This window comes from Centropristis striata, chromosome 3, assembly GCF_030273125.1.
Source record: "Centropristis striata isolate RG_2023a ecotype Rhode Island chromosome 3, C.striata_1.0, whole genome shotgun sequence".
In the NCBI taxonomy this organism is placed as follows: domain Eukaryota; kingdom Metazoa; phylum Chordata; class Actinopteri; order Perciformes; family Serranidae; genus Centropristis; species Centropristis striata.
In genome coordinates, this window is record NC_081519.1 from 30,824,126 (window position 1) to 30,943,349 (window position 119,224).

The 119,224-nt window shown below is 38.8% G+C and overlaps 3 protein-coding genes and 1 long non-coding RNA gene across 4 annotated transcripts; 1 reads left to right on the top strand and 3 right to left on the bottom strand.

The window, feature by feature from the left end:
* Positions 1–11,708: 11,708 nt before the first annotated feature.
* On the bottom strand, positions 11,709–23,837 carry wnt7aa (wingless-type MMTV integration site family, member 7Aa). Its single transcript, XM_059330242.1, has 4 exons — positions 23,486–23,837; positions 22,960–23,186; positions 19,356–19,627; positions 11,709–12,337 (listed from the first exon to the last, which is right to left on the bottom strand). The coding sequence occupies exons 1-4, from the start codon at positions 23,554–23,556 to the stop codon at positions 11,858–11,860; spliced, it is 1,050 nt and encodes a 349-aa protein (XP_059186225.1). The 5' UTR covers positions 23,557–23,837; the 3' UTR covers positions 11,709–11,857.
* A 5,319-nt stretch (positions 23,838–29,156) lies between these two features.
* On the bottom strand, positions 29,157–34,658 carry LOC131969098 (uncharacterized). Its single transcript, XR_009394086.1, has 2 exons — positions 34,614–34,658; positions 29,157–29,860 (listed from the first exon to the last, which is right to left on the bottom strand). It is a non-coding gene; the product is annotated as an uncharacterized LOC131969098 (long non-coding RNA).
* A 1,622-nt stretch (positions 34,659–36,280) lies between these two features.
* On the bottom strand, positions 36,281–55,909 carry ptpdc1a (protein tyrosine phosphatase domain containing 1a). Its single transcript, XM_059329927.1, has 10 exons — positions 55,567–55,909; positions 51,167–51,262; positions 47,156–47,327; positions 46,321–46,401; positions 46,061–46,179; positions 43,196–43,333; positions 41,343–42,436; positions 39,915–40,100; positions 38,160–38,270; positions 36,281–37,415 (listed from the first exon to the last, which is right to left on the bottom strand). The coding sequence occupies exons 2-10, from the start codon at positions 51,252–51,254 to the stop codon at positions 37,302–37,304; spliced, it is 2,103 nt and encodes a 700-aa protein (XP_059185910.1). The 5' UTR covers positions 51,255–51,262; positions 55,567–55,909; the 3' UTR covers positions 36,281–37,301.
* Positions 55,910–85,924: 30,015 nt separating this feature from the next.
* On the top strand, positions 85,925–90,264 carry barx1 (BARX homeobox 1). The gene is made up of 4 exons (XM_059329828.1): positions 85,925–86,405; positions 87,716–88,007; positions 88,972–89,056; positions 89,792–90,264. Exons 1-4 carry the CDS (start codon positions 86,204–86,206, stop codon positions 89,957–89,959), a joined length of 747 nt encoding a protein of 248 aa, XP_059185811.1. The 5' UTR covers positions 85,925–86,203; the 3' UTR covers positions 89,960–90,264.
* The last annotated feature ends 28,960 nt before the right edge of the window (positions 90,265–119,224 follow it).

A 119,224-nucleotide genomic window follows, 5' to 3' on the forward strand; every position in this document is an offset into this window, starting at 1 on the left:
ACCTGCTCTGCATCTGAGTCCTGATTGAGCCTGGCCTGACAATACCAGCATTAGAGAACAGCAGCATGGACATGGAGTGACAGAAAGGATCACTGCTTATGGCTTCAATGCGAGCTCTGCTATTGTGCTTCTCATTCTTCATTCAAAGCATTTAAGGATATATTGATACAGCATTAGTCTGTCATCAAGCTGTTCATTACTCAAGCGTATTTTAGCATGACTGTCACAACCGTTGCTCCAGCTGCCAGATGATCCACCACATTCCTCGGCCTTAATCAACTGTGAATGGTGTGAGGTGATGAAACCATCGAGAATGAGCAAATTCTACACAGGAATTTACGCGTCACAAAAATCGTACCTGCTCTCTCTATAACCATGGATCTCTGCTGGATATGGGATTCGTATTAGCTGTTGGTTGGACCTCTGAGCCGACACTCTGCTTCAGGCTTCAGACATCGTTTCTCATCATTTAATAGCTCAATATGCTTCAGGACCTTTTTACATCCTTTTATTTGGGAAAATTATAGCTTGCTGGGCGTAAAGCAGGAAGTCGTTTGTGTAGCTGATGCTTGCTTATTTGGTTTTCATGTCAGCATGGCCACAGGGACATACCTCCCATGTGCTGTCAGTACAGCGGTTCATACAGTGCACACCATGTGTCATTATTACATTCTTCACACATTTTTACAGTCAAAAGAGAGGCAGCTATACTGTCTGATGTAAACCATGGTAAGGACAACTCATAATTTAGTTCTTGCGCACTGTAAGCTCTAATAACAGCATGACACTCTTCTATGTACTCCACAAATTGGTATGAAGTACAAGCTAACACAAGCATGAGAATCATTTCTAATCCTTTTCATACGTGGAGTGTAATTTCAGATACACGCCACACATGTGGAAGGAAAGCCTGCAGGAGGAAAAAAGGGTAATTAAGTGCATCTTGATGTTATTTCCTTTGGCTTCTTTGGGATTTAGCTGCCTGTCAATCACTGCAAGAAACAAAGGGGGCCTGGGACCTCCTGCATGGCTTCATGTCTCAGTGTGTAACCACAGTACAACTACATGACGCCTCAGTGCCGATGGCAGGAGATCGCTACCTGCTGCACACACTGATCTCTGTTTGGACTGAGATGGAAAAAGCAGGTAGTTGGCATGACTGCAACATTAGAAACCCATATAATCCTTTAAATATAGAGTTCTATTTACCAAATGTCTTTTGTCACGAATATCATGAGAGAATATCATGCAAGAGCATGCAGACTGGTCTCATGCACTTTTTGTATGATACCTATGAAAAGTAATGCACTGAAAAAACTCACATAATTCACCCCAGGTGCTGCTTATCACAACCCATATAGACCGTTGTTGTTGGATGGTGACCTCTAGTGGCCGTGGTAATGATAGGATGTGAGTTAAGCAGGAAGTGAAATATGGGCTGTGTCCACTACCGGGTAATAGCCGGACAATACACGAAATGAGGGGTCTCACTCGCTGAAACGCCCCTAATTTGAATACGAGCAGTCCTGAGCCGGCTTTTGTCGGGACTTTTTTCGTCCCTGTAGAAGAGCAGGGTCTTTTTTCTCCCCTGAAAACATCCTGGTTACTGATTGGATAGATCGCTAAGCAGGATGTGACGAAGTACTCTACACGACAACAACACACACCATTTGTAAAAGCTGGCAAAGCAGTGTTCCCAACTTAGCGATTTGTTGTTAAATTTAGCGACTTTTCAGACCTGGCTTGTTAAGAAGAGCCTCCATTAGCAGCAGTTAGCTACAGTTAGCTCTGTAGCAGTACAGTGTGTATGTGCTGCTGCTACAGGAGGTGTTCACTTAGTGATCTCTGTTTGTTTACAACAAACACCAGACACTCTGTGCACAGTTAGCGATGCCGTTAATTCACAATCACTATGTTTATGATCAGTGGAGACTCTGTGCATAATTATCCATGCTGCTTTCAGCTTCTGAGGTTGTGCACAGTTAACGATGGCGAAAACCATAAGTCACCTCCAGAGTCTCCAAATCCCTCTGGGGGCTAACTTGTAGTGGAGACACGCAGAGTGAGAGGACTTTTGAGAGGGTGTGGCCTGAGACTTTCCCGTTGGCCACTTTCCCCCTAGTGGAAACACGGCTATAGTGAGATGATGTCCTATGCTATAATGGCAGTTGGGAGTGGTCAAACAAACACAGGACTTTGACCCAGGGGATTGGTGTTTCTGTCCCCCATCAAGACCAAAAGTCAATGTTCTTATTCTAAATGAACTTGTAAATGAACTTCTGTATGTAAAATTCTAAGTCCGTCTATGTCACCTACACAACTGTGCCCAGTAGTTCTGCATAGCAGTAGTTATTTCAAGTGAAACCCTGAACATCTTTCCAAACCTTAACTAAACCAAGAGTTTTGGTGCATAAACCTGACCAAGTAGTTCTGTTTCACAACAAGGCGGCAACCTCCCGTTCTGAGCAGTGAAGCAACTTTCTTTCAAAAATTCCAGCGGGGGTCACCAACAATGGTTGCAAAAGAACTCCAGTCCTATCTATCTTAATACTAAATGAGGCTACTTCTCACTTGATTTATTACCTCAGAATTTTTTCTGACACTATGGTCTCAATCGCTTGTAAAAATCTTCTTCAAGACAATTTGATGTCAATAGTTCTAATAATGGCCCCATTTAGAAGAAAATAGAAGACAAAGAATCGTATGATTTGGGGCGTGGCTACCTTTGATTGACAGGTCACTGACAAGGCGAGCCGTCATCAGGAGAGAAGCAGAGCAATGCGTATCCGTGGCAACGTGTCAATAAAGTTATATATAACCTTATAGAGATGTAAAAAAATGACGTTTAGCGGTTTGGTCTCATAACTTTGACCCTTTCACTGTATTTACACTTAATGACAGTTTATTTGAACGTTTTGTTCAGTAAAAATGTCTTGTTCAGCGTTTGGTTGGACTAACAGACACTCCAAGGAGTCGCTGCTCAGTTTTCTGAGGTAAGTAACTTACTGGGGATTTCCACCGGACGCGTTACAGCAGCAGCACGTCTCCACAGCGTTTTTGCTGCGTCTGTCAATTCACACCGGGCGCGTTACTGCAGCAGCACGTCAGCTTAGCGAGCCGGCCGTATACACGCGAGATAACGAGATCACGCGATAATCCTGACCATACGGGAGACCGCAAGATCCCGTGATAAACTTTAAACTCTATTTATACAGTCTATGGATAAACTGTGTGTATAAAGTAAACAACAACAACAAAAACCAACTTACTTTGCTTCTCTGAGGTGAAAGATATGTTGATCTGACCATCTATCCTTATAAAAACAATATGTTATGTCATAAATGATTGTATGATGTTCCACTTCAACAATCAGTCTCTTGTCTTCCGTGTCGCCGATCCTCTGAGACCCTTTGATTGATTGATTGCCGATCTGGTGCCCCGGTCATAACATAATGTTGATGGGAAGTAGTTTTAGGCTGCATGAACTGCGTATTGTGTTTTATTTTGAAAGGGGCAGAAGTGTTTTACGCTGATTCTGAGTCGGACTTCCTGTCTGGTGCGATCTGCTCTGTTGAGATTCACGCGATTTGGCAGCGTCTCGTGGAGAAATAGAAGTCCTACCTAATGCTCGCGTAGAGACGCTGACGCGACGCTGCAGTAACGTTACGCTACGCGCCCGGTGGAAATGCTCTCATTGATTAGAGTGTTACCTATTTGCAACGTCATACGCGACGCTGACGTTACGCTGCAGTAACGCGCCCGGTGGAAATCAGGCTTTACATTTTGTTTTTGTTTTTTGCTAGCCAAAACTAACATCCCAGTTAATGCTCCAGTTAATGCTAACATGAATTAGCAGTGACTTCTCTCAGTCAGGTTGAGGTGTAGAGATGCTGTAGTCAGTGATCAGATCCCTCTCCTCCTCCACAGTCCAGATATGGTCTGCTCCCCGTATCGGAAACAAGATGGCGATGCAAGATGGCGACAATATAACACTGAACTTGATGCTTCCAACGGGCCACAAACCAACGGGTGACGTCACGGTGACTACGTCCATTATTTATATACAGTCTATGTAAAACAGTCATTTTTATGTACGATGTCATACGAACCCCTTCATGAGAATAAATTGCATTATGACACCTCGGGTAACATTAAGACTGATACTTCCCTGTTTTCTGTTGCAGTGATATCCATGCGACATCCAGATAAAACAACAAATTGTTAAACAATAACGACAAAAATCACTGTAAAAACTGCAAATCTACACTCTGCATGGCTAAATGTCACAGAGGTTGTTTTCTTTTTCTTTTTTATTCAAGCAAAAGTAAGGCTTCTTAAATCTCCTAAATTGTGCAAGAAGTTATGCAAAGCACCTTTGCAAACAATCTGATTGCATTTGCTTTAATAGCACTGAAAATATTTTACAAGCAGACAGCAGAAGTTTAGCTCAGGGCTATAGATTTATCATTATCTGGCATGCCCCAGCTTTGGCCTGCTTTAACCAACAAATAACACATCATTCATTATTCAATCACTTCTCAGTCAAATTATGATTTATTGTAGATACAGTGTTTAGAGCTAATGTTTGATTTATGAATCCTTCAATTAAAATCTTCACAACACCCTTTGGTTTTCCAAAGTATGTCTTCCTTGTTTCTCTATCATTCCAGGGCTAAGACGTCATTGTTGGCAGAGGAGATTTCTGTTTGGACCCTGATTGGCCCTCACGCTCAAGGTACTGCTGTAATGATAGTTATTAAGCAGCCACTGTCTTAAATAATCAACGTTCTGACAAAGAATCTCTCCTGCACAAGCCAAGCGTCACAGCTTCCAGCGCGGTTTGCAGTGAAGCAACAACCTGTCAGTGGTTCATGCTAAAGGAGTTATATATTCATTGAGGAATGAATCAAATCAACTCCAAATTAAAACGTACATGAGCAGGAACAGACACAGGGATAAGACCAACCTGGTCTCACAGGAATCCGTGAAATAGCCACGGATTCGCTTAACTCAAAATCCGTGGAATAGCCACAGAATCACTCAAATTTCCGTGAAACTGACACGGATTTAGCTACAATGCAAGTTAATTACAGTCTATCCCGTGGCTATTCCATGGATATTTCTGGCGAGATCTTCGCGACAAAGTGATTATGTACATTCACTGAGTGAATATTTAGAAAATAAAACATATTTCTCGCTAGAAATGTGATCAAAATCCATTTTTATGCAGAAACTAAGTCAAAATATTGATACTTTCAATAAAAATGAGAGAACTGTCCGCCATGTTTTTTGTTCTGACCGCCGGAACCTTGAAAGTCACGTGACTTGGAACAAACCAATAGGAAAAAATATCCATGGAATAGCCATGACTGTCATTAACTTGCATTGTAGCGAAATCAGTGTCAGTTTCACGGAAATTTGAGTGATTCCGTGGCTATTCTACAGATTTTGAGTTAAGCAAATCCGTGGCTATTTCACGGATTCCTGTCAGACCATGTTGGATAAGACAGTCATTGCGATAGCGGAGGAATCACGCGACACAGTGCAGGTGTAGACAGGTGCAAGGCTGGCACCAGCACATGCACACTGCTTGAACAACCAGATGCATTAAACACCTGGGACCTGAGCAGTGACTCACTGGTGTTTATAGGAAAAACACCAAGAAGCAGTTCATTAGTGCTTCACTGATCCCTTTTGGCATGAGCTTTTTGACGGAGTGAGGACGAGTCAGTGCACTTTCTGCCTTTCTGAGGAAGTGCATTGATTATGTTGTTACACAGATAAAGAGCATGTATGACAAAATACCACTGAGAAAGCTGTGGCGCAGCTCACGAATGCTGTTTTATTTGGGGTTTTTTTAAATGAGTATTTCTGTTTTTTCACAATATTACTCTTGCAGAAAGAAGAAATAATAAATTATTGGTGAAACATTTACCAAACAAAACTGCTGGCTCTAATTTCTGCTTATAACCCTTAATAGGGCACTCATTGAAATACTTGCAAATTCCAAATTTCAACCCTAGAGAATATTGGAGGATATTACATACTGCCAGAATGTGTAAAAAAAAACCAGACGGACCCGGGGGAGTGGGTTATATTTTGAGAAAAAAGTTTGAGATTAAAGTGGCAAATCTTCGAGAAAAAAGTAGCTTTTTTCCTCACTTTTTTCTCGTAAATCTGCAACTTTTTTTCTTGTAGATTTGCCACTTTAATCTAGTGAATCTGTAACTTTTTTCTCAAAATATTACTGGTCAATAAAGTTAATATTATTATATTATTATCATACTGATTGGTCAGATGTCTTGGTGTCACCGTCTGTGACGTAGCCTGATCTTTGCTGATTAGCTGGAAGAAATCCATGTGGTTCTACGACCTCACAGAGAGACATGGAGACCCCATTTAGATATCCACTGAAGTTACCAAATATAGTTCTTTGTGCAATAAAGGGATAATGCTGATTTAGCATGTTTATAGTACGGATTGTTGGTCAGACTAAAGCAGTGGTTCTCAAATCGGGGTACGTTTACACCAGGGGGTACGTGACATTTTAAAATATACATTTAAAAAGTAGCATCCATGCAAAAATCCTTTAGAAAAAAAATCTTTAATACATATTTTAGGAAAATATAAGAATAATTTCATGAAATGAATTTTATATTCAGTAGGCTATTCAATGTCATTCTCCTAAAAACCCAGAGTGTCCCCCATACCAGGATGGTTGGACCCAACCTGTCATATGCCACCTGGCATCACCTGTCAATCACTTGAAAACTCAAAGATGGAGTCGTGGTTGAAGCGTAGCAGTTATAGTTTTAAATGGTTATATGTTCACTGTTTTTACTACATTAGTTTGAATCACTACATTTTAGTGATGAGAAATATTTGCAATAAATTTAGTCATGGATTATTAACATTTAAAATGTTTTAAATCGTTTTTGTTTTTTGAAATGTTTGAATTTTGTATGTGTTTATCAGTTCCAAAGTTTAATAAATCAGACACTGATGGCACAGCACTCTGTTTTTAAGTCTTTTTTTTTTTTTTTTCAACCAAAAATGCTTTGCCCTGGTTAGGGGGTACTTGGCTGAAAAAAATATTTCACAGGAGGAACATCACTGAAAAAAGGTTGAAAACAACTGAACTATGCTATGGTGCTTCTGACATGGCCATGGTCAGAGTGCTTTTTTAAATCTTATTTTCAATCTAATATTGGATGATAATATACCATCATAAAGAGGGACCATATATCACCATATATTAGCACAGGCAGGTGGTGAGTTTGTTAGAAGGAGTAGTGGTCATAATATAGATGTATATAATTGTGATAATCAACATGTTTACCCCTCTGGAGTCCATCTATTTATTGAAAATGTTTTATTTACAGTAATAACTTTATTTATATATCATATGTAGACAAGCTGAGAAAGCTAGTTGAAAGTGCATCATAGGAGCTTTCACAGTGTGTCATTTATGTTTCTAAACCATTTTTAAAATGTGAATTTCCTTTCTACAATGAAAATTAATACTATTATTAATTTACATGCTTTGCAGTTTTATTACTTATTATTTTTTCTGCTGTTTTTGTGTGTATAAATGGTTTTAAAAAATGGTACATTTCCATAGACATCTGTGTCTTTTGTTTGTATTTTTTAGTTTAAACTTTGTTAATTAAAACAAAATGAAAAATCTGACTGATAGTCAAGTTTGTGTGGAGAAAAAGGAGCCATGTGATGTAAGGACAGACTGAAAGATGCTAAACAGGGACAGAAATGAATGCATAGTAAGTTGACAAATTTGAACCAAAATATCCTGGACTTCAGAGGTTTACATATCGGATCTGTGTCTGTGACTGTGTCTATTCCATGATGATAGAATTAGTTGCAGGCCTCATCATCAGACTAGTGGAAAGGAAAGTGAAGCTGGTACTTTGTCAGACACTGTGTTGTTGCGTTCTCAGTGACGGAGCCTTGGTGTTACTCGAAGACAAGGCTGTTTGGCCAGCTGCCTTTTCAAAGCGTCATTCTATTGAGGCAAAGTTTAGCCGAGGAATGTTTTGTGCCGATTATTCCGGGAGTAAAGACCTTTTCTGTTGCTCACAGTGAAATCCTTCTTGACATCATCCCCTTGCAATTGTAAAGCCCCCTCCCTGCTTTCGTCCCATTTGCCATTTCCACAAAATAAATAGCATCCCAATTTGATCTGGGTTTTGCATGGTTACCATTTTGTTAATGGGCAGTCTGGCCTCTTGATGAGACGAAGAGCATTTTTGGGGGCCACAGTGTGGTTGTTGTAGCAACGTTGTTGAGGAGTGAATGAAGCAGATGTCAGAGTAATCCATCAGCAGGCAGCTCCACACTCCCACACACACTGCACCGCTAGCCTCCAGCACACCTACTTCACTCTGATCTGTCCTCAGACGGACACTTGAAAAATGTTTATTAAATACAAAATGAGCTCCTTGTGTTACTTCTCAGACAACATTTATTAACCAGGGATGAATGAAAAGACTGTGGTTTTACTTAAAGTACCTGTGATTAAAGAGTATGACAGCAGTTGGATTTAAATCACATATAAGAGTGAGTTTTAATGACAACTGAGTCACTGCTGGCTGGCGTTTGCTGTGATGGAGGCATGTTACAGGCTATCACACCTTCATACTGATCAAGTACAGACTTGTGTAACGTGTCCTTAGAACTAAGTATTTAAAACTGTCAAGTATCAGAAGTTGACTGAATGTTTGCTCTGGATTCTTTGTCTTTATTATCTATTCCTCATTCTGATATTTCATGATCTAAATCAAAACTTTATTTGATTGGTATTTATTTTGTTTGTAAACTCATGTATAATATTACAAATATGTTGAAAGATAGTAAATCATACACAGCTGGGGTGTCCTGGTGATATGGGGGTTAAAGTGCTGACCATAAACCTTGTTCATATCCAGGTCATCTTTCTCCAGACTGACTGCTTTTAATGTCTAATAAAAGACCAAAAATGTTGATAGGAAATGATACCCAGCCCCAATAGGTCCACAGCTGTGGATCACTGTTTACATTTATGAGACATCACATCTGATAAACATCCAGCCTGGAACAGAAACTTGGTCAACAGTATTTCATGTGGTTCAGTCCATGTGTCCAGATGGATGGACTTTCCAAAGTCCAGTATTTATTTATGTTTCCTTATTATTTTGCCTCCACGCCGGTGTGATGTAGTCCGTCAGTACGTTCCATATGTCCCGTTCTTATCACGATATCGCAGAAACACCAAGAGGGAATTTCTTCAAATCTACATTCACAGTTAACCCTTTGATGCACAACATATTGACACCCCTTCTAATGCACAAAATGGGTAAAAACTGACCCTCATTCATTCCCCATGTTATTTAATGCTTGCTGTGTTTCTGTGCTCTATCTTTTGATATCAACTTATTTTATGATTGAATATTCCAAGTATTCTTTAAATATCTGGTTGATAACAACATTATTTCCATTTTGCCTCTCATACTTTATGAAGAAAAACAGTTTTTGTATTATTACATAGCTAACTACTTGACTAAGTAGTTAGCTTTGCAAGCTACTTAGCTAAATACTTAGCAAAGACGTTAGCTAAGTAGTTAGCTTAGCAAGCTACTTAGCTAACTTCTTGGCTAAGTATTTAGCTAAGTAGTTAGCTTAGCAAGCTACTTAGCCAAGAAGTTAGCTAAGTATTTAGCTTAGCAAGCTATTTAGTATTTGGATCCAGGTAATTTTTCCCACATGTTGTGCATTAGAAGAGTAGTGACACAAAAAGGGAATTCATCAAATAATGAATAAAGGAAAACATAAAATTGGGATTTATGAGGATCAAAAACAAACTAATTGAGGAAAACCTGGAATACTGAATGATGAAAATAATTTATTGCTAAGATATAGAACATAAAAAACCTCATACATATCGGGTCACTTTAGACCCATGTTGTGCATCAAAGGGTTAAACTTATTATATTTGTATAGGTCAAAGGTCAAGGTCACTGTGACCTCCCAAATGTATATGCCAATCTTGAAAATTTTTATATGAAATGTCAAATAGAATCGAAGGTTAACTTCACTGTGCCGTCATAATGTTCTCTCAGGAACAGTAGGGAAGACAGTCGAATTTAAATGTTGACTTCAAACTATAGCGACTGTACAGATCTTCTGTGTGAAACATCCAATTTTAAGAATTTGAAGTTTCTTTGAAGCAATCCTCTGTTGTCATGGCTACATAAGTCTCTACAGATATGGATGTAAACTACAACTTGCCAGGTTGGTGGAGGCATGCAACCTCCTGGCAGTAATTCTAGTTTGTCTGTTTGTGAAGACCTTTGCCATGACTAGCCAGCCACTTGGTCGAGCTGGTGACGTTAAACTTGCAGATGTTTTTTAGACAGCAGAGACAACAGAGAGGATGATAAAAAAAAAAACTGTGGGTGCATATTGGAAAAAGGAAAGACAAACAGCTACAAGGCTGCTAACAAATTCATTTAACTTTGTTCAAATTTGAAAAGAAAATGCTGTAGGAGAGAGTTGAACTGACAATATGGATAATAAACCACAACAAGACATAAGAGTTTTCGGCTCTATATCAGTAACAAAGCAAAGGGACATAATGTTTTCTGAAATGGGTTTTAAAATCAAAATGCGGCATATTTCATTCTTACATTATTATCTTTTGCTGCTGAGGAACAAAGCACATTTAAAACAGTGTTTCAGTGGTAATCTCAGTAACTGACCAGTTAGAAATGCTAAGGGAAAATATCTTACATCAGGATTGAAAATAAATAAAAAAAATATTATATAAAAATAATCTGTTACAAAATATATTCCATAAACCAATATTGAAGGGAATTTATGTCTGGAAGCTCACATTTGCTCCTGGTGCTGTTAACTTAGCTCGAAGAGTCAATACGGCTGCTCAGTCACAAACTCCACCACTTTCCAGACAACTAGCAGCAAACTGTGGAGGATAGAAACAATACTATGATACGGAGCCCAGGATCAGTAGTTTGATATTCTTCTGCTAGGCCTAATGCACAGAAGCTGCAGGCTCATCCTGACCGCTCAGCGTTCAGCTCCAGTGTGTAAAGAAAAGAAGAAAGAAAACTATTTTTGCTTTTAAGTGCACTTAAAGGCATCTACACCAACTTAAAACCTTACCAGATTTAGTCAACTGTGGATCATCAGTAGTTATCTCATTTAATAAATTAGTTTGAGGTGAGTCATGCTAACAGAGCACTGCAAAAAAGGTGTGTCTAAAAACAAGAAAAAAACTCTAAATCTGAAATGATCTTGCTGCATGGACAGATAATTTCACTTGACATGATTTCTTAAATTAAGATTATTAAATCTAGAAATAAGCATGTTGTACTTTTAAAATAAGAAATTAACTTTTAAAACAAGATAAATTAAAGCTGCAAGCAGCGATGAACTGGTCTGAGCAGAGTGCATGGTAAATTACTTGTTTCTTACCAAGATAAAAAAAAACTTTAGATTTAGAAGTGTTACATAATTTATCTTGTTTTAAGAGTTAATTTCTTATTTTAAGTGTTCAACATGCTTATTTCTACATTTTACAATCTTAATTTAAGAAATCTTGTCAAGTGAAATTATCTGTCCATGCAGCAAGATCATTTCCCTCAGATTTCGTTTTTTTTATCTTGTTTTTAGACAACACTTTTTTTGCAGAGTGGCCTGCAGAGAAGACAAGCCTGGGGCAGGACATCTTGTATTCAAAAATGTAAAAAGGAATCTATGAGCACATAGGCCGAGTCCAGTGTCATGGCAGATGTCCATTGGCATCAGTATAATAACACACACAGGAACTGGCCAATAAATATTTCTATTTACAGGTATACACTTCTGTCCTCTCACTGCACGTGTTGCATTTCACATAGCAGCACCACAGGAACTTGCAGTTGCACTGCCAAACGCGCGAGTACTGGTGCGTGTTATATCCTCGACCACAACACATCAGGTCGCAGCTGTTGGGTTGCTGAGCCGTTTTGTTGCACAGGCGACCCTGTGTTCCCATGCTGCCGGTCAGAGGGTCAGCCTCGCAGTAGTTGGGTGACCTCTCGAGGTAGACCAGCTCCGTGTCCATGGGCTTCCGGTACGAGTAGGGTTTCTTGATCTTTAGGAAGGTGGGGCGCTTGTTGCGGCTGGCTCGTACCGGCTCCACGTGCACAGCCTGGTTGTACTTGTCTTTGAGCATGAAACCGAGCTGACGGAACTTGGGGAGCGTCGTCCAGCACGTCTTGGTGGTGCAGGATCCCGACACACCGTGACACTTGCACTCCAGACGCATGCCCTTCTCCAGGACCTGCATCACAGAGGGAAAGTTGACATGAAGCAAGGTTTCAAAGTTTCAAACTGAAAAGTATGCAGAGTTGAGGTCCAGTCATATTATAGGAATATTTTTGTTTAGCTTTAACTGTCTGTTGCATGACACATTTCTTACAATTTGTTTGTTGCTGTCTTTTAATAATGAGCAAGTAGGAAACACATATGAGTTCAAAGAAATACTCAGTCCAACATATTGCATGAATAGTTCAACAGGTTGAGACAAAAGTTTTCTAGCATTCCAAATGAATGTAAGCATTCCAGAGATCTCAGAGCTGCTACAGTATGTCACCCTATGGCCAGTAGCGATGTGTGTGCCATTCTTTTACAAGACAGGCTGAGCCTCAATCACACACTCAGAGAAGAAACACACTCATACAGAAGCATGGAAACACTTTCACTGTGGGTTCCCTATGTTCACATTTTTAACCCTTTGATGCACAACATGGGTCTAAAGTGACCCAACATATTTTTATATTATATATCTTTGCAATAAATTATTTTCATCATTCAGTATTCCAGGTTTTCCTCAATTAGTTTGTTTTTGATCATCATACATCCTAATTTTATGTTTTCCTTTATTCATTTTTTAATAAAATCTCTTTTTGTGTCACTATGTTTCTAATGCACAACATGGGTGAAAAATGTATCCATTTTTTAACTAAGTAGCTTGCTAAGCTAACTACTTAGCTAACTTCTTGGCTAAGTAGCTTGCTAAGCTAACTACTTAGCTAACTTCTTGGCTAAGTAGCTTGCTAAGCTAACTACTTAGCTAACTTCTTCGCTAAGTAGCTTGCTAAGCTAACTGCTTAGCCAAGAAGTGGGGTGTCAATATGTTGTGCATCAAAGGACTAATGATATTGAATTCTATTGCACAAATATCACAAACATACAAGTAGTATGTGTGTGTGTGTATGTGTGTGTGTGTGTGTGTGTTATATATTATATACACTGATATATATATATATGGAGGGATTTTTTAGGTTAATAAACTAACAGCAAAACAGGCTTGAAAAGTGTTGGGGTTTTTTTTATTTTAGGTCGGTTTACTTGGCTAGTCTTTTATAACTGTTGTATAATGTCTTCTGTCAAGTCAAGTCAAATCATCTGGGTGTGTAAAGTTAATGAAAGGACAGAGAAATAATGAACATGCAATGAAAAGTAAAATATTTTAGTGGAAATATAAAGTAGCAGAAAATAGAAATAGTCAAGTAAAGTGTAAGGACGTCAGTTTCTACTTGAGTAAACCCTACTTAGTTACTTTCCATTGATGGTATTGTTGAGACAGGCCGTGAAGTTCATCATGTTCTCACGTGTCTCAGCGGTGTGTTGTTCTGTCAGGCAATGCTTCATGTGCCTTTACAGACACTAATTAAACTGGACTCACGACCAACTCTCACATAATTCACTTCAGTCTGAGCGAACACAGTGCTGCACTGTAGCCTCCAAACCAAAAAACTCTATATAAAGATGGATGACATGACAGCTCGCCAGAAGGGAAGCCAAAACCTGTGGATCGCCCACTGGTGGCAGGCTGCAGTAAAGGTCATAAACCCCGCCCCCTCCATGTTCACCGAAAGGACCCGGGCCAAACTAAAAACTCAAAGTAAACTTTAACTAAATTTTTACCCAACATGGTTTCTGTGATCACTTGTAATAGAATAATAAACAAGAGCCTTTAATACTGTGCATGTGTGCAAACACGTGAGGGATTCATCATGTTTTGTCCCGTGCTTCTACAGAACTGTCTGGGTTTACTACACAGATCAACAGTATCTTGATGGACTGTTGACAGCAGCAATGGAATACACTGCAAAAAAGGTGTGTCTAAAAACAAGAAAAAAACTCTAAATCTGAAATGATCTTGCTGCATGGACAGATAATTTAATTTGACAAGATTTCTTAAATTAAGATTGTTAAATCTAGAAATAAGCATGTTGAACGCTTAAAACAAGAAATTAAGTCTTAAAACAAGATAAATTATCCAACACTTCTAAATCTAAAGTTTTTTTTTTATTTTGGTAAGAAACAAATCAATTGCAGTGCACTCTGCTCGGGCCAGTTCATCGCTGCTTGCAGCTTTAATTTATCTTGTTTTAAGAGTTAATTTCTTATTTTAAGCGTTCAACATGCTGATTTCTAGATTTAATCATCTTAATTTAAGAAATCTTGTCATGTGAAATAATCTGTCCATGCAGCAAGATCATTTCCCTCAGATTTAGTGTTTTTATCTTGTTTTAAGACACATCTTTTTTGCAGTGTGTCAGGCAGTTTGTGTGGCGACTGAAGACAAGGAGCACACCAAAAGGCCTGTTCAGGGTTGGCATGGACCCGTTCGGTGTGTTTGGCAGAGTATCCGGGGTATTCTCTGTGTGCCTCTTCCTCCTCACTGAGTGGGAACCCTTGCTGGCATTGGAGAAGCCTCACCCTGCTTTTTAATTATTCCAGTCTGATGTGGCCTCAGACTTTGTGGAGTCTCGTGGGGTAATTGTCAAAAGCCTTGGATGCATCCAGCTTAGTGTGGTCATGCCCCCAAGATCTGACAGGCATTTAATTCACGGAGTTCAGTGAAGTGAAATGCTCACCAAGCTGCCATTGTTTGTCTAACAGAACCCCTGTAAGCCTCCTGTGGCACCTGTAACACTAATGTTTATTCTTCTCAAGAAATTTCAAGGTTGGCACCCAAAACACATGGTGACACACACACTCATTCCAATGAAACATGAAAGCCTTACTACAATAATGACAGAGGTATCAGTTTAGAAGTGTATATTAAGAGATTCACACACTGAATCACATTCTGATGCAACACCTCAAATATGAAGCCTCCTCCCCAAAGTCTCGTCCAGAGACATCAAAGTTCTCCTCTTCCCTCCTGAATGGGACCACAGGCTGTCACTGTGGCGCTGACACACATCTCTCTAAGCTTATTTACTTCGGTTTCTGCATTCATTGTTGTCACATTTCCATGTGTATTCCTCTCATAAAAAGCACTGCATGTTGAGGAATTTCCAAAAATAGAATCAACACGATCTTTTTTGGCACTCTCAAATAGAAAACTCTGAAACATCTCGCATAGCAATGGGCATTCGACATTTTACAGTGAGAAAATGAACGGCTTCAGTATCAACATTAAGATTAAGATTCTCTTATTAGTCCCACAATGAAGAAATTCAACCCTCTGGTTTCAAGTCAGATTCCTAACCTCTAGGCCAAGGGCTGTCCAACATGTACAGAATATTATAAAATCATGAGTGGGGTCAACTCATATGCTCTCATTTTTATGCAAAAAACAGATAAGAGAAGATGTAGAGCATTGGGATTTGACTGTTATATAGATTTGAGTGCATACAGCTGCCACCACTTGTCCTACAGAGCATTGTTTCCATAAAATGGTAAAATGTTAACAAGCAAAGGGTTAAGACTGGTCATCACAATTTTTTCCAGAGCCTAACCTATCATCTTCAAATTGCTTGTTTTATCCAACCAGATCCAGACCATCCTGTTTCACAAGTGAAGCTAGCACACTGCAAAAAAAGGTGTGTAAAAAACAAGTCTGAGGGAAATGATCTTGCTGCATGGACAGATAATTTCACTAGACAAGAGTTCTTGAATTAAGATAGTTAAATCTAGAAATAAGCATGTTAAATGCTTTAAATAACAAATTAACTCTTTAAACAAGATAAACTATCTAACACTTCTAAATCTAAAGTTTTTTAAATCTTGGTAAGAAACAAATCATTTGCAGTGCACTCTGCTCTGACCAGTTCATCGCTGCTTGCAGCTTTAATTTATCTTGTTTTAAGAGTTAATTTCTTATTTTAAGTGTTCAACAAGCTTATTTCTAGATTTAATAATCTTAATTTAAGAAATCTTGTCAAGTGAAATTATCTGTCCATGCAGCAAGATCATTTCCCTCAGATTTAGTGTTTTTATCTGGTTTTTAGACACACCTTTTTTGCAGTGCAGACTGCTGGCTGTAGCTTCATATTTTCTGTACATACACTCACCAGCCACTTTATACACCATGTACACCTGTTCAACTGCTCGTTAACGCAAATATCTAATCAGCTAATCACATTAGACGACCTGCTGAAGTTCAAACTGAGCATCAGAATGGGGAAGAAAGGTGATTTAAGTGACTTTGAACATGGCATGGTTGTTGGTGCAATACAGGCTGGTCCGAGTATTTCACCAACTGCTGATCTAACAACGATCTCTAGGGCTTACAGAGAATAGTCTGATGCAGAGAAAATATCCAGAGAGCCTTGGTGGCGTGTTGATGCCGGAGGTCAGAGGAGAATGACCAGACTGGGTCAACAGTAATTCAGATAACCACTCGAAGCAGATGGGCTACAGCAGCAGAAGACCACACAGCAATTTTATTGGGTACACCTTGCTAGCTAATAAAGCTTCAGTGTGGCTAATGCACTCTCATAATATTTGGTCCCGGGTTCACCTCACTGCACATCTCGTCAGACATTGTAACCTCTTGACTCTACTTTATTTGTCTTTCCTACATGAGAGCAGGGTCTGAGCACACTTTGACTTTATTTCCAACAATGCAACTCTCACTTGACCTGGCGATGTACTCTCACAGTACAGCTCACAGTGAACAGCTAGGCTTATCAGCTAATCAACAAAACATGTAAAGCAAATGTCTAATAAGCAAGTTTTAAATGCTCCAGAGTGAGAAAAACTGAGCCTGACTTGCATAGACTAAAGCAGGGCTGAATGCTATTAGATCACTATACCGCCCTACAAAGTCTAACTGCAGTAACTACGCAAAAGGTAAAACTGAGAAAAACTGCCTTAAACATTTTTTTAAACGTTTTTTAACTGGCCAGCCAAATAGGTAATAGGTAGGTAAGTGATATGACACTTATTTCTACATGTATTGATGATGTCATTTTTATGCTCAATGATGATTTATTTGACCCCAAAAATGTAGTTACTGCATAACTGTAAAAGGTTCTAATAGAAATGATAAACAGAGTGCAGTAACGAGAATGTTGTTGTCTTCTTTCAGCTTTTATATTTTGTTTTCAGTCAAGAAACATTTTCAAATTGATTATTTTTATCAGTGTATCAAGTGTATTAAAATATTTGTGTATTTTAGACTTAATATTGTCAAGAAATGTTATATTTTTGTCTTAATATAATTTATATCTCACGTTTTTTACTTAATCAATATGTAGATTATAATTTCCCTTTCAAATAAACTTATCATTTCTAATATTTTTATATTTAAATTAGTATATATATCCAACGCAGATGGTGGTAAGTGCAATTACTGCTTGGTTTTGAGTTGGATTTTGTGGTTTTTATATCATTATTTCTTTGAAATAAAGCAAAATTTAAATCTAAAACTTTGTCACAAGATAAAACAAACATCAAGGAGTTCATTTTTAGTTATAACTCAATTTTGACCAAAAATGTAGTTACTGCAGTTAGGCTTTGTAGGGCAGTACAAATGACCAGATTTGCTGTAATTACGATAATTATTTTCTATATATCTGTTTACACTATGAACAGTTTAAGATCCTGGGCTGTTGACCTGTGGTCACATGGCACTTTTTGTTGTTGCACTTCTTAGTTTAAAGAAATTCATTGAAAATTGGTCAACAAGACATTCATAACGTATTTGAACAGATTAAACTGTACGCTTGGATCATATTTCAACATTATTTCCTGTTTCAGCTACCAGTAACCTGCTTTAACACTGTCCTGTTGTTGATTGCGACACATTCCTTACAACTGTTTATTTTTCAGTGACAATGTAAAAGGCCAGAACAGAGTATCACAAACCCCTCTGAGGCTTTAGATCAACTCTGGAGCTGAAGAGAGCGTGAGGTTCAGTGACTCAGCTGGAAGTGTGAATGTGTTTGTCTGACTTCATAGATCAGTGAAGGGTGCATTGATCTGATATGCTGCTTCTGCTATCAGCTGTGAACTGTTTCTTTGCCAGTGCCATTTGAAAAAAGCAGTTACATTCATTCAGTCATGCTCTGGCCCTGACCTCATGTTACCTTTCATCAAACTGATCCCATGAAGTCTGTGTAGATTTTAAACTTTGGATATCTGATCTGAACTCTGAAGCAGCGCAGAGGAAAAAGAACATGTTGGATCTGGTGTCAACCCTGTGACACGCTGCTGCCATGTCCAGTAGCCGTGTTTCCTTTAGGGGGAAGAGTGGCCACCGGGAAAGTCTCAGGCCACGCCCTCTCAAAAGTCTGCTCACTCTGCATGTTTCCTCTACAAAAAGGCCTCCAGAGGGATTTATGAGATTCCGGAGGTGACGTATGGTTTTTGATCATTGCGATGGATTAAACACAGGAGACGCAACTGTGGCCGCCGTCGCTAACTGTGCACAACATCAGCAGCTGATCATAAACAAAGCAGCATGGCTAATTATGCACAGAGTCTCCGCTGATCATAAACATCGCAATCGTGAATTAACCGGCATCACTAACTGTGCACAGAGTGTCCGGTGCTTGTTGTAAACAAACAGAGATCGCTAAGTGAACACCTCCTGCAGCAGCAGCACATACACCCTGTACTGCTACAGAGCTAACTGTTAGCCTGTTAGCAATTTGCAGACTCTGGCTCTGCAGCTAAGAGAGACTGCTGCTGAAGGAGGACTGTGCCGCTTCAATTTGTTCTTAGAGAAGAAATATTATCAAGTTTAATCTTGCGAGATCTTGTGGCACGAGATCTCGTCACACCCCTACTGATAGGCCAATATCGGCCGAAAATATCTGTCAACCAATATATCTGTCGGACTCTACTTCGTTTGTGCATCTTGCTTTTTTAAGTGAACACTGCTTAGAGGCATGCAAGGGGAAAAAAAGGAGGCAGTGCCTCAGCAGGCAGCACAGTATCATGGAAGTCAAACATGTGGGTCTATTATAGAGGCTGAATCATTCACCCAGTGCTTATGTTTGATAGTATCTACTGTGAAGGACTTATTGTCTGATCATTATGATAAAAAAGCATACCTTTCGTCCCACTTCATTGTTATGTAAATTCATAAGAGTCCTGGCATTCTGCTTGATCTCCCGCGCGTCCACAAACTCCTTGGAGAAACCCAGGCCGTAGAGGATGTCTGCAGAGCAGCCGCCCCACTTCCAGCCCTCCTCCTGGTTGTAGAAACCCTGTTTCTCCTTGTCGCAGCTGCAGCCGCTCAGGGTCCCCTGGGTGCAGGCCGCAGTCACTGAATGGGCGACCCCGGCAGCAATGATAGCGTAGGTGAACGCGGCCTCCTTACTGCCTGCGAGAAAGAGAAGATACACTTTTAATCACAATTACACCAGGATTCACTATTTCAGGTACTGTCAAGACTCCTTACATACCTGGCATAGCTGCCTCAAACCAAATCATAAAATACACAAGCCAAGCCAAGTCAAATCGCTAATCAAGCTCTCCTAAAACAGACACACTTCAGAGAGTTTAGGGTTCAAATATAATGGAGCAGTTTGGAACGGAACAGGAGAAAGTCTTGACCTGCTGAGGGAGGACGGACAGTTTCACCGTCGTCATGATGAGTTATGATCAAAGAAGTCTGTAAATCCAAGAGCATCATTTAAGAGTTCACCAAGCAACAGTCAGCCTGCAGAGCCTGGTTGGTAAAGCTGATTTTTTTAGACCATTTAGTGGAGAATAAAATATTAAATGTTTAGGCATCATTTTTGGCCCTTTTCCGAGCTGCCGTCACACTGGGATCCACCCTGTGAGGTGAATCTGAAAGGCATGCAGCACCTCCCTACATGGATGGATTTCCACTCCATAAATCTGAGTGCTTCAGGTCAACTGCGTTTTTAATTAAAATGGAGATAATTCCTGTTGAAGCAAATGTGAAAAGCATCCAAAAATGACCACAAGTTGTAAATTACTCCCATAAAGCCATCATCTTTAACAACTCAACTGCCTTACAAACTTTTTAAACATTCGTGTATGACATGTGCAATAGGCCTGTTTTCCCCTGTATAACATGTGCAAAAAGCTTTTTTTCCTGTGTGACATTTGCAATAGGCTTTTCCTTTTCTCTTATTTCCTGAACAGAAGTGCAATGTTTTGTGCGCAATGTATTTGTGCAGTGTTTTGCAGTTTTGCCATGTGTCTCTGTTTGCAGTCCTGGTTACTGTGATTTGTGTGTGGTTTCCTTTTTTGTTTGTTTGTTTGATGGGAGCATGCCTTGTTTGGTTATTTATTTAATATTTATTTTTTTTGCACTGACGGGAGAGCTGTGACCCAATTTCATTGCGCTAACATATTTTTTTATACTACTGTGCAATGACAATAAAGACTCTAAATAAGGTCATAGTTCTTCAAACACTGAATAAAGTGCAACTGTTGAGCTTTGCTGGAACAAATAGAGAGCTGTCCTGCTCAAACACAAACTCACAAACTCAAAAATGCAAAGTAGACAGAACAACAAACACAGAAGTATCCCATGTTAGCATAAACATGACATATAAAACTGTGTGATCGGCCTATATAGCCAGGAGAGAAGCAGCCAGGAGAGAAGCAGCCAGGGCTCACGGTGAGTTACTTTAAGCAGCCAACGTGGTGAGTGGGGACATTACAAAATACTGTACATTGCTGCATCAGTTATCAGTGTTCCAGTCTACTGAAATAAAACAATGGATTCAGACAGGCTGTGTGCAGGGCAGCTGGACCGAGCAGCACTTGAGCTGACCTGCTGTCTAAAAATTTACCTGATTCTCATCCAAACTTGGGTAAAATTTGGATTCAGAGTTTTGTTTAAATCAGAGGATATGGATTTAAGTGTTGTTGTCTTCTGAAGCAGTGGTCTAAAATCATTCGACATAAAGCGTCCGCTGCCAAAGCTGCAGGACCTGGAGCTACATTTGTAAACCTAGAACTGAGTACTTGTCTGAACTTGAAGCTTTTGGGGGAAAAGTATTTTATGAACATACATGACGGTGGTTTAGCTTAGAGTAGATAACAAGCATGGAGGTCTAAAGTAACAGAAGGTGGATGAAATGCATACAGTTACAGTATGAAGACATGACAATGTATCATCTTCACCACTCCAACCACAGGTCACACTGACACTGGTGAACTGTGTGCACCACAGTGAATCAGACATCCACTCTGTTTCAGCTAGTAATAGGCTACAACCATTTCAGAAGAATCATATCATGTACACTGCAGCAATGAGCAGAAATGAAAGGCCCCTTTAATCCTTAATGACACTCAAGCGGTGCATGTATTTCTCTGTGATGACAGGGTGAACTCAAAGGACAAGACAGAGGAATACCAATGTGTTAAACATGATTCTCCACTTATTTCCGCAGTCCTGTCTGTGGAGCAACCATCGCCTCCAGCCTTGTTCCACACACGAGAAAATCTGTGGCTTATTTTCCCACCAAGAGCAGATGCGCTGAGTTTGAGCCTCAGACTTAAACACATTTGTCAAGTGTCAGAGGTCGAACAGCCTTTCTACAAATCATAGCAATTTTCTAAACTTTAAAACTTCCGAAACACTTGTGAAGACAGTGCATACTCTAGAGATAACATGCAACACACATGCTGTTTATGATCTGTGTGCAAGCAACATGGAGCTGCTGGTGTCAAACCACAACTCAGCAGCTTATTTCTCATTTTCTCTCAACTATCAAGATCAAGCATGCTGACATGTTTCAACAATGTCTTTTATGGTACTGAATGATGAAGTGGAGCTCTCAGTGTAATACATTAAGATTACTTCCCTTCAAATACAACAATAATAATAATTCTGTATTTAACTGCCCTGTAAATGTACAGAGTCCTGTAGGAAGATCAGTATGTACAGTGGCTGTCATATGAGCACAAAGCAAACACAGAACCCTACAAAAATATCTGGCAATTTAATTTTATACAAAACATAAATTAGTTGTAAATAGTTTTTAACCCTTTGATGCACAACATGGGTAAGTTTTTATATTCTATAGCTTTGCAATACATTCATTTCATCATTCAGTATTGCAGGTTTTACTCAATTAACTTGTTTTTGATCACCATGCATCCAAATTTTTTGTTTTCATTTCTTACTTTTTTAATAAAAACCCTTTTTGTATCACTATGCCTCTAATGCAAAAGGTAATTTTTGACCCATGTGTGTAAACTTGATGTAATAATACAAAAACTATTTTTCTTCATAAAGTATGAAAGGAAAAATGGATATACTGATCTGTTGTAATAAAAAAAGATATTCAAACACACAGCCAGCATGAAATAACATGGGAAATGAATGCAGGTCATTTTTGACCCATGTTGTGCATTAGAAGGTGTTTATATGTTGTGCATCAAAGGGTTAAGGTGCATGTATTATGCTGATTGCCTTTTGTTAAACTTCCTCTTACTGACACATTCATTGGAGTGATTAGCTCTTCAGCTGTAATTAATTTACCAAAAAGTCTGAAGGGAAGCTAATTTGAATGCTAGTCACAATAAGACAAAACTACATGGTTCAAGATAAAAAAATAAAATATTTATATTACTTCATTATGAAATTGTTTTAACTCCATCGCATTAGTTCATGTAAAGTTTGTCCCCCTTTGTGCACAGCTTATTGAAATGAAATCAAATGCAACATACCCACTTTGAGCTCTTTCCCGAACACGGTCCTCTCTGCCAGGGCCGAGCAGTTCCAGCGTCCGTGTCTGAACTGAAACTGACACTCATTGATCCCCATCTGAACTCCCTCTCCGATCACTATGATCGCGTCGGGTCGGCTCTGACAGATAGTCCTCTGACGGGGGGCTAAGCCGGGGATTTTATTACAGATGATGCTCGCTCCCAGGGCAACCACCGATGACAGACCCCTGCGGTGGAGGGGAAACGTTAAAATGTGGCCTTTTTCCTATGGAACGTCTGCACGTGTTTTAATACAGACCTTACATTAATCTGAGGGAAAAGACAATGTCCCGACTCATCACACGTTTATAACTACACCTTCACCAAATGTTCATGAGTTAAACTATAAAAGACCCAACATAAAGCTCTGAAGAGTCTGTCACAAGTGCAAAGCATCATTACAATCATTATTATATTAATATCAACAACATTTTCCTACATTCGTTTCAGATCTTAATAGTGTGAAGATGCAATCCCAGCAACTCACCCGATTTTCAGATACAGTACTCCAAGACACAGGAAAAAATGTAAAATCCAGCGCCGTGTCTTCCTGCTCATGGTGCTCAGCCCAGCCGGTGGATTTATGATAATGCTCTGCTAATCAACCAGCAGCCTTATGTGCAGGTCCGCGGGCTGTCCAGCTGCTCCGAACTGCAGGCGTCAGGAAAGCTCCTCGGAACAAACCAAAGTTTGTGGAAATAAACTCGTCCTGGTTTCATTTGGTAGCTGCCCGGTGGTGAGAGCCTGCGGTGGAGCATTGGGGCTGTTGTTTTCAGGTAAGCAGTGATCAGGCTCACTGAGTGGGAGTGTGTGTGAGTGTGTGTGTACCTTTTGTATCAGGGCGTGTTCTGCAGAGGATCTGCCTGCAGGTACACGCTGTCAGTGTGAGGCGCTCACAGCTGCAGACCTGGGTACAGCTATAGACCTGGGTAAAGCTGCAGACCTGGGTACAAGCTGCAGACCTGGGTACAGCTGCAGACCTGGGTACAGCTATAGACTTGGGTACAGCTAATAGACCTGGGTACAGCTATAGACCTGGGTACAGCTGCAGACCTGGGTACAGCTGCAGACCTGGGTACAGCTGCAGACCTGGGTACAGCTATAGACCTGGGTACAACTGCAGACCTGGGTACAGCTATAGACCTGTGTACAAGCTGCAGACCTGGGTACAGCTGCAGACCTGGGTACAAGCTGCAGATCTGGGTACAGCTGCAGACCTGGGTACAAGCTGCAGACCTGGGTACAGCTATAGACCTGGGTACAGCTATAGACCTGGGTACAGCTGCAGACCTGGGTACAAGCTGCAGATCTGGGTACAGCTGCAGACCTGGGTACAGCTGCAGACCTGGGTACAGCTATAGACCTGGGTACAGCTATAGACCTGGGTACACCTGCAGACCTGGGTACAGCTGCAGACCTGGGTACAGCTGCAGACCTGGGTACAAGCTGCAGACCTGGGTACAGCTGCAGACCTGGGTACAGCTATAGACTTGGGTACAGCTAATAGACCTGGGTACAGCTATAGACCTGGGTACAGCTATAGACCTGGGTACAGCTGCAGACCTGGGTACAGCTGCAGACCTGGGTACAGCTGCAGACCTGGGCACAGCTATAGACGTGGGTACAGCTAATAGACCTGGGTACAGCTATAGACTTGGGTACAGCTGCAGACCTGGGTACAGCTGCAGACCTGGGTACAGCTATAGACCTGGGTACAGCTGCAGACCTGGGTACAGCTGCAGACCTGGGTACAGCTATAGACTTGGGTACAGCTAATAGACCTGGGTACAGCTATAGACCTGGGTACAGCTGCAGACCTGGGTACAGCTATAGACCTGGGTACAAGCTGCAGACCTGGGTACAGCTGCAGACCTGGGTACAAGCTGCAGATCTGGGTACAGCTGCAGACCTGGGTACAAGCTGCAGACCTGGGTACAGCTATAGACCTGGGTACAGCTATAGACCTGGGTACAGCTGCAGACCTGGGTACAAGCTGCAGATCTGGGTACAGCTGCAGACCTGGGTACAGCTGCAGACCTGGGTACAGCTATAGACCTGGGTACAGCTATAGACCTGGGTACAGCTGCAGACCTGGGTACAAGCTGCAGACCTGGGTACAGCTGCAGACCTGGGTACAGCTATAGACCTGGGTACAGCTCTAGACCTGGGTACAGCTGCAGACCTGGGTACAAGCTGAAGACCTGGGTACAGCTATAGACCTGGGTACAGCTGCAGACCTGGGTACAGCTTCAGACCTGGGTACAAGCTGCAGACCTGGGTACAGCTGCAGACCTGGGTACAGCTGCAGACCTAGGTACAGCTATAGACCTGGGTACAGCTGCAGACCTGGGTACAGCTGCAGACCTGGGTACAGCTGCAGACCTGGGTACAGCTATAGACCTGGGTACAAGCTGCAGACCTGGCAGACCTGGGTACAAGCTGCAGACCTGGGTACAGCTGCAGACCTGGGTACAGCTGCAGACCTGGGTACAGCTATAGACCTGGGTACAAGCTGCAGACCTGGCAGACCTGGGTACAAGCTGCAGACCTGGGTACAGCTGCAGACTTGGTACAAGCTGCAGACCTGGGTACAGCTGCAGACCTGGGTACAGCTGCAGACCTGGGTACAGCTATAGACCTGGGTACAAGCTGCAGACCTGGCAGACCTGGGTACAGCTGAGACACGGCTCATCACACTTCCATGTCATGTGCGCTCCCGGACAGGGGACCATGTCTGCGGCACTTTTTATATATTTCCAACCATGAAGGCCCCTCCCACCGACCCCCGTCCTGGTTTGAAGCCTCATCATCTCCATCAGATCACATCATCTGCGCTTCAGTCTAACAGTGAGGTGTCAGGCAGCGTACTTGAGTAATCCTACTTTAAGTCTACTAGAGATTCTGTTGACGATAAAATAAAATAAAAATCTGTCACACCAATCACCTTATAAAATATGATAACCTGTATGCATGACAACAGCTGCACTTTTGTGATGGTCCTTACATGGAAATGCATCAGTATGAAAATTATAGGAGCCATTCATAGTAAATACTTTCAGTAAATTTTGTTGGTAACTTCGAATGCAGTCGTTGTATTATGATATAGTAGTAATTGTTTTTCAAAAATTGTAAATAAATGATCTGAGTACTTATCCAACCATAAAAGATCCACATTGTGATTGTGTTCCATCCATGCTTTCAATATATTGTAACATGTCAAAAAAACACTTAGACACAATGACAGGAATCATAGTATTACATGTAATAACAACTATGAGTCAGGATCATCTGATGTTCTCACTGTTCATAGCATTATTTCTTCAATGAGCAGACATAAACAACTATAACTCCATCTACTGACACAACTGTGTAACTACAGTCAGAATGCCCAAAGGTGTTTGGGGGCTGTTCTTTGATTGTGAATCCCCTCAGCAGTGATGTCTATTATGTTAGCACCGTACTGCTACTAAACAGCTCCTGTTAGCTGAACACTTGGCCTGACCTGCTGGTTTTGTTCCAGCTAGCTTTGTAGTGGGCCACAATACACAACTCCTATACTGCCCTACAGAGTCTAACTGCAGTAATAGACAGCACCGAATTTGGGAAAAACCCTTCAGAAAATGAGGTGGGAGGCATTTTGGTGTAAAAGTGTTTTCTTGGTTGTTCCTATAGTATTTTTTTGTGCTGAATCTATTTCTGCCGGATGTCAAGCTGTAAAAGTCACGGTATAGTCATAATTATTGATTAATTAGCATAATGATTGATTAATCACCCAATATTACAAATGGCTATAATTTTCCAATTTGTGAAGGGGGCACCCATGGCTTTCATTTAAGCCCAAAGTTGTATCTTTCTGACAAACACAGAGGTCACATGACCTCTTTAAATAATAAATTACACACATTTTCCCACACACTATATAGTTTATGTGATCCCTGTAGGATCAAGGGACATCAGGGACCCAAAAACCAACAACTGAAATACTTAATAGACTGTCAATTCAGTAAAAGTATAATATTCCCATACTTTTTCTTTGTGAGAAAATTAGAAGTCAGCGGCTCAGGCCAGTTCACCTCCACTCATTCTTTGGACCATAGATCCTCTCTTTACAATGATACTGTAACTTTTACAGCTTGACATCTGGCAGAAATGGATTCAGCACAAACAACATCAACAAAATACTGTAGGAACAACCAAGAAAACAATCTCACCCCAAAATGCCTACAGGGTTCCAGAATTCTGAAGTTACAGCCCTGTCTATAACTACACAAAAGGTAAAACTGAGAAAAAACTGCTTTAAAGTTTTTAACGTGTTTCAACTAGGCAGCCAAATTAGTTATATGTAGGTCAGTGATATGACACTTATTTCTACATGTATTGATGTAATTTTTTTTTGCTAAAAAAATCATGACGATTTATTTGACCTTTGACCCCAAACATGTAGTTACTGCACTCTGGTTTTGCTGTAAAAGGTTCTAATAGTAATGATAAACAGAGTGCAGTAACAACAATGTTGTTGTCCTCTTTCAGCTTTTATATTATGTTTTCAGTCAATAAACATTTTCAAATTGATTTCGTTATCAGCGTATTGAAAAGTGTTTAACAACTCTTCATAGATTTGTGTATTTTAGACTTATTATAAAGTGATGTTATATTTTATTCTCAATATAATTTTATCTCACTTTTTTACTGACTATCTAGATAATAATTTCCCTTTCAAAGAAACATATAATTTCTATTATTTTTATGTTAAAATTAGTATATATATCCAAAGCAGACCATGTTAAGTGCAATTACTTCTTGGTTTTGAGTTGGATTTTGTGGTTTTGATATCATTATTTCTTTGAAATAAAGCAAAATTGAAATCAAAAACTTTGTCAGAAAGATAAAACAGACAGGGCAGTATAGACAAACCAGCTTTTAAGTAGAGTTGAATATTACTGTATATTTTATGTATTGTTTTGTATGTGAATCATTTATATAATTTGCTGTGAAGGTTTGCTGAAAGAAAAGTCTTTAATTTGACCTCTTTCTAATGAGATCAGGAAAACTTGTCCAACTCAAATGAATTAAGTTATTGACTTTTGTATAGGAGATTTGCAATGACTTTCCGCTGTAACATACTGTACATCCACAGCACTGGTGACCTTTACAACTGCTTTTGGTCATGAATAGAAAATAACATGGATATGTAAACTGCAAGTGTTGGAAAGTGACTATACATTTACCCAAGCCCTGTACTTAACTCCCCTACAGTACATATAGTGGAACAGTTTCCTTGTTAGACCTTCACTCAGGTCGTACACACCGAGCTTGATTGACATCTTTCATTTGTTACAGCCTTTACAGTCACTGATAAACACTTGTGGAACATTTTGAACCATGTATTAACATAAATGGTAGAATATAAAGGTTAATCTTCTAATCTAGTAAGTGATGTCTGTGCCTATTTGACATTATACTGCATGTCCTCGTGATATGTGTTGTGTTCTCTTAACACAGCTTGATAATTACTGTACCATCCTTTGGAATACTTCAACATGTCCATCTACACTGTAAAAAAAAATGTCTGTAGATTTTACAGTGAAAAACTCCTAAACTATGACAGTAAAAGACCGTAAAATGATAAATGGGTTAATTCAGTTTCAGTAACAATGAAACAACGTAAATGTATATATCAGCCAAAACAGTATTGTTTTTATTTTTTAAAATACATTACTCCACTGTAAAATACACTGGCACTGTGTGTAAAATATATATATATATTTTTTTTTGTAAAAATACTTTTTCTCACTGTTAAATGTACTAAACACCATATCTCTAACAAAAACATACTGTAATATTTAATGGTAAAATCTTTAATTTATGCAGCATTTATAAAGTATTTCATTGTCAATTATATGGCAGAACAGCGTTTCTTTTGATGGAAACTTTTATGTTAAAATATGGAATAAAATGACAATCTTAAACAGGAAGTTAACAGTGCTAATATAATTTTACCCTAATATTACAAAAAGTTGCACCGTATTTATTACGGTAAAGTTCTGGCAACCACAACTGCCAGTTTTTTTACCGTAAAAACAACATTTTCTTTTTTACAGTGTATGGACATCTGTGTTTAGTTGCATGCGGATCAATTATTAGCCCAGACATTGCAATATTATTTCAGATTTTTATTAAAGTTGTTTGTTCCGGCAAAAAACAATATTACCAATTATTTTAAATGATAGCAGATTTCATTTGTCAACCAAAAATAGATCACAATGTATTGAAAACTAAAAAGCAGCTTAACAAAATTCACTTCTGCTCAGAACCAACAAAGCTCACCACAACTTAAAGATAACGTAAATAAAAAAAATATTTAAAAAAAATGGATAAAGGACAGTTTACAGAGAAGCTGTGTAGCGTCAGTCTTTCGGGACCTCTTAAGAACCCTGAAGCACTCTGAGGATGAATGTATGAATACCATTTAACATGAATCAAATAGAAGAAAAGCCACTCCTCAGGGAAGGCAATAGATTGTATAGTTATCTCCCAAACAGGGCAAAATCACTACCCTACAACTATACAATCTACTACCTCACACTGTGTGAGCAACATCTCCATCCATGGGCACAATGACTGAAAGAAGACACAGAGGCTCCTCAGAGACGTGTGTTTGGCACTTTGAGAAAGACAGTAGGTTGAATAGTTATCTCCCAGTGCGGGTGTGACCCTAAAACTATACAACCTACTACCTCATCCCACGGTGCACACAGAGCTGCTTTCTGCTGTCCCAGTAAAGACCAGGGCAGATTTCATGATGAATAGACTCGTCAGACAAGCAGATCTTGGGCTCCGGACAGACAGCTGGGCCCTCAGACTGTGGAGAAAAAGTCACATGGCTGGTGAGAAGTTGCACTTGAGGCAGGTTCTCACCACGTAAGAACAAAGCAAGCAGTTTCAACTCTAGAGCATTTACAAACTTACTTTTAGTCCAGTTAATAAAGTGGAAGCACCATGCCGTTTCTTAGGGGTAATAAACTACTTAGGGCCAACACAACACTTTTTTAGAGGATATGAATGTGGCAGATATTCATGCTTAAGCTGACTAGAACTAGGACTGGGCGATATATCAATATAAAACATATCGATATACATTTTTAAATGTGATATAGAATTAGACCATATCGCATATATCGATATAGCTCCATTTTTTTTCTATATATATATATATATATATATATATATATATATATATATATATAAATGCTGCCCTTAAAGATTGGCCTATTTTATTTCATAGGCTATTTTTATTTAAGATGTTTTTTTTTTATTTAAATGCGCACTTAATGAAGCTTTGGTTTAAAAAAAAAAAAAAGGTACTCCTGTTATACAATATTTATGTTCACTTAATTACAAAGTTTCAATAAAACTACTTTGACATGTCATATTTGACTTTGTCTGAACATTTGCGCTCATTTTGTGATAAAAATATCAGGATATATATCGTATATCGATATTCAGCCTAAATATATCGGGATATGACTTTTGGTCCATATCGCCCAGCCCTAACTAGAACAGAACAGAAGTAAATGCGTTGCTCCCAACAATCAATGCACTCACTCTTTGGGCAACTCAGTATGACTTTAACACTGAATCCTCAGGATAAGTTGCTCCATGTCAGTGTGAGTACATTCACTTGATAAAAGCCGATCTCAATATTCATTTAAAGTTCAGGACCATGGACAGCAGCCGCCGCTGTTTGACATTTACGTCTGCTGTCCATGTTGACTCTGATAACAATTATCAAACATACATTTTAATGTGCACCCAGAGTCACCGGTGTATGATTGGAGGTGACTGGTACAAATATGTAATGATTTCAATTGTTCACTCTGACATTTAATGTAATGCTTTTTAGCTGGCAAAAAAATCCTATGCATGAACAACATCCCCTTAACTAGTTTGAATGTTGAAGTTTTAGCTGTAAACCTTATTTGGACCAAAGCAGGCCGAAGTTTCCTGAAACTGTTACCCTATGTTTTGTTAAATAATGAGGGCTAACACCAAAAGATAATGCTACATTTTTATGAAACATAATATTAGGCTTATTACGCTTCAGGGAGCAAGGGCGTCCCCTTAAAACCATCGTATGAGATGATCTGAGATGTCAGGATCAATTTTGCTTCACAACTTAAATTCTGGAAATGGACAGAATTTTTTAAGGTTATAAAGCAACTCTGTTCATTGTTTAGGTGAGTTTATGTCAAATTTCCAGAGCCCAATAAGCCTTATTCAAATAGTCATTTTAAAGCCTAAAGACGCAATCTCCATTCACCTCTGAGCAGACAAGGAGGTTACTCACTGTCTACATAAAAGGGAGTAATCATTCATTCATCAAACGAACGTTACGGTCTACCTAGTGATACCATGAATCAGGAGGAAAGCCCATTTCACGGCGGGCTTCTTGGGTATTTTTACATGCTTTGATTTTAGGAGGTTTGACAGGATCTTGTCAGACACAAGTTCAACTTTTCTGCTCGTTAGTTAGGAGTTGAATGGTTGTTTCCTTCCATGTGCACACATAATCGTTATGGCCAATATTTAAATCTGCTCAAAATGCCCTGTGTCACCGTGTTCATAGTTCATCTTATTTGGAATGGGAGACTGGGCACCATTAGGGCTGGGCGATATGGACCAAAAGTCATATCCCGATATATTCAGGCTGAATATCGATATATATCCCGATATTTTCATCCCAAAGTGAGAGAAAATGTTCAGTCAAAGTCAAAGCCAAATATGACATGTCACAAGTAGTTTTATTGAAACCGTTTATTTAAGTGAACATAAATATTGTATAACAGGAGTACCTTTTTTTCAAATCAAAGCTCCGTAAAGTGCACATTTAAATAAACAATATCTTATCAAATAATAATAGCCTATGAAATTAAAATAGGCCAATCTTTTTCTGAAATATTCATATTTATATGAGAAAAGAATAACAAACATTACAAAATAACTCAATATGACAAACCCTAGTAAGAGCAGCATTTATATATAAAGAAAGAAAGGAAATTTGAACTAAATTGATATATGCAATATGGTCTAATTCCATATCACATTTAAAAATATATCGATATATTTTTTATATTGATATATCGCCCAGCCATAGGAACCATTCATCTGTCTGTGTGTCACCCAAGTTTCCCTTTACCTCTCCCTTATCCTTTTACAGATTTTTAAAGGGAGTATGTGTGGAGCCATAACAGTCTTCTGAAGCACAGTAATGTACTAAAATCTTTGCCCGCCCACTTTTTAGTGAGGATATTCTCTAAACGTTGATATAAAAGATATATAGATATATTTTTAAATGCGATATGGAATTAGACCAAATCGCTTATGTCGATATTATTTTTAAAAAAAAAGTATTTCTTTATATATAAATGCTGTCCTTACTAGGGTTTGTCATATTTAGTTATTTTGTAATGTTCGTTAGTCTTTTCTCATATAAATATATTTATTTCAGAAAAAGACTGGCCTATTTCATTTCATAGGCTATTATTATTTAAGATATTTTTTATTTAAATGTGCACTTTATGGAGCTTTGATTTTTTTTTTTTTTTTTTAAAAAGGTACTCCTGTTCTTATACAATATTTATGTTGACTTAAACAGATTCAATAAAACTACTTGTGACATGTCATATTTGGCTTTGACTGAACATTTGCTCTCACTTTGCAATAAAAATATCCGGATACATATCGTATATCGATATTCAGCCTAAATATATCGGGATATGACTTTTGGTCCATATCGCCCAGCCCTAGTTCTCATAAACTATTTGTATGCATTTGGTTTGCTCCTTCTAAATGCAATGAATTGTGCTTGCATTGTTTTATAACGAAACATGCATGCCATACATTTATCAAAATGTATTAATTTATCATTGACATGAATAGGTTCCACATGCAAACTTAAAGAGGTTATTTCCCCAAGCAAAATACACTTAAATTATATTAAATCATGTCTACAGGTGTGTTAACATTACATGGGAATAGTGGATCTACAGGAGAATAAATATCTGAATCCTGAGAACCACTGAATCAGATTACATTACATTTTCATATTGTGAACAGTCACCTGCAGCCTGGATTCTGTGTTTTCCTCCACATAAATAAAGATATTATCACCATAAATTGTTGCATAATAATTATCTGAAAATAAATGTATTCAAATGTATTCATTCAGCGTTGACATGAATAGGTGGCACATACAAACTTGTAGAGGTTATTTCCCCAAGCAAAAGACACTTAAATCCTATTAAATCATGTCTACAGGTAGGGCTGGGCGATATATCGATACAAAAAAATATATCGATATATTTTAAATGCGATATGGAATTAAACCATATCGCATATATCGATATATATTTCAATTTTTTTAAATTTCTTTACATATAAATGCTGCCCTAATGACGGTTTGTTATATTTAGTTATTTGGTAATGTTCGTTATTCATTTCTCATAAATATATTAATTTCAGAAAAAGATCATTATCAGATCATAAAAAGATTTTATTTCAAAGGGTATTTTTTATTTAAGATATTTTTTTTATTTACATGTGCACTTTATGTTGCTTTGATTTTAAAATAAGGTACACCTGTTATACAGGATTTATGTTCACTTAAATAAACGGTTTCAATAAAACTACTTTTGACATGTCATATTTGGCTTTGAAAAATATTGTGATATATATTGTAAATCGAGATTTTTCCTAAAAATATCCGGATAGGACTTTTGCCCAGCCCTATTCAAATGTATTAATTTAGCGTTGACATGAATAGGTGCACCATGCAAACTTATAGCAAAAGACACTTAAATCCTATTAAATCATGTCTACAGGTGTGTTAACATTACATGGGAATAGTTGATCTACAGGAGAGTAACTATCTGAAACATTACAGATTACCTGAGAACCACTGAATCAGATTACACTACATTTTCATATTGTTAACAGTCATCTGCAGCCTACATTCTGTGTTTTCCTCCACACAAATAAAGACATTATCACCATAAATTGGTGCCTAATAATTCCCTGAATGCAGGAAATTAAGTGAGGCTCAAAATGTCCTGGGGGACGGACCCCCAGACTCCCCGCTTAAAATGTGGCCCCCAATGTTCAAAGGCAGATTAGGGCCAAGGTTAGTTAGTTAGACCAGGACACCAGACACTCCCTCAATGGAAGCTAGCAAACTAGCTAAGGATACTACAAGAAACAGCCAACGTGACTGAGCATTTAAAAAGTCACGTTATAACAGCTTAGTAAGACATTTTCATTCTACTTGTCGTGGCAGTTCAAAGCCTATGTAAAGTCTATGTATGATGGCTGCACCGTCAGTGAACCACTCCTCACTACTAGCTAGCCTTAATGTTAACCTACCGAGCTAACGGCTAACGGTGGCTAGCAGCACGTTCCAGCATGGTTGAACAGAAGAGCCGTAGTCAGCCACCAGAGCAGCAGCTGGTTCTCCCTCTGCTCAATAATAACCACTGGCACTATGAGTTATTATAAAGAACACATGAGCAGGCACTGAGGTGTGTTTTTGAGTTAATGTAGGATTAAAACAGTGTACCCACCTGTCTGCCATGTCGAAACACTCCTCCACCCTCTCACTGCTTCTTCTTCGTGGTTATTCGGCGTTACTATGATGACAATGATCTTGGAGCGGATTACTGCCCCCCTTTATTTCTTCTTCTTCTGCTTTCACAACATGTTGGTGCTTTTCCGCCGCCAATTGGTGTGGAGTGTAAACCAAAGACACTGGTATACTGCCCTACAAACGAGACTTAATATCATAAAGTAATGTTATATTTTAGTCTTTATATCATTTTATCTCAGTTCTTTTTACTTAATAACTATCTAGATTATAATTTCCCTTTCAAATAAACTTAAAAAATATATTATTCTTGTCTTCACTATTGAACACAATGAATGATTGTATCACAGTCGAAGAGTTAAGTTACTGCAGTAAAATAAAACTGTAAAACTGAAAAACCAAGTAACTGTTAAATAAATAAAAATCAGTCAGAAAATCTAAAACCTTATAAGATAGTTTGTGTTTAGAGCAGAGACACTGATTGTTTAAAGTGCAGTATGCATGTGAGGGAATTGTCCTATTTTATTGCACAAACAAGATTGGAAGCTTTTGGACCTGATTTTTTACAACATTCAGATCAATTCAATCAATATTTTATTTTATCTATTTTAAACCCAAAGCATGATCTTATCCAACACTTAACCAAGTAGTTTTGTTGCCTAAACCTAAAACAAGATCTATAGAAACTATATATATATATATATATATATATATATATATATATATATATATATATATATATATATATATATATATATATATATATAAAATACAAATGCCATATATCAAGAGCTTGTGATAGACTTGAATATGCCCACAAATAAGAAACTTGTTTGGTAAAATCACCAAAGCATCATATGATGATTTTGAGGAATAATGTAATTTGTCTATCAACTGTGCTGAGATGTTATAACAATGAAACAAAGCGTGATGAAATCAACAAACTGCAGCAATAATAATCAGCTAATTTTACATTAGAGATTACATTATAAAGACCGACTTACACACATTTTCACATATATTTTTATACATTTCCAAATATTTTTGAATTCGCATATACAACTGAGTTTTTCATCTCAAGCGGCGTCTCCTTTACAATAGTGACTGTATGTATTGCAGGGCTGCAACTAACAATTATTTTTATTATCGATTAATCTGTCGATTATTTAAACGATTAATCGATTAGTGGTTTGGTCAATAAAATGTTGAAAAATATCAATCAGTGTTTCCCAAACCACAAGTTGACATCCTCAAATCTCTTGTTTTGTCCACAAACCAAAGAGATATTCAGTTTATTGTCATAAAGGAACAAAGAAACCAGAAATATTCACATTGAAGAAGCTGAAATCAGAGAATTTGGACTTACTGTCCTCAAACCAATTATTCGATTATCAAAATAGTTGACGATTAATTTAACAATCGATTATTGTTCGATTAATCAAATAATTGTTGCAGCTCTAATTCTCATGAGTCATAATGTGTGAGTACAGGTCTGCAAGTACATTCCTATGATCCCAAAAGACGCACATATGAGATGGAATGGCAGAAAAACCTCTTTTTGGATGTCAGACTGCGGTGAAAACAGCAGGAGGCACACTTTCCTTTTGCTTCACAGTTACACAATAAAGATTTACACACACTACAAACTGTTTGCAGTACGTTGTGTTTAATTCTGTAAGAAGCCTGTTGTAACAATGAAAAAATAGTGCTTGTTGAAAATTCCCCACAGTACAATGTCTCATATTATTATTATTATTATTATCATCAGAGTTCCACATTCAGCATGTGTCAGCAGATCTACATTACATTGTATCTATCTTTGAGACATCTGAGGTGAGAGGTGGCCACTGACTTGTCTCAACAGAAACACATACATACACACACACACACACACACACACACACACATACATACACAGGCAAGGCAACATAACACACAGCAGCATGACAGAGTACAGGCAGAGGCTGTTTGAGCTGAGGCAGACTCATGTTTGACAGATGCATGTAAGACAGAGGTTTTTGGTGCACGCAGGTTTAAGGTCATAAAATTGATTGGAAAAACAAATGCACTGTGGCCTGTCAAATTTGCATTGCCATAACATTAGCCACAGTTTGCATTTGACTCTAAAAACACATTACACCCTACACAAACAAAGCAAATTTACAACTTGCCATCAGGTTATGATTAATAAACCAACTGGTGCATTTTAAATAAGAAGATCTGAATAAATAAGACACATTGTAGCATCTGCACAGTGTAAAACATATTTTGGTTTAAATAAGAAATAAGAGCAACAGCTTTTACAGCTGGGTTACACATTTAAATAACATTACATTAACATCATGAGAACACTTCTCAGTCATTTTCCTACCAACTAACAGTTTGATAATAAAAGTAACAACTAGTCCCTCATAAATATCACAGTAGAACAGATGACAACAAACTGAGCACAGTGGCACATTCACCAAAACAATGGCAGTGCTTAGAGTTTATTAGAGCTTCCAAGAAAAAATGCTAAACCTTCAAATATCTCTAAAAACTAAAGATTGGCAGATCTCAGCAGTATCTGACACAAGGAACTGACTTCAAATGCAGTAATGCCCAAAGATACGAGATAAACCCCGTTTGTGAGTGATCCTCTAGTCAGGGCGCTCCTGTGGAGGCTGGATCACGAGTCTCCATTCTCCTCCAACGCTTTGTCACACAGCTCATGAAGAATGGGAGCCAGGATTGCTTTAAGTGTCATGTATAAAGATTTGTTCTTCTCTGCGGCAGGGTCAAACTGGAGAAAATGTTTTTTTTTTAAATTACTCATGTATGCTAAACACATCAGTGTATATACACACACACACACACACACACACACACACACACACACACACACACACACACACACACACACACACACATATACATACATACATACACTACAGGGCAAAAGTTTGGTAGCAAATTCAAATTTGAACAAAAAAAGATCAGTTTCATTGGTATACTTTGCAACAAAATAAATGTGATTATTATATAAAGAGTCACTTCATTAGAACACATTTTGACTATAATTATCAGGTCTTTGGGTTTTTATTGCTTAGACTTTATGTTTCCTTTTTTCCTTAATGTATAAATCTGAACTCTTCTTTACTCAGCTGCTTCAATTTGAGCCATTTCTGTGGTAGTTTGTCAGAGATATGAACACAGTTGAGATTTATTGGGATTTTTGTATCCAAACCCTCAAAAACCAAAGAGCTAAAGTAAACTGTGATTTGTTTTTTACTTGAACTAAAGTTGTGACTCTTCCAAATTTTTTCAACCCTAAAACTGAGCCCTTCTTTTCTTTTGTTAACATTTATTCAGCAATGCTCTGCTAACATCAATGTAATACCTAAAGGTCAATTGAGGAAAACGATTCAATTCAATTAAGTAAAGTCTGATCATGCAGTAAACACATCCAAAAATCCAAAGAATCCATACTGGTTTTTAAGAAAGACATTGTGAACAGAAAATTTAACTTGCTTCATGCAATACTCACCTTAGTAAACACTTTTATAGTTTGGTTGAGAAAACTAGTCTCCACTTGTTCAGGCATTGGCAGGAGACGAGCAGCACAGTCGAGGATACAGAGCAGAGTGAGTCTGTGGCCCTGACAGGATGGATGATACTATTAGATCACATTCTTTAAAAGCAACAGTAAGTCAGACATTCACAACAAGAAAAGACAAACTGATGGCCTTGGCTTCAAACCCCTTCAGATATGACAGTTGAGCAGTGACCAGCAGCACATATTAAACCTCTGAAGTCCACGAGATTTTGGTTCAAATTTGTCAACTTCCTATGCATTAATTTCTGTCCTTACATCACATGCATGGCTCCTTTCTCTCATTATACACTTAGCTACCAGTCTGATTTTTCATTTTTTTCAAATTAACAAATTATAAAGCTGCCAGGAACCCAAAATACAAACAAAAGACACAGGTTTCTATATATATATATACATTTGACTATTTATACACACAAAAACAGCAGAAAAAATAATAGATAAATAAAACTATAAAACAGTCTTTTTGCATGTTAATTAAAAAAAAAAATGTTTTTATGGTAGAAAGAAAATTCACATTTAAAAAATGGTCTAGAAACATAAATGGTACTTTCAATTGGCTTTATTCAGCTCGTCTGTTCTATAAATAAAGTTGTTACTGTAAAAAAAAAAAATGCTCAGTATATTTTTAATGAATAGATGGACTCCAGAGGGTTAAAGTCTCGAGACGAGTAGCATTTGGTAGCATTTTCAGTAGCGATGGCGTGTCATGTCTGTTAGCTGCTGTATCTCTCAACTCACATGAAATAACTTTCAACATTCAAACAGTTGTTGTTGAACTTGCAGTCTCAGTTATTGGGATAGGCTTTGTATCGTTTTTGTTACTACAAAATATTAGAAATCTGCAGACATGGAAGTGCATTTCTCCAGAAAAAGCGGTAGGTTGGACTTGGTCGCCTTTAAGACGGTAACAATGAAGAGACAAGAGGGAGGATTAGGTTTAGTACTACTGAGATAAACAGCTGTCTGGTAGCTTGAGACACTCATGCTGTAGCCCAGGGATTCGTGGGGGTGCGTGGACCCCAGGGGTGCACAGGCTGCCGCTAGGGGGTGCGCGAGATGAAAAATGTAATGGCGGTCTGATAATTACACAATTACATTTTTTCCCCACACACAATAAAGACGTGTAAATAAACATTTCCTTTGTAAAATGTAAAATCAAAAACTGTAATATTAATTTATAAATGCAGGCTATTGAAAATGCACTTCATCTTAAAATGAAGTGTAGAAGTTTTCTTCTTCCATTTTTCCAGCCTGTGTTATGATGATGGGGTTGTATAGCTCCACGCTCATTTAAACTTGCTGCAATTTTTGCTGCGGCTCAAAATATTATAACATTTTCCCCAACTTATGTGCCAGGATCATCTGCCTCTGATCCTGAGCCTGTCATCATCCTCTTTGCTCTTAAAAGTGGAAGCTTGCGCATAACTTTGTTGCATTATATTGAAACTGTGTTCAGATTAATTCAAATGCGAGACCGCATTGTTGTGATGGTGATTATTTTATTATATGTGTGTTCTGGTCATTTGAGCATGATTAAACATGCCACCTTTAATATGGCTATAAAAAAGCTTATTGCTTTTTTTTTTTTTTTTAAGGTGTGGGGGATTGGGGGTGCGTCAACCCGGTTGGGACATAGAAGGGGGTGCGCGTCTAAAAAAGTTTGGGAACCGCTGGTGTAGAAGATACCTTTTCCAGGGAGTCGAGGGCGTTCTGTGGGTTCACATTCCTCTCACTGAGGGATTTTACTTCCTCAGCACTGATCACTGGGTCCTTGAGCTGCTCCAGCCACGACCACATCAGACTGGACAGGACCCGAGGATCTCTCTCCATACACAGCCTCTCCCATGCCCCCTCTCTGGAGTTCAGCTCTGTCTGCACAGAACAATAAAGAGCAGGATTCAAATGAAGTGTTTCAAGGCAAAACATGCTTTAAATCAGGGAGACAAGATTACAGTTCATTGAGGAAAAATTAGCCGATCTATTAGAAACAACAGATCACTAATACATAGAATGTGAATAATGTTTTTTTATTCAGAGCTTTTGCTGAGGAGCTAATCCAGTGGTCCATGGCTCATAGTTAAAAGAGTGAGCTTTAGAGGAGGCGACATCCTGACAGTCACACTGGGGATCTCTGAGCCTCCTGTGATCAAACCAGGTGGCAACCTCCGGGTCTGAGCATGGAGGAAAACCAGGAAGTGCTTTAAGCTGCATTCTACGCAAAATTCCAGTAGGGGGTGCTACGTTTGGCTGCAAAAAAAATCTGCCCATTCATTTCAATGCAAAATGAGAAAACTTCTCACTTGATTTATTACTTCAGAATGGTCTCAATCGCTAGTAAAAAATCATCTTCAAGACAATTTGATGTCAATAGTTCTAATAATGGCCCCATTTAGAAGAAAATAGAAGACAAAGAATCGTATGATTTGGGACGTGGCTACCTTTGATTGACAGGCCACTAACAAGGCGAGCCGTCATCAGGAGAGAAGCAGAGCAATGCGTATCCACGGCAACGTGTCCATAAAGTTATATATAACATTATATAGATATAAAAAAGGACATTTAGCGGTTTGGTCTCATGACTGACTCTTTCACCAAGGAGTCACTGTTCAGTTTTTTGTGCATTTTTATGACTTGACACCAGGTATATGGCCATATTACAGTAGTCATCTCTTAAGACTGCAGATAGGCATTATAAGGTTATTATAGTTAACGAAATAACGAAAACCAGAATTGAAAAAACATTTTCGTTAACTGAAATAAAAATAAAAACGAGAGTTTAAAAAAAAAACCATAACTTTAAAAATAAAAGCTCCATAAGGTGCATATTTAAATAAAAAAGTATCCTAAATATAAATAGCCTATGAAATAAAATAGGCCAATCTTTCTCCTTATTTATATGAAAAAAGAATAACGAACATTACAAAAGAACTAAATATGACAAATCCTAGTAAGGGCAGCATTATAAAGAAAAGAAATTAAGCTATATCAATATATGCGATATGGTCTAATTCCATTTCACATCTAAAAATGTACCGATATATCTTTTATATCGATTTATCGCCCAGCCCTAATTGCTACACAGTATATCTGAGAGCATATTATGGGATACACTACCTGCCACATTGAGACTTTGGAGGTGAAATCCTCGTCTGTCAGGTCCATGGCCAGAGCTTTGGCCACAAGCAAACATCTGCTCTCCACAGACAGCTCAGTGTGGAGGTTGATGAAGGGAACGTCTCCTGTGTCTGCTCCGTCTGCTGACACATCCACATCTGGCTGCTCCCCACTGCTCACCACTTTGCTCTTGTATGAGAAGGCTGGCAGCGTGGCGTTACAGTGACATTTTGTCATCTGCTCAGACAAATCTAGAGACAAGCTCTGATGGCCCTTATGTAGATGCTTTCTTAATAAGGGGGACCCTGTGTCTCGCTCTGCTTCTATGTTGAGGCCCTGAATGCTGCTGATAATGTCCTGAGGAGAGAGGATACAGGATGTAAGGCTGCTGTGAGACAACGAGTGCTTCATCAGGCAGCTGATTGGTCTGTTGCTCTTCAGTTTTGTTAAATGGTGCTGCCGTGGTCCAAGCTTGTCGAGGACAGAATCGCTGTAACTGAGGCTCCTGTTGCTACACAGAGAGGACTTCAGAGGGCTTTCTACATTCTGCTGCCTCCACAATGGGTCCAGCTCATTATCGCTGATGAGAGGTTGGTCATGAGGAGGCGTGGAGTGCAGAGCAGGTGGGCTGAGAGGATGAGATGAACAAGGCGGAACAGGAATCCCCTTCCCTCTCATCTCCTTCCCGAGCTGCTGAAGGGCCTGCTGGGACACGGTCTTCTCCACCTCTGCTGTGAGGTCGGGGATCTCCAGCCACTCGTCCTCCACCACCACCTGTCTGTTGGCTGCGATGTCCACCAGCAGCCTGCACACTAGCTGGACGATCTTTGGCACGTTCTTCATCTGTCGAGCCTCGTAGCCGTGCAGCAGGTGGTGCTGCCGGGTAAGGTACTGGGACAAGGTGACGGCGCTGGCTTTAGGTTCTGCACAGGAAAAGACACTTCGGAGTGGAACCAGGAACTGGGCGAACTCCCTGACACACAGCAGCTGGCCTCTGGTTTGGATGGAGTTGGGTCTCTTGGCTCGGACAAACAAGATGGCTTGGTCAGCGCTCATCCGGGACGTGAAGACTAAGTAACATGCCAACAACACACCTACATGATGAAAAACAAAAACAGACAAGACTGATTTGTTACAAAAATAAAAGATTGATTGATTGATTGTCTTTATTTCGAACATGCAAGCAATAAAAAAACAAGTTTAAATATTAATAGATGAATAAATAAAAAACAAAACAAAAAAGCAAAAAAATTAAAAAAACAGACACTTTCTACATGCTCGAAAGGGGGTAGGAGGAAGTAAAAAAATGTATCTAGTCCTACCCCTTAACAGATCAATTTGACCTGGACAGTTAGTATTATGTTATTAACATGTCAGTATGGTAAAAAGCTATATTAATGCATATATATATGAAATAATGAACAATTGTGTATACATATATATATGAACAATCAATATAGTCCCATACAAATATTATAAACAATTATATATATATATTTATATATACTATAAACAATGTATATTACATTATAAATACCTATACATGTATATTGTAAATTACTATATATATATAAATATTATAAACATAAATACAATTACCATGTATATTACAAAACTACAGTCTACATTATGTCCATGTTACAGAGGCTTTTCTAAATGTCTGTACTTTGTGAAGATGATGTCTTTATATTTGTTTTTAAACTGTCTCATGTTTTGGCTTTTCTGTACTTCCACACTTTAACTCCGTAGATGCTGATACATAAGCTCTTTTTGGTTGTGCGTGTGTGGTGGACCTTGAAGTTTAGCTGTCCCCTTAGCTTATACCAGTATGCCCAATTGCCACTGTTACACACCTGTTCTTCCAAGACCAGCATGGCAGTGGACAGCCATTTTCCCCTCTTGAACAGCAAATGACATAACTTTCACCATGTCAAGGATTGTAGTCAGAGATGCCACACCATAATCCTTCCACCCAAAGTTGTAGTAATAAACTGAAACACACAAAGCCAGAAGAATTCAGAGCTGATCCATATCTACCTAATCCCCTTTCATACCGGATATACAAAGCCATCCAGCTATCTGTTAAAGCATTGGAATTTCTCACTCAGACATATGTGTCTATCATATTCAAAGAGAACTCCTCTGATGTAGCAGTACATTCCTTTAACATGGCCAGACTCCGGATGATACATTTAAACAAAAGACGATCAAAATTGAAGCTTTAATGATTGATATAATGAAACATTTACAGTTAGAAAAAATAAAAATCATCCTGAGAGGTAAGATAAATACCTTTTACACAATATGACAGCCATTTATGGACTATTATACTAAATAAAAATCCATTAAAAATTGACAACTGTAAATTTTAGAACACTTGACACCCTCCAAGTTGTGTTATTACTATTTAAGTCTTCTTTTATTTGTAAACCTTATTATTATTGTTTTGATATTTGATTTGACTCCACCTAGGTTTTCGTTTGTTTGCTTTTTATTTCTTTTATTTTTCGACAATCATTCTGTTCTTTCGTGTTGATTTCAAGCATAAATTAACATGTATCTTCTTTCTTGTATCTTCTTTTTGTATGTGAACGAAAGAAAAAAAAAACAATAAAGAGAAGTTAAAAAAAAAAGATTAAAATTGATGCAACAGAACAAGAGATATCCTCTTTTACATCCTAACTCCTTTTGTGTAGTGTAGTCTTTTATCAGACTTTACACAGCTCCCTCGGGAGACTCTTAAGGCTTTAGTTGGAGTTCCCCTTTAAATGCTACTAAACATCAGAGAGAGATACAGCGTTGGCAGGATTACTTTAAAAACATATTTCTCTACAAATTAATGAAATGTAATTTGTAACAAAGTCCATTACATTACTGACATTGTTATGTAGCATATTCTAAATCCTTCATATTTCTTAAAGAATAGTTCCAAATCTACACCTACACACATCTTATCAGGAGTATAATGTGCAATCTTAAACTACAAAAAAATCAGCTTTACTGTTAACGGTGCTCTACAGAACTTTCACAAGACATGACTTTATTGGATTTGTAAAGCAACTTGATGGGCTTCATTTAGAGTGAAGAACCTCCGGCTGATCCACTATTACTTCAGGTGCTCTGGTTGAGGAAGACTGACTCTATGTGCAACTGGTTAAAAAAATGTCACACAAAAAAATGAAAACAATTCCTGACTTGCCCTCCTCAGCTTTGAAATACTGCATTAAGACATACAGTAGAGCAAGATAGTGGAAGGCAGCAATATTCAACATGCAGTTGATGCTTTGATGAGTTGGCCTGGGTAAAGATCTCAGGAGAGCTTGTTAAGAAGAGGAAGATTGCCAACCTCCAGAGACAAATTATATGTGCAGTCCCTTGTTAATTACTTGGTTTGTTGGGATCACATCATGTTTTGGGTGTAGGCAAAACACAAAACATTGATGGTCTGATGAAATGTTAAATGTTCCTCACTACTACTGCTACTCATTCTCATGTAGAATGCTAAAATACACTGCAAAAAAGGTGTGTCTAAAAACAAGATAAAAACACTAAATCTGAGGGAAATGATCTTGCTGCATGGACAGATAATTTCACTTGACAAGATTTCTTAAATTAAGATTATTAAATCTTGAAATATGCATGTTGAACGCTTAAAATAAGAAATTAACTTTTAAAACAAGATGAATTATGTAACCCTTTTAAATCTAAAGTTTTTTAAAATCTTTTTTTTAATCTGGGTAAGAAACAAATAATTGTCAGGTCACTCTGCTCAGGCCAGTTCATCGCTGCTTCCAGCTTTAATTTATCTTTTCTAAGGAGTTAATTTCTTATTTAAGCGTACAACATGCTTATTTCTACATTTAATAATCTTAATTTAAGAAATCTTGTCAAGTGAAATCTGTCCATGCAGCAAGATCATTTCCCTCAGATTTAATGTGTTTAACTTTTAAAGTTTATATGCTAAGTAAACTAAACGAATGATTCTTAATCTTACTAGCTACTACCACTAAAGTAGTCTCACTTAGTAAAGCCCTCACTAATATGGAAATCAGTTACTAGGAAACGTCTTCAGTCAATCAGATAGCAATAAGCAGTGTAAACTCACATGTCAATCACAAGAACAGCCCACAACAGACTGCTTTTTACAAGTTACAAGAAGACTGTCAAAATAAGATGCCTGAAATAAAACATACAAGAACCTTTATTCTCCTTTACAAAATGTCATTAAAATATGCCCCCGGAACCCCTAAATGGTTATTTTTTATTATTTGCTCATACTCGAGGGTCAAGAGTAATTTTTTTTGTATTTGGCAACTGTTGAGATTTGGACTTTAGATTTTTATTAATTTATACAGACTAATATCTTTTTAAGTATTTCGTAATTTCGTCAAGAATATCGTTATCGCAAATAGCCTGAAATATCATGATATTCTTTTAGGGCCATATCACCCACCCCTAGTGCAAATATAAAGAAATCTCCTACATTTTTAAATAGAAGGTAATGGGAGCAAGTAATTGAACCTTTATGATCATATCAAATAATTCACTTAAGGTTCATATTCAGGACATATTTCTTCATTAGTTGATGTTTTTTGCGTCCAAGATTTTTTTTTTTGTCTTCCCATAACAAACCTGTTTAAGTGTAAGCGGAACTACAACTTCCTATGTGTTTAAAGAGTGTCCAGTAAGTAATGGTCAGGGTGGGTCTAGTAACTCACTGCCTGCCTCCATGAAGATCTCGGGTCGATAAGTGAAACCGCTCTCCTGCTCCAGTGGGTTGCCACAGCTGGCGTGTTCTCCAGGCCGCTGCAGGTTAATGACCGTCTTTAAACCGCACCTGAGCACAGCAACAGGTCAGTGTACAGAGCAATCCACACAGCCAACAACCAGCCTACAGTTAAATATGCATAAAGAATGCAAAAATATCTATTAAAAAACTTAGATTCAAATGAGATATCAAAGAAGGAGACTACTGTACCTTTGAAACTGTTCAATTATATTATATTTCTCTATGATTTCAGTGGAAGGCCTTGCCATAGCTAGCAAGTTGTCAGTAATCCTGTAGGGCAGAACATGAAAAGATAGAGGAATTGGAATTATATATACAGCAAAATCATAGATACGATGATTTAAGACGTTATTAACATCTTTTAAAGAGCTCAAGACTCGAAAGACCATTAAAAAGAAAGGTATCCAAACATACTGATGCACTGAAACTAAAGCTCTCACTTGCACTGTAAAAAAAAAGGTGTGTCTAAAAACAAGATAAAAACACTAAATCTGAGGGAAATGATCTTGCTGCATGGACAGATAATTTCACTTGACAAGGTTTTCTTAAAAAAAAGATTATTAAATCTAGAAATAAGCATGTTGAACACTTAAAATAAGAAATTTACTTTTAAAACAAGATGAATTATGTAACCCTTTTAAATCTAAAGTTTTTTTAAATCTTTTTTTTAATCTGGGTAAGAAACAAATAATTGTCAGGTCACTCTGCTCAGGCCAGTTCATCGCTGCTTCCAGCTTTAATTTATCTTTTCTAAGGAGTTAATTTCTTATTTTAAGCATACAACATGCTTATTTCTACATTTAATAATCTTAATTGGGGAAATCTTGTCAAGTGAAATCTGTCCATGCAGCAAGATCATTTCCCTCAGATTTAATGTTTTTATCTTGTTTTTAGACACACCTTTTTTGCAGTGTGTTCAATGATTCCATTTAAAAAACAGACGGTCAATGCAAAACCAAACCAGAACAATGTTTTGACTTATCATGTAACTAGCAATGTGGACTTTCGTAACTTGCCAACGTACCAGGATGAGTAGAGCCCTTTGACGGCTTGCTCCTCATCACTCCAGCGAGAGGGGTTTTCATATTTACAGGCTTTCCCTCCACAGGCCATGGAGCACTGCATGTGACCAGGGATGACATGTCTCAGGGTCTCCCCCATCTTGGTGTACTTTGCTGTAGGGACCCTAGCATTGGCTGGTGAAAAACAAAATAAAAAAAGAAATATAAGAGCATCATCATCAGTGCTTGGTGCATGTTTTTCTTGCAGCTGCAGTCATCAACAAGGTTATTATAGTTAACGAAAACTAACGAAATAATGAAAACTAGAATTGAAAAAACATTCTCGTTAACTGAAATAAAAATATAAACAAGAGTTCTTTTTAAGGCCGATACTGATTATTTTGACATCAGTCTTAACTGATCCCCAATATGTAATAATTGTAATAATTATTTTTTTGGGCCGATTCTTGAAGCCGATATTGCCTTTTCTCCCTCCATTTACATGATAAAAATGACACAATGATAACAAATGTTACACAAGTCTCAATTTAAACAAAAAAGAAACATTTATTAACAAACAAACAAAACATATTAACAGTTGGATATCAAACAATGTGTATGTTGTTCTAGGCCTGGAGGTGGTGGCGCCTCAGATGATCCACATATTTGATGTGTTTTTCTTTTTTCCGGTATCAGCAGCAGCTCACCAGAGAATGGCAGATGTTGCACCGAGCCTTGCCTGCTGTTGGCTCAGTGAAATGGGCAGATTGATCGGCGAACGCACGCACGCATCGGCCGATGCAGATAGTAAAAAACGCAAATATCGGCCCGATATATCGGCCGACCGATATATCGGTCTATCTCTAGTTACAAAACTAACATAAACTAACTAAAATTATAGTGAAAATTTCCTTCATTTTCATCTTTGTCAACTTTTTTCATACATAAACCTTTTTGGTTGATATGAAATCTATTTAATCTATCTGGTTTTATGACTTAATAAACTTATTGGGGCTGAGATGGATCAGACAAATGAATAAAGGAAACATTTATTGTGACCTTTTTTTTTTTAATCTGGCACCCAACAAATACCCCATTACAAAAAAACTAAAACTAACACTAAAACTAATAAAAACTAAACTAAAACTAAGCATTTTCCAAAAAATAAAAACTAAACTAAAACTAGCAAACTCACTCTAGAAACGAATTAAAACTAACTGAATTTGAAAATAAAAAATAACAACGAAATTAAAACTAAAACTAATGAAAAATCCAAAACTATTATAACCTTGGTCATCACCAGAGCCATAAATACAAAAAAATTCTAGCTGTGGTTACATCTCCTGATCTTGTGTTCAGTGGCTCTGTGGAAGGAGCATGAGGATCTCCAGAGCAGAGCTAGGTCTGCACTGCAGGACCCTCAGCAGGATGTCCGAGGCAGAGTGGCCATCATGCCCCCGGCTAAGGAGGGTCGCCTCGGTGCAGCTGCATCTCACAGGGTGGCCTACACAGCATCACTACACAGCTCAACAGCTCTGTGCCCACGGTGAATCATCATACAACAATCAACCATTGGCAAAGAGAGGCAACCTATCAGTTCATCAGCAGCATTTGAAGTGTCACCATGACAACCTTTCCAAAGCCGTCAGTGGGAGGTAGATGGGGGTGAGCGTTGCGCGCACACACACACGCACAGATCTGAGGCAGGCAGCTTGTAAATGAAAGAGTAAAATGCCGTCCCTGTGCTGGTGTACAGCCCTGAACACACAGCATGGATAAGTGCTACCACCCAAACACATTTTCTGCTTTAGACTGAATCAACAAAAGCACAGTGGTTTATAAAACACATCATGCACCGGGATATGGCATTTGACTGAACAACACTCTGAATTGTGTTATTATGAAACATCTTTTTTGACAGTGCTGTTTTTTTTCTTTCTAGAGCCACATTGGTTGATTATTTTCAGACTAGGTTCATGTTTTCTTTTTTCTTTTTATAAATCAATATTTTAGTCTAGATAATGACAACAGTCAATGTTAAAAAAAAAATGCTCATTGAGAGTTTACCAAAATGAAATGGATTATGTTTTGTGATGACATTCAGTTCAAAATGAAATGAAACTAAAAATAGAGCTGGAAGCAGTTGGAACTACTAGAACTGTTTCATGGAGCATATCACACATATTGCCTGCTGCCATTAATTAAATATGGTTATGTGAAAAAATCCATACAGCTCTGCATACTTGAATATCAATAACAGACCTGTACCAATGGGATAACTTCTGTGTAGTCTGTGTAACTGTAACAGTGACATTGTGCTTGAAGCCTGCTCGACTATTCAGCAGCCAGTCCAGCATCAAACTGAAGCCAAAAGGTGAAATGATACTGCTGCTGGCTCTCAGTGTGTGGGAGCAAACAGCAAAGATGAGAGAGGGCTGCAGCAACACAAGGCATTTGATGACTGAAATAACTGCAGCCATAATCACCAGCTCTCTTTTTCTCTACCTATTGCTACATCTCTTCTTAAACTTTCCCCTTTATCATGGAACAATCTGCAAAAAGATCTGAAATTGTCTGAGTTGATCACAATTGGTGAGTTTAAATCGATTAAAAGGATAAAAGGATTAAGGATAAAGAAATAATTTCCCTTAGTCAGTGTGACTGCTCCTTATAAGTCTCTACTTGAGGCTCTTTCATTGATGTTGTGATGGCTGTATTTGTATTTAATTGTTTATGTTAATTGTGTTTTAAATGTTGTAACTTGTCACTTTTTATGCTGCCTTCTTGGCCAGGTCTCTCTTGAACAAGACTTTTTTACCTGGTTAAATAAAGGATATATATATATATATATATATATATATATATATATATATATATATATATATATATAACTGGCTTATTGTCTAGTCTTACAATCAGGACTGGAGGAACACTATTTCCTGCTCAAAGTAACATTGGAACATTGGAACGTTTCAGGAAGCAAACAGGTGGATAATTCAGAACAAATTATTTCTGAATGGAAAATATTAGTTGGTAATATCACATAGGTGTGCTAAAGAAAAAAAAAAAACTGCAAAATCTTAATTTTGTACCAAAGTCCCCAACAAATGGCTAACACCACGTAGCGCACAGTAAGTAAATAAAAAAGTCAAGTTAATGCCACACATTTTCCTCAAGAGGCTTTACAGCATCCGACACCTTCTATCTTTTTTGACTCTTGCCACGGAGGAAAAAGCTTTAGAATCTTACGGGTCTGGAGCACATGTTTAATTATTTCAGGTTATTATTATCACTTACGTTACTCACTGTTACATAATTTCTGTTACTGTAATTCACTTTTGTCTGTTTCACCAGGACGATTTGTCCAGATGGTGACTTTTTTTTACTTTCAATTATTTTCTGCTTTCAGATTTCAACATAATATTAAAGAGAAATTATCTTGACTGAATCAAACCTTTTCAAGTCTACAGTTCTGTGTCCCAAGCTTTTTAAAATATGTTTAAAAATGCTGAAAATGTATTGTGTGGTTACAAAACTAACTAAAACTAACTAAAAATATAATGAAAATGTCCTCAGCTTTTTTTCATACATAATCCAGTGTTTCTATTAGAAAGAGGATTCTGTTAGTGAACATGCAGGAACATATGTAACATATATAAATATGTTTACTGAGACTGGGATGTCTACACTCCAACCAACATTCAAAACACCCAGAACAGTAAGAGTCATTGGGGCTGAGATGGATAATAAACGGAAATAAAGGCAGAATTTATTATGACCTCTTTGAATCTCGCACCCAACACATAGCCCATTACATAGCACATAGCCAACTAATAAAAACTAAACTAAAACTAAGCATTTTCAAAAATAAAAACTAAACTAAAACTAGCAAACTCACTCTAAACACTAACTAAAACTAACTGAATTTGAAAACAAATATTCATAACGAAATTAAAACTAAAACTAATAAAAAACCATAAAAGATTGAATATCACATAAAAAAGTGTTGTTTCTGTGTTGCAGAGTTCTCCTACCTGTCTCCATCTCTGTGCTGATCTCTCCACTGCGAGCTCCGCTCATGGAGTAAGGCAGGTCACTCAGTATGCTGACACCAGCTGCCATGGCAGGGGCTGAAATGTGTTAATAAACATTGTGTGTCAAAGGCAGATGAAAAAAAAAACAGGAAAGAAAAACTGCTTACATACGGAAGCTTTGGTTGTGCTGATAACGCAAACAGTAACAAGGTGCACACAACAACAGAGATATGAGGAGCATGAGCGGGTTGCCTGGCAAGATCACCCTGGGGAGAGAGGGAAACGTGCACCACCATGTCAGCAGCTCATGTGTCACAGTCTGACCACTGCACTACTGGGAGCAGTGGGCAGGGCCTGGGGATAACAGGGGAGCTGGGAGCACATCTGAGGTCTCAGGTGCTGAGTTACAAAGTGCACTGACTCTAACAGCGAGGCTTCAGGATGAGCACACAGTGATATGACACCATTACATTAGCTTCAAAGTAACAAGTTACAATCAGGCGGCAACCTCCGTGTCTGAGCATGGAGGCCAACCAGGAAGTGCCTTAAGCTGCATTCTACCGAAAATTCCAGCAGGGGGCGCTAAGTTTGGCTGCAAAAAATATCTGCCCATTCATTTCATTTCATTTGGCCCCATTTAGAAGCAAATAGAAGATAAAGAATCATATGATTTGGGGCGTGGCTACCTTTGATTGACAGGTCACTAACAAGGCGAGCCGTCATCAGGAGAGAAGCAGAGCAATGCGTATCCACGGCAACGTGTCCATAAAGTTATATATATATATATATATATATATATATATAGGAAAGAGGACGTTTGCCAATTTGGTCTCATAACTTTGACCCTTTCACTGTATTTTCTCTTAATGACAGTTTATTTGAACGTTTTGTTCAGTAAAAATGTCTTGTTCAGCGTTTGGTTGGACTAACAGACACTCCAAGGAGTCGCTGCTCAGTTTTCTAAGGTAAGTAACATACATTTTGTTTTTGTTTGTTGCTAGCCAAAACTAACATTCCAGTTAATGCTCCAGTTAATGCTAACATGAATTAGCAGCAGCTTCTCTCAGTCAGGTTGAGGTGTAGAGAGGCTGTAGTCAGTGATCAGATCCCTCTCACTCCTCCACAGTCCAGATATGGTCTGCTCCCCGTATCGGAAACAAGATGGCGACGCAAGATGGCGACGAGTGTAACGCTGACTCGATGCTTCCAACGGGCCACAAACCAATGGGTGACGTCACAGTGACTACGTCCATTATTTATATACTGTCTATTGTTACAATACTTTGAAGTGAATAAGAGTGTTTAAGCTTATTCCTCCTATTTTATTTGGCTGATGCCACATTTGTCAATCATTCAAGTGAACACATTGATCTGCTTTTGTGCAGCTTTAGGGCAATACTTCTTGACCTGCACATCTGATTTAGGTAGCTTGATATCAGAGTTGTGACACAAAGATCTCCCATAGTGTCAATTAATATCCGGGAACCAACCGTCTCTCACATTACACCGAAGCTCTAATGGGCCTCATCACTTGTTCTAACTGGTGTTGCAGGAGTGAAACTCTGCACCTTTACAGCTCCTCACTGTGATCTGTTTACAATGAGCAGGGTCGCTGTACTTCACATGCTAACTTTTTGATGGCCAAATGATTCTTTGACCTTTGCTTTTTCTTCCTTAATTTATAAAGTCAATATGGATTGCTTAATCAAAGAGTATTGAGCATGCAAACAAGGCCAATGAGCTATTTCATACAAATGCCAATTTCACCTTGACTTGAAAGAAGAATTAAGGTGAAAAATGCATACATATATATATATTTTTTTATCAAAACGTACACTGCAAATAAGGTGTGTCTATGAACAAGATAAAACACTAAATCTGAGGGAAATGATCTTGCTGCATGGACAGATAATTTCACTTGACAAGATTTCTTAAATTAGGATTATTAAATCTAGAAATAAGCATGTTGAACGCTTAAAATAAGAAATTAAAACAAGATAAATTAAAGCTGCAAGCAGTGATGAACTGGCACTGAATGATGATGAACTGACACTGCAAATTATTTTTGTTATGTTTCTTACCAAGATAAAAAAAACTTTAGATTTAGAAGTGTTAGATCATTTATCTTGTTTTTCTTATTTTAAGTGTTCATCATGCTTATTTCTAGACAATCTCAATTTTAGCGCTTGATCTGCCAATTGTTATCGCCCTGTAAAAAGGTGACAAATTGTTTTTAACAAAGATAATTTACAGCTTCAGCGACAGGTCACATGTATGTCACTGTGCCACTCCTATTAAGAGTAGGGCTTGGTCTATGAATAAATGATGGTGTAAAGTTAGAGTCTGTCTTTTTCCATTCACAACTGTTTTGCACTTCTTTTACACTGTAATCCACACTACTTGTTACAAACTAATATGGCACCAAAACCTAGTATGACACTGGTTGAAGTGTTTCCAACTTTAGAGCTGGAAAGAAGCCAGTAGAAAGCATCCAGCAGTCTGTCCTGCTGGAGCCTGACACCACTTGGCATTGTTTATAGGAAGCTCATGATAACAAGCTGGTGAATGAGAAGGTGTTCTTCATGACAAATGTGACGTATGTGCATCAAACATTTAAATTATACGAATCTGAGCTCATAGAGTAACTCCAAATAAATCTATTGACTCAACCATTAATCAAGAACAAATGAAGCAACATTTGTGCTTGCTCCATCTGCTCATGTCCACTGGGAAGCCAGTGTGTTGGCGGACTTGAGAGAAATGGTGTGAAGGCTGTGACATATCTTTCAGAGGTGCTGCTTATGAGTGTGTGGGGTGAGAGCCATTTCCACTGAGAGTGTTATTAAAGAAATATGGCTTATGATATGGTGCTCCTCACACCATGTTTGATCTGAATTTGTCTGAACTAAGTATGGGGTCGAACAATTCTGGGAATATTCAAAGTGGCAACTGTCCATGCGACTTTTTAATAATTTATTCAGTGTTAACGGAAATAACATGAATAAAATGGATATATAGGGATTATTTGTCATAATCATGATCATATGTCCTGAAAAAAAAAAAATTGCAATATCTTAGAGATATCTGAGAAATAGTCCTGGATTCCCAATAAATCATTTTTTTCTCAAATGCACAGTGTGAAATGTGTACAGTGTTAAATGTGTTAAATTTATTTTTTGTTGGCAATCAGATTTTTTTTTTTTTAAACACCTCCAAAGTACTACCACAGAAGGGATAGGAAAATAATCAACTATGCATTGTTGATGCATGAAGTTCCCTGACACTTACACCAAACATTGATGCAGAAATCATAAAAATTAGGGCACTGGAATAGGGCTGGGCAATATATCGATATAAAAAACATATCAATATATTTTTTAATTTGATATGGAATTAGATCATATTGCATATATCGATATAGTTCCAAAAAGTTTTTTTCTTTATATATAAATGCTGCCCTTAGGTTTGACATATTTAGTTCTTTTCTAATGTTCATTATTCTTTTCTCATATAAATATATTTATTTCAGAAAAAGATTTTATTTCATAGGCTATTTTTATTTAAGATGTTTTTTTTTTATTTAAATGTGCACTTTACGGAGCTTTGATTTTTTTTTTTTTTTTTTTTTTTTAAAGGTACTCCTGTTGTTATACAGTATTTATGTTCACTTAAATAAACAGTTTCAATAAAACTACTTGTGACATGTCATATTTGACTTTGACTGAACATTTGCTCTCACTTTGCCATAAAAATATCAGGATATATATCGTATATTGATATTCAGCCTAAATATATCAGGAAATTACTTTTTTGTCCATATCGTCTAGCCCTACTTTGGAGTTCAAAAAATGCAGGAAACGGAACCCCAGACTCACACAAAGGTTTTAGGTGTTAAGCCCCGGACCTACTCAGACCCTAAAAACGGCCCTGCATTCCAGAAAGATGATCTTCAAGATCTATTTGTGCGTCCCAACTTACTCAAGGTGTCTCTTAAACAATGGCATTAGTAATGATCTGATATTAGAACCATTTATGCTGTGTCCACGGTGGAGCACAAAGGTTGTTTATGAGCATCCAGCCATGTGCCTGGTGTTTGGTCTCCTCAGTAAACAAGCACCTGTCTGTCTTACTGCTGGAGCGTTTAACGTCAGCTCTCTGATTAACGTCAGGACATATATTAAAGTTAGTTAGCTGAACGTTACAGCTCACTGACATAGCGTCAGTTGTGCTCTCAAGTCCCAATGTCTCAACACAGAAAGACTAAAGATGAAGAGTGGTTAACCCACAGTAACGTTAGTGTTGGTGGTGCTGATGCTGCAAGCTCAACACTTAACGCTAGCGTTAGCTCATTAGCTTATGTACTGTATTAACTAGCATAGCTAGCAATAAACCCAACTTACCGTTTTCCTATCGTCCGTGGCGGGGCTGTCTTTAACGTAACAGTATCTGACACAGTCCATTCATCTCTCTAAACCCTTGCTTGTTTTATCGCTGACACGTAACAAACGGTGTTCTTTCTCTTGCCACATCATTTGGTCCGCTAAGTGCAGCTAGCTTACTAGCTAACTTAGCAACCTGACATGTTGTCATGTAGAACGGTCCGCTGACGTCACGTGACTACAGACATCTCTCAGCTAGCAACTAGTTTAAAAAATAATATTATTCATTCTTTGATGGTAGTTTGTTGGTAGCTTTAACAGTTTTGCTTATCGGAAAAGTATTAATAAAAAAACGTTAATAAAACGGTTATACTACTCTTCCACAAGAAAGTGAAAAGGCCATGGAGGGGGTGAAAAATCTATATTGACTGAGCTAACGTTCATTTATTTTTTTATTATTTTTCATGTTCTCTCTCACAGCACCTCCCTCTTAACTCTATCTGTAGGGGAGACCAGGGACAGTTGTAACGCTTTTTGCAATTTTTAGCAAAACATCAAAAACCATTTACACTGGAATAACCAATTTGTTATATTATAAACTTCAATCTGTCAGCTGCTGAAATAATGTATTTAAGTGGTTTTATGAAACATGTAAAGATTGCAAAATTGCTTTTAATACAGTCTTTCCACTGTTACAACCGTCCCAGTGTACAGGGACGGTTGTAACATGTCTAAAATACACATAATGAATCTACCATATAGTCAAAATAGAAAATATTATTTATCAGTCATGTTATTGTGACTGTTAATTTAATTTTTTAACTAATGATTACCCTTTTTTCATACTACATGACAAAAAAGAGGTGAAGCCATCAAATTATAATGCAAGAAAATTATTTAATGGGTAGGACACCTCATAAAAAGTTTAAACATGAACTCAAGATGATTTTGCCACTCCCCTGACTGACTTTCCCTGTCTTTCAAGCACAGTAAATTGGACTCCCCTGTCTGTCTTCCTCTTTCTGATATTTGGTATGCTGTAAGCAATCACATGTTTCCACACACTGTCATTTTATTTTAAAAAAAAAAGATACCGGTAATTACATTGGAGGAATTCAAGGTGTTACAATCGTCCCGTTACAGCTGTCCCTGGTCTCCCCTATTTATTTATTTAATTTCATTTTTTTGATTATCCTTTTGGTTCCTGTACTTTTGTTATTTGTTACTTAAACGATGAAAAAAAATTATGTAAAAAAAAATCACACACATATAGATTATGTATAAGTAGTATTACTAGTATTAGAATATTGAAGCTAGGATGTGTGAATGCAGGGGACAAACAGTTTGAACATTTGAGGGATTAATATGTTTTTATATGTTCCTATAATCAACAAAGTACATTTTGTGTGCACGGTTTGTTTTTCCATGACTGTATATCTACTTTTACAGGCCCCTTTATATTGTAACTCTTAGGGGTGGGGGGACTGGCACCTCAAATATCCTTCTGAAGTCCTCTGGTGCCGACTGGTGGCTGTTCATTCAAATTATGCCCTTGAGTTGCAAAGGCAAGTTACATTTATCAGTAGAAATACATAATGAGAAACTGTATGGCAATATGTGATCAATGTCTAGAATTGTATAACATCTGTGAGCTGAACTAGATGATGATACATATGCACATCATCCAAAAGTATTTATTTTAGCATACAAAACACTATTTGAAGACTAAGACATTTTGCAATAAGCCTATATCAGTACATATACTGTGCAAATATCAGTATAACTAGACTGAGAAAGAGAGAGCTGTTTGATCTTCCATATTCCGTAAAATCAGTTGTTCAGCCAAAATCAGTGATTGAGTGTTACCACACACCCTCTATTATTGTCATAAGTGTTTTTGACTACTTTTGAACTTGGTGTAGCCTACAAACAATCATATCATAGCATGATAAACTGCAATAATTAAATGCTTTACAAACCGTAGGCAATTCATTCCTTGGGCAGGTGTAGAGATGCTGCTCTCACACAATATGAATATTAGAATAGACAGGCAGACATCAGGCTTAAATAAGTGAATATTGAAGAACACTGCGCTCTTATTATGAAATAAAACCTGCTCAGCCTGCTGCCCTCTGGGAGGAGGTACAGAAGCCTTAAATGCAGAACTAGCAGGCTGAAAAACAGCTTCTTTCCCTGGGCTGTCACAACTCTCAACACTCAGAACTCTCAACACCCACACAGGATAAATTAATTAAATGGTGCAATAAAACTGACATGTGCAATACAATTGATATGTGCAAAACATTCAATCTACCTCATCTATACATTATAGCATTTTCAGTAGCCATTTATTTATTTTTATACTTATTTATTACATCACATGTCCTTGTTCTTGTTTTTGTCCTTGTTTAGCTTGGTATTTTTAAATGTTTTTACTCATGTTGTTTTGTGTTATGATTGTCATAACTATGCACATTATGCAGTGGCACTTTCAATTTTGTTGTATAGTTGATTATATAATGACAATAAAGGCTATTTGATTTGATTTGATTTGAAAAGCAATTGGTGGCGAATTGAAATTTTGAGCAGCACTCACTTGATTGGCTGAGGGCTGACCATGTGTCTCGGACATTTGGGTCGGGACTTTGCACGGGCCTAGATCATGGCTGTGCCTGCTGCTGTGGTCCTGGTTGCTATTCACTATTACTACTATTATCATTTTTAGTCACATTTTTTATTACCTTTACTGCTATTATCCTTTCATTATACTCACTGCTAATATTACTATGATTAAGAGTCATGTTTATATATTATGCTATTACTGACACCTATGCTGTTTGATTAAGTTATATGTGTTATTATCATAAGTCGTATTTCTTTTATAATTACAGATACTACAGCTCTTGTTTTAATTCTTTATTATCACCACACATGAACACCAATGCATGCTCACCAGCTGTTGCACAGTCCTCTGCATCAGCAAATATTTGTTCAAGAACAAGGAAAAATACCAATATGACTCATATTACCAACAAAATGTGCTGATTAAATGAAATTCACCCCATTTTCTGAATCTGTCCAAGCATCTACTGTAATCACAAACACATTATCAACCAAAGAGCATGTGTTAAAGTATTATTTTAATCCTATCCAAGTATTCGCACAGTTGAGTGAGATTTAAGTTGCTTTGTTTGAGAAGAGACAAGGAGACACATGGCAATGATCTGCACTGTAACAATGAGTGCATTTTTCTAGTTGTAAGCCTGTTTTTTGCTAGCCAAAATTAAAATTCACATCAACTGTGTGAATTCCAGATGCAGTTTGCTAACCCTGCTAGCTATCTACCTATGATGTTAGCTGGTAATTTAGTTTACTATGCTACACAATAGCTCCTCCCCAGCACCATCCCAATGCAGGCATGTTCACTTTTGGTACAATTTTTTAACAAGCTGAAATCAAAGATTCAAAGATTTTGCTATTTTCCCCACACGTTTTGTTTCAAATCTGTGTTGGTGAGCATTTTTCCTTTGCTGAGATAATCCATCCACCTGACAGGTGTGGCATATCAAGATGCTAATTTGACAGCATGATAATTGCACAGGTGCTGCACGGGTAACACCTCTCGTGGACATTTCTGCAGTTAGCATGCTCTCTTAATACTACCTATACATCAGAAGACTTTGAAAAGAATTGGAAAAGACTCCTGGAAAACTATCAGCTCACATCTAAAGACAAGTGTTTAAAGTTTTTAGTCCCAGACTGAGATTTTAGTCAGACTGTCAATCTTTCAGGGTCACTGTTTACAAGACTACAACTAGATTCTTTTAGCATTTTTTTCCTACCATGCAGTTTTCCCCCATCAAGCTCTTTGTAAAAACTTTCAAATGGAGGAGAAGCAGCTTTTGGCTCCAGCTGCTCTAGTGTGTGCAGTGGTTTGTGTTGAAAAAAAAAAGAAGAGAAGACGCCACAAAATGCCCCTCACAAAGCTGAAAAAGGGTTTGTTTTTCTGACACAAAAAGTTGACTATTTTACAGTAAAAATAGATATAAGGTAGAATAAAGAAAAGGAACATTTAGAAATGAATTCATGATATACATTTATGTCCTATTTAATTATAATTTATTTAATTGAATAATTATATGTATCAGCTTTATCAACTTTCATTTAGTTAATCATACATTAATCATCCATTATTTATTACTTATTCATGTAGGCTATATAATTATTTATACATTTTAACTGGGTCTCCTTACTGAAACAGCCCCCAAAAATCTAAATATATGACATCACTATATTTTTATTGAGGACTGAGCTTACTAACATTATTGTGATGCTCCTTTTTCCTGGTGAAGTGGTTTTACTGGCCGGTCTGGAACCGGGGACCTTTCCCCCGCTCATCTATTAGTTGGTGATTGTGTTACGTCACTGAGACTTGAGATAATATCAAACACGTTTGATATGATCCAAACCCAAGACTAGGAAAAGACTGATATGAAACAGAGCAGATTACTACCTTAAACTAACCATGGAGATGACGGGAGCGCCGTGACTCCAGTAAAACTCCTAGATTTACTAAAGACTTTCAGTTTGTAGTCTGGGACTTGGAACATCTTTTGGTGTAAGCCCAGCATAAAAGTAGCTACATGGTACATTGTCAATTATAAGGTAGACATAAGCTGGCAGCTTTAAAATACATTAACTTATAGTTTTTACAAGATTTTAGTGGTGTTCTGCAGGTGTGCAATTTCATAGAGTTTTCTAGCAACATGTGTAATATAATTTATGCAGTATGGTGGTTGAGGAAGTACTCAGACACTTTAATTAAGTAAAAAAAGAAACAACACAGAGTAGAAGTGATCCGTTATGCAATAAAAGTCCTGAATTCAAAATATAAATCAAGTAAAAGTATATAGCTATTATAACCAAAATGTGGCACACTTAATGTATCAAAACTAAAAGTACTCATTATGCAGAATGGTTCCGTAACACAGACAAACTTTCTACACAGTGTGTGAGGAACACAGGTTAAAGGGGCCCAGCAGCTTATTTTTAGTCCTGGAGGCCCCTGAAAATGAATCTGGCCTCCATAAACTTCAGGAGTAGAAATTGGTCATTAATGCTTGTGAGGAGAAATGTCAAGTTTTAAGAAAACTTTAAATTTTTTGTTGAAAATAGGGAGATTAAATATTGCCTCGTGTTGCTTACGTATATGGGATTCAAACCCGAGTGTGTATTATTGCAGAGTAATGTTCTGAGCCACATCTCCAGCAAAGTTGGAGGGTTTCTGCACACCAGGCACAGGGTGTCAAGAGACCAGCAGCCTGCAGAGACTGCTCCAGCTGCAGGGACGATCAGGTACAGGGGCTGTGATGGTCCCTATCTAATGTTGATGTGCTGATGTGGTTGACCAGTTATTGTTTTTCCTATGTGTCCTTGAAGGTACATCAGCAGAGTGCGGATTTGGAGCACCTGGTTCAGGCGCTCCTAAAAGGATAAAAACTCTCCCTCTCTCTCTGGGCTGCATCCTGCCAGCAGCACATTCTCTTTGTTTGGTTTCTGCTTTGTTTTCACTTTACAACATTTACACTTCATATTGCTCACAAATCCACATTTACATTACTGATGTTACTGACTTACACACTTCACATTTGTACTTATCGCCTCGGTTGTTTAACTTAATTTAATAAATTCATTAATTTCTAGACATCCTTTGTGTCCTGTTTCGTATTTGTCGTACCTAGGAGCCGGGTTATGACAAATTGGGGGCTCGTCTGGGATTTGAACCCGGGATCATACCCCAAGACTATTGCTGTGTTCCAATACCCATACTTCCATGAGTACACTTAAACTCAGTACACTATCCGCACTTACTAAGTACGGAGATTTCGGCAGGTGAGTGTTGTTCCAAATCTAATACTCCGTGGTGCACTTACCGGAAATTACGCTCGCGACAGCCGCCGCGGCTCGTCACCCGCGAAAAACTTCCCTCTTTGAACGGCGAAAAAAATACCCTTTTTGTTGTTAATCTTTACTTCTACAATCCAGCAATATGGCTCCGTTAACACAGCAAATGTGGAGAATGCGCCGCCGTCGTCAGCAACGTTACCTACTCCTCCTGTTGACAGACAATGCTCCGGTAGGTGTGATTTAAACCTACATAATTACACTTTTACAGTAAATTAAGATGGTTATCTTCATTTTACACACTATATATTGTTCTAGTTGGGTCCAGAAATTGATAGATTGGTTACAGTGGTAGAATAAATGAGTTAAGGTTTCTGGTTCCATATTGCAAAAACTGCATTTGTTTTTAATATTTAGAAATGTCATTTAAGTTATAGTTATCTCTACTTTAAAGTTCTTACCATGTGGAGCCTTCATTCTTGAATTAAAAATGCAAATATTTTACATACCCAGGTCACTTTGTGAAAATACATAACAGATCACTTCAAAGAGGCTTTGATTGTCATTGTATAATGTGCATAATTACCTATCTTTCTTAAAAAACAATGTCAATACTAAAATATGTAATAGGCAACATTAGCAGTATTTACTGTACACAATAGTTCCAATAGTAGCCTAATAGAAGTGCAATGCAAAAGACAACACATCAACTTAGAGAGAACTGATTTTTATTAAATACAAATAATAATTAAATAACAAACTTCAATAATAAACATATAATAATTCATGAATTAATGTCCACTTTCTCTTACAGCCTCCCAACCCCAGGCGGTATGCTCAGCTGAATGCTACAGTGCCGATCCTCAGGCTGTATTTTGATGGCCAGAGTGACCTGCGGGTAGACTTCCGCTTGTCCAGGGGATCCTTCCATGCCCTTATGGAAGCTATGGGGGGCAACGCAGACCACGGCTGGGATCAGGAGATTGCCTGCCTGGTCTTCCTGTTCTGGTTGGCCAGTGGTACATCCTACCGTGTGGTCTCACGGGCCTTTGACATGCCGAGGACATCAGTCCACCGTGCCGTCCACACCACCAGCGCCAAAATTGCCTCGCTGTGTGCGCAAACGGTCCGTCATCCAACAGAGGAGGAGTTGGCGACTGTGGGTGCAGGATTTGCGCGCATGGCAGGGTCGGCGGCCTTCAACCGGGTGGTGGGCAGCATTGACAGCTGCCATGTGAGGGTAAAGCCCCCTTCCCAAGATTCCGACTGCTACCTGAACCGGAAGTCAGGCGGTGGTTGACCACACGGCAAAATTCATTGATGTGTGTGTGGGCTACCCTGGGTCAGTTCATGACTCACGTGTACTTAAAAACAGCCCCCTGTATCTAGAGAAGCAGTACCCTCCACCAGGGTACTGCCTCATTGGTGATGGTGGGTACCCCTGCCTCTGCTACCCCATGACCCTGATGACCCCCTACCGTCAGCCTCTCAGGAGCCCGCTGCAGGCAGCCTTCAACAGCTGGCTGACAAAGGCCCGAGTGGTGGTGGAGCGGGCCTTCGGGATCTTGAAGACAAGATGGAGGGCCATATTTTTTAAGGTGCTGGAGGTGGACGTCCTGTCCGTCCCGGAGGTCATCCTCTGCTGCACCATCCTCCACAACATCTGCCTGAGCCGGGGAGACGTGCTGGACCCTGAGGACGGTGAGGATGGCGAGGCTGGAGCAGCAGAGGAAGAGGATCCAGGACGGGAGGCAGCACCCCCAGGCACCGTCTCTGGAGCTGAGGAGCGAAACAGATTGCCAGCGTTATGTTATGCACCTTACCATGATTACATTTAATTAAATAATTTGGCCAATTTCAACACCTGTGTATGAACATTGATTTATTTATTTAACATAAAACATTCATTATTTAACATATAAAACATTCACAACAAGAACATAACTTAAATTATTTACATTTACATTATTAACACCTGAACAGTAAAAACAACGAAACAGATCAATATTAAAAAAAGTTCATTTTCTTGCCAGCCTCTCCAGGATGGCCAAGAAGCGCTCCTCCCTGGCTGCAGCTTCCTGGTCCCTCCTCTCATCCCTGGCTCTCACCTCCTCTCTCCACCTTTCCTCCCTGGCCATTGCCTCCTGGTGGCACCTTTCCTGCCTCTCAACCATTTCTCTGTACCTCCTCTCTTCAGGTGGTGTCACAGACGGCCTGTCCCCAATTGCCTCGTGCATCAATTCAAACCACTTCCAGGACGCGGCAGTGGTCTCACCCCCCTCTGTGCTCACACCAGTCGGGGGGTTCTTAAGATCTTATGTAGTAAGAACAACAAAACATACAGCCGTAACACCGTTGAAAAGCTCATAGTTCTGAAACCCTATGTTGTAGAAATATCTTAAATATCTTCAATAATATATTACATCAGTGCCCACAGAGCTAAAAAATAGTTTTGGTTATGATCAATTTCCTGAAGAAAAAAAAGGTTATTCATACTTTTGTATTTTTCAGTTCAACTGCTATGTAGAAATGACTGCTCAGAGAATCTTTAAAGCCAACAAGGACGTAAGGCATGATGTGGAAAAAGACAAACCTTGTATTTCTGTTTGAGGTTTTCCCACTTTTTCTTCAAGAATGCGGTGGTGACCCTCCCCATCAGTCCTCTCTCTTCTAGGAACACTCTGGTTAACATGTAATAGAGGCACATAAACACAATAGTATTAGTACAACACATCGGTCTACAGACTGAGCAAATAACAAGCGATTTTCATTTGATAAATATACTGCTAGACTATCAATAGGTATAGATACACTCTGTACGTTTGCATCAAGCATAATCACAATAAAATCGTAACGTGGGGCCTCTGATGATTCACACTGCTAAAAAATAAAATAGATCAATGCTGAAGTGTGTGTGTGTGCATACACTGCAAAAACCAACTGACAAAAAATAAGAAATAAATAAATAACTAGAATTTAGCAAAGAAATGCTTGAAACAAGTCAAATTATCTGCCAGTGCAGTAAGTAAATGTTTCTTTGTAAGAATTCTTTAAATAAGTAAAAATATCTAGAAACTGGAAAAAACAACGATGTCTTGAAATAAATACAAATATACTTATTTTCAGCAATTGTGGCTTGAAAAGCCAGACTGTAGTAACATTAAAATAAGCCGGAAATACTTGGAAAAAAAAAAACTCACCATATTCAACAGATGAAAAGATTGAAAAGCATGAAAAAGCTCACAATGTCAATCCTAAAAAGAACTCTTTCAACAATAAAATAATTAAATAAGCACATAAAGCTATGGTCAGTAGGTAAATTATACTCAAAACAATATAATTAAGATACTATTGCTGGATATAAGAAGAAAATACTTGTTAAGCTTCATGATTTTTGCAGTGTATTGGTAGGTGGAATCGTCACACCAATTTCTCTGTGGAAAATGGATCTCAGTGGATGTTTTCCTGAGCTGTAGCTGTTGAATGAAACAGTTGTTTTGGCGTGATAGCAGACTGAGCTTTTTTTTGCACTTACTTGTATCCAGCAGCGTTGGTGGGTCTCCCACCACTGAATATGCTGCTGTGGGCCACACGCCACCGCACGAATGCTACGGTGTCCTCATCAGTCCCTATATTGAAGTACAAGACCGACACCAATAAGAAAATGGTTTGTCATCTAAGGAACTCCAAACTTAAGTTTCACATTTCCATACTGCAGGGTAGCTAGTGCTAACGTGATCACAAAAACCCAGCTGGCGCAGTGACTTGTCTTCAAGACCACTAATGTTACTACTGTTCAAGTGAAATAACGTATTGACTTTCATTTAAAGTCGCATATGCAATCACTATCAAAACATTTACAAAAACATAACGCATCCACAAGAAAAATACCGAGGCAAATCACAACTTGTTTGCTATATTTCGAGCTAGCTCCTAACGGATTACAAGAAGTAGCATGCTAAACGGGACGATAACAAAAACAAGCGCAGTGTTAATACATGTCAATACATTAGTAAACTATTCAGAGGCGATTGTAAATATGAATATGTACAACAAAACTTACATCTGTAGGGTTCGGGAGCTGCGGGAGCTGTAGGTGCTGATGTCTCGGCCGCCATTACAAAAAAAAATTTCCGGGCTGAGCGGCTCTGCTTGGCTCCGCCTCTTCCGCTATGTAGACAAGATGGCGGCTGTTGAGTGCATATAGTGTACATCGTTCCACACTCAACGTTTTGACCGTTATGAGTGCAACATCCGGGTCCTTTAAGTACACTTCTTTTCGCCGCGATCGGAATCGGAACACCCTGCATACTCAAACTAAGTATAGTGAGTACGGTAAGTATGGGCATTGGAACACAGCATATTTGTCATAGCCTAGGAACCGGGTTATGACAGAGAGGACTGGACATCTGTGTGAACTGGAGAATCAGAGAACGACCGGTACTCCAAGAGCCGGCGGCCTGGCGGCCCACCACCCACCACGCAGTCACCACCTGTTTTCTTCCCCCTGCTAATCTACTGTTTCACACTCCAGTACAGTAGGTGGCAGCAATGCACCTTTAAGTTGGATGCCAGCTGCAAAGACGTAATAGAAACAGTTATGGTTTAGCCTGAGTATACCCAGACTGCCTTGCCTGCTCGATTTCATTTCGAACTGCCAAGGGGTCTGGAAACCAGAGAGGTTTCTTAGCCCTGTTTTAGGGATCCAATCAAGACGGCAAGACGATGACGCGTACTACCCGGCAGACGGAAGCTTGTAGTTTTCTTACGGATCCAACATGGCTGCAGCAGACACAAAACTCTCTTTAGCTGTAGATGGTGTTTTAAATAGTTTAGAGCGAAAGTTGAAAGGCGAAAGGTCTCTCGGCGGCTCCGCTGTCCCCCGGCTCGTAGCGAGATCACCGGCGTTAAGGTAGCGGGGCTAATAGCGGTAGCTATACGCTACCGTTACGGCGTTACTGTAGCGGGGCTATAAGCTATTAGCCGCTAGCTGCTAACGCCAGTGATCTGGCTACGAGCCGGGGGACAGCGGAGCTGCCGAGAGACCCGCAGCAGCTTGTTTATTGCCCATAAAATCAGTGGATGTGTGTGGCTGAATGACATGAGGGGGAATAAAGCGTGAAAATAAAGCGAGAACTGGAGAAGCAAAGCAGAACTCTCACAGACACACACACAACAAACATCAATTTCTGTAGCTCTACTACGTCATCTGGTATAACTGATACGATTGGCTAAGAGCTACCTACAGACGCTTTTGATAGACATTCTAAGCGCCCAATAAACGGCTCCGGAGGATCGTAAACCACACCTCCTCTAAGGAGAAATGAACAGCTGGTTTCCAGACCAAATCTCATTTGAGATTAGTCTGGTGTTAGCCAGGCTAGTTATGGATAGTAATGCCGGTAAAAAAAACGCAAAGGGTGGGGTTGAGAAGGCGATAGGGAAAAATGTGACATTTAGAGAGTGAAGGCACTAAATGTTGAAAATGAACTGAAATGTTCAGCAGCACAGCCAGCAGCAGAACCACTGGAGCACAAGTTATCGGAGTATCGAGCAGTGATGGGAATTTGTGCTCTTTGTAGTGATCCGGATCATAGGCTCAGCTCACTAAGAAGAGCCGCTCTTTCGGCTCCCAAATGGCTCTTCATTTGACCACTTATACCTTTTATAATTCAGCCAAATTTAGCGCTGTTCTGACTTGTGATTTGTATTTGAACACATATATCACTCACATTTCAATAAATTGCTGTAGCCAATTGTATTTACAGTTGTAAAATCTCTTGTAACTCTCTAACTGGCTTGAAGAACCACTCTGCTACACAAAGCAGATAGAAAATGCCTCTAAAAAACTAAGCATAGAAATTAAAAGACAACTTTTACTTTTTTAAAAAAATATTTAAACACACACACCTAACAAAACAAGTAAAGTACTGACAAAATAGAAGTTAAATATAGCAATCGTAAAAGTGAGTAAAAAATAATAATAATAAACAATATAATAAAATATGATAAAAATGTGAAAAAGAGCATCATCCAACAGTTTTAGGTGTCTCAAGCATGATATACACCAGGTGCGGAACGGCTGCGCCGCGATTTCCACCGGGCGCGCCGCGGAACGTCTCAGCAGCATCCCAGCCGCGGCTCTCAACTCTGCTGTGCGAGCATTCCGTAGCATTTCTATTTTCTCTGCGAACCGTTGCTAAACCGCGTCAAGCTCAACAGAGCAGATTGCACCAGACAGGAAATCAGACACAGAATCGACCTAATACACTTCTGCCCCTTTTCAAAATAAAACAGAATACGCAGTTAATGCAGCCTAAAACTACTTCACATAAACATTATGTTATGACCGGGGCACCAGATCAGCAATCAATCAATCAAAGGATCTCAGAGGATCTGAGACATGGACGACAAGAGACTGATCGTTGAAGTGGAACAGCACACAATCATTTATGACATAACACATTCTTTTCATAAGGATAGATGGTCAGATCAACAGATCTTCAATGTCAGAGAAGCAAAGTAAGCTGTTTGTTATTGTTTATACACACAGTTTCTGGCGGGTTCACCGTTCACAAATGTTGAACAAAGTGCGGTCTCCCGTACTGTCAGGATTATCGCATGTTCTCGTTATCTCATGTGTATACGGCTGGCTCGCTACGCTGCCGTTCCGCAGTTGTTCTGCGCCCGGTGAAAATTGACGCTGAGCAGAGGACGGAGCAAAACCGCAGTGGAGCCGTTCCGCGCAAGTGCAATGTCTTGTGAATACAACTCTAATTTCTACGACTACGAAGTCTTCACTGTGAACACGAATTCAAGTTTGTGGGTACGAGTAGAAAATTGTTGAAATGACGTCACGTAGGTCACAGGGGAAAATAATCGAACCACGATTTCTCCAAACCACAAAGATGACAGACAGCAGTGGAGCAGGTGGAGCTGCCAACTCAGGTGGAGCATCACAGGTATAGTCAATGTATATCCAATATTTATTTCATAAAATTGTACTTTTTAAAATAATATACAGTTGATGGACTTACAGACTTACTGCTTTAGCTTGCAAGCTAACAACATGCCGGTGATGCTAAGTTAGTGCTAGTATTACTAGCATTAGAAGTTGGCTTGTGCTAACGTTAATTAGCACTGACCTGCAAAATATGAAATAATAATAGTAATGTTGATCAAGATACGACTTTTATTAATTTATAAATTGTGTCAGTTGGCGAATAAATCTGTCTATCATATAAGTCCGGTTTCTTTTCCTCTTTGCTAACCCTCCTCTCTGTCATGTGCATTTTAACCCAAACAATTTCTCAGACTCACGTATATGAAAGCAGAATTTTGTGTACAACTATTTTATTGACATACAAATGTTTAACATTACGAATACGAATGGTTGGAATCATGCTCACATCTTTGTGACAGCTATCTTAATCTGTAACAGACTGGCTGATGCTGCTTCATCTAATCTGGTCCGGAAGCCTCGTGCTACAATTTCGCCTGCTGACCTACCTTTGGTCTCACCTGGGACCTCCAGCCCCCAGCCCACTGCTCCACCTCACCCAGACCACCCCCTGATGGTATGCGGCCAGCCCGAGGAAGAGTACCGGCAGCTCTACCATGAAGTTGTGGACGATATACTGAGGTATGTTTGTGTCATATTTAGCACCTGAGTCAGTTCTTCTGTTCTGCTCATCAAAGGTTTTAAGAATGGTCAGCTACGTCCATATGCTTTGGCCCTGGGTCGTTGCATTAAGCTGTGGAACAGGGTGGATCGTCCAACCTTCACAGAGACAGTTGACGCAGACGGCCGGCTGCATGTGGACACATCATACAGGGTTGGTGTCTATCCTCCCATGTATGATGTGAACACAACTGAAGAACCACAGCCTGGAAAACCTCCACTCAAAAGAGCTAAGCACTAAAATGATGTATTATCATTCTAATAGCTCTGTACATATGTAACCTGTAGAGTTCAGGTTTAGTTTAGTAGTGTTAAGGTTAAGTTTAGTAGTGTGAAGTTGAAGTTCAGAAGTGCTCAGTTTAGTATTTTTAAGTTGAAGTTTAGTAGTGTTAAGTTGAAGTTTAGTATTCTTAAGTTTAAGTTTAGTAGTGTTAAGTTTAAGTTCAGTAGTGTTAAGTTTAGTATTCTTAAGTTTAAGTTTAGAAGTGTTAAGTTGAAGTTTAGCATTCTTAAGTTTAGTAGTGTTAAGTTTAAGTTCAGTAGTGTTAAGTTTAGTATTCTTAAGTTTAAGTTTAGTAGTGTTAAGTTTAAGTTCAGTAGTGTTAAGTTTAGTATTCTTAAGTTTAAGTTTAGAAGTGTTAAGTTGAAGTTTAGTATTCTTAAGTTTAAGTTTAGTAGTATTAAGTTTAAGTTCAGTAGTGTTAAGTTTAGTATTCTTAAGTTTAAGTTTAGTAGTGTTAAGTTTAGTATTCTTAAGTTTAGTAGTGTTAAGTTGAAGTTTGGTATTCTTACGTTTAAGTTTAGTGTTAAGTTGAAGTTCAGTAGTGTTAAGTGTAGTAGTGTTAAGTTGAAGTTTGGTATTCTTACATTTATGTTTAGTAGTGTTAAGTTTAGTATTCTTAAGTTTAGTAGTGTTAAGTTGAAGTTTGGTATTCTTACTTTTAAGTTTAGTAGTGTTAAGTTGAAGTTCAGTCATGTTAAGTTTAGTAGTGTTAAGTTGAAGTTTAGTAGTCTTAAGCAAGTTTAAGTTTAGATAGTTTATTTTTAAGTTTAAGATTTGAAGTTATAACTTTAGGATTTGTAGTTCTAAGGTTCACACAAAATAGTTCTCCAATTTTTGAGTTTCAGGAAATGCAGCCTCCACCTTCAGTCTGAACAGACACCTGTCAGAACAGCCTTTGTAAACCAGCTCCACCCTCCAACCTCCAATTGCAAACCAAAACTCCACCTAAATCTGCTGGCAGCCAGATGACAGCCCTTCACCACCTACAGCCTCTGAAGTGCTCTGCTCCATCCTCCACCCGAAGCCTCTGCCAGAAACCTGCAGCCTCCACCTGCAGGATCTGGCAGACTGCTACCGGTCCGACCTCCACCCTCAGCCTCAGCTAGATACTTGCAGCCATCTCCACCTGCAGGATCAGGCAGACTAATGCCATTCCAACCTCCACCTGCAGCCTATGCCAGTTACCTGCAGCCGCTGCCTCCACCTGCAGGATCTGGCACATTGCTGCCTTATGACCTCCACCTGCAGGCTCTGCCAGAAAATTGCAGCCCCTGCCTCCACCTGCAGGATCTGGCAGTTTGCTGTCTTATGACCTCCATCCAAAGCCTCTGCCAGATCCTGCAGCCTGCACCTCCACCTGCAGGATCTGGCAGACTGCTGCCTTATGACCTCCACCCACAGCCTCTGCCAGATACCTGCACCTCCACCTGCAGGATCTGGCAGACCGCTGCCTTATGACCTCCACCCACAGCCTCTGCCAGAAACCAGCACCGCTGCCTCCACCTGATGATTCTGCCCTGCCAATGCTGCTCCGCCTCGAGCCTCTTCCAGTAACCTTCACTGCTTTCTCTACCTGAAGATTCTGTAGGACTGCAGCAGCCTGAACTGCAACCTATAGCCTCAACCAGCAACATGCAGCTCTGCCTCCACTTTGATATTTTGCCAGATGACCTGGAACACCAAACCTCCAACTTCAGCCTGAAAGCAACTTGCAGCACCTCCTCCACCTGCAGATTTTGCCAGACAACTGTAGCTACTGCCCCCCCCCCCTCCCCTCAGATTCTCATAAACTGCTGCCCTTCAAATCATCTCCACCTACAACCTTTTCCCGAAACCTGTACCACCTGCAGCCATTTCAACCTCCTCCAAATGGCATTTCACAGAGACTTCCACCGCTACCTCCACCTGCAGCCTCAATGAGCAACTAGCAACATCGCCTCCACTTGAAGATTCAGCAAGACAACTGTAGCTTCACCTGCAGTCTCTTCAAGCAACCTGCACCTCCACCTGGCATCCTATTTCTATGTGAGAACTCAGTGAAACAGCAGGATCCAGAGATACACTCGTAAATAAAACCTTTCAAATAGAAAACGATCAAAAATAGCTGCCTTCCTGTTTATATTGCTTATATCATCTTCTTCTCACGGTGTGTTCAGACCGGACGCGTAGTGAATATTTCGCGCGACAAGATTACATACAAAGTCAATGCAAACACGCGAATTTTTGCCGGCGGCTCGAATCGCGGGTTTCGCGCGACGCGAATGAAACAACGCAAATTCGCGTGAGTTCAATAAATTCAACTTTGGCGAAATATTCGCGTGACGCTGTGTCGGGACAGCCTATCAGCGTTGAGATTCTGGACGACAGTGACGTCATGCATCCCGGGAACCCGCCTATTCCGGGAAAATGGAGGAGAAACTCCATTTTGTTGCGGTCTGTGGGCTTCCCGAGCTTTTTGACACATCATCACCCTCCTACCGCAACCGGAACCATAAAGATCTTGCCTGGAGGAGGGTGAGTGAGGTCACCGGTCTGCCTGGTAAGTTGTGACAATGTGATTTCAGCTATCTGTTGTAGCTACTTCTCTACAAAGCTAGCATTAGCATTAGCAGCCTTCGCCGGCCGGCATATTTATCTGTTTGTTTCTTGTCAGAGGAGGTATGCCGCAGGAAGTGGAAGGGGCTCCGAGATACATACATGACAGAGAGGAGAAAAGAGGCAGGAACGAGGAGTGGGTCGGCAGGAGGGACAGGAAAAAGGTGGAAGTACTCTGCGGTCCTCTCTTTCCTCGAGCCCTTCGTCACCCCAAGGGAGACAAGCGGCAACATGGTGCGGGGGGACGAGGAAGAGAGGACCGCAGATGAGGATGAGGGAGCAGCAGTTGAGGGAGCCGCAGGTGAGGACCAGGCGTCAGGAGCAGCAGCAGCAGCAGGGAGTGACATGAGAGGTTGGTTTTCAGTGAAGACATACACAGCAAGGGAAACATGTGGGAAATATTGTCCTATGGATGAACCCTTGTTTTCTTTTTAAATGTCACTACATTAAGGTTGTGGTAAGGGGAAAATCAAAGTCTAGATACTATAATGGCTAACTTTATGATGTGTTAATATGGATGCATTTCTGAAATGGTTTGTGTGCTGAGATTGAAATCTTCAATTATTGTTATTAACAGACATCCCTGATCAGTCCTCTGACGATGCAGGTGAAGCACAGTCTGCTGCTGCTGCTCCATCGACTGCTGCTCCATCGACTGCTCCTAGAGTGACAGGTAAGCACATGACAAAAGTTAGATTACATTTTTTTTTAATGGTAAGAGTATAAGTTATGCATGTATGTTTTCACTATGACAACTACTTTGTATGTTGCCCTTTCATGTTTGATCTGTAACTTTATGTCTCTTCATTATTTTAAGTGAGAAATAATGTAAAGCCATTTAAAAAAGCAGGGTGATCTAATTGAATCATCCTATATTTCCATTTTCATACAGCAGCAAGGAGGGTCAGGAGGAGAGTCCAACAGGACAGGCAGGGGGAAATTGAGGCCCTTCTGCTGGAGGCCTTGAGGAGGCCAGCAGAGCCGACACCACCTCCCTCAGAGGACGAGTTATTTTTAAAGAGCCTGGTTCCTTCTCTGCAGAGATTGTCGCCCCAGCAGAAAGAATATGTTAAATTTCATATACACAAATTAATTTTTGAATCAAGCTCGGCCTTTTTAAATTTGGAACCCCGTAGAGTAGGCTGCTGGGGTGATAATCTCTGCAGAGAATGAACCAGGCTCTCTCTCTTTTTTTTCTTTCTCTCTCTCATACATGTAGACACACACACACACACACATAATTAACGTAATAAAAAAAAAATATTGAATTTAAAAGGACTGTTGGTCTTTTTTTCATATTTTGTGTGATGAAGTTGGCTTGATAAAGTCAGCATATCACAGTGATGTTTGCTTTTGTTGTAATGTTATTGTGTTGTAATGCAGTGTAGACGTGCCAAATTAAAGCTGTTACAACACAATAATACTGTATCATGGATAAAAATAAAAACAGACAAATGTTCTCTATGGTATGAATATGGATTGATGACACAGACACAGGTATATATTTATTTTGGTGCTAATATTAAAGAATATTTGCTCTACAGTAATGTGTGGGTGGCTCTTAAAAGAGCCGTTTTGGGGGTGCTCGTGCACTAGATGTTTTCTTGCCATGGGACAGCTCCCTCTGCAGAGAAGAAGCATGTGAAGGTCTCCCTCACCCTGATGGCCTCTCTTCCCGAGTTGTTCGCAGCAAGTCTTCCCAGACCTGGCAGTGGCTCCACCTCACCAGCTGGGATGTTCCTCACTGCAGCTGTCGGGGTTGAACTCCTCAGGAAGTTGTGGAGAACGCAGGTCGCCTTCACACACTTCTCCGCAACATCAGGTTGGATCGATGGCACGCCGGTACATCCTCCACTGTGAGGAGAGGATCCCAAAGGCGCACTCCACAACCAGCAGAGCTCGGGACAGACGGTAGTTGAATGTCCGTCGCTCTTTTGGGAGTGAGCGACCAGGGAATGGCCTCATGAGGTTTTTCCTGAGTGGAAAGGCCTCATCGCCGACGAACACATGTGGCTGTGGTCCTCGGTGCTCAGCTCCTGGCAGTGGCAAGTCAGCAGGCAGTTGGAGGGTGCCAGACTGAAGTGCCTGACCAAAAGCTGAGTTAGCCAGAATCCCTCCATCGCTGGTCCTGCCATAACCCCCGACATCAACCACCCGAAAACAATATTGGGCATCTACAACTGCCAAGAGAACCAGAGAGAAGGTTCCCTTGTAGTTATAGAATTGTGAGCCGGTGTTTGCAGGGGCTTTGAGGACCACATGTTTCCCGTCCAGCGCTCCACAGCACAGAGGGAAATTCCACCGCTCTTCAAAACCCCCTGCGATGGCCCTCCACTCCTCCGTGGTGGACACAGCCATGTACTCCTCCACAAGGCAGTCCCAAATGGCAGTGACCACATCACTGACAATAGAGGAGACAGTGGAGACACCGACCCTGAAGCTGTAGGCGATGGTCCGGAAGGAGTCCCCAGTAGCTAGGTATCTGCAGCACAGATAATTAATTTAGCTAAGGTCTTAAAATCTATAGCAGAGGTTTTATTGATATGACTGCCTTAAATGCTAATTGGGTGTGAAATTAACTGTTCAGAATGTGAACCTCAAGTCAAATTCACTAGCTACTCAATGGTAAATTATTTATTTATTTTGTGTAGCCCAGTTAATCAGTAAAATATGATTTAAAAAATAGTAAAAGTAAAAAAGCCATTGCAGTAAACTACGGGCTACATTAATTCAGATTTAGATTTAGATACAGTGATTTTTTAAATAGATTTTCACACTTCAAAACTTCCACTCACCGGAGACAGACGGACAGGCGCTCCGCAGCTGAAATGGAGCGCCTGTAGTTGGTGTCTTGCCGAGAGATCGTGACACCGATCCTACCGAGCAGGTCATCAAATTTGGTCCTGGTCAGCCTGAAATACCGCTGGAAGCGGCCGTCATCCAGGCGCAGCTCCTGGAGAAGCCGGTGAAACTCTCCGTGCTGAGTGCGCCTCCGGATGATGTCACTCACCCAGACACGACGGCGTGTTTTCCGACGTATCTCGGACTTCCAGAGCAGGTACAGGGAAGCTATGCTTGTCATGGTTGATGACAGAATGAAATGGAGGGAATTATTTGGCGCTAAATAGTCTCTTGGGCGAAAATTCGCGAGTTATTTACTCGCGCGAGTGACGCGAGTAATTTCAACTACTCGCGCGAGTAACGCAACGCGGAAATTCGCTAGAGAAGGGTTACTACTACTACTCAAGGTAGTGCTGATGAGTCTGATGTAGAGCAGTATATATATAGATAGATAGATAGATAGATAGATGAGTTCTGAATCTAATCTGAATGTTCTTCAAATAAAGGTCAATGGGATTTTTAAAACAGATTTGGTGATGCATGGATATTTAATATTACACTTTTATTTGTTTCCTTCAGGCCATATTGGACTTCCCAGACTTCCACGCCAGGGGCTGATGGATCGACGTGCACCAGAGATGCTTCTCCTCCTCCACACCCTTTGCATTCAACACCACCTCCTGCTCCTCTCCCGAACACAGAGCTCCCCTCCCTGTTTCAAATATACTCCCTGTCTCAGCTTCAAGTCAGCTTTATATATTAATGTGTGCTTCTAAATGTTGCTCAATAAAGTCCATCAATCTATGGTGTCAACAGATTTGAACAAGAATGATCATAAAACAAATACTTTAATCCTATAGTACAGGTGTATAAATACATTGTGCTGGATTTATTAGCACAATATATGACACACATTCAAACATTATTTCAAGGTGACATGCCTTTTCCTACATAAGCACCAAGCTGGTCCACCAACACAGCTCACAAGGAGAGAGAGGCAGATGTGGTGAGAGGAGAGATATCACCTTGAGGGCTGTTTTCACTACCGGGCAATACCCGGAATGAGGTGGGTCTCACTCGCCGAAATGCCCCTAATTTGAATACGAGCAGTCCCCAGCGGTCTTTGTCAGGACTTTTTTCGACTGTGGAAGAGCAGGGTCTTTTTTCTCCCCTGAAAAAAGCCTTGATGCTGATTGGATAGATTGCTAAGCGGGATGTGACATAGTACTCTACACGTAAACAACACATCCTGTCACTATCCTGTCCTCTTCACACACCTTGCATGAATTGACAGGTAGATAAACTCCATCCCCAATTACTACACGGACAAAGAGGCCTTAACTTGACTTCTTTAATGCAGCAACTGGCAGTAGGGTAAAACTGACAGAAAGAAAAACATACAGTAAAAATTTGTTCAGATTTCCATTGTGTGTGAGATTAAACATATCACATGTTATACAAAATAATACACATATATCCAAATAAGGCCCAAATGTACATATAAATATATAAATGTGATATAACTGTATTCAAAATAACTACAAAACGTATCTAAAACACAAGACAGGCTATTGGTAAGTATATTGCTACATACAATGTGTCTGTATGCACATTATATTAACTTAATGCTAGCTAGCCAGAACATGTGGTTGACATGAATTTACTATCTGTACATTTATCCGTTCAAATGTCTCTGTAAAAATATGCATAAACATCAATAAATGAGAAAATAAAGGGTTGCTTTCACATACCGACAACGCTTTCAAAGACTTGAACGTCTGGATGATGTCCGATGAAAAGGCATGAACTTTCCCTCTGCTCTGACATGTGCTGTGTTCCAATACCCATACTTCCATGAGTACACTTAAATGCAGTACACTATCCGCACTCACAAAGTACACAGATTTCAGCAGGTGAGTGTTGTTCCAAATCTAATACTCCGTGATGCACTTACCGGAAATGACGCTCGCGACGGCCGCCGCGGCTCGTCACCCGCGAAAAACTTCCGGCTTTAAACGGCGAAAAAATTATCCTTTGTGTTGTTTAATCTTTACTTCTACAATCCGGCAATATGGCTCCATTAACGCAGCAAATGTGGAAAATGCGCCGGCGTCGTCGGCCGCCATTACAAACATTTTTTTAGAGCTGAGCGGCTCTGCCTGGCTCCGCCTCTTCTGCTACGTAGACAAGATGGCAGCCGTTGAGTGCGTATAGTGTACATCGTTCCACACTCAGCGTTTTGACCGTTATAAGTACAACATCCGGGTCCTTTAGGTACACTTCTTTTCACCGCGATCGGAATCGGAACACCCTGCGTACTCAAGCTAAGTACAGTGAGTACGGGAAGTATGGGTATTGGAACACAGCAATGGATAACTGCCTAGACACTTACTGATGATGTCATCAACTAGAGACACAGATTACCTGCACTAAATGACTGCTATACAAAACCACCAGCAGGAGGTGCTATTTAACAAAATTAACATAACTGACTGATAAGGCAGCACACACGCCATTTGTAAAAGCCGGCAAAGCAGTGTTTCCAACTTAGCGACTTTGTTGGTAAATTTACCAACAAAGTCTTTTACTTTTCAGACCCCCTTAGCGACTATTTTTCAAGAAAGCGACTGGAAACAAATCCAGTGACTTTTTTTCTAGTGTTATTGGAGACTCTTTCTTACTCTTCTTAATGAGCATTAACAAGCCAGAGGCCGGCTTGTTAAGGAGAGCCACCGTTAGCGGCAGTTAGCTACAGTTAGCTCTGTAGCAGTACAGTGTGTATGTGCTGCTGCTGCAGGAGGTGTTCACTTAGTGATCTCTGTTTGTTTACAACAAGCACCGGACACTCTGTGCACAGTTAGTGATGCTGTTAATTCACAATCACTATGTTTATGATCAGCGGAGACTCTGTGCATAATTATCCATGCTGCTTTCAGCTGCTGACGTTGTGCACAGTTAACGACCATACGTCACCTCCGGAGTCCCTTTGGGGGCTAAAGCCTGATTTCCACCGGGGGCGTTACGGCCGCGGAACGGCTGCACCGCGGAACGGCTGCACCGCGGTCGCCGTTGCTGATTGCTGCCACTCTAATCAGTGAGAGCATTTCCACCAGGCGCGCTGCGGAACGGTTCAGCAGTGTCCCAGCCGCGGTTCTCCGCTCCGCGAGCATTCCGTAGCGTTTCTATTTTCTCCGCAAGCCGTTGCTAAACCTCGTAAATCTCAACAGAGCAGATTGCACATGACAGGAAGTCCAAATCAGAATCAACATAATACACTTCCGCCCCCTTTCAAAATAAAACACAATACGCAGTTCATGCAGCCTAAAATAAACTTCACATCAACATTATGTTATGACTGAGGCACCAGATCAGCAATCAATCAATCAATCAAAGGGTCTCAGAGGATCGGAGACATGGATGACAAGAGACTGATTGTTGAAGTGGAACAGCATACAATCATTTATGACATAACACATTGTTTTTATAAGGACAGATGGTCAGATTAACAGATCTTCCACGATGGAGAAGCAAAGTAAGCTTTTGGTTGTTGTTGTTTACTTTATACACCGTTTATCTCGGGATCTCGCGGTGTCCCGTATGTTCAGGATCATTGCATGTTCTCATTATTTCGCGTGTATATGGCTTTTGCTATGCTGCCATTCCGCGGCCTTAACACGCCCGGTGTGAATTGAGGCCGGGCAGAAGACGGAGCAAAACCGCGGCGGAGCAAAACCGCGCCTGTAGGAAATCCCCAGTAACTTGTAGTGGAGACACGCAGAGTGAGCGGACTTTTGAGAGGGTGTGGCCTGAGACTTTCCCGGTGGCCACTTTCCCCCCTAAAGGAAACATGGCTTTGGTTATCTCCTCCTTTTCCGAAACACACCAGCCCAGTTATCCTGTGTGTGTGTGTGTGTGTGTGTGTGTGTGAGAAATATGTCTCACAATTGCAAAGAAACATAGTCTTTGACACTTCTAACCCCTTGATCTATGTAATATAAACATATGTTGAAATGAAACATTTTCATCTTATATGTTGATTACACTTATTGAGCCGAACAAAATAAGTTTTATCCCAAAAAATACTTTTAACTATTTTCTTTAGATTTTTAAACTTTGAAATGGGTAAATTTGACATAACAGGAGGGTTAAAACTCGCGACATCTGTGGCATTGTGCCGTGTGATAAAACTGCACTTTTTGTGCAAAGCACACCTGTGCAAAGCACACCTGTGCAGTAATCATGCTGTCTAATCAGCATCTTAATATGCCACACCTGTCAGGTGGAGGGATTATCTATGCAGTAGGAGAAGGAGAAGTGTTCACTAACACAGATTTAAACAAATTTGTGAGATTGTGATTTTGAGAGAAATAGATCTTTGATGTACATAGAAAAAGTCTGATAAGTCAGATAATTAAAACCTGAAGCAAAAAAGTGTTTATGTATTTATATTGTTGTTCAGTGTATGTTCCTTCTCATTGTTTTGGTAAGATGAACTCCTGCTTCATCACAAGGAGTAGCTCTGGCATCAATATTAAAGATTCCCTAGAAAAGGGATGAAACACAGTACAGTAAATGACTACTTTGACACACAATGCTATAGTACACAAAGGTAGGTCATCATAAACTAGCCTGTACTACAGCTTAAACTGCTGCAATACATAACTGTACTTTGTTTGAAAAAAAACATTCTTGCACAAAATAAGCGCTGGTCCGGGGTTGATTTAAAAAGTAACAGGATTGACTTGTTTCAGCCTAAACCTGGTGCTTCGAAGAATGTAGTCAATGTTGACTTCATGACTCTGGAATATTCCCTCATCCTTTGTATCTCACACAAGCAATGAGAATATGAAGGACTTCCATCTTCATCTCTTCTGAAATCTGTTGTCGTCTCCCAGTTCTGCAAAAAAAAAAAAAAAGCAATACTGTCTTCTTAAAATGGCATTTATATACAACAAAACTGCATTTTCAATTACATTTCAAGGCAAACTTATTTTCTCCTAGTTTATATTTGCAGTTTTAAACACGCTTAATGTTGTTAATGGAAACAAAACTACTTGTTTAGGTTTTGGAGAAGTTCATGATTTGGGTTAACATAAGTAAGTTTCTCACCAAACTGATAAAAAAAAATGTAGATAGATAGATAGCTATGTGAGCTATCTGAAAAAATATGCATGTTACCCTAGTAAGTCAACACTGATGTTTTGATCATAAAATCAACAGGCTGCTGACATTTGAGAGGTAACATTAAAGAAAAAGACAAGCAAATGACCCCCGAGGTCTTTAAGAAGAGGGAAAAACAAACTATATCTTTGTTTTATTTCATCCACTCCTTCACAAATAAATGACACTCTCAAAGAAATGAATAAAAACCCTTCATCAAATAAATGCCATTCAAATTTTTCTGCCTTTAGTAGTGGTTATCAACGATATTGATAAGTCTTCCCCTGAGTCTTCAGGCTCTGCCTCCTCCACAGAGGGCACATTGGCTGAATCAAGAAGTTCCTGAAAGTGCTTTTCCCACCATCTGACAAGTTCTAATGGGCGGGTCAGTAGGTCTCCTCCACCGCTGAATACAGCCTGAGTCAAGCCCTGCTTTACCATCCTGAGTCGGTTTGCCAGAAATTACTTGAGGCCAACTGAACACTTAGGCTAGCTAAGCCCGAAAAGCCTCCTCCCTCAACTGGACGGTTTTTCAACGACAGGCACCAATGACCTTCTGACCGCGTTTACAATGGAGGCTTTGAACATGGCTCACTAGGACTCCATGTCCCCAACCTCCTCCGGGATGCAGGAAGAATTCTTCCGGAGGTGGGAGTTGATGACCATGCAGAACGAAGTCTCCGCCAGACATTCATTACTGGTCTAAAGAGCTGGTTCTGTGGTTTGAGCCAGGTTGGACACACTGGAGGAGGTGGTGGAGAGATGACCTGTTAACATGTTTGAGTCCATCCTGAAATACCCAGATCATCTGCTACACAAAACCTTTATGGACCAAAAAAACAGCAGTGGACGGCTCCTCTCTCTCTGTTGCAGGATGGAGAGATTCAAAAGATCCTTCTCTCCTACAGCCATCAGGCTGTCTCATTCTAACAGAGATTCTACCAGACTAACTGAATTTACCCTCGGGGATAAATAAAGTAATGTTGATTTGATTTGATTTTGATTTGATTCCCAGTTCACCCTCACTACAAGTTTGGGTTTGCCAGGTCTGTCAGGCAGTCTCCCCTGCCATCTGTGACTGTGGCTCCGTTGGTAGAGCGGGTTGCCCACCGATCGGAGGGTTGGTGGTTGGATCCCTGACCATGGCAGCCTACATGTCCAAGTATCCTTGAGCAAGATACTGAACCCCAAATTGCTCCCGATGCTGCGTTCATCGGTGTGTGAATGAATTCCCAGTGGTGGCAGGTGGCACTGTTTAGGGTAGTTTGTGCCACCAGTATGAATGTGTGTGTGAACAGGTGAATGAGTGCAGTCTGTAGTGTAAAGCGCTTTGAGTGGTCGCAATGCGACTAGAAAAGCGATATATAAGTGCAGGTCCATTTACCATCTGTGTTGACAGCTCTGTTCCACTCTTCACCCAAGTGCCCAGAACATACAGCAGATATGATGATCCGATCATTGACCTTCGCAGCTTGCAGTCAAATACCTTTCCTGGCACAGGTAAACCAGGGCCCTGTCCTGGAGCCACATCCGGGAGGGGAGGGCGTTTGCAAGCTAACCTAACCTATTGTTAACCTAACCTTAAACCAGTGGTTTTGCCTAACCTTAACAAAAAAGTTTTTTTTGTTGTTTATTTTTTTTTAATTTAAGCTCACCCTGCTATTTTAACCAAACCATAAACCAGTGGTTTTGGTGCCGACCGTAAACAAAAGTGTTTTTAGTTTTTAGTGTTTGAAAAAGCAGTCGTCACATGTTTACAACATGTTGCAGTTGTCACATGTTAGTAGCATGGTTTAACCAACAGTCACACATGTCACAATGAGAGCCATTTGTGGCATTCAAATGTTCATAACCAACGTACTTCGGATATATAATATTTCACATGATCTGTGGTTTGTAGAAATGTATAATGCCATTTATTCTGCCGACTGAGTTGCCATCACTTGTTCTAGCTTTAAGGCAGAGGATCCCACTATTTTGACATTAAAGGGCACATGCATTCAAAAACATACACTACTCTTTTGTAACAAATGTAGGTTCATACACTCACCATTACAGTTTATAGAGATATCCATCATGGCCCCTTCTGTACCAGAAGAGAAAATACACTTTCCTGTTTATTGCTATCTATTATTGCTGTATTATATCTCCTTTTATCCTTTCTTAACAGCAACTACAGCACTAGATGTACAGATCAGATTTTTTTTGAAGAGCTTGATGAATCTGATTTATCTTTTTATGCAACCTGGGCATGGAATCAGCTGCAAAATATAATTTAATTCTAAAGACTGGCTTCTTTGAATACCTTTAAAGGCCTTTACAACCTGCCCTGAAGGAAGCCTATAATCCTGACTCAGGTATGATGTGATGTTGATGTCAGTGGTACAGCCCGCATGCCTCTCCTTGTTTACTATACTCGCTATTCTTCAAATATGTATGTTTATTTTCAAGGTGAAACATGAGTGAGACATACCAGAGGGTTTTAAAACCTTTTTTATTTGTAATTCTTAACTGTATTTTCATAAAACAAGACTAATGATTGACCTTTACCTACCAATGTATTATACAACGACAGGATAGTTTTCATTTAAATACAAATCTTAACTCAAAAGTGCTTGGATGTTGATATTTAAGAGTTTTTTTTTGTGGAATAACAGTAATTTTCTACTGATATTTATAGCAAACTAATTCAAAAATATACACTGCAAAAAAGGGGTGTCAAAACAAGATAAAACAGTAAATCTGAGGGAAATGATCTTGCTGCATGGACAGATCATTTTACTTGACAAGATTTCTTAAATTAAGATTGTTACATCTAGAAATAAGCATGTTGAACGCTTAAAATAAGAAATTAACTCTTAAAACAAGATAAATTAAAGCTGCAAGCAGCGATGAACTGGCCCGAGCAGAGTGACCTGACAATTACTTGTTTCTTACCAAGATAAAAAAAAACTTTAGATTTAGAAGTGTTAGATAATTGATCTTGTTTTAAGAGTTAATATCTTATTTTAAGCGTTCAACATGCTTATTTCTAGATGATAAATCTTAATTTAAGAAATCTTGTCAAGTGAAATTATCTGTCCATGCAGGAAGATCATTTCCCTCATATTTATTGTTTTTATCTTGTTTTTAGACACACCTTATTTGCAGTGTGAGAACACGTGATTGATTGTCCATGTGGAATCTAGAAATGTATAATTTGTTTGTTTTTTTATTTCAACATGCAATGTGTACTTTACGATAAGATCACATAAATATTCTTTAAACCTGACATGCTGTTATTATTGTCATATTGTGTCATTTATTCCTTTATTCTACAGACGTGGTGATGAACGTCCCGTGAAACTCTCCCTGCAGTGTTAGAAGTGACCACCAGAGGAAGATATGTTCAAACAAAGCCAGCTGGAGGTAAAAACACTTGTGGCAACATGTAGATCTTCACTGAACAACTTGAGCATGTACATTATTGTTCCTGCTTGTTCCTGCATATGATCTCTTTTTCACACTTTGAGTCACACTATCTGACTTGGCAGAATGTCACAGTGAAAAATAATCTTTTAAGTTGCAATGAAAGAGACGGATTAGTTAGAGAAAGAGCATGACTTTCACATGAACTATGCGCTGATGATTGGAATGAATTTGAACGATAACTCATTTAAATATAATGAGGGCATCGTATTTCTAAGCTTCAGACTTGTTTTTCTGTTGTCTTCGGGAACCTGAACCTGATTGTTTTAGAGGATTAATTCTGTTACACAACATGCAAAACTGCATTTTTTTTAAATGTCATTATATTAAGAACTGAGACAAATATTTGAAACTAGGATCAAATAATTGTGTGATCTTATCTTAAAGTGCACCAACTATATATTTGCTGCTCAGCTAATCCTGGACACTCTTTCAGTTATTTCCACTCACCACACTAAGAGCCACTTCCACAGCTTCTTCTTTATTTTATTTTATTTCATTTTATGTATCCTTTATTTAACAGAAAGATGCCATTGAGATACAAGATCACTTCTCCCAGGAAGTCAATGGGAAGCATTGCACTATGTTGAAATAAAAAAAATCTGAAGATGGATTTCTAGATTGGACACAATCGTGAACAATTAATTATATGTACTCATCATATTCTTAAGTTAGGTTGCTATAAATATCAGCAGAAAATGACAGTTATTCCACACTTTATTCCTCTTATTCTCCTTTTCTGTACAAAAAATAGTATGCTATCATTTCACAATATTCTTTGTTTTATTGAATAATGTACGAGCATAAACCCAGAGACGCTGTACTTTCTGTACAGACTCTCACTCATGTTTCTAAAGAGGTCGCAGTACTTTTATACACACTTAGAACTGCCACCCTTACAACTGCTATCTATGCTGCTTATCAAATCAAAATTACTTTATTTTATTTATCCCAGAGGGGAAATTCATTTAGTCTGGTAGAATCTCTGGAATTTGGCAATATGAGATGTACATATGATTGTGAAGCTATTTGATGACGTGTGTGATGTGTTGGAAGTAGTTTATGGGGAACCTGCTCCTCTACAGTCAGCTGTATACTGTGTCAACATGAGATTTAAGAAGTATGAAATCTAAATAGACCACCAACTTCAAAGCATCCAAAGGTTCTTTAAGGTTTTCAGCTCCGGAGTTGAGTTTAAAACGCCAGAGCTTTTCTCAAAGCAGCCCTGAGACATGCTAAAAATATGCTGTGGGAGATATTTCACAATTTTTGAGCCGAATAACCGCAAAGGAAAAAATCCCAGAGGTGCTCTGGTGTGGGTTTTCTGACCTCTAGAGTGAAATATTTTCCTTTGAGCTGAGCTTCACTGGGAGCAGGGCACTGATAGCATCAGCTGAGCTTTATGACTTTGCATCATTTATACATCAATTTGGTGGAAAACGGCATCATATTACAGCATTACGTGTTGTGTAACCAGACAAGACTGTAGAGGGAGAAAAATGTAATACTGATTCTTTTTCTTTTTTTTTTAAACGTGTTGTGCTACCTGCAAATTTTAGGTAAAACAACAACCCAAAGCATATCTGAAGCATGCAATCAATACCATAATATGATCAAATATTTACATAATAATACTCATAATAATAATAATAATGTATTGATGACTTGACGCAGATCTTTTGTTTTTGTTTTTAAAACTTCTCGTGCTACCTGCAAACTTTAGGTAAAACTACAACCCAAATCATATCTGAAGCATGCAATCAATGCCTTAATACATTAAAATATTCACATAATAACAATAATCATAATCATAATAATGTATTGATGACTTGACGCAGATCTTTTTTTTTGCTTTAAAAACTTCTTGTGCTACCTGCAAACTTTAGGTAAAACTACAACTCAAAGCATATCTGAAGCATTCAACCAACGCCATAATACAATCAAATATTTACATAATAATAATCATAATTATGTATTGATGACTTGACGCAGATCTTTTGTTTTTGTTTTTAAAACTTCTTGTGCTACCTGCAAACTTTAGGTAGAACTACAACCCACAGCATATCATTCAAATATTTGCATAACAATAATAATAATGATAACAATCATCATCATCATCATCATCATAATCATAATAATGTATTGATGACTTGACACAGATCTTTTTTTTTTTAAATTATCCTTTTTTTTAACTTTACCTTCTGACCTGAGCTTCCTGTGTTGCATTAAGTGCTTCACATCGTCCACGTCATCTTCATCTTCATCATCTCATGGTCTATAACTCTCAAAGTCACCGGCGGAGAATTTCAATTATCCGTCCTGATTTTCTTCCCTTTTGCATATTCAACCCATGCAGGACAAGTGCGACTTTGCATGCAGGCCTAACTTTGTCTCAGTGGAAGCAGCAGAGCAGGCAAACCCTGAGAAGAGGTGGAGCTATGACGAGACTCATAAAACCCAAAGCTTATTCCTCCACTCACTGCCAAGGTGACGCGCCGAGCGGCTCACACACACTCAGTGGGCATGAACACGGCCGGGGGACGAGGTTTTGGTCAAAGGTTTGCTGTCGGCTCTACTTTTCTTCTCCACAAAGAACCAAATAAGTGACGCGTAAAAGGCGCAGATATTTCCCCGGTGTGAGGATAATCTGGAGGCTCTGCAGAGGGAATGTGACAGCTGGCCCGGGCCACTGAAGGACTGATCGTCGGTGTCCGCACAGCCACACTATGCAGCATCATTTGGACATGGGAGCGCATTACTATCCGCCGGAAGTCCATCCTGACCACAGAACTCACCGCTACAGGAGTTTCATGATAGAGGAGATCCTGACTGATCCCCCGCAGCACAAAGCGTCGGCTCCGGCCGGGGAGCTCTTGAAATTCGGGGTTCATGCTCTGCTGTCCGCCCGGCCTTTCCATAACCAGCTGGGTAAGAGAGGACGAGGAACTGAACACAATAATATCATGAATTAAAATGAGGATTGTATCATTTGATGGTATTACAGCTCTGCTTGTTTGGCTCCTGATTTTTTTATGCGTGTTTCGAGGGGAGATTATTAATTTTTTTCACGGGCAAGAAAGTTTTTTTTGTTCTTTTTTTTACTACCAGCTAATCATCTGCTGGACTAAAGCAAAACCCCGATAGAACCCAGTTTGGGTCACTGTAAATGCCTCCGTTAATGAAATAACTGGAATTAATTGTTTTGTAAAGTAGAAAAATGTTACTTTTTACCTCAGAAAAATACGTAACAGTTAAAAATAAACTTTAATATTTGAATATGATATTTGTTTGTGGCGAAATGTGTCTTCTCCGTCGGGTTGGTGCTCACCCGCTCCTCGGATGCAATTCAACATGACAGGGCATGATATGGACATGGTGCAATATTTATTCATGTTCCTGTTTTTTTTGTTGGTTTTTTTATGCAATAGGTTCTGTGGGAAAATTGTGTTTTACCATCAAAAAGCAACCCGTTAATAATAGGTCATTGTAATCCATAATAAATAGGTCAGGGATGGGCAACTTAAATGCTGGAGGGGGCCACAATTTTTCATGGACACTACCACAGGGCCACATATAGGACCGTGCACTTAACCAGATAGGATGAAACTGCAATTTTAGATATGTTTACAGTGCAGTAACTTAACATATTTCATGCTCAAATGCATGTTTAACAAGTATAAATAGGAATGCAAAAGGTTTGAAGCATCGAAGCAAATACAAAATAACCACTTACTGTGATTTTTTTTCAGTGCAAGAACAGTAGGCTAGACCAACGATAATTGCAAGAAGTACTTTTGTGCATTTTTACACTGCACTATTAAGATTTCGTGCTCAAATACATGGAGTGGCCACTTCAATTGAGGCTGCGGGCCGTATGCGGAATAGGTATAGCCTTAAGTGAATATGAACTATAACGTATACATTTTGTGTGGAAACTGGGCAAGGCTACATCACAGCCAGACGCAATCATAAATTAATTTTTAAATAGAAGATAGGCCATGTAATAAACAGGCTGTAGTTATTGTAGAGGTCTTATTGGACCGTGTCAGGCCGTTGGTGTAGATAGTGGATATTGTTAGAATTAGAGTTTAACTGAATTTTCATATTTATCATAAATGTCCTTATGTTCTATCAGTTGCAGTTTTGAGATTATGGACTCCATGAACTTTGACCTGTGCTGCCTGATTTGTTAGATATGTATTAAGGTGTGTGTGTGTGTGTGTGTGTGTTTGTTCCAGTGCTTAAAGCCGACCAGACGAGCCTCCTCAAGTTCCCCTTGTCCCCGCTGTCCTGCTCCCTCGGCTCCCCGCTCGGCTCTCCGCTGCTGTCCGCCGCTTCGGGCCTGCAGATCGGCCCGTCGTCTCATCACTTGCCGCTGGACCTACACCTCCGCGGGAAGCTGGAACACGGAGCCGACGGAGGCAGCAAGACCAAGAAGGGCCGCCGGAGCCGCACCGTGTTCACCGAGCTGCAGCTCATGGGTCTGGAGAAACGCTTCGAGAAGCAGAAGTATCTCTCGACGCCTGATAGGTGGGTGTCAACACTTAGACCCGGAAATTGTCCAGTTTATTATGTAGCCTATAACAAAAAAAAAGTATAGATATATACAATATTTTATTATTAGCCTATTATTATTATCATTATTATTATTAGACTATTATTATTATTATTATTATTATTACTTTAACTCAGGGATGGGCAACTGGAGGCCCGGGGACCGCATACTCACTTGAAGTGGCCCTCAGTACAACTACATTTGAGCATGAAATCTTAAAAGTGCAGTGTAAAAATGCACACAATTACTTTACTTAAAATGAATGTTGGTCTGCTGTTCTTGCACTGGAAAAAAAAGAAATCACTGTAAGTGGATATTTTTTATTTGCTTTAAACCTTTTGTATTCCTATTTATACTGTTATACATGAATTTGAGCATGAAATATATTAGTATAATATATATAAGTAAAAGTTACTGCAGTGTAAACATATTTAAAAGCAGCAGTTTCATCATATCTGGTGAAGTGCACGGTCCTATATGTGGCCCTGTAGTAGTGTCCATGAAAAATTGTGGCCCCCTCCAGCATTTAAGTTGCCCATCCCTGCTTTAACTGTTCAGTTGTACTACATGTTGTACTTAGGATTAATACTAAAATACATTTATTTTAAAAATCTAAAAGTAATCAAATATTAGGAGTGTAAAAGTACTGGGAACAACTGATGACACCTCATCTGTAGAGTTTGAACTAACACTCCAGAGAACATGACCTCTGTGTGTCAGTGTGACTGCTCATGTTTTAATCCAGTGGTTTATCATGCAAAGTGAAATTGTTGCAAGTAGCAATGGGTGACCCTGCATCCCTGTGATCTTATAGCTTAATGGCAATTGTTTATGTTGGGTTATTAGAAGCAACTGATTGTATTCCAATACTGATAAATGCCAAAGTGATTGAATGTGATGTGGAATTATTGATTTGATTGATATATTTGTTGTTCACAGAATAGATCTGGCTGAGTCTCTGGGCCTCAGTCAGCTGCAAGTGAAAACGTGGTACCAGAACAGAAGGATGAAATGGAAGAAAATTGTAAGTTATTTTACATTCTGACGATGATGATGACAATTTTTGACAGGGATAACAAGGAACAAAGAAAAGGAAAGCGTTTTGTACATATATATATATATATATATATATATATATGTACAAAACGCTTTCCTTTTCTTTGTATATATATATCTATATCTATATATATATATATATAACATATATATATCATATATATATATATATATATATATTTATATATATGGGTCAATAGTGCGCACTTTTTAACTTTTTTATTTAAAACAACTATAATACAAAACCTGCAATGCTGAATGATGAAATTAATTTATTGCAAAGATATAGAATATAAAAACTTAGTCAGGTCACTTTAGACCCATGTCGTGCATTAAAGGGTTAAAACAACATAACAAACAACTTAATACAACTATTTTATCGTTCAGATAAACATTGACAAACATAAACATTTTTAAAATATTTATGTTAAAAATAATTCTGTGGAAGGCTACTCCGATAACAAGAACAAAGAAAAAACAAAGAAAGCTTTTTGCTTGTAATGTTTTAACACATGTTGATGGGAAATGTAGCTCAACTGACTTTAATGAATACTTGATTTTGTTATAATTATTAGGTTAATTATGGAGGGTTAAAAAAGACAGTATAAGTGAAGTGTCTGAGAGGATATTTGTGGTGTGTAGGTGTGATGATAGAGATCATATGTTGCTGTAGCTGAGGTTTGTGCTGATGTTGAACCTGCAGGTGCTGCAGGGAGGAGGCCTGGAGTCTCCAACTAAACCAAAAGGCCGCCCAAAGAAGAACTCCATCCCCAGCAGTGAGCAGCTCTCTGAACAAGAACGATCTGCCGCGGACACTGACCGCCAGTCTGAAGGCTCCAGCTCCCACTCAGAGAACACTCAGGAGGAATGAGATACTCTATATGCAGAGCCTCCAGGATGCTCACTGGGTATCTATTGGATGGAGCCGCACTCCAAAAACAGCACGGAGAGGATGTGCTGGTGCTCTCGTGCAGGCTCCAGAGACATGCAGGCCCCTGCAGAAGCCTAAAGTCCTCCATGTGTCTGTGTCTTAGCTCTACCATACACTCCCTCATGATGAACTCGCTGCTGCTGAGGAGGGAGCTCAAACCTTTGCAGTAGGTCTAACCTTTATATTCTACGGATCCACTCTCACTCATCTGTTCATGTAACTATGCTATGTTTAATTATTAAATATATTTTCACTAATACTCCTCTCCGTTTTTTTGTAAAGGACACTGGCTCATGATAAGCTTTAATCCAGTGAATATGATGATGATGATGATGATGAGGATGATGATGATGATGTCATGTTGACATGGTTCAGGGCCTAATATGGTCATAAACCTTCATAAGAGCAAAATGTTTGATTGATGGCTGACTACATATGAAGAATAAGAGAGACTAATGCAGCAGACTTATTAAATGTCTTCCAGTCAACTTTTTAATGTCATAGATAGATAGATAGATAGATAGATAGATAGATAGATAGATAGATAGATAGATAGATAGATAGATAGATAGATAGACACATACATTGCTACTAATGCTGATCATGTTTTTTGTAGAAAGAAAGAAGTAATGCGGATTCTTCTCATGAAAAACCTTTAGTCTCTTCCTAAATTGTTATTTAAAAAAAACATTTCATTTTCTGCTTCTGCTGAAGAAACATTTTGACATGAGTTGTGGCTGTAATTGAGAGTTTTATTTGTTTTAAGTGTTGTTATTGCGCATAATAAGCACAAGTTATTAGGCCTATTTAGAGTGCTGCAGTATAATCCTGGTGCTGCGTTTTGGAAACTCCCTCTTTGTTTCATTTTAATATTTTAAATGTGATTCTATTTTTTTTTAAAGCGCCGGGGAAATCTCTGAGCAGCACTGGACAAATATCTGATTTTTATTTGAATCCAGTTATTTTTTAAGGGTTAGGCAACTCACGCGGCTGTGCACGCGGGATGAACATCTCCATTCAACAAATATTATAGCCTTTTATTAAAAAAAAAAGGTGATTCATGTGGCCGAAACAACGAGTGTTGTCAGACTTGACATGTTCAGAGCATGTTGCTCCCGACGCTGCGTCATCGGAGAATAAATGGATGAATGAAGGTGAACGGATGTGTGTGTGAATGGCTGAAGCTCTATACAATGCAGACCATTACTGATTTGATTATGAATGAAGCAGCCTGAGCCTTGTGTGTTTTAGCCCAACAAACATTTAACAGAGAGCTCACGAGCGTTCATCAAAACCTCATTATTGTGTTTAATATCAGTTATGTATCTTCAGCTCTCTGTAGGCCTCATACTTATAAAGAAGTTCGTGTCTCAACACCAATAACAATATTATTTCAATATGTTTCACATTAAACGTAGCCAACAACAACTACCGGCTGTCACGTAAGCCTACTTCTTCTTAAAACAATATAATTTATGTTGTTAATGTCACCTGGAGAAAAATACATTATTGTTGTTATTATTATTATTATTATTATTATTATTATTATTATTATTATTATTATTATAGGAAAGTGATTCATCTCCACATTGTGTAAAATTAAAATTGGAAAACGCACAAGAGGAAGTGTGTGTGTGTGTGTGTGTACCCTGATGGTGTGCCATACACGCATTTAAGTCTCGGGTCTTCAGCACAATTGGTAACATTAAAAAAACATTAATTGAGGCCTCCGGTAGAGCTCATACCATTAAGGCTTAGTCCTTGCCTCACTATATCATTTTTTTTAAATCAATAAAGCCGAAAAATGGCACACACACAAAAAAAGGAAAAAGCCACACATTAGTTAAAAGGGAAAGATCGTAGAGAATCGTAGAGATAGCACCTGTGAAAGCTATATATATATATATATATATATATATATATATACATTCCGTATAGCTATATCCGGGTCAATAGTGCGCGCTCTTTAACTTTTCTTTTAATACAATTATATAATAAATATTATATATTAAGATGCCTATTAATATGTTTGTTGGTGGCTACTCAGCTTTCAAACATCAAACATATTCGTAAAATATTCATGTTCCGCGTGCTCCATAAAAATAATAAGACTATAAAGACTACTCCAAAAAGTTTGGACGTTGTGTGAAACGCAGGTTAAATAAAAACAGAATGCATTGTAGTCATAATTCAGAGTTTATCAGTTTCAATATAAAATTATAAGTCATAAAGTTTTAGCAAATGCGTTTTAGCGTTTTGTTTTAAATACGAGTCAGACAGCGGCCCAACTTTTTTGCTATCGGGGTTTTATCAAACAGGCAATCAGACAATTATATTCTTATTACAAGTATAAAACGGCTGTGGACGACACACACACACACACACACACACACCTGTTTGTTCCTCCGTCAGCAGTTTAATACATCTGTCTAAAATCAAATAAGTGAATGATTGTTTTTTTTCCCATCATGTTGGTTATCTGGTTTATGGAAGTGTAGAAATTAAATACATATTTAAAAACACTCAATAATCTGTAGACACAGATGATGATTAAGAACGTTGTCATTAAAATAATGATATTTATGAAACCAAATCAACAGATACTGATGGCTGGAATGATGTGTTGTTGTGACAGCAGGAAATTAGAAATATCACATATATGGCATTAGTCTGGAAAATGTGTTTCATCGGAAAACAATCTGGTGTTGATTTGTGTGAGTTTGTGTCTGCGGCTGAACAGCAGCTCAGACACTTTGAATATGTCTTTCTGTTTCCCTCAAGCTTTATTATGGGCCTAATGACCCTGAGGGATTAATAAGCAGGTGGGCCATAATGTGGCAAATATCAGCTCATGTCACATGTATAAAACAAGGTGTGAAGAGAGGAACAAAGGCAGGACGCTCGCTTCAAACACATCTTGAAAATAAAGTGTAAATGTCCAGGCCCCAAACACACACACACCTTCACACACATTATACTTAATGGGGTTTTTTCCTTTCATATAAAATGAGCAAAACTTCAGCATTTCATACAGACAAAAACATTGTTTTGTTGGTTATAAAGCATATCAAATATGGACTTAAAAAAAGTGACATATTTTAAATTGCTGCATAGATGAAATAGTGCAAATTAAGAGTTCATAATATTTATATTAGTTTCATCCAGTTGAAGTGCTGATTTTCATGGCTGCTCTTTACACAGTCCTGCTCATCATCTGAAATAGTTCTTTTTTTACACGGTGGTCCATAACAGTTCTCAGTTTCACCTAAAGACTCACATGGACATCTGCAGGTCCACAACACACACACACACACACACACACACACACAATCATCATCATCAGCCGAGCTAATCAGTCTCTGTCCAGAATGCCAGATTTGTGTCCTGGTTTAATCATATGAACATTAATGACAGTTAACCTAAACAACAAAGCTGAGGTCGGCAAAAGAGTCCCAGCCATGAGAAAAACATGAACACATATTAGAAATGCACTTTTTAATCTTGTGAAATAGTAAATGGTACAAAGTGAATGTGTGTGATGGTGCAGATTAAAGCTGCAGCCGGCTGCATCCACGTGCACATCCTCTCCTGGGCTTTGAACGCTCCAGCGTTGGACAGCAATGACTTCCGACATAAATTACAATCAGGAGGAAGAGTCAGCCGCCAGGAATCTGCAGATTCCCAACATCCATACTTGACGCAATTTAATCATTAAGGGGAGCCTTTGTGGTGGCATGATGGCGCTGTGGTGCGAGCAATGAGAGGTTGACCCCAATTTTTGAGAGCGGGTGTTTATGGAGTCAAAAGGTCTGTGCTTAGACAGAGCACAGGCTAGGTGTGTGTGTGTGTGTGTGTGTGTGTGTGTGTGTGTGTGCATTAGGGGGGTCAGCCACACACAGGAGAATTTCTCCACGATTAAAGAGCCCCTGATTAATCTAACATATGTGCCAAAACTGCACATGCAGCGTATGATCCCAATTAGACTGAAACCTAACTCTGTTTGGGCCCAGCTCCACATCACTCTGCCATTCTTCTCTTTGTTTTCACTGAACGTTCCCTGACAACATGCCACTTTTGTCATTCTACCAGAATGATGTTCATATTGTGTGTTATTATTGATGGTAATCAAGTGAGAAGTACTTCTGAAGGACAGCCACCATAACTCAGTCCATTCGAAGAAAAACACTGGCGAGACGTTTGTTCCACTACATACCTGATACTACTGCTAGACATTAGGGCCGATACAGGAACACACCAGGGTCACACCAGGGTAACATCAGGGTAACATCAGGGTAACATCAGAGCCACATCAGCACAGCATCAGAGCCAAATCAGGGCCACATCAGGACCACACCAGAATCACAACAGGGTCACATCAGTGTCACATCAGAGCCAAATCAGGGCCACATCAGGACCACATCAGGGCCATATCAGGACCACACCAGGATCACAACAGGGTCACATCGGGGCCACATCAGGACCATAACAGGGCCTCATCAGATTCACATCAGGGTAACACCAGAGCCTCATCAGGTTCAAGTGGGATTAGCAGGTTGGGAGTATTACTACTCCAACACAGTATCAACTGACACGACCGGCCTTAAAGTTCATCAACATGTTTCTGTTTTTACATGTACTTATCACCCTCCCCCCTACAGAGTGACCACTCATTGTTTTGGTTTAAAGGCCCAATACTTACTGTCCTGGTTCACTCACCACTCCACTAGCAGCAGGCAGCTGTGACAAAGTGACAAAGCTTTTGAAAGCGACTGAGCTCAGCAGCACACAGACACAGTCAGAGAGCAGCTGGTGATGGAAGTGTAGCACTTATGATAAAGAGACAGATGAGAGTGATTACAGTGAAAAACTAGTTTCCCTGTACAATGACATTTTAGTAGAACACTATGTATAATATACAACAATAGACAGAGTAAAGGAGAATTTTGATCGATCTCTGTAGTAGTGGCTTTACCTTATACAGCATAACATGACATGTTGCCACAACAACTTTATGAGGTGATAGTGTGTCTGTGTTGGTTTTTCTGCTGATCTAAGGCGTGTCCCATGTTGTTACTCAAACAGTAGAAAGTGTTGTGTGGCTAAATACCACAAAAGGTAAGTTAGAAGATGTACTCTCTATAAAATGGGAGAATTGAGGTTTAATATCCAAGATCAGACAAACCTGAAAATATCCAGCTGCCAACCAATTAGATTATTATATTAAAATTAAATAAAATGAAAATAATTTGATTGAGCTTTATAAGATTCGTAAATAGCTCAGTGTGACTCACACTTGAAATATATGCTATATACTATGTGTGCTCAGACTTTACACTCACCTTATATACTTCACATTGATCTGAATGAACAAAGCTGCCATATAAATCATAGATGTATCACTTATTTATGTTTATTCTTCCACCAAGAGATACACAGCGCTTATTAAATCTACTCGATCAGTAGTAGTGATGACACAGTATATATTGTCCTTGTTATGATCATAGGGACCTATATGATTGATGAGATGAATGCTTTTGAAATGTTCCTACACTGAAAAAAAGAGATTTTCTGGCCCTGTAATTATTATTTCAATCATCTATATAAATTCTACAAAGAAATACGAATTCAGTGCTTTTACTTTAAAATGGTAGTTTTTCATGTAGTGCATTACTTAGTGATTGTTTGTTATTCTGTGTCCTCAGTTTTGTACTTAAATGTTATCATTTGTTCCAAGTAATATTCACTAAACCAGTTCATTGGCTTAATTAATTGATTTCCAAGTAAAATGTAATTGAGGGACATCAGTGAATCTGCAATTTACTTGTGTATACTATTTTCATAAAAAAATAAGTGGTTCTATTAAATAAATATTACTTAGAAACAGCCTGAGTAAAGATTACAAACACTTCAATTTTTTTCAGTGTATATATTTGGTGTTCAGTCTTGTCAATGTAATACATTTCCTATAGTTCACCTTGTGTTGCACATTGTATCATTATTAAATGGTTCTAGAGGCCGTGCAGACAGTTTTATTTGGCCAGAGGTTTCCACTGCTGCTCAGTTCAATGGATGGAAATACATTCAGCATGTTTATTGGACCTCTAAGATACACACAGTGTGTTGTGGTGAGTAAAACTGAATGTAAACCCAACTATTGTTTGTTTACGACAGAACTCCACTGGGCACCTTAACAGCATTGTTCAATATGCTTCTGATGAAAATGCAGGAATGTGGCTCACGTGGCAAACAAAGCTAAACCCAACAAGGCCGAGCACATTAAACAAACAAGATGAGCGTGTCAGTTACATCATGTTAAGACAGTGAAGTTGTTCTTATTCTGAGATCACTGCAACATTTGGAAAATAAAAGGTCACTTCCTTCATTTTCTCACTTATCCCCAGCAGCCACACAGGGAGCTGAGCGGTGGTACAGTAGTGTGTTGCTGCTTGCAGCTTTAGAAGTGTTAAGTCCCCGCGACGGCTTAGCTCATGCTCAGAAAATATGTTTCTCTGTTATTGTACCAATGAAATGGATCATCCAGGAGAACAGGGACTCTGTCCAACTTTTCAATGACACAGATTTCTCAAAACAGTTAGCATGGGGGGCCAACAGACCCCACAGGTGCTTCTGTGTCAGAAAGTATCTGGATCCAACCAATTTGTTTCATTATTAACCCTAAACTCCCAGTTTTGGGCTATTTTCTCCGTTTTCTAAATACAAATTAAAATAATTTTTCCACTTAAAAACCGTTTACCATGCCGTCTTGGTATCAGTTTTTTCAGCACAACCTCACCTATATGACCTGATCATTTTTTATTCATTCATTCAGACTTACTGGATTAACATTTTAGCCCCAAATTAAACTAAAGTCTGATTTAGAAAATTATGTTTTTTTTTTTACTTTCAAAACTCAACAGGTTGAATACATTACATAAAAGAGGTAAAATGAGGATACCTGCTAGTTCTATATTTTTAGACCAAATATAATTGACCTTATTTCCGGTTGTACTTGCTCTATCATCATGAAACAAAACTAGCACAGAGTTACAAGCCAAAACTTTTGAGGGAAGTTGACGGGTTCAACGTTGCTTCGTTTTTATGTCGTGACATCATGAAGAAGTAATCCGCTGGCGCTTCCATGGACTCCAGAGGATTAATTCTAAAAATATCATCGGAAAGATGAAAAAGATTTAACTTTAGATTTAGATTTCGACACATATAGACCCATGTTATAATCATTCAGGATATTGTGCAGTCCCAAAAGCCTTTTCACTTGTAAGTAGTAAAAATCAACTACCTTTTTTTCAACAATATATTTATTGAGTTTAGTTTTACAAAATTGACACATAAGTCACAAGGAAAATATAAAACAAGCAAACATACAAAAACATGGCGGCCCAAGGTAGCATCATTTAACCCTTTGGAGTTTGGGGCTATTTTGATGGGTTTTTGACTCTTTTTCATTCTGTCTGTATAAACGACATAAAAAAAATGTTTCATTCCATGCTGGTATCACTTTTTTTCATCACAACCTCACCTGATTATTATTTTGTATTTTGTATCAGCATTATGAACGCAAGAACCCCCCACTAAAAACACATCGTGACATCATGAGGTGTCATGCTCCGGCGCTTTCGTGGACTCCAGAGGGTTCAGAACAAGAGTCCTTGAGGATCCATTCAAAAAAGAGTACATGAGTATAGAGCAAATGAGCATAAGTATAAATATGCAGAGGGTAAAATTATTCTGCTCCAGGTTTGTTTATTAAATGAGCCAGATTTTTGTTATATAATGTATAAAACGTCCCCATACTCTTTGAAACACCTCTTGTTTACTCTTAAGTGTGTATGTAATTCTTTCCAGGGGCAAACATAAAGATAATTGCTTAAACCACTGTGATATGGTTGGTTTACCAATGTTTTTCCATATTGAAGCAATCACTCGTTTTGCCTGTAACAAACACAAATTAAGAAAAATTTGTTCATGGTAATTTATGTTATGCCCCTCTGGGTATAGAGCAAGTAAAAAAAGTCTGGGTTCCCGAACTAGTTTACTCGATAGAATCTTCAAAAATCAACTACTTATAGAATTGGAATATTATTTAGAAGTGAAGTTATTTTCCTTAATCACTTTTATTTAACTTTCAACATTTTCAACTTAACTTTTTATGTAACTTTAGTTTTATTTTGAAACTGCTGCCTTTCACAGTCAATTTAAAGAAAATTCAATATGAATAGAAGCAAACTGTTCCATCCTCATCCTCACAGTGCACTCAGAGTCGTTTTCAGACCTAATGGAGTCGTTTTAAAGTTAAGTTTCCTCCTGCAGGTGTCAGGTGATTTCCTGTGGCTCAGATCACAGCTCTGAGTCGTGCAGCTAATGGGAGAAGGCATTAGAGGACATAAACAAGATCACATCAGCCCATCATGACGCTCCTCGCTCAGCCCAGCGGCCTTCCACTCAGCCTGCGAACACAGTTTGCAGGAAACGTCAGGCGGCGTGATTGATTTGAGATGGGCGATTCCCTGACTTCATGCTTGTATAAAGCAAGACAGCTGTTGGGAGAAATCAAATTCCTGCAGGAGCTGCAGAGGAGACATATTTTTTCCATCTGTTTAACAGAGTCGTTGCCTTTTAGTAGACGAGTAAATAAAAAAACATGGCCAAGATGTGGAGGAGGTCAGTGAAACCCTCATTATAAAGCAATTACAGCACAAAACCCCTTCCTTTCAAAATCCAACTTGAAAGTCAATCCCATTTTCTATAGGGCTTTTCAAAAGTACGACTTGACAAGGCAGCTCTCTGGTAACAACTTCAGACTTTAGTTACCCATGATATTTTTGTGAAAGATTCCTTTTTAGTTAACTCTATGGAGTCTTGGACTACTTTGTCCATTTTTGAATCCTTTTCATGTCTTTTTGTGTCTTTTTTGTGTCTTTTGTTGTGTCTTTTTTTGTGTCTTTTTTGGTCATTTTGTGTCTTTTGTTGTGTCTTTTTTTGGTCATTTTGTGTCTGTTGTGTCTTTTTTTAGTTATTGTATGTCTTTTTTGTCACTTTGTGTATTTTTTGTGTCTTTTTTTAGTTATTTTGTGTCTTTTTTTTTTAATTTTGTGTCCTCTGTGTCTTTTATGGTCATTTTGTGTCTATTTTTGACGTCATGAAGAAGTCGTGCTCCGGAGGGTTAACTCTCTAGAATACAATCTTTTACCTCCCATGCTAGCAAACCTTCTTCCAAACACTCTAAACAAAACACAAAGTCAAGACAGTTTGTCATGGCCTCTTCACACTGCTTCCCAAGAGCTGTTTGGACAGATCCTTCACTGCAGACTTGTTATCACAGCCAGGCTGTGTGGAAACAGCTTCATCTCTCATTAAAGCCCTCCATAGCCCATTGTGGAAGTGCTCGATGTTCATATTTAGATGTAGCTGATAGTCCTAAGCATTTGTGTTCCGGCTAAATGGTAGAAAGCAGCAGTCTGTCTTAAGTGATAGAGATTATGAAAACAGATGAAACCCAAGAAGAAGAAAACATCCGAGCCTCTTGAGCTCCTGACTCCTGATTCTTATCATAAAGCAAATCTCTCCATGTTTAGTTATTAGAAGTTATTCTCTGGAGTTCAGTACAAACAGCTGGGTCATGTGCCTCTGATATGATGAGTTTGGGTTTGAGCTGCAACTTATAAGAAGTGATTATTTTTTGATTGGTCAATTAAATTATTAATCTATAAAATTCAAGGTGTCATTTTCAAAATGCTTGTTTTTTGTCCAAAAATGTGTCAGAAGCTGGAGCTGGTTGTTAAATCTATTTAACTACTTAGATTTAAAGGTTGCAAACCCAACATGATGTCCTTCCTTTAAATTATGTTCTCTTCATTCATAATGTGAAGTGCGCCTACTATTTATTATACCTGAGGTTTGACTTTTGTTTTGCTTCTATAATTTTCAAATGTATATTTAGAATACTGAACTCACCACATGACCACGGTGTCATCACTAAAAATACATCTAATGAGTGAGGTTTGAAACAAAGCTCCAGGTTAGTTACACCATTGTGCGTGTGTGTGTGTTTCAGCGTGGGCTTCAAAGCTCTATGGAATCAGCACAATTATGACTAGAAGTGGAAATAACTAAAAAATGTCTTCTGTGCAGAATAACACAGTCATAGTGACATAAATCATTAAAAAAAAGATAAAACGCAAATTGAATTTCTCTGATTAATAAAACAACACTTTTTCAAGTGCCAACAAGTGTCATGAATATTGGTAAAAAGGAACTGGGCCTCCACATGCTATACATATTGAAATATTTGCATTTTTACAACCTCTCCTGTCCTCTCCTCTCTGCTCTGTGTAAACAGATTTTCACATGACCGCTTGTCTCAGCAGAATCAATCATGGCTTCACAGTGTCGCTGAGGTGCAGAATTTAATGTTTTTAACAGGATCTGGTTATTCCAATCGCTTTATTTTTGGGGGACACATTAAATTAGCAGATCAGTAGATCAGTAGCAGATGGCAATAAATAGGTCCTGTATATATTCATGCACTGAGGGATATTCTAACTCATAAGTTGCTGAACATATTCTCAAAAAAAGAAGAAGAAAGTACAGATAACTGAGTAGGAAAAACAAGAAAAGTCCCCCCAAACTGATATCAGTAATCTTTCTGTGTGTGATGCGTGTGTGATGTGTGTGTGTGTAGTGTGTGTGTGTGTGTTTGTGTGTTCATTCACTCATTCATTCTTCCAGCTTTACCAATAATAGACATGAAACAGTTTCCTCTATTAAATGTGGAGTATTTAACTGTATTCCCTTCAGTGGATACATGTTCAATAAATGGCAGACGGTGTACAGTTCACACACTTATGTTCTTATGAGATATTATTGAACATTAGAGCAAAGTGCAGTGAAGATTGTTGATCCTTTCACATTGATTTGTTTTCCTTTCATGTTTTTCCATTTTGACAATGTAAGACAGTTAGTGATACATTGTTATGAATGGACAATTGATTCCCCTGAGGAAGGTTTTCACCATTTATGATATTATGACTGCAGCTGCCTCATATTATTGTAATTATCGGTCTTCTAAATCCATTCAACAAATACCAAAGACAAAACATAAAGAAGAACACTGGTGCAGCTGTTTAACAGTTAGTTTCTGGACATAAGCGGATTGTAAAGTCCTACAATGACAGCTTTAAAAAATGTGCATGGCTGCAGATCCAGGATACAAGTTGTCTGGATATTTATTTAAACAAGACATGCACAACACAATTATACTCCCAAATTTCCGGCAATTGCTTTTCATTTTACAACCTTCTGTTGTATGTCCAATCCTCTCTCATTTGGTCTGATTGCAGGCTGTTGGAATATTCAGAGTGGATTAAAATAGCAGAAAGCCTTCGGTGTTTGTCGACTGGAAGACACGGCGTAGTAATCTCCCAGATGTGCCTCACATGGCTCTGGAACCACTGCAGAAGTTTCCTCACAGGCCTTTTGTGGATTTCAGTGAAAACAATCAGAAACTCCTGGCTCAGGAACTGTAAGTAATTCTATGATGGCCTTGGAGACACTAACAAGAGGTGACAGATATAATCAACGTTGTATAGCCATGACTAGTGGCAAGATATGTGGAAGAGATTCCTTAACATGGATGTAAAAGATGTGCATGGAAAACATGCTGACATGACTTGGACGACCTCCAGTCTGTTCAAGCTTTATGATCTAGTCTTCAGTCCATCCAGTGTAGTGTAGTATAGTGTCCCCCCAATAAGAGCCACAGCACCAACAGCATGTGTTTACAGTCAAATGATGGTGGGCAGAGCTAAGGAGGAAGTCAGGTGATGTTTTCAGAGAAGAAGTCAAGGTGGACGGCTGCGTCTCTTTAATACTCTAGAGTCCATGAAAGCACCAGCACATTACTTCTTCATGACGTCACAATATAAAATCGAAGGAACGTCGAGCTGTCAGCTTCCCTCTAAAGGATTGGCTTAAACAAGATTGTAGTTAAAGCCAATCCTTTAGATTCAAGCCTTTGATTGATGGTGACAGTAAAAAGAAGAGATAGATAGATAGATAGATAGATAGATAGATAGATAGATAGATAGATAGATAGATAGATAGATAGATAGATACAAGTAAATATAATAGTAATAGTAATAAGTATAATAAATAAATTATACTGATGATATGATGGCAACAATGCTATAGTGACTAGACCGTATATAATAATAATAATAATAATAATAATAATAATAATAACAACAACAACAGTACAGTATATAATGTATAATATAATATGTAATAATAAATAGTAACAATATGATAAAATAAAAATAAAAAAAATAAAAAAATAATAAATAAAATAATTATATGATATATAATAATAATAATAATAATAATAATAAGTAGTAGTAGTAATAAGATTTAATATATTTAGTATAAAAAAGTAAAAAACAATACATGTTATCCTCATTTTACCTTTTTATATATTATATTTGCAACCAATTTCAACATTTAGAAACTTTAACTCACATGTGAGCTATGCACTTTATTCCTATGACTGAAACTAATTGGCACATGTATTCCAGGCACTTTGTGTATTTGCACTCAGCAGTTTTTCGTGTGAAGTGATGTTACATAATCGACTTGATTTAAAATTCTTCATTGATCCAGTAAGTCAAAGTGAAAAAATAACACCACAGCATTGTAAACATTTTTTAAGTGGCAGAATGAAAAGTATTCAATAACCGACAAAATATCCCAAGACTCCAAAGGGTTAACACAGGACACCGCTGTGTGTTGCCCATTTCCTACCGAAAGTCACCATCCAGTCTTTTAACCAAGACCACGACTCTTAGCTTAAAGCAACATATTATAACCATGACGATGCAGAATCTATACTTGACAAACTACTTATTCTAAATAATCTTTCTCTAACCAAGGTTCTTATTCATGACTCATGAGTCTGTTTTAATAACTCTTGGGAGGTCCAAGCACGCATTTGTTAACTAGCCAGGGCTGGAAACACGCAAGCTAATCACTAACACACTTGCTTAAAAAACGTAAAAATGCTACGTGCTTCAAGGAAAACATATTTAATTATGGATTTTGTCTTATTTGTGTAATTTTGAACATAATTTGTATTGGTAATAATAATATTATCAACATAGCAATTTACAGATCCACATCCCTGTTCCACTTTGAATTAGCCGGCCACATGCTGCTGTGGTTGTGAGTGCACAAATTATCAGTCATAAATATGGGTCCACTCATTTTTCAGTTTAGCTTCTAAATAAATCAATTAAAAACACTTAACTGTTGGTGGCCTGTGCGATCATGTTGTTACCTGTATTAGTCACCCTGTTGGACTTTGCTTTGTCAACACGTTTCCAGATCTCAGCAATGAATTGGCTCAGGGCAACTTCACTCATCGTAAGTGATAGAAATGATTTGACAAAGTTACTAAAGTATAACCAAGGTTTTAATTATCTGGCATTGTTCTTGAATACATGTGGCTCAAGTATTTCTGCATCTGTTATGAGCAGCTGTGGCTCACATGGAGCGGGATCAGTGGGTCAGGGGTTCGATCCCTGTCCATGGCAAGAAGTTGATCCTTATTGTAAAAATGCCTATAATGGTTGTTATGACTAAAAACGCACTGTGTAAATGCAGTCCATTAAAGGAGCCAGCTTCTTCTCTTGCTTAACATGAGCTTGATTTGAACCATCAATAGCCTTTCATGGCTGAATAGAGACACTCAACGGCACGAATGTCTTCGTTTGAAGACTTGGCTAAGGCTCCGTTTACATGATGACGGTCTGAACCGAAGACGCAAAAGTAGCATTGCGTCTTCACTTTTTATTCCGTGTTTGGACGAGCGTTTTCGGGAGGAAATCTGCGTGCATACGGTGACGCAAAAGCAACCTGGTCTCACAGGAATCTGTGAAATAGCCACGGATTCGCTTAACTAAAAATCCGTGGAATAGCCACGGAATCACTCAAATTTCCGTGAAACTACAATGCAAGTTAATGACAGTCATATCCCGTGGCTATACCATGAATGTTTTTTCCAATTGGTTTGTGTCCAAGGTTTCGGCGGTCAGAACAAAAAACATGGCGGACAGTTCTCTCATTTTTAGTGAAAAAAATCAATATTTTGACTTAGTTTCTGCATAAAAATGGATTTTGATCACATTTCTAGCGAGAAATATATGTTTTATTTTCTAAATATTCACTCAGTGAATGTAGTCCATTATAAACCTTCTGTATGGAGCCCTGCTTCAGAAGACTCCGAATACCATCTTTCTGCTGATCGTTGGAAATTTGAGTGATTCCGTGGCTATGCCACGGATTTTGAGTTAAGCAAATCCGTGGCTATTTCACGTATTCCTGTGAGACCAGGTTGCGCAAAAGTGTGTGAATGTGATTGGGTATGTACAGTTTTCCACTCTGGAGGGTGGTTTCAGATTTTTGCTTTTTTAAGCCCCAAAAACGCCGTCACAGTCTAAACGAAAGGCACTTCCCATAAAATATTTTGTTGTTTTTACCCGCAAGCGTCCTCATGTAAACGGGGCCTAAGTTAGAGACTTTGATGGACTTTATAAATGTTCTACCTTTTCACATTTTTCTTTAAGGCAGTCCGTGGCCTAGAGGTTAGGGGTTACCTAACCCCCCTGCAAAGCTCCCAAAGCACGGTGTATGGTGTGTTCCTTGCATGGTGTGTTCACTTGTGTGTAAAAAAGGATGGGTTAAATGCAGAGGTTGATTTTCCCCATTGTGGGTTTAATAAAGTAATCTTCTTCTTCTTAATAAGGCATGTACAGACTCGCTCCAAATTATATTTCACTGCCCTTATACAGTGACACTTAAAGATACCTTGTAGCTGTTTTGTAATGTGGTACTCCAAGGGTGCTGCTGCCAAAGCACATTTTAAACTTTCCTCATGACTCTTTACATTTTTTGGCCCCAGGTCATAATGACACATTTTATATTATTCTAGTTTTACATTGCCACTGTCAAAGATGGGCATTCAATCAATTATATCCTAACCCCTCCCCTTCTACCCACCTCCACCCACAAGATCGACTAAATAACACTGCAGCCGCCAAGAAAATCTCAACGAGCCATACACGGACTCACGTCTCTATGAAAGAAAAAACCTGTCTAAGAGAGCAGTGCTTAAATTGGCAAAAGATTCATGAGCTGTTAACACACTGGGGGGCAGAGGCAGATATGCCAGTGCGTCCCATTAAAGCCCAGGACAGTGTGCATTAAGGAGGTGGCTCTCTTAAACATACCGATCAAAATATTAATGGTATGTTATAAACACTGTGCCTTTATCTGACAGTGATTTACTTTACAAAGACCTTAATCCAAGAGCCGGAGCAGCTCTGCTCATTAGCAGTGGCCTTTAACTCACACTCTGGGGTGACACACACAGGTGGACGCTGAGCCCGGACTCACTATTGTGTTTATGTTATCTTTTCATAAGCTCTGTTTGAAATTTGTCAAACTGCATCACTGTTTAACTATGTGCCAGTCAAAATGCACACTGCCAGATGGGTGCCTTTCTGCTAACCTTGCCCAAGGCTGCTCAGACTGTCTGTGTGTTGTTACCTCTCCGTCTCTTTCCCTCCTGCCTCTCCAGCACTGCGCGCTCTGTCAAAACCTCACTACCATGACTATAATTTCCATTTAAATGAAAGCGCATGCTGGCTATGAATAAAAGTTCATGTCAGTCATGATAACTGCAGGCAAGCGACAACATGACACTGTAAAAGTTTTGCGGTAATGAGCAGCAGAATTGTGGTGCACAGACGTTCTATTATAAACCGAGTAATGTAGGTGTTAATGTTTATAGAAACAGCCAGGGAAAACCTTGACAGAAAACAAGCCAGTAATTAGCTGCAATTTTGATTTAGCAATGGGACCCACACACACACACACACACACACATCGAGGGAAACAGACTTCCTTACCTCGCCTGCACAGGGAAACTTTTCTCAAAGGCTTCACGGAAAATGAAAGGATTTTATCCATGACCAAAAGTAAAAAGACAAAGTTTATCCCCTGGTTAAAGGAGCATACCAGTGGTTTTCATGTTTCAAGTCATTAACTACATCTATATTACTGCTTAGCATTTTAGCAAACCATGGCATTGTGTTTTAAAAAAGGTTCTATTCATTTATACACAAATCATCACTTGGTGTAGTGTGTTAATTACTACAATGGATATGAAGTTCATTATTTCTTGTTTACGTGACTTCTTTGTTGGAGTAATGCAATTTAAGCACTGATTGATCATTAACATCTGCACTGCTTTACCTTTCAACAATAATCATATTAATGCAGACTTGTTTAGCTCCATAAAAAGTCATCACTGAGGGCCACCGCTGCTCTGGCTGACATGTTTGTCAAAATATAGAATGTAGCCGTATCTCATGCTTTTAGCACATTTCAACAGTCTGATACTTGATTCTTTTACCACACAAAATGAAAGACTCGAGACATTAGAAGAATGTAGCTGGACGGCTTGCATAGTTCTTAAAACATGTACTAGTATACACCATTATGGTCCTTTGGTCCCGAGTTTGATTTTGGGGGTTAGGGGGTGATTTATGTCATATTTTGATAGTACAAACTAAAAAAAGAACATTCTTAGTAAATGTTGGAACCAAAATAGTGGTACACTTTAGACACAAAGCCTCCAAATTCCCTGCTACAAGATTTCTTAATTAACTGAAACATGAATGTAATAGAATATATCATCATCTGGTCATTTGTCACAGTATTTTTGAGCCTAAATAATAAGTCCCAGAAATGAATATATCATCAGGTCAGTGTTTTTGGACAAGAAAGAAGAATGTTCCTGTCACTTTGAAAAATTCCTCTCAGATTTCACGAATAATTATAAAGTTATTATTTTACATTGCAGCGCTGCATTTATGGAACAAGCCTGAGTCAAAACATAGTGTAAGGCTGGAGCCTCTCAGTGAGCTTCATCGTGTCCAAATAGTTAGAGGGATAGCCATAATGTTGATTCTGGGATATTAAATCTTCAAGTGTAGTGGTCCCAGTAATATTTGTTACAAACATGTAAAGTAACATATCACATTACATGGTTCAGTTACGTTTGAGACAAATGATTGAGGACTACCTTAATTTGATGATGGCAACAATCTAATCATGCTGTTTTAAAAAAGCTGTTGTTCTGGATTACACGTCTTAAGTGTTATTTTGTAGCTGTATTAAATTCCTACATATTTCTATTTGTAAGTCATAGAACTGTTTAGATTAAAGCAACATTACGTAGAATTGGTATTTTTTGCGATTTAGCGCATCTACAATTGTACAGATGCACATGGACTAGAATTTTTATGATCACATTACCTATGATCAAAAACTAGTTGAACCAACCCTCTCTGTGTCTGACTGCAGCCTTTTATTTCATTAAGCTCTCTGAAAGTAACTTTATCAGTCACTCAGTGACTCAGTGACAGACTTTAGGGCTGATATATTTATGGGTGATCCAATAACTTCTGCACTGTAAAAAAGGGGCATCTAAAAACAAGATAAAAACACTAAATCTGAGGGAAATGATCTTGCTGCATGGACAGATAATTTCAAGGTTTTTTTTTATCTTGGTAAGAACCAAATAATTTGCTGTGTGTAATTTCACTATGTAGAATATATTAGTTTTTTTTTAAAACAAATTGAGAAAGGAAAAGTTGCACTGTTGTCTTCAGCAGTCCAGGTTTAGGAGACTATGAAGGGAGCTGTTAGAACAGATGTAAGGCGGAATGAGTCAAGAATCTGTTTTGAACAATCATCCAAAGATTAAGGATGTTAAAAGCCATTGCGGGGCTTTGTTTTGACAAGCTTAAAATGTTCCTCAAAGCTAATATTTACAGCAGACAAGCATCTTCGCACTAGACACTAGACCAGTGGATGAGCTCCGTAAGTGCTTTGCATCAATTTAGCCAGCTAATGTCCAAGTTGGACTGTGAGCTGTACTCTTGTCATCAAATGCCATAAATAAGAGCAAATCTAATGTGTTTCTGTGTTGCCTTCTTCTCTGTTATTGTAAGCGTTGGTGGATCTAATGATAGAGAGGCCCAGCTGGCCCTATCAGCCTCAGCTCCCAATCTAAACACAATGACATAGTGCAGGTGTCCACTGCCCCCCCAGCACCTCAGTGGAAAACATTAGATTGGACCAGGGCTTCCTTTATAGCTTTTAAATGGAGGCTCAGGTCAAGGGCTCCCATCCAAGGCCCCGATCAATACCATGACCCCCCCCAGGCAGCCTGCTCCGGCCTGGAACAGAGAGAGAGAGAGGTGTAAACCAGACGCTGACCGCTGACCCTGCTGCCAAACTACCTGTGCCTACAAAGGAAGCCTCTGATTGATGGCGGCCCGACACCGCTCTAGTCACATGTTTGTATATAAGAATTTCCCAGCTGCTTCTCACCTTTTTAGTACACAGCAACTTCCCTCTGGAGGGTTTCTAGTTCCAACAAATTCAAGCCCACACGTGATTTGTTTGAATTAAGTCCATGTAGCCTAATCCAAAAACGATGAACTAACAGAACTGAAAGTGTTTCGTTCATTCAGAGTCTCTGCTGCCTCACTGACAGACAAACTAATGCTAATGCCCCAAAACCTTGTTTTACAATGTCAGCCTTACATTCCTCCATGATTTCTCTCCATGTGTGCTGTTAGAGAGAAATGTTTCCACACATCTGGCATATGAATTAATCAGTTATTAAATTAATTGGGGTGTATAAGGGTTAAGAACTTTATGATATGATATAAATCCATTCCCATGCTCAATTATGTCTCATAAGTTTTTGCAGCAGATTTTGAATTGATACCATTTGTTCAACACATTTAGTGCTAAATTTGGCCTTAATTAAAAATAGATAAAATGGTCACACTGCAAAAAGAAGATAAAAACACTAAATCTGAGGGAAATTATCTTGCGGCATGGACAGATAATTTCACTTGACAAGATTTAAATTAAGATTATTAAAACTAGAAATAAGCATGTTGAACACTTAAACACTTAAAATAAGAAATTAACTCTTAAAACAAGATAAATTAAAGCTGCAAGCAGTGGTGAACTGGCCCGAGCAGAGTGACCTGACAATTATTTGTTTCTTACCAAGATAAAAAAAACACCTTCATGTTTAGAGTTAATTTCTTATTTTAAGCGTTCAACATGTTTTTTTCTAGATTTAATAATCTTAATTTAAGAAATCTTGTCAAGTGAAATTATCTGTCCATGCAGCAAGATCATTTCCCTCAGATTTATCTTGTTTTTAGACACAACTTTTTTACAGTGCATAAATATCTTGAGAATACCTTATTAAGATACTAAGACTAAGAGGACACCCATATAAAAATTCATGCTGTGAGAGTTATCCATCCTCAGAATGCTCTAGGTTTCTAGTTTATGGTTGTAAAGTTTCACAATGCTGTGTTTTTCCTACAGGTCACAGCAGGACATTTAGAGTGAGGTCAAGTTTTAAGAAATGCTCTCACTGCAGTGATACTGTGGGAACTAACATCATCACAAATGAATAAAATTGGGTCTCAGCTTTCCAGTCATATCCCAGTTATGAAATTCACACACTTTTAGGGAGCACAATGTCTAGAAATATCCAAATACTGCATGGCAAACACTAAACTGCATGCTGTGAGCATAAAGTAGGCTTAAAGTTGGCCTTAAAGCCAATTTTCATTCATATGTCTTATGGCCAGAGGTCATAGGGTTGCTTTGAAAATCACCTCCCTTTTTTTCTTTGGAGCGTTATTACATCCTGACAAGATAGCATGACATGGTTGGTACCAGTGGTCCCTTAGATCAGGGGTTGGCAACATTTATGGGTAAAAGAGCTACCTGTTGCCGAAAACAGGGAAAAAATGTCGGAATGGAGCCGAAAACCTTATTTTAAGCCTTATAATGACGATAAAACAGTTAAGTCTATACTAGCCTACCAGCTTTAGTCATAGGTCACAATGAGCATTTATTAATATGATTTAGTCAGAAAGCAGTAAGAACCAAAGTGCACATAAGAGGTTTGGCACTGAAGAAATATCTCCGGAGGAAGCTAGGGAAACTAGAACTAGAAGTTGGCAAAATTTAGAGGTTAAGCTGCCGTGCCGTAGACTTTTGTAAGCTGCGCATTTGAGGTGACCAAATTTTTTATTTTATTATTATTTGTTTTTATAAATCTGTTTATTGAAACACATCACATCGTGTTACATGACCTTTACAAATAGGTGCATTTTTTTTTTTTCCTCAAATAAACAAACATACAAACAAACAAGTAGAAAACATGAACAAAAATGAAAGAGAAAAATATGTTTAAATCCTGTGTATGAGCTGAACATTTTTACAATCGAAGAATTTAGATTGCTTTGGGTCAACACCAATGTTGAATAAAAATGAAAACATAAACAAATTGGTTTCATTTCATATAAATGTTTTGGTCACAGCCACATGGAGCCACTGCAGATGGCCTGAAGAGCCACATGTGGCTCTGGAGCCGCAGGTTGTCTACCCCTGATTTAGATAATCTCCTTTCATATGATCTATCTTCGTAATCGTAGAATTGTGCTACAGCCTCTGAAAAGATTGGCAAGGTCTTGCAACAATTTGCTTTAGCAAAAGCAACATTGTCCTAGTGGGTCATGGCTATGCAATGTGTCAGATAGGCAGTGCATGATATATGTCAAGGTAATGTCCTACTAGAATCCATAAGAGCAGATTTGTATGTAAAGCTCTCCAGTCACACTATGAGTCACAGCCTGCTGATACCGCTGTAAATTAGCATTTTTTGCCAAATGGCACACAGAAGTGTGACAGACTGCATTGTATTAAGGAAAATCACTGAAGGTTGTGGAAAGGAAAATAGGAGACATTATTTTTTTCATTAAAACTTTTCATTAAGCGTCTAATATTTCCACCACAGAGACAAGGCCGTTCTTGCTACAATGCTGAAAGTTGTTAATGTTCATTCAAGATGGCGACGCAGCATTTCCATATAATAAATCCAGTCAGGTTTGGCTCTGTGTCATCAAGTTTCAGTGAATGGATCATGGCATAATTCATCAGAAATTCATACCTTTCAATAAGACATTTGTCACATCTGTCAAAATCATAAACGGAGACATTTTCCACGTCTTCAGCTCAAACACCAGACGGATTAGCATCACAGCTCAAACGAAGGAGGGTATTCATCAACATGTAAAAATAAATCAATTACATTAATGGAATGTAACTAAATACATTTATACATTATAGCATTCTTTGAGTGCATTTTGCCTTAGGTTAAAGATCTAAATACTTCCTCCGCCATTATATAATTATGAATTATAATTGTGACAATACATTTTTCAAACTGAAAGTAATTGCACTGTGAAAGAAAACATATTGCCATGTGTGTTAAGACCCTAGTTGAGTTCAGAGTGATCGCGGCACTGTTCATGCCTCAGTATTTTCTGCAGAATGTCACTTTGTTAATCACACATTTAGGTAATGGAATATATATCAGGCTACAGTTTATCAAACAAAATAACACAAGGCCACACACAGATATAATGCATACTTTGTGTCTGAAACAATATGTTTTGTCTTCCATACTAATCACCACTGTGATCCCTTTGTAATTGTAATTCTGTGCTTTGCAGTCATCAGGAACGAAATGTAATATTTCACAGTAATGTTATGATAGCCTAATTCCTCTGGTCTGTGAAACTCAGCACAAACTAACATACATGTGCAGACAGCAGAGAAAACTGCAGGTGTTAAAACATGGGGTCATTCTGACATGTTTTTCTTTCATTAACACTGTATTAATCCATGAGAGCGTCCAGTACACCTGTGCTGTGAACACGGATACGTTCCTCTGTACTGTAGCATTCCTCAGTGACAGCTCTCCTCTCTTTCTCCATGTCGCCACCTGTGGTAGTCACAACAATTCACCCCTCCACTTCTCCATCCCAACACCCCCTCTGCCTGAGTCAACCATGTTGTTTTGACAGACAGTGTGGAAAAAACAGCTGCTGGAAGTGTACGGCAAAGCTTCAACAGAACCGTAAAAGGTTGTTCAAGTGTTGGCTGACACAATCAAAATGCAATCCATTAAGAGCTCCGGGATGATAGCAGCAGCAGTTTGTAACTCAGCAGCTTTGTTAATGGCCTGTCTTAATGTTCACTGTTAGCTGATGTCATGGCACGCCAGTTGAGCCTGAATACATCAGTAGGAATGTGTTCTGTCGTGACACGCAGTGATTAGAGCAAACACCATCATTTTATTATCACGTCTCAATGACTCACTTGAATGTGCCTCATAAGGCTTGAAGTGAAAAGTGACAACTTGGATGAATAGCTTTAAGTGTTTCTACATCGGTCAGGAGTTGAAGAAGAAGTAAATATTGGCGTGTGGCTGTAAAAGTAAAGAGCTGAAAAAGACAGATCTTACTGGAAAATATCCTGTTTGTTGCCTCGCATAGATAGATAGACAGACAGACAGACAGACAGACAGACAGACAGATAGATAGATAGATAGATAGATAGATAGATAGATAGATAAACTTTATTGATCCCAAACTGGGAAATTACTAAAATTATTACTCAAGTTTCAGTCAGACAGAGGTGAATTACACATAATATAATATAATGGACTATAATATAAAACATTTAATGTCATAAAATATTCTCAAATGCATGTAATTATTGTGACATAATATAACAGAAAATGTCGACGAAGTCATTTATTTTTGCTACACGGCTAGAGCTGTAGTCAAAGTGGATGCTATCTAAGCTAGCTGTTGTACTGATGCTAATTTAATGGAGCTAGCACTTTTATCACTTGAACACATTTAAAAGGTAAAAGTTGGAACTCATACAAAGGTATGATAATAAGCTGAAAAACAAAACGCATTAACAATTCAAAAGTAGTGAACTAACATGATTAAACAGAAAAGTTCATTCAGTTTAGTGTAGAGCTCCGGAAGACTTCGAAAATCTCCTGTAGCTATAGCTTAGCTCTGTTTGATCTAAAGTCTGTTCAGAAAGCAAGCAGACCTGACAAAGCATGAATTCAGACTTTTTACTCCACTTCATGTTGTAGTTATTTCAGTATCCTTTTGGTCCGTTTATTGACATTAAATTACAGCTAAACGAGCTTATTTTGGATTCATAGTGATGTATTAGTGGTGTACCAGCAGTCATCCAGACAGTCATTATAAAATTCACGAGCTGTTTGCACCTACATGACAACGTTTAAGATGTATCTGGGACTTCCACAACCGGATCAAAGCAGCAGTAGTGCTTAGTTATTAAAGCCTTGGTTGATGACAGAAACTAATGGCAGCTTTTGTTCACACTGGCGCTTCCTGCGTGAGTAACATGAATAAACAAACATGTTTCATGCACACTGCATAGGCCAAAACGTGACCTGCGACAAACGAGGTAAAGCTTGTTTTTAGATGACTGCAGGATATGCCTTTGCTCTGTAACTGAAGCGGCTGTTGATGAGTTGCGCCCCCTACAGGCCGGAGGAGTGAGGAGTCAGCAGTGAATGACGATATAAATCAATCAGACATCATATATCACTGCAACCATGGGAGGTCCTTCAGCCATCATAAATGTGCACAAAAAGTATTGGATAGAAAGATACATGCATGCACACATGTGAACAGTGCATAACGAATGTTACCAAGCTATCCAAGTAGCTACGAATTCTTTATTTAATTTAATTTATTTTTTACAGTGTACTTCTGCTCTGTTACAATTCAGAGGAAAATGTTTACTTTTTACACTGTTACATTTATTTGGTTAACTGTATGTTAAACATTTTATGAGTTCCAAAAGTGTGATATCTTGCCATAGAGGACATAACCCAGCAGTATATCAAATAAGCTATAATATTAAAACTTACTCTTGCATCACAAATAGCAATTGATAACATTATAATATTTTGAGTGTATTTTGAATTCAATACTTATATTTTTAACATTACTTTTACATTGTATGATGCGCCGGAGAACGACTTCTTCATGACGTCACAACTTTTCCACAAGTTTACATGTCAAATTTAATGCATCAACCTTTTTCAGCAAAGGTAAAAATCACCACGACCAAGTGTAGTAACATAATTTTACTTTTTTTGGAGAGATTTTTCTATTTTTTGCAGTGTGCATTCAGTATTTCTAATGCAATCTTTTTTGTTTACTGTTTTTTTGTGTGTTTTTGTAATTTCTTTGTGTGTTTTTGTGTGTGTTTTGTAAAAAAAAAAAAAAAATTTGTAATTAAGTGTGGTTTTTGGTGTTTTTTGTGGGGTTTTTTTGTATTTTTGTGTGTTATTATGTGTGTTTTTAGAATTTTTTTATTAGTTTTTTATGTTGATCCAGTACAAAATGAAAAAAATAATAATCAGGTCATATAGGTGAGGTTGTGCTGAAAACAATGATACCAACACGTCATGGTAAAGATTTTTAGTGGTTTATACAGGCAGAATGAAAAGGAGTCCAAAACCGACAAAATAGCCCCAAACTCCAAACGATTAAAGAATCTGACTCATACCATAGTTATACTGAAAAAATAGGTCAACCACATGTCATGTCATGTAACGGCTTATGATGCGTAAATAAATTTTTGGTGTGAATTACCCTGAGACACAGTAATGAAGGTGCTTCACCAGCATAAAGACAAGATGCACCTTTGTAGGAAATAAGCTCTGCTTGTGTCTAGTATCATAGCAATGAGGCCGTATTTGGCTTTGGGAGGTTCAGTGTTGGCGGCTGAGTGACGTGAACCCTTGTTGGCCCCTCTTAGAGAGGACATGCTGATTAGGTAATCACCTGTGTACACAAAGCCTGCGCTCCTCTCCCTCCATATCCTCTTTGACAGACATGAGGGGACGACACAGTTCTGCTTTCACACCCCTTTTCATCACAGTGTGGATAAGAGCTTTGCTGCAGCCTGCGAGATGGTAAAACATATTTACTGTTTCAACAGAGAGTCAGCAGATGAGGTCTGGCCTGCTCTATTGTACAATCGGGGAAAAAAGGAAATGATGAAAAGTTAATCTTTTAATGCAAGCCAGGTAGAGGCTTATTACCGGCTCAGTTCTGGATCCTGAACCTGAAGTAGCTTATGAGCTTTTACTGCCATTATACAACAGGATTATAAGCCAATGTTATTATACTTTATGAAAAGTTACATATAGGTTTATCTTTTCTTTTTCTCATAAATACGATATGAAAAAGGAGACTAAGCATGCACTGTCTGTTTACTGGTTCATTATTATTCATCATTATTACCACATTCAACAGCTTATTTTTCACTGTTGCAACAAACTGCGGTACACAGATGTTATCTCAGGACACACACTGCCACTCATGAAGTTCTGTCCTAATGAACTAAGCACCGCTAACAGATGAGTCGGTCCGGGAAGAAGAGAAGAGCCAGGGTGGAGCGGCTGGCCTCTGGGGCCTGATGCGGCTCAGACCTGTCAGTGCTCAGCAAATTGATTCAGTGGCACGCTCCACACTGAATAAAAGAGCAGTGGGTGGGGGTAGTGAGAGACCAGCAGTCCATTCATTAATCACTGAGGTAAACAGGCCATCCAGTGACACCTGGCCGGGTTAATGCCTGGGACCCCAGAGTAATTACCACTCCCTCCCCAGCCGGCCCCGGCCAGCCACTCACATGAAAGCTTGTGATTATAAAGGAAATGGGAATTAGCAGAAACATTTCAAAAAGGCGCTCTTCACTTCACTGGTAGCTCGAAGAAGAAGAAGGAGGAGGAGGGAGAAAAAGTTGGTGGAGATGTGGGCTGATTGGAGTTTTCCCCACAGGGCATTGGAGGGGGTGGGGGGCAGGGGTCAGGCCCACACCAAATTAGTAGTGTCTGTTATTTGAAACCAAAATAAAGCAGGAGCAGCAGTAAATGATTTCCCCAATGCTGGAGTGCCTTTCTGGGCTCTCTGTTGAAATTACCGAGAGGCCACGTCGCAATTAGTGGTTTGTTTCTTTTAGACTGAAATATGGCCATAATTCATAGCTTTCAACCATTTCCATTGGGAAGATGTATTGGCTGGCCAAACTGAGAAGGTAATTGTAACACATGATATGGCAATTTGTTACCCAAGCAGCAAGTACACAAGGTATTTGCATGAACATGTATAATACTGTGCTGGTCTTCCAAGGAATAAAAGCCATTTGTTTCCAATAGGATGTAATTGAAAACTGCCTGCTGAAGTTATTACACATCTATTCATTTAAGAGGTATGAGGCATAACACTCCAGTGTGTTGCTCAGCTTGTAATGGTTCCAGTTAGTGTCTTTAATGTCTAAATGAGCTAGGACGGAACATAGCTTACATTTCCTCTGCCGAGCTTTGGCACTGTCAAAGAGCAGGCCTTCGCCTCGTCAACGCTTTGTTTTCTATAAAAAACTGGTATCAGTTACCCTGTGTTTACAATAGCATGCTTCAAACATTATTTGATAATTCTGGATGTTTTTCTGTACGCTTGGTGTCCTCCAGGTCCTTTGTTTCCTGGAGATTAGCTTCTTCTTTCAATGACTCATTACACTCTGTATGTAATAATTACTGTGTGAAGTAATGATCTAAATACAAGTGTTTCCACTCATAATGACTCTTTCATTTTCCAGAATGTTGACCTGGCTCAGCAGCGCTCGAGTTTTTTTGCCAAAGTGGATGCAGAACATTAAACCCCTTTTTCCTCCTTTTCCACCCGCCGTCACAACATTTACAGTAAAACTTCATACTTCCCCAGTGATTGTACAGAGTTCAGATTTTCACTCAGTTCTGGGCAAAGAGCACAATGGACGTGAGTGTGTGGCTTTAATACAGCTTCATATAGAGATATGATGTTGTAATAACCTGCAGATTAACAAGTAAAGTACAGTATGGTTATAGCAGCAGGCGCTGAGCTGCATTTCTCTCCTCTCCTCCGCCTGCACCAGAGGGGCTATTACACAAGTCCCTTAATGACACTTAATGATTTAATTGTGTGGAAATCATGGAAACAAAGTGATACATGACTTACTCATGTTGACATTTAGCAGACCCAAATCCATGTGTTCTCTCACTGAAGGCTTCCCTCCCCCCTCTCACCCATCTTCTGCCATTTCCACAGGCATTTTAATCTAACTTGGGTAATGTATGCTATCTAGAATGCAGAATAGGTGTCCTTGGCCTTCACCACACTAAAACCCTTTAGTAATAACCCCTCAAAGTCAAAGCCAAAGCTGTCTAATGAGAGGATTTTTAACTATAATTCGATATTTACAACATTTGTATGCCCATTTATGTTGTCAGTGAGCTTAGCCTCGTCTGCATGCTCCACTTGTTTCTGGTGGTGTACTTAAAACTTTCAAGAACTCCGGATTTGTCAGATGAATCATCCCAAAGCAGAACTGGTAAAATTGGTAAGCAGATTAGCAATTAATCGCATCACTGAAATTGTTAAGGATGAGAGCGCTCTCTCACTGTGGCACGCTAATGTCTTCAGAGAAAGTCTGCTCTGGCAGGGCTCGGTCCTGCGCACATCTGCCTGGCTGCTCCCCAGCCATTGATAAATGGAAAACTACACTTAACATCCTCAATCGACGCACTTTTTTTCTTCTTCTTCTTTTGGAAATGGGAAAGTTTACAAGTGCTCTGCAATAAATGAGGCCTCAAGTGCACTTAAAGTGACAGCAAGTGTGGATTTAAATGTCTGTGCTACTTTGAGGCCGGGTAGCTGCTGAAGAACTACACTTAGCAACTGTAGCTTGTGCTCAGACTGAGCCTTAATGGTGGAGCTAAATCCTCCATCTGGACCAGTATCAACAAATGACTTTTTAATTCAAACCATGCTGAAAAGCTGGTATGGTAAATATGTTGTCAGGGTAAAGCTGAAAAGGACAGGTGACTGAGTAGAACAGGATTGAATGACTGACGTGTTACACCGATGTTACTACTTTTTTTCAGTCGGGGCAGGAAACACTTGCACTCACTGGGTCTCATGCATGAATGTTTCCTTATTTTTCTCTTATTTTGTTTTTGAAAGGCCTTTACACACTGTTTTTTTTCTCATGTCAATATTTTTTTTTTTCGGACAGTTTTTATCTTGAGTATTCCCACACATAACGGATATATTAAGTGGCAAAAAAGAGACGTAATTTATGTAGCAGTAGTCTGGTTGTCCATCATGGTGCATTGCAAGACTGCACAGAACTCTTTTTCAGTTTTGTAAAAAAGTTGGACCCTGCCACCAGCCTTTCAGTATATTGATAGTGCGCTCCACCCATAGACTGTATAAATAAGGCTCCACCACTGAGTGAGTGTGCGTCACTTTCTGGTCGTCAACAAAATTTAAACTTGGATCTATGTCGAAGGGTAATTCTGTCTAAGAAGCTACTCGTTTCCTGCACGAACTGATCCAACCACACGCCAAACTGTTTATCTGTGCATGTGTATTTATGTATTCATGAATGTGTGTGTGTGTGTGTGTGTGTGTGTGTGTGTGTTAGGGAATACTGGTCTTATTTTTGTCGTTATTTAGGCTAGATCTAATCTTCTTTATTAAGTGTAAACTTAGAAAATTATTAAATAAATTAATAATCATAGAACATTTTTATTCTGTTTTTTAAGTAAATAGCTTTTTTCATCATCTATATTTGTGTATATCAGCTTATGTGTGGTCCAGGGCACTAACAGTAAGTACATAAGTGTTGATGAATGCAACAAAAGTTTGTACGCACACTTTAAGTTCAGCTGTGTAGGCCGTATTTATGCATGAGGCCTGTTGTTGGTTCATACAGACAGTACTGTCTGTACTGGGGCAGGAAATGGGCCCTGTTCCAGACCCAGCCACCACAATCAACTGGACTGATAGAAATACCAGTAATGTTTACCATGTCTATCCTAACAGTTACCACTATATATGGCTGAAACATCCCATGTTGTTGGTAATAAAAACTCAACACAAACCAAAAACCAAAAGGGAAGGAGTTCTGTGTGCGTAGGTATTAGATGCAGAGGGCCATGACCAAACGTCTGTATGTGACGAGTTGAGATATGAACATGTTGCTAATTTTTAAACAGTCATACACTTTAGCACAGTAGAGCCAGGTGTTGTATATTCTACAGACTTAGCGTTAGCGTAATCATCTAAATATCACTCA

Bases quoted from the DNA above. Each gene is read 5' to 3' on its own strand.
- wnt7aa (XM_059330242.1), bottom strand. From the start codon at position 23,556: ATGAGCAGGAAGACACGGCGCTGGATTTTACATTTTTTCCTGTGTCTT. The intron at 19,628-22,959 runs GTATGTTGCATT...TCTTTCTCGCAG, and splicing joins CGGGAAAGAGCTCAAAGTGG to GCAGTAAGGAGGCCGCGTTC. The intron at 12,338-19,355 runs GTATGCTTTTTT...TCTGTGATGCAG, and splicing joins ACAATGAAGTGGGACGAAAG to GTCCTGGAGAAGGGCATGCG.
- barx1 (XM_059329828.1), top strand. From the start codon at position 86,204: ATGCAGCATCATTTGGACATGGGAGCGCATTACTATCCGCCGGAAGTC. The intron at 86,406-87,715 runs GTAAGAGAGGAC...TGTTTGTTCCAG, and splicing joins GCCTTTCCATAACCAGCTGG to TGCTTAAAGCCGACCAGACG. The intron at 89,057-89,791 runs GTAAGTTATTTT...TTGAACCTGCAG, and splicing joins GGATGAAATGGAAGAAAATT to GTGCTGCAGGGAGGAGGCCT.
- ptpdc1a (XM_059329927.1), bottom strand. From the start codon at position 51,254: ATGGCAGCTGGTGTCAGCATACTGAGTGACCTGCCTTACTCCATGAGC. The intron at 46,180-46,320 runs GTACAGTAGTCT...TGCTGTGCTCAG, and splicing joins ATAATTGAACAGTTTCAAAG to GTGCGGTTTAAAGACGGTCA. The intron at 37,416-38,159 runs GTGAGTATTGCA...CATTTTCTCCAG, and splicing joins CTATAAAAGTGTTTACTAAG to TTTGACCCTGCCGCAGAGAA.